General features: G+C 44.6%; 8 protein-coding genes across 11 annotated transcripts in view; 1 reads left to right on the plus strand and 7 right to left on the minus strand.

Moving 5' to 3' along the window:
• heatr6 (HEAT repeat containing 6) overlaps positions 1-10,785 on the minus strand; it is a 13,055-nt gene extending 2,270 nt beyond the window's left edge. Inside the window, exons 1-18 of the mRNA XM_035431686.1 lie at positions 10,242-10,785; positions 9,796-9,903; positions 9,377-9,517; positions 8,928-9,043; positions 8,097-8,211; positions 7,835-7,936; positions 7,316-7,459; positions 6,891-7,180; positions 6,151-6,328; positions 5,510-5,716; positions 4,850-4,949; positions 4,022-4,398; positions 2,841-2,963; positions 2,479-2,565; positions 1,481-1,615; positions 1,015-1,137; positions 517-641; positions 76-172 (exon numbers count right to left, since the gene is read on the minus strand). Of these exons, the coding sequence (XP_035287577.1) occupies positions 76-172; positions 517-641; positions 1,015-1,137; positions 1,481-1,615; positions 2,479-2,565; positions 2,841-2,963; positions 4,022-4,398; positions 4,850-4,949; positions 5,510-5,716; positions 6,151-6,328; positions 6,891-7,180; positions 7,316-7,459; positions 7,835-7,936; positions 8,097-8,211; positions 8,928-9,043; positions 9,377-9,517; positions 9,796-9,903; positions 10,242-10,565 (2,892 nt within the window). The 5' untranslated portion in view covers positions 10,566-10,785. The remainder of the gene's footprint in view (positions 1-75; positions 173-516; positions 642-1,014; positions 1,138-1,480; positions 1,616-2,478; positions 2,566-2,840; positions 2,964-4,021; positions 4,399-4,849; positions 4,950-5,509; positions 5,717-6,150; positions 6,329-6,890; positions 7,181-7,315; positions 7,460-7,834; positions 7,937-8,096; positions 8,212-8,927; positions 9,044-9,376; positions 9,518-9,795; positions 9,904-10,241) is intronic.
• A 2,646-nt stretch (positions 10,786-13,431) lies between these two features.
• dynll2b (dynein, light chain, LC8-type 2b) lies at positions 13,432-20,130 on the minus strand. Of its 3 annotated transcripts, XM_035432032.1 has the most exons (4): positions 19,999-20,130; positions 19,306-19,357; positions 14,401-14,537; positions 13,432-14,287 (listed from the first exon to the last, which is right to left on the minus strand). In XM_035432032.1, the coding sequence occupies exons 2-4, from the start codon at positions 19,322-19,324 to the stop codon at positions 14,150-14,152; spliced, it is 294 nt and encodes a 97-aa protein (XP_035287923.1). In that variant the 5' UTR covers positions 19,325-19,357; positions 19,999-20,130; the 3' UTR covers positions 13,432-14,149. The 3 variants fall into 3 exon arrangements, with proteins under 3 accessions (XP_035287923.1, XP_035287925.1, XP_035287924.1); XM_035432034.1 differs by lacking the exons at positions 19,306-19,357; positions 19,999-20,130 and adding an exon at positions 17,832-17,970; XM_035432033.1 differs by lacking the exons at positions 19,306-19,357; positions 19,999-20,130 and adding an exon at positions 17,789-17,944.
• Positions 19,797-25,018, minus strand: srsf1b (serine and arginine rich splicing factor 1b). Of its 2 annotated transcripts, XR_004766783.1 has the most exons (5): positions 24,370-25,018; positions 23,321-23,496; positions 22,872-23,044; positions 21,009-21,802; positions 19,797-20,352 (listed from the first exon to the last, which is right to left on the minus strand). XR_004766783.1 is itself a non-coding variant. In XM_035432031.1 (4 exons), the coding sequence occupies exons 1-4, from the start codon at positions 24,561-24,563 to the stop codon at positions 21,614-21,616; spliced, it is 732 nt and encodes a 243-aa protein (XP_035287922.1). In that variant the 5' UTR covers positions 24,564-25,018; the 3' UTR covers positions 19,797-21,613. The 2 variants fall into 2 exon arrangements, 1 of the variants encoding a protein (XP_035287922.1); XM_035432031.1 differs by having other exon boundaries at positions 19,797-21,802.
• A 332-nt stretch (positions 25,019-25,350) lies between these two features.
• Positions 25,351-34,245, minus strand: pigs (phosphatidylinositol glycan anchor biosynthesis, class S). The gene is made up of 12 exons (XM_035432030.1): positions 34,171-34,245; positions 33,587-33,726; positions 33,105-33,216; positions 32,424-32,513; positions 32,083-32,174; positions 30,954-31,188; positions 30,673-30,815; positions 29,949-30,063; positions 28,643-28,788; positions 28,338-28,438; positions 27,997-28,207; positions 25,351-27,286 (listed from the first exon to the last, which is right to left on the minus strand). The coding sequence occupies exons 1-12, from the start codon at positions 34,187-34,189 to the stop codon at positions 27,008-27,010; spliced, it is 1,683 nt and encodes a 560-aa protein (XP_035287921.1). The 5' UTR covers positions 34,190-34,245; the 3' UTR covers positions 25,351-27,007.
• Positions 34,246-35,322: 1,077 nt separating this feature from the next.
• On the minus strand, positions 35,323-49,081 carry aldocb (aldolase C, fructose-bisphosphate, b). Its single transcript, XM_035434316.1, has 9 exons — positions 48,926-49,081; positions 41,364-41,496; positions 40,882-41,093; positions 39,855-39,909; positions 39,498-39,658; positions 38,760-38,843; positions 38,404-38,578; positions 37,589-37,788; positions 35,323-36,443 (listed from the first exon to the last, which is right to left on the minus strand). Exons 2-9 carry the CDS (start codon positions 41,473-41,475, stop codon positions 36,348-36,350), a joined length of 1,095 nt encoding a protein of 364 aa, XP_035290207.1. The 5' UTR covers positions 41,476-41,496; positions 48,926-49,081; the 3' UTR covers positions 35,323-36,347.
• A 3,398-nt stretch (positions 49,082-52,479) lies between these two features.
• On the minus strand, positions 52,480-62,047 carry rskrb (ribosomal protein S6 kinase related b). The gene is made up of 12 exons (XM_035434259.1): positions 61,698-62,047; positions 60,705-60,971; positions 59,985-60,068; positions 58,849-58,917; positions 58,022-58,091; positions 54,907-55,014; positions 54,664-54,704; positions 54,459-54,486; positions 54,073-54,162; positions 53,805-53,893; positions 53,250-53,360; positions 52,480-53,059 (listed from the first exon to the last, which is right to left on the minus strand). The coding sequence occupies exons 1-12, from the start codon at positions 61,725-61,727 to the stop codon at positions 52,748-52,750; spliced, it is 1,299 nt and encodes a 432-aa protein (XP_035290150.1). The 5' UTR covers positions 61,728-62,047; the 3' UTR covers positions 52,480-52,747.
• A 3,713-nt stretch (positions 62,048-65,760) lies between these two features.
• On the plus strand, positions 65,761-68,683 carry mrm3b (mitochondrial rRNA methyltransferase 3b). The gene is made up of 4 exons (XM_035434257.1): positions 65,761-66,244; positions 66,649-66,893; positions 67,188-67,355; positions 67,822-68,683. Exons 1-4 carry the CDS (start codon positions 65,817-65,819, stop codon positions 68,406-68,408), a joined length of 1,428 nt encoding a protein of 475 aa, XP_035290148.1. The 5' UTR covers positions 65,761-65,816; the 3' UTR covers positions 68,409-68,683.
• A 1,900-nt stretch (positions 68,684-70,583) lies between these two features.
• On the minus strand, positions 70,584-121,659 carry LOC118236469 (nucleoredoxin). The gene is made up of 8 exons (XM_035434897.1): positions 121,097-121,659; positions 80,986-81,103; positions 79,868-80,001; positions 77,614-77,714; positions 77,212-77,318; positions 76,251-76,430; positions 75,310-75,434; positions 70,584-71,227 (listed from the first exon to the last, which is right to left on the minus strand). The coding sequence occupies exons 1-8, from the start codon at positions 121,403-121,405 to the stop codon at positions 71,045-71,047; spliced, it is 1,257 nt and encodes a 418-aa protein (XP_035290788.1). The 5' UTR covers positions 121,406-121,659; the 3' UTR covers positions 70,584-71,044.
• Between the last annotated feature and the right edge of the window lie 237 nt (positions 121,660-121,896).

Here is a 121,896-nt window from a genome sequence, read left to right on the forward strand (position 1 = left end):
TATGAAAATTGGCAGCATAAAAACTTGCTGGAGAAAAGCTCCTTGAGCTCGTGAATGGCTCCCGCCGTCACTCACCCTGTCCTTGTCCCCCGAGGCTCGGGTGGCCGAACACAGCATCTTCAGCAGCAGCAGGTCGGAGAACTCCTCCTGGAAGTCCCGTCCCGGAGATTCCCTAAGCGAAGAGGGGGGCAGAGGACACGGTCAGCACCAGGACCATCTACACCCCAGGGTTTGGGCTCAGGTCCCTTTCAATTCAGGACACAAAATTGTCGACTCATTTCCCCTTTTGAAAATCAGAACTGAGCCCCGTACTCTGCTGTGTGTGTGTGGAAGAGCCAGAGATCACAGGCAGGTAATTATGTATGTATCAGGTTCTATGTGAGAACAGGGGCAGGCAACGCCTCTGGCTCTGTGCGTTATAAGTGCTCCTGACACATGAAAGTACTGTAACGCAGGGGGCGTGTCCGGAGATTATGATAGGCGGGGAGATGAGCGCACGTGCGCACGGGCACTAACATGTTGATGGTGAGCGTGTCCGTCAGGTTTCCTAGCGACCAGGCCGCCTTGGCACGCACGTTGGGCGAGCGGTCATCCAGGCAGGTGAGGATGGCGTTGGCCGTGTCAGCCACAAACATGACGTCCTGCACAGGGGGAGAGAGAGAGGCAGCAAGAGGGAGAGAGTCAGAGAGAGAGACAGAGAGAGAGAGAAGATCAGGAAATTTCGGGCAGGTGTCTGCTACCTGGGTCCTGGGGGACCGCAATGCCAACTGTTTTCATTGTTACTCAGCATTTCATGACTCAATTCCAGCAGTTTCCTCCAGTGTAAACTCACCACTCCCGACTTTGTGGCTGTGAATTAATTGCTGATTTGAGACTTAAAAACCCCTGATCTAAGCACCAAAGAACTACATTTTTCACACTTCTTTTACCTGGATCAGGTCAGTTATGTGTGAGGTGTGAAGTTGTACATGTAGCAGTGCTAATGCAGGTAAAATGCAGGTAAAATGGCCGTACCTCCCGGAGGCTGGGGAACAGGATGTAGACCCCCAAGGCTCTGACTGCTGCTGCTTTCACCAGAGAGTTCTCACTGTACGTCAGGCCCAGCAGTACGGTCAGACACAGCATTTGGCTCTTATCCTGCAGCAACACACAAGCGCACATTTCTAATGGGACTGTCAGTTCTGTGTGCGTGCGTGTGTATGTGTGTGTGTAAGTGTGCATGTGCACATGTTTATATGTCATCTGTGTGTGTGTATATATGTATATGTGTGTCTATGCGCGTGGGTGTATACCCGTATGTGTGTGTTCATGTCAGAGTATGTGTGTGCGTGTATGCATGTATGTACGTTTGTGTGTGTGTATATGTGTGTGATTATAAGTGTGTATATGTGTGTGTATGCGTGTATGCATGTATGTACGTGTGTGTGTATATGTGTGTGATTATAAGTGTGTATATGTGTGTGTATGCTAGCGCTCTGACCGGCAGCTGGCTGAAGGCCTGGGGCAGGATGGAGGACAGGGTATCACAGGCGCTGGTCTGCAGGGTGGGGTGCTTCTCGCTCTGCAGAGCTCCGGTCAGCGGCCCACTCAGCACCTCTGACCAGAACTGAACCACCTGCAGCACAGAGCACTCCAATCAGCACTGAGTCACACATACACAACCACACACGGTCATACACACACAACCATCAAAACTAACGCACACATACACAACCATACACGGTCATACACACAGTACCATTAAAACTAACGCACACATACAGAACCACACACGGTCATACACACTATACCATCACAACTAACGCACACATACAGAACCAACACACGGTCATACACACAGTACCATTAAAACTAACGCACACATACAGAACCACACACGGTCACACACACAGTACCATCACAACAGACCCACACATACACAACCACACACGGTCATACACACAGTACCATCAAAAATGACTCACACATTCAGAAACACACACGGTCAAATACACAGTACACAGTACCATCAGAACAGACCCACGCATTCAGAAACACACACGGTCACATACACAGTACCATCACAACAGACCCACGCATTCAGAAACACACACGGCCACATACACAGTACCATCACAACAGACCCACGCATTCAGAACCACACACAGTCATACACGCAGTACCATCAGAACAGACCCCCGCATTCAGAACCACACACAGTCATACATGCAGTACCATCACAACCGACCCACACACTCAGTGTCACACACATACAGTACGATCTGTGTGGTACGTTTGCAAAAACAAGACAAGGAGAATAAAGGCTTTGGTGGGCAAAAACACTGTAAATGAATAAAAACGCACCACACTGTGAGAGAAACAGCTCTTCAGCAGAGAATGAGCGGGGGCGTGGCCTGCAGCTGTACACCGGGCGCGGGGGCAAATGGACAGACGGACGGACGGACGGACGGGCGGCAGCGGAGCCCAGCTCTGACTCACCTGTCCCAGGGGCACCCTGCAGCTCTGCGGCACGCTGGAGTCAGCTCTGTGCTGCTGGATGATTCCGGAACCCAGCTCCTCCAGGAGCTGAGAACACACGCGAGCTTGTAAACTGTGCTGCCTGACAGGAGTGTGTCTGTGTGCATGTATACGTGTGTGAGAGGAGCGTGTGCCTGTGAGTGTGTCTCAGAGGTGTCTGTGTGTGTGCGTGCGCGTGTGTAAGAGCGTGTGCATGTGTGTGTGTGTGTGTGTGCGCGCGCGTGTATACGTGCATGTGCATGTGCATACATGTGTATGTGTGTGTACGTGCGTGTGCGTGTGCATGTGCATGTGCATACGTGTGTACTGCAGAGCAGTCTCACCTTGGCCCCGTGCAGCTGTACAGACGGGTCAGGCTCTCTGAGGCAGCGGGCGCTAACCTCGGCCAGCTCCAGCAGGGACCCCTGCACCAGCGTGAAGTAGCCCTTCACCAGGTGAGCCAGCACCTGAGCACACAGACACACTGTGTGACTGACAGACCACAACCGCCAGAACCTGAGCATGAACACACACTGTGTGACTGACAGACCACAACCGCCAGAACCTGAGCACGAACACACACTGTGTGACTGACAGACCACAACCGCCAGCACCGGAGCACAAACACACTCTGTGTGACTTAAAGACCACAACGGTCAGACAACCGACAGTGCACATTTCTCTATGAACCACTCAGTCCCTGCCTATTTTCTGCTGTGGTCTGAAGACGCATCTCTTCAGACTGTACCTGGACTATCACTACTCTATAGGGCACTCTCAATCTAGGATTGCTCTTATGACTTGTATCCTTCCATCTTGTTCCTCTAGCACTTTCATCCAACACTTCTATTGCACTTATCGTTATCTTGATGTTGTAGCTCCTCGTCACGCCTCCTAGTTTGACTTACCATAACTTTTTGACCTAGCCTATGCTTACTGCGTGAAATGGACTTAATGTGTTCATGGCTTTGGATAACTGTTACATAATGAGTATTGTACCTCTTATCGAACCTGTGCTTTGTAGTTGTTCCAATGACCTTTGGTATGCACTTGTTGTACGTGGCTTTGGATAAAAGCGGCTGTCAAATAAATGTAATATAACCGCCAGCACCTGACCACGAGAAAGAGTACTGCCCACTTCCAAGGGCGATTGCTTGGCTTTTGTATATAATAAAGTAAGACCAGGACACTCCACCCATCTATACCCCTCATTTATCTGCAGACTGGAGTATCTACCACTGCATGTCTGAACACCATTAGCGTCCCTGTCTCTACTCCATGACCTCGCAAGCTGTTCCACGCTTCGACAACTCTCAGTGTAAAAAAAATACACCCCATTATCTGCCACAAATTTACCTTGACCTTTATTTTCTGAGCAAGCTTGCAGAGCACTTTCATTAAACAAAGTTGTGAAAGGAATAAAGGTTCATGTTATTACTGTCTTCAGTTTTCAAACTCTTTTCAAACGCAGTAACTATTTCTCTGCCCCTGTTAGTCAATATCGAGGCTCTGCTTCTCCTCTCACCTGTAGGGCCTCCAGCCGGACCGGGGAGGGTTCCAGGGAGCCCGAGGAGCCGGTGCCCTTGTCGCTGTCGGAGTAGGGGTCCTCGCGGGGCAGCGTGACCAACGACACGCACAGCTGCAGCAGCCAGCAGGGCTCTGCCGGTGGGCCCCCGGCGTCCCCCTCCGCCAGGGCCCCGGGGGAAGGCGGGCAGCGGTCCCTCCTGGGGGTGTTCCTCCAGCTCAGCGGCTCCTGGGGCGTGGCCCCCTCGCTCCCGCCCCCCTCGCCCGCTCCCCTGTAGTTTCCGGGCTGCCGCAGGAGCAGCTGGACCTCGGGGAGGGGCGCCTGAGTGGAGAGGATGGCCCCCAGCAGGGTGAGGCTCGACACCCGCACGTTCACGTCTGCCCGAGGGCGGGGTTCGGGAAGAGAAGAGGTTAATAAGCGATGGGTTGCATTTCAGACTCCGCCCAATCTGACTCCTGTCCTGCCCAATCAAATGCCCTCTTCCCTTCATCACTACAGATCTCTGGGCAAACCACCACTTGCTCCAGGTAAGGAGGTTGAATGAAGGATCTTTCAGATTTGTGGCCCAACTTAGCTCACGTGAGAGGAAGTGTCTTTCTACTGGGGCACTGCTTTCACAGCATCCCTTCAGCAAGAGTACAGCCAGGCACCCAAAGCACTATGGGAAACAGTGTTTAGTACAGCTGTGATGTACTAAACACTGATTGCAGCCAGAGAGCTGAGATTGGAGTCGCGCTCACAAAGGGGCAATGTATTTTTGTGAAATGAGCCGGAACTGAAACGGAGGAGGCCGGAGGGGAGGCGGGTGTCCCAGACCAGAACCCTCACCTCTGTGCCGAACGTAGGGCCGAATCTGCTTCCACAGGGGGCTGAGCAGGCCGGGCCGGAGGCGGCCGTACGGCACACTGGACACCAGATGGGCCAGGCACTGCGGAGAAAGGGTAGCACATAACCGGAAGAGCCAATGAGAGCATCGCACTGTGAATCACCATGACGTTATCAAACACTGTACCGGGTATGACCATATCGCCCAGCTATGCTTAAAACTGAATCTTCTGAAGAACATGGTGCAAAATCAGGGATCATTTTTAAATGCGTGTTTTAATATTTCAATAGGCTGTAGACACACCACACAATGTGAGGGGTGCACATTTCTTTGTGAGCCATTACATTCTTTTTAACTGAAGGAACTGTACCAGTGACACAGAACCATCAGTAATGAAAAGAAACTTCCCCTTTACTGCCAAATTCAGTACTTTGTGAAGTCGTAACGTGTACGTGTGCATACGTGCAAGTGTGCGTATATGCATGCATGTGTGTGTATGCGTATGAGTGTGTGAGTGCGTGCGCTTGGTGTCTATATGCGTGTTTGTGTGTGCGAGTGCACGTGTGCTTGTACGTGTACGTGTACGTGTGTGTGTGTGTGTGTGTGTGCTTGCGTGTGTGCCTGTACGACTATGTGTGGGCGCATGCCAGATGCAGTAATACCTTGATGACCTGAGTGAGGGTCTGAGAGGAGGACTCGGCCATCAGCGCCAGCAGCAGGCCGCGGTGCAGCTCCCTCAGACTGGCCGCCAGCGTGGCAGAGAAGGGCGTGAAGGCCTGGCGTGGGGCCCCGGTGTCCTCCGCCGCCGACAAGAACTGCCGGGAGCCCTCCAGCAGGGCCGACAGCGACTGCAGGGCCCCCGCACGCACCTGAGGGGCCAGAAGATCGGGGACAAAGGTCCAAAAAAGTTAGCATGTACATCAATACTGCTACACACTTATGCAAATAATGAGGCACACGGCAGGCCCAGGGCTAACCTTAAGATACGACCTTAAGAAATTATACACAGACAGCAACAGGCTCATTTTAAATGAATGAGTGCCATATCCTATTTGATTCTGGAGCCCTTGTCATGTGAATGGGGACCCACAAAATCATGGCTGGGCCCTAATTAATTAGCTCAGCATTCAGCATAAATATGTACAGCAGAGATGAGTTTTACAGTAGCCCCAGCAGTACAGACCCAAGGAGAGAATGCTGCTCCAGTACTGACCTTAGGAGGGAATGATACAGCAGTACTGACCGAATGATACGATTCTACAGCAGTACTGTCCGTATGGTAAGATGCGACTACAGTACTGACCTTAGGAGAGGGGTCCTTAAGGACGATGGTGAGCAGGGTGAGGGGAGGCGGCCCACCAATCCCAGGGGCGTCGGGGACGAACGAGGACCAGTATCCGTACAGAACCCTCTTCTCTACACACTTCACCACCGACAGGAAACAGTGCAGCGCCCCCTGCCTCACACGGGCCTGGTACAGCCTACAGGAGCCAAACAGAGACAGCTAGCTTAACCCTTACACTAACCCACAGCTATCAATGTGCGCACAACACTTACGCTAACCCACAGCCATCAATGTCCACAGAACCCTAACGATAGTCTAACCCTTACACTTACGCTAACCCACAGCTATCAATGTGCACAGAACATCTAGACAATTGTTCTCAATCTATAGATGTAAATTAGCTCACTACCAAGTTGAGTTTCTGAATTTAATGTTAACTATTTCACATAGACTATTTGAAGCTAAATAAAGTAAGTCAGCATGCGGTTTCTTGATTTTTGTTTACAAATGGCAGAAAAATCCAACAATTATTCCACAACAATGACCGAGTACCACATGCTAAACTTGGAGAACAATCAATCAATGAAATCTCAAGCAATCAGACTTAACTACATCACCATACTGCTGAAGTTAGGGTTATTGGGTTAAGTCTACGCAAAGCTTTGGGTAACACCAAATTAAACTGGTGCGGTCTCGAAACAAAGGTGGTTTACAGGAAGCAAATGGCTTGATGATTAACGTTTTGGTCGTCTCAGTACCTAAGCTTGCTCTGCAACCCCCCTTCAGGATCAGAGAACTCAGAGTCTGAGCTGCTCCTCTTCCAGGAGGGGTACAGGGAGGGGAAAGGGGATCCTGGGTGAAGGGAGCGTCCAGGGGAGGTGGGGGTGGTGGTCTGTGACCAATGGCTTTGAGAGTCTCCTCCGCCTGCCTTTGCCAGACCCAACCCAGGCCCCGTCTCCATCTCTCTCCCCTCCCCCTCTCCTTCCTCCTCCCTCCTCCCCTTTGGCTTGGTCTTCTTGCTTCGCCCGCCTGGCTTACGCTTCTTATTCTGGGGAAAGGAGCTGACATTAGACATTGACACAGCCCCCAGGCCCTCTGATTGACAACCAATTCCGCCAGGAGATGCTTCAACACCCACATCCCACCCTCAGAAGCCACCCTTCTCTAAGAAGTGGACACGTACCCCTGAAGGCTTGTTCTGGGTTTGTGTGTCCCGTGATGGCTCCGGCTTGGTGGTAGCGACACCCTCATACTGGGGGAGTGGTGCGGGGTACAGAACTGCAGGCATCTCCAAATTCATCCCCGGTAACCCAAAGAACATGTACTTCTACAAGAAGGCATGATGGTGTTAATGAGTGCCACTTTCAGACATACATTTTCCAAGAAACATATTAATAAGAAACTTCCACAAATAAACAGGAATGGCTGCAGCATCAGATATGAGCTGTATATAGTAATACCACTTTTACTTTCTGTAGTTTGAGAACAGAAATGTAAAGAGTCTATCCTTTGACCAACTACAAGCAAATATATACAACCAGAAGTTCCAACTACAGACCAAAGGCTTCATTACCTGAGGTTTTCAAAGTAGATTTCAATTATTAAACTGGTATTATGACCTTTCAAAATAAATTAATGAGTTAAAGTAATCAACTACATGAAAATCTACTGCCACAAAGGTTGTGAGTTGCATTATGGGTACCTTGAGCACAGCCAGTAGGGAACCAAGCTGTCCATCTGCCTCAAGTTTCCCCTTCCCTCCATTCAGAAAGTACTGCATCCCCTTTAGGGCATTCTGCAATAGCTGAGAAAGAAACATGACAGTCAGAATCCTCACATATACTGCGGATTTGCAGAATGAAAGCAAGCAAGCGGTGCAAGCCCCTAAGCAAGCAAGTCTACATGACACACAGCGCACAGGAATAACAATGCCAGGGATGAGAATGTGTGGCCACGTCACTGACTGTGCAAAAGATGATGTCATCTACATTGGACGGCTTGGGAGATTGTATCATCTCAAGGAACGTTCTGAAGCAGATAGTTCTGTAGGGCTCGTCCAGGCACGGTTGGCCAGGAGTCCTGACAAGAGATCAGAAGACCATATTATACAAAGACACAGTGTGGAATACTAGATTTTCCTAACATTATAAGAATGAATGTCCTGTCAACATCTAAAATTTTAATCTGAGAGCCTGCATCATTCATTTGACCTTCATTGTGTACAATTATGGGCTACATTTCACTGGGACTTGACCTATGCAGACCAACAATGTGTGTGCATTAATTAAATAAAGAAAGAAATGCCTTTGCTTCAAGAACATACAAAGAGCAGCATGCAGTGTGGATGGAGATACTATTGGGATGGAGGAAAGTATACTGTCAAAACACACTATCTTCCAAAAAGTTCAAAGTAAATTTCATAAACAATTTTATAAACAACTTGATTTAAAAAAATGTTTAAGGTGAATAAAGTGCTCATTGAGGTTCAAAATGACAAAATATTTCACCCCACAATGTTGTTTTTAGACTACAGCGAGCACATTATCTTTTGAGTTCATAAAACAAATTTATTATAAAAGTAAGCCTTGAATTTAGACTTTTGTTATTTATACAGCAAAGCTATATCCACCCTGAATAAGGTATACAGTACCAGGCTGTTAATTTATACCAGGCTGTTTACAACCAATACATGTATTCCAATGCATACAGTCTAGTTTCAAAGCATACTGTCCTGTATTAAATTCTGAAATAACCCCTGGGCACCTCACACACACAAAGAGTGTGGGGAAGCTCACCCAAGGCACAGGTTAGCCATGCAGTGCACAGCTGCACGTCTGAGCTCCACGTCGAGCTGGCTGGGGCCACTGTTCCGCAGCAGGAGTCCTCCATGGCCCAGCAAGTCTGGGAGGTGCTGAGGAGTTTGAAGGAGAGGAACAGTGCATTAGCGGTAAGAAAACATACCGCACACGAGCACACAGAAAAACATGAATATGTGACAACCCGCCGACTGCAACTTGGGATTCTTCAAAAGCTCTGATTCCAAAAGTGCATTTATGCCAGCAATATTTGCTGACACACAATTTAACTTTAGGAATTAAACAAGTTGATTAAAAACATATAAAGTCCTATTACTGACCACTCTGCACCTATGGCTAAATGTATGTCACATTGGAAGGTTTAGCACAAAACAAGATAAGGGAAACCAAGAAAAAGGCGTGAACGGCTGATATCTGTGCATTATTACCCTCTGGCATTTGGGGCCGTTGGCATACACAAGAGCGGCCAGCGCCTGTAAGATCTCAGCGTGGGTCCAGGAGCTGCAGGCCTGCAGAGCCCGAATGGAGTAGGACACCAGCGAGTCCAAACTCTGCTCATCTACGATTACCTGCAGACACCCCACACACAGGTCTCTAAAACCCACCAAAACTACCATCCCATATGCTAAATCAGTGCAGAGACCAGCCAAACTAGACCGCTGTACTGAAAATCTACCATCAGCACCTTCAGCAGTACAAATATAGAATTTACATGACACATTTACATTACACATTTTTAAAGTTATTTGTCATTTGTATTTTAACAACTGGAACAGAAACTAGCAGTATGTTTTACTTAATCACAATAATTCTGTTAAGAATGCCCGCACAACACATTCAACGTTACCTGAAGCCGGATAAGGAGGTGATGGACAAGTTGGCAAAGTTTGATGACAAGGTGCTCTTGACTGATGTGCACCAGTCTGCTGGCTTGGACGAGCAGTGCGCACACATCCTGACAAGTTGACATCACGTACTCCATCAGTCACAGTGTAGCGTGCACCTAAATTATACACTGCCATGCGGTGGTTGGACTGGTAAATTAGCTAGATAGCTACTTGGATAACTCGAATACAGAATTCCTGTGGCTAACTATCCACTTCAGGAGGACAGTAAACGTAATAATGGGTTGTTAAAGTAATAAAACGGCAACAAGTTATCTACATGACAATATCACAACAACCCATTATCCTCCAGGTTCACTTAGACCTCTTCAGAAATTAGTATAACCAGCTAACTAACCATCATCATAATTAAACTGTGGGTTTACCACGTACATGAGATTTCACTTACCTCCGGTCCAATGTTGCAGTTTGAGTAGGTGGTGTTATAGTTTTCTGAGATTAACTGATCGAACAGAAGGTTTAGTTCAGTTTTAAAACTGGCATTGTCGGAGGGTCTGAGCGAACAAAGCTTAGAATAACAGCGGCTGAACTGTACGCCAGCATTGCCCGGTGCCATTTGCGTTGCATTTAAGGCGTCGTCAGGACTGTTCACGGACAGAAACTCGGGGCCGTGGACGGGCGGCACCTCACGGCTTCCAGCCGGAGAAAACGCTGCACCGGCGGCCATTTTTTTACTGAAAGTGGGCTTTGCTATGGAAACACAAATCCACATCCTGGGTCAGGAGTGTGACTTGAGGTGTCCTTCCTCTTACGCACGATCTCCGTTTCAAGCTCCATACGGTGACCTGTGTGTTTGTGTGTTAAGTCTGCTTGTTTGCCATTACAAGCTTATTAAGTAAGTAATTATTTAACTATTTCGCTTTCCATGCCCACCACGAGGAATGCAATATACAATGTTCGAGAAATATTATAGCAATGAATAAAGGTTTAATTGAGATATAGCTGGTCTGAGGTCATGTGTTTTGGTTAAGGAACAGCTGGACTTCGGATACCTTCTGTGCCCATGATAATTTACTAAATACAATACAATACAATGTGAAGTAGTGTACAGGGTTTTTCGCACACACTCACTAGTGTTAAAAATAAAAAAATCAGTCTATCCTGTCAAATCCTGTAAATACATAACTACCAGTCATTATGGCATAAATTCCTATATCACACATACACGCGTGGCTACTCTGTTTCTTTCGAGTCAGCGTAAAAGAAGTGTGGTCAAATTCTGGGGGCGATGTGGCGGTTTGATAAACGGAGTCGCTGAATAAGGGGTGTGTGGCAGGCGTGTGGCAGGCAACTCGGGAGCTCCAGGGGCGTAGAGAGCAGACACTGTGGGTGCACTGCTCTCGGTCAGCAGACAGTGGTCAGTATTGTGTAAATGTTGCAGGTGGGTCGACGCTAAATACTGGCAGAGTCCCAACAGTGTGTGTGATAAAGTGTTTGTGAACATGTGTTTTGAATGTGTGTTCTGTCAGTAATTGGGCGTTTCCCTGAGTAATGGTTAATCGGTATGCACATGTGACTGTTTCTCAGGAGTAATGCTATGTGATGCAAATCAGAAAAAGGTTGCAAATGTTTATACATGGTGTCCTCTTCCAGATTAACTTGGTTTGAAGTTTCAAGAAAAAGTTTTAAATTATAATGGGTAGCAGAACAACATAATGGTTAGGGAACTGGGCTTGTAACTCCAAGATTTTAGGTCTGATTCCCAGATGCTGACATTGTACCCATCAGCAAGATACCTAACCTGAATTGTTTCAGTAAATACCCAGCTGCTTAAATGGACTTTATGTAAAAGAATTAACGCTGTACAAGTCATTCTGCGTAAGATTATTTAAATGCAAATATTGTGAGGCATCTGTATGCAGTTAAGTTACAAAGATTAAAAATAAAGTACAAATATATTGTTATATTATGGAAACAAATACAAATTAATATACAATAGTTCAAGTATTTCAAAAGGAAGAACTTCTTTTTGATGTATATGTCACATTTATCACCTATTTGTTTTAACCAGCAGTCTTTTTTTCTGGAAATTTTGAATGAGTAGTGGTTGAAACCACATTGATAAAGCTCTACCTATACATATCAAATGAGGGAAAAAGTTATTTAGAAATTCTTTCATGTGACTTTTTTAGTTAGGAGAATGAAGTACAGAACGTTCTAGCCAATGTGATAACGTCACTGACCTTCATCCAAGGAAACGGGAGGTCCAAGGCAGCCAGCAAATGAAAGCAACTCCACTGTTGTGATGATTGCTGGTGATCATATGACAGTCTGAAATAATTCACCCAGCATCCACAATGTCCTTCATATCTCCCTTATATAGTCCATTGCTCTGTGAGACAGCCTGAAAAAGGGTGCCTAACAACCAAATGATTAAAAGACAACAGCCTGAGCTGTGGTCTACACTGAAGTTTCTTTGATTGCCTGAACCTTGCCACGTAACTAAAGAGAATTTCAACATTGTTGGCAATGTACAGTTGTAATTTTAATATTTCTCCATAATTGTAATTGCACTGATTATATGGTCCCATTATAATTTTACCTATTTTTAAAATCTGGAACAGAATTTATACACTATGTTAAGTAAATTAGGGATGAACTGCGTGGCTCATGACACTGGACAAACTGAAACCACATTCACCGCTTGTGAAACAGAATTAGAACATTTAATGTGACAGCATGAAATTTGCTTCATAATTACAACTGGAGCCAACTTCACAAGCTCACTTTATACAATATGATAAATATTAAAGTACTTATCCACCCTCACATGTGAGAATGTAAGAAAGCCCAGTCTTTTTAAAAACTGAATGAAACCCAATGTGTTCGAGACAGAAAGGTAATCCATATTATAAAATGACTGTTCTTTGACTGCTTACATAAACTACCTTTTCAAACTTTTACATTTGCCTGTCCTGGTATCGGTCCTCAAAACCATCTTGAAAAGATAATTTCAAATGAAAATACAACCCCTAAAGGGTTGGGGGGAAAAAACATTTTGCTGCGAGCAGTGATTATGCAGAAAATAGGAATGCTGAGGAATGGATGTCCAAGGTAAATGACCTTTAAGACCTAGTTGTAATATGTATTTCTGCCAAGTCAAATATCAGATTCAGTTCAACCATTAAACGTTACCAAAAAAAAAATTGAGTGCTTGGCAAACATGATGCTCGCTATGAAGGGAACACTTGAGGTACGATTCATTGCTCTGACTTGCAATGACTGAGATTTTCAAAAAAATATATAGTGATCATAACACAAGTAACTTAAACACAGTATTTGCCGACTCAACATGTAATAAAAAACCAAATGTTTAGTGTACTTGTATGGACAATACTTCTATAGCTTACATTGAACTGGATTCTAGTTAAAATACACTACACTGCAACAAGGAAAAATGTGTTATGGTACAGAGAAAATGTGTACTGACAGATTAGGTGTTTGCTACCCAAATAAAGCTGGTGAGTTTAAACAATTAGCACAGAACGTTGTGGGAGATGACGAAAACCAAAAATAGTGATAAGATACCTTGAGCCCTTACAATGAAAATTTCCAGATCAAAAACATGTACAATATCAGAAGGGACAAAATGAGTGATTATTTTATTCACTTTTGAATCTCCTACAAATTAGACAAGGGCACCCATGCCCAACCACCAAACACAGAAAAGAGCACAGTGGGAAACATTCATGAAGCAATTTAACCATCTTCAATCTTCCAGTGGTTTTAGGAAATGCTAATCCAATAATACATTAGAGTTTTCCCACATTTTGAAATCAAAGAAAAATGCTATTCATACAGGCTATTCAATTCCTCCTCCTGCTTGTGTGATTCATGATGAATGCAACTTTGGAAAAAGGAGAAATTTGAAAAGAAAGGGAAAGATTAGTGGTATTTATGTAACACTGTACAATAATGAATGGCCCCTTTCACCTAAATCTGCAAAACCATATTTCCATATTTAGCAGATGCAAGACCACATTCATTTTACATTGTGTACAACTATATTTTATTATCCACTTAAAGGCCACCGTTAAAGCATTTTTACAACTCGACTGCAACAAAAGGAAAATAAAAGCATCAACAAAAATCTGTTGCTCATATTTCCCAAGCAACTAAGAAAGGCAAAAGATTTTTCTGCAACATATACACATTAAATATTGTACACGGTCCATGCATATGCGCACAGCCAGTTTTGTAGTGTGTTTTATCTTTTATATTTTGTCAGTGTGTGGAGAGGTGTGGCGTTAGCCATTAGTGCATTACAGTCCTGGTTTATAGTTGATATCCAGCAGCTCAGCCGGACTTGAAGAGCAGGATGGCAACTTGCCCCAGGTAGAAGTAGATGAAGTGCTTAGTCTCGTGCGTTACGTAGCTCCCGAAGTTCCTTCCCACAATGCAATGCCACGTGGGATTGTACTTCTTGTCAAATTCCTACAAAAATTATGTTTTCAGTTTAAAAAAAAAACACTTCCAAAGTTAATCAAATCTGCAGCTACTCTTAAAATAACAAGCTAGAACACTTTAAAGCCCAAGCTTAAAGTCACCTTCTTAATGTATGCAGCGATATCTTTTTCGATGTTGAACTTCTCCATGGCCTGCGTGGCACAGTCAACAGCATCCTGCTGCATGTCCTCGGACATGTCAGCATTCTTGATCACAGCCTTCCTGTCAGCCATGATGTCTAAAAAACAGAAGTGCAGGAGACACCTAATAAATTCCTTGAATCATGCATGACTCAAATTTGAATAACACTTTTACTGGGCCAAGAATGGGTTACTCTTCATCTGGCCATTTTCCTACCATGATCAATACTTTTCTTGGCTTGTCAACAAAAACAGGTAAAACAGCGACATTCATGTCAGCTGTCTTTTAGTAACCATTGCAAACATACTAAATATTTAAACAAAGGTTTTACATAACATTTTTAAAGTATTCTAGACTGGAATCTTGCACAATGCTGGGGAGCCTGGCTTTAGAACAAGTAATTTCAAAAACAGGCCATATTTTATTATTATTATTATCAAAACCCCCTCCAGGAATAAGAACACTTAACCCATGAGATAATGGCTGATGGAGTCATTAAAAATTATGCCACATATTAAGTCTCTGGTCACCAGATTGGAAGTCCATCAGAATGACCCCAGTGAAACATGCATCCTGTGACACAATGACAGGCTTGGATGCAGGCCCAGGAACGTCATAGAATAAATTCCAGCTTCACAACAAAACACTGCCATTTATAAAACATTTCTTGATGACAACTGGATAACAGAGACCATGGCCGACAAGTCATTATTTACCATCGCTAATAAGTAGGAACTGAAATGTAGCCCGATTACTACAATTTCTACCACCAATCACCTCCAGATTTTCCATGATCCTTCTCTATGATTACTGCTACATGGCAGGTGGGAGAATAGAATTCCAGCACATTATATAAAAAAAAATTTTTTTTTTTTTTTAAACCCCAGCAATGACTTTTCCCATCTGATACATTTAAAAATTTTATGTTGCTGGTAACAGCCACAATTGTTGCTTTAATGATGTTCAGTGTACTGTTTAGCTGCATTTGTAAGTGATTATGCAACCACTGTGATTTAACCAAATCAGACTACTGCTTCGACATTACTAGAGAGCACAGTCTTTAACCGTTGGGGAGCCAAAGGCTCAGATAACAGTTAGTGCTTGGAACAATTGGTGCTGCAAATTTCCATTCAGCAGTCCCAGAGCTCTGACTCTTTACACTTGCAGCATGAGATAATTATCTGAAGTATTTTGTAGAAAATACCTGAATACACAGATTGTGTGGGCAGTTGCTAGAATGCATTTGGACTATGAAAAGGTGTGATGCATTAAAATGCAAATCTACCTAATTTCTCTCAATATAATCACAATGTTGTGTCTAAACCCATAATATTGAACTTAATCATGTGCCTGCGTTTGTCTCGTAAAATGTTTGGAACGGACTAGTTAAAGTTGTGGCTTATTCTTATATTACAGTGTAATTTGGCCATGTGTGTAATGTAAGGCCTTATATGCCTCTGTGAGATGGAAGGGAATTTATAAAGGAGCATAATTTTGAATAAGTAATAATGGCATGCATTCTTTAAGCAATAGTAACAGCCATTTTGAATGAATCCTTGGTGTTTTAAACTAAACAAGTTCTTTATCAGGTAGTCCAAATTCACATAGGACTAGTGTACTTTGGAAATCTAATACAACTCAACTGACCACTTGGCACGAGTAGCCTGCAAATGAAAGGAACTAGGCCGTAGATATTCTTAACAGGTCTGACCAGAGAACCTATTCATTTGCGGGCAACACTCGTTAAAAAGTAAATTAAACACATTAACTCTTTTTTTCCAGATATACACTCTGTGACAATCAAGTCTCCATTAATTTAACCCATAGCTGTAATTTCACATCGCCATTCGTGCAGTCAGGGGCTGACATGGAGCAGAACTAGCCCAACTACTCGCTCTGAGTCGGCAATTAAAGAAGTGCACAACTACAATAACTGTATGCAATGTACACAATGCCGGTTCGACATGTATAAGTAAACGTGTACTATGACGCTGATAAACATACAGTCTTGGCTACTCCGCGATAGTAGCGGGCGTCAGGTGAGAAATACAGAATCCATTTTGTTAACAGATTTAATATGGCCTGCAGAACCCCTTTTCGTGCATACATTAAACTTTGCATGTGCAAGTTGCAACCACTCCAACCAAACTGATTACGTTTGCAACACGAGTTCTTAGTCTACCAGTTTTCGCAAATCCATTTATTACAACGCAAAAAAAATGTCCATTGTTAAATACGGGGATTTGACTGTTCCCTGTTCAGTTTTAAAATTCACGAAAAAAATGTCCACACAAACCAATGCCCAGAACTAAGAATGACAGATTTGTGTACCCTGTTCGCCGAACATAAAATGCGAGGATCCGCTATTCCTTCCAGTTTTGAACACCTCCTTGCTATATAGCATACTTCATAGTACACTCTACGGGCTAATCACGCACGCAGTCATTCCCGAGTTGCACGAGTGCATGCGAAGTCATGGCATATGAACTTGGTACAAATAAGTCCGCTATAGTTTTCCAGATTTATGGGCCTCCTGACCCCACGCCTTGGGCATATGCTTCAGTTGCGAGTAACTGAAATCGCCGGTTCACATTCATTCGTTATAGAGGGCTGCACTGCCAGCCATCAGAACAGATCTAAGTCGTGTGTTTAACGACCTTGATTTTTTCCGCGTTCAAGCAAAGTAAGGGGATGTTCCATTGCAGGCTAATATTCTTCCTGCTGGAAAATACGAGCGGTTCATCCCTGACGCGTCCTTGCCCTGAGACTGGATTGAAATGAATAGGCTACAAGACACAAACATTATTGAACACATGTCAGCTACCAACAATCTCGCAAACAGCGTCATTGTATCCTGGTGTAGCCCAAGATTTTAACAGATAAGCCCACCCTGCACGGGTTCAAGCCACTCGTGAAATTGTATACCCTTTTCCTTTTCTGACTACTTTTAACTTCATTTCAAACGCACAGCCTATTCGTAGTGATGCCCCAATAGGCATAAGAATGGTATAATAGCCTATTCAAAAGGCCAGTGCATTACCGCAGACCCGGCCTTCTACATGCGTGTGTGTTTTTTGTGTTCAATGAAAAGCCTGTTTTTTAGGATCACACCGCAACGCACACAATGGTGAAAATTACTAGAACGACGTCAATACGCAAGGGATCTTATCTACAGTTTTATAAATTTATTTCTACGACCACAGTACCAAACACATTACCTGTCCAATTTGTTATCACAAACCGGTAATTAATAACAAAGTAAAAGTATTTCTATTAAACTTGCTTAGCTATTCCTAACAAACGCTTTATCTCTATGATGTGACATGCAAAAAACATAATATCACTCACCCTCAGCTGATATTATTTAACTAATACAAAGAACCTTTATCACCTCGTTAGGTTGGTGTTACTTGTTTGCTGATTCGATGTGCGCCTTGCTCTCCGTTAAGATTTGCTGGTAGCATATATGCGGGTATCTGCCCAGCTAAAGTACCTCCCCCGCCCACCGCACTGCCGCACGATACCACCCCTCCTATTGGTTGAGAAGCAGCCTCTCCCCGCATGCTGCATGCATTTTCCACTTGCTCCTCTCTGCCCGCATCTTATTTCAACCCACAATGCAATGGGGGTGCGGTGGAAAGGTGAGGGATATGGTCTTGTAAGGCAAATTCTTGACGTGCCTAATAGTGGCTAATATACCGATGTAAAAGCAAATGTTTACCCCGCTCACGGTCGATTTATTTATGGTTTTCGATGCACTCATTAAAAATGCTCTAAACCGTAAAATATTGCTACTTGCTCTCAAATCTATTCCTGAGTGGTTAGAAATAGGCCTACCGCCACCTGTGGATAATGAGAATAGTATATTATATATGTTCAATGCCAGCATAGGGAGCATTACATACAAATTCAACCATATCTGACTTGAAGAAAACATTGCTGAATATATTTATGTATGCATAGTGTCAATCCCTAGCCCCCAACCATGCACCATGGTGACAACTAAAATCCTTACATGACTGTAATACGCACTGTCAGTCATTATCAATAACCACCTGCTGAATCCAATTTTCAGATAAACCTAATCTGTGGGGAAATATATTACATTCTCACTTGTCACCCATGCATTACTTATCCTTACATAAATGTGGGCCTTCTCTTAATTATGCTTTAATCATTACAGTTACACGTGGAGGTAACATCTGTCATAGCATGAGATGCAACCTTTAAACCCATATCTTAATTTAATGCAATGTATAATTTAGCACATGCACTAGTGACCTCATTTTCTCAGTAAACCCACATTAAGATGTATGCTCTGAGTAGTCAGTCACCTACAAGTTTTCACAAGAATGCTCCTACTTCCCCAATTTCACTTTTTTGGGGGGTGAATGTAAACCTTCTCAGTTTGTGCTATTACTAAACATTTCTCTACAACTAGTGCTATTATGGTTTCCTTCAATCCCACTTTTGTGCATTAGTGATATGCCAAAAAAGGCTTAACTGACACATTGGCTTTTGTTTAGCTTGAAATTTAAAAATTCTGAAATCAAAAGCTTTCAATACTACAAGAAATTAAGAGCTATAACAGCTACACTACACATTATATCCAATTAGACCCTTTAGATCAACCTTACTTTTAAAAGCCAAGGAACGGGTCTAGATTTATAAATGTACAATTCTGCTTCACACTGAAATTTGGCAATAGGCCTCACTCATTTTAAAGCACTAAAGAAATTGAACTTAGAAAGCCAAAGTAACATTTATCATGCAATTATCAATGGTGTGCCAGACACCCTAAGTCTGTTGTGTAAATTGCAATCAAATAATGGCCAAGAACTACTGCTTCTCCACCCTCCCTTTACCTGAGTCAGGTGCAAACATAGTCAGGCCAACCAGTACTGTTCAGTTAATTATCTGGGAGAAGAAAAAAAAAAACCAGTGCATTTTGAGTACCCATGCCCTAAGTGAAATCTTACCATGCACTTACTCTATTTTGGACAAATTTTCCCAATGGAAATATTGTATGGCTAAATTTGGAGTCCTTTAAATTGCTCATTGCCATTCCTAAAGGGGATCATCAGTCCAAATAAATTTGATGTGAATCATGATGCATTCATGGGTGTAGTCATTCCCTACATGCATACCACTACATACTCAATCTCCAGATTGCATCCCCCTCATTTTCCCAGGTTGTACAATCTTAAATCTGACAAATTCCACTGAAATTGTTCACACAAAATGAAAACTGTACATTTCCATGCTGATGTCGCATGGGATTAGATGCGCTGTTCTAAACTACACCCGATATGGTTGAATATTGAAAAAAATGATGAGTCATTCAAACTCAAACAGGTTAAGGTATGTAACACTTTATTGAGGGGGGGTGGGGGGGGGAGAGAATTGTTAACCACTACAAACTACAAAAGGAGAAATAGCCAATTGAATACAGCAACATTTTCCTTGTGGCAATTGCCAACCAGGAAATGTACATTTTTTTATCCAAACCTGAAACTACAAAAAACCCAACCCTCCCCATTAAATTCCCTTCTATTTACCAAGCTCCTCATGCGGATTCCATCCAAGGAAAATGATCCAGCCTCTCGGTCCTTGCACTGCTCCACTCAAACAAAAATAAAAAAATTAAGCCGAATCCCATGTGTGCACATCTTTGGGGTTCCACGAAAAAAAAAAAATCTTAAATTTGGTATTTTGAATAGCCAATTGAAAGAAGTTGTTTTGAAATTCCATAACTGCTTTTTGGTGAGGGGGGAATCCACTCCTACGGTTCCCGGTAAATTGATCCCGCTCCATGTATCCCGCTCCTTATCCTATCCTATCCTGATTATGAACTGATCCAATGATCCGGCTCCAAGGATTGGGACCCAGTGGGCCCCTCCTCCAATCCAAACCTTTGAATACCAGCAAATCAAAAAGAAGGAGGCAACAAGTTAGAATCAGGACTAATCAAAAACGTCTCCTTAAATTATGCACCGAGGAGGAGATCATGTGGCTGGATATCAATTTCGCAAAACGAAGTTTAACTAAAAAGCAGGATACCAGACAATGATCAGCTCCCAAGGCAACTCAGAACAATTTTCAATCGGGACAATAGTTTCCTCGCAAAGGTCTATATAACAGCTCAGGCCAATAAAACTGCTACCCATTAAAAACCCAATCAACCAATCAGAAATAACACTAGTCGTTAGTGTCATTTTAGCAAATGGCAATCTTTTCTGTAAATTTACAATGTAAAGGGCAGTCCAAGGCCTTTAACCAAATAACCGAAAACCCACTAAATTTCTACTTAATAGAAGGGTGGATGGGGGAGGGGTGGTAATCCTTGCCTTAAATTGTACACAGGTATTCCCACATTCAGTCGTACATGAAGACATGCAATGCTTAGCAGTACTGATCCATGAAAAAGGGGAGGGTGAGAAAGTAAACAAAGTACTTAAGTGTCAGGCTCCGTATTATGCGAGTTAAGTGTTGGGATATCGTTTAATAGAAAAAAAAAAAATCAATACTGCCAAGTTTTTAGATGTGACTGAAGCACTTGCTGTCATACCATTGCCTCCTTTATTGATCTGACTGCTCCTCCTCCAAATACGCTTTGATTATCCTAATATGAATGAACTCTGCTTCACAATCCTTTATTCCAAAGCATTCTTTAATCCTGCTCTTCAGATGTCTATAGAAAGACACATGAAAAGGTAAAAGAGAACAGTTTTGCAATATGGCTCCCACCTCCCAAACACCCACCCTTTCCCCCCACAACCCAACCTCCCACCCACAATTGAGAAAAACAAAAAAAACAAAAACACCCTCGACAACTCAATGCATTTAAACAAGACCCTGCAGTCATTTTGTACATACCAAAAAGGGGGGAGAAGACTGAACAGCCAGTTAAAAAGCAGTTTATGCAGAACATAAACAGACAAGGGAGGACAGGGTGATGGGGGGGGGGAAGGGGAGAGAGACAGGGACATCCACATACTAGACTTCAACAAGCTCATTAGCATATGAAATGGGGGGGGGGGGTTGAATTGAAAAAAAAATTGGTAGCAAACTTTAATAAAATGGGGAGGAAAAAGGTAAAAGCGAAAAAAAAAAAAAAGTACAACTTGTGGGTCCACCAGAAGAGCGACACGTGGAAGATGATGGCGGCGGAGCTTAGGTACGAGAGCGGGAACGGCTGTGGCGTGGCGAGTAGCGGGGAGATCCTCGGCTGCGGCGCGGGGAGTAGCTGCGGCTGCGGCTGTTGCTCCGGCTTCGGCTCCTGCTGCGGCTGCGAGATCGGGACCGTCCGTAGCTCGGGCTCCTGGGGCCATCCACTTTCACCCGGATGTACGCAGTCTCTCCCTGACGAACACCAAGAAAACTCTCTCGTGAAGAAAAAAAATGGCCTGCGGCACTTGCCTTTTTGGTTGGTCGCTTTTGAGCCATCCACCCACCCCCCTTGCCCCACACCCATGTCTAGAAGACCTTTTTGCGTCCATTATGACATTTTCAGTACTAGCAGCACCAAGACCTCCTCCAGCAATTGCCAGAAGACCCCTGTCAGCAGGCATGGCACCAGCAGAGGTTTCAGAGAGCAATTAACGCTGAAACATGAGCAATTCAGTTATGTGGAAGACAGGACAGCAGAAGCAAGGAATATGCATTACCACATAGCTGAAATTAAAATGGTCAGCATGTACATTTACAAATAAAAAGGTACAGATGGACAAAACATTTCAGGCCTCCGCCTCCTTCAATGGAGTCCAAGTAACTCAGTGCATATTATACATATGCAAACTGTAGGATAAATTTGGCAAGCTGCAAGTTTTTGGCATGATATAGGCCAAATGACAGACCATTTACAGAAATTCCAGCAAACTCAAATTTGTAATTTGTAATAGACTTCCTGGGCTTTAACTGACTGGCTAAAATACAATGTAGGTAAACCGCTTCTCCAAATACAACTTACGAGTACAATCACTATTGCCATTGTGGTGTCAGCTTGCCAAATTACTTTGAAATTTGACCTGAACATTAAAAACCGCTTCAGCTTCAACACCTGAAAGTCCTCCCTGAACTGAATTCCATCAGAATGCACTCCTCCCAGAGTTTACATAACAGTATCTAACAAGTACTCCCTGAGCAAATAGTAGGCAGATGCTATGGAACAGCACAGCATGGCTACATACTCATGCCGATCTGCCATGACTTCAACATGCAGAATAAAGTTCCTTCTGTATCTCAGCTAGTTTTGAATAAAGACAATTTGAATCAACTTGCCCAGTGAAGAACACATTCCTTAGGAATCCACAGTTGACAGTGGCAAGGAATTACATTCCAGCTAATTTGCTTACCTTAAAAGAAAAGAAAAAAAAGTCCAAAAGCTACGCCCTGTGTATCCAATGGTGACCCACGTAAATCTCAGACCTACCTCGTGTGATCGGAATTTAGTGTTATCCAGCTTTCGATGTGCGTAGGTCATGTCTTCTTTGCGCACAAACTCCACAACACCAGTTCCATCTCGGAAAACGTCAGCGTAACATACATCACCTGCTTCACGCATGTGATCCTTTAAATCCTGCCAGCTACCGCTTGGAGGAAGCCCTGCAGGAAACAGCACAGAGGTAAAACATTACTACACCAAGTTAAAGCAACATACACAAAACAGTCCCCATGCAATATCCAGCTACAGATTGCTCTGAACACCCGACAAGCTATGTCTTAACAGGACCACTGACCAAATCCAATGAGGCCAATGCAACAAGCACGCACACTGCTACAAATGTAAACAGCATACATTTCTGTGCAAATTACAGTAACAAAATAGTCTGGGCCTAGTTTGAAGACAACATGGTGGACTAGTTAGTCAATGACACTTACCTGAAACGATCACTCTGTATTCAGAGCGTCTGGATGGGGGTCCGTATCTGCCCCTAGGGGCACCAACACCTCCCCCGCCTCTCCCGCCACCCCTACCGCTTCTGGGAAACTCGACTCGCAGGCGGTATCCATCATAGTCATAGCCATCCCGTCCATACACTGCATCCTCTGCATCTCTGAAAACAAAGTCATTTCACCGATTGCATTGGTTTTTAAGCTGCCAATAGTAAATTCACCTCTATACAACACCACCCTTCCATTTCCTGTTTTCCCGATCCCCTTGAACTCCCCGCCTCCTGTTAGCACACCCACTGGTGAAAACGCGGCGATAAGAACGCATAAACTAAGCTTTGAAGAACCAAATACACTAAGCTAGCAACATCCATGTTAACTACGGTACATATGCAGTTACGGCGCCCCTTGTCCTCCAATCACATGGTGCATTTCCTTTACTTTCGCCATGTGGTAACTACGTGAAAATTCAGCACCGGATGAATACTTAATCACATGGGACAGAGAAGAAATGTAATGAATCCCCCCATTTTGGCCCTCTCAGACAAGTAGTATACTTTTATGCATGTCTGTACTGTTTACCAGTGTTATGCTCACCACTAAGGCCCCCGACATTACTTCCATGACTAGGAGCGTGAAATTAGCGCGTGAACGAGAAATCGAAAGTCGGCACGCTCGAAAACGTTAGCTTAGCTAACAAACTTAGGTTAGCTACCAAACTTAAATCCGCTCCCATTGGTACTTCATGGTTTACCGTCAACATATTCTCAAGTTAACTATATTGTTGGTGTTTAAAGTAGCATTATCAACATAACAAATGAAAAATTGGAACCCCGGTTATCTTAAGAGTTACTGGGTTACGTCGCCAGACTGCTCGTGTCAGATCTAAAGCTAGAGTTATCTGGTATTTCATCCACTTTTCCGCGGGTCGTCGGCTAGCTAGGTTTGTTAGCGTGTCACCAGTCAACATTAGCAACCAACACACGTAGCTAGCAAACGCTAGATCTCCATGAGACTTCGTACTACGGTCGTCTTACCTTGGATCCTCAAATTCCACAAAGGCAAACGGTGGTCCTCCCCTACGAGTTTTCAAGTCGATGTCTCGAATCGCCCCATACTTGTAGAAAACGTCCTCAACGTCCTTAGTACGAATATCCGGAGGAAGATTCCCCACATAAATTCGGCAATCGTTATTTCCAGCCGGGCCTCGGATCACGCCGCCACCAGACATCTTTTGTTTTGTAACTACCGCAAACAAACGAACTAACCAGCCTATGCAATTCAAAGTTCACTCAACAAAATGATGGAAAATTAAACTAATTCACGGTTGCCGACTTGTCTGAACGTAACGAGTAAGTTTACGGTAACGCTACAGCCGAATTTCTCCGATCTTCGAGTTTTTTTACACTCTCTTTAAGATGGCGCCGACGATCTTCCTTTTTGAACCTCCGTGCTCCGTGCGGATGAATACTGGCAACACAACGGTTTGCTTTGCGCTCAAAAAACACGCCCGATAAAATAGTCCCTTCTATCGATTAATGTAAAAAAGAATTGCAATTCCAGCTAAATAAGAATTTCTGCTTCATGCAATAAATCACCACACAGTCGTCTAGGTAAACGAAATTTAGGTCGCGTTTTTCAGTGCACTAATTGTAGAATAAAGAATTGCCTGCGACATTTAATAGACAGAGAACTACCAAAACCGCAATCTCATGCCCCGCCCACCAGGTTTTGAATTACCGCGTGCATGTACCGAGTATCCGGGTGGAAGGCGGAGCATGAGCTTTCGTCCTTCTGTATATGCGGGAAGTTATAGGCTTATGTTCTTTTGTACATTTATACAAAATTATATACTGAATGAAGTGTGTGGTTATTAGTATCTTGCTATATAATATAAGCAACGAATTAATGTATTTATTGCAACACACTGCTGAACAATTGGCAGACATGCTACGGAGTTTGTTGAACCCTAACCACTTTTTCAATACATTTCGCGCTACTTTCCCCAGTATGGGTCCGGGACATCTGCGCAGTTTATGCCTAGTCTGCGCCATCTTGCTACATGCACGTGACAAAGAAATAACAGACACGTGCTGAAACAGTGTACAATCGTGTATCATAATGCACAAGCGAAGTATTGCGATATACCCAAAACGGCTATTATACTGTCATCTGGGGAGCAGTACTACATTGACTGATCGGGAGTGGAAAATAACTAGTAATGATTTAGAATGTGCCTTCCCTAGACTACAGAGATAACACAAAGTTTCAACTAGTTTCATAGGAGGAAAACAAGACGTTAATCTTGCTTACAGAAACGTAAAATAGAAACACATGGGAAATGTTTTTCAAATCAGAACTATTCTGCCGTAACTATTAGTTATCGATTTTATAACGGTCATAAATTTATTAAACTGGATTATATTTTATAGAACAGATTAGTTACTGTTACAACCATTAAAGTAAACTGGCACCATGGCAGAAGTTACCAGGATAAAATGTGAACCAACTTGGTGCAAATGAATGTCAGAATGAGTAGCTGTAGTGTAAATTCTGTGGATCAAATTTTGCAAACAAGCATCTTCAGTTAGGGGAAATGTTCATCAAGTGGCATAAAGTTTGAAGCTCCCTTTCAGAGCCATCTTTTACTTCCTATCCCCCACTTACTCTAAATTTCTGGCCTATTGTTTGTGACCTGCCAACTCCTTGCACCGTTTTTATCAGCCCATTTGCAAGGCAGTCGGACTGCTTTGTTGCTGTGCTGACTGAAAGGTAACCCCCTCTCAATATGGCTGTCTCGAGAAAATGGCCATTTTCAACTAGACTGTTATTTCTAGTGCAAGCAATGTCATTCACTCCTTCTATCTGCAAATCCTTGCAGTCATCCAAGGTCTATGAACAAGGTTTAGATTGCCCAAAGACACTTAAAGGCAAATTGGCTCAACAAAGACCAGAAATATGTGGTTATTTTGTTTGACAGATCACTTATTTGTCCAGATTCATGACTTCAGAAAAACAGAACAAAAACAGGAGTCCAGTGTTAAAAAGGTTACAAATAAATACAATATAGCGAAAAAGCAATGAACAAAAAGCACAACCTGGTGAATTTTCAAATTTTGACTCGTGGTTGCAAGGTCTGCACTCATGCAGACTCCACACATATGTGTGTTCATTTTTTTTAATGCCCCCTGCCCCCTTCCCAATTTGGAATACCCCATTGTGTTTATCAGCACTTGCCTCCATCAAAGCATGTGACGCCAGACGTATTTCTATAAGTGGGTCTGCTAAATTCTGAAATGTAATGCAATGAGTATTCACTCATCACACCACAGTGATTAACCAGAAGAAATCACTGGTGCACTATGAGGTGCCATCATCCCAGCTGACTCTAACCCTCCCATCTCTGGGCAGCGCTGGAGCCAATCGCATGTAGCCTTAGTGGGGGGCATCAGCCAATTAGCACGGTCCGGATTTGATAACAGACCCACTCACGCACTACGACAGTGCCTCAACAGGATGAGCTAGACTCAACAGGATGAGCTACCCTGCAGCCTGCATGCGTTCATTTGTAGGTGTTTGTATGTGCATTAGCGTTTGTGTGTTGTCAGAGGGCATTTGTGTGGTCAGAGTTTGTGCGTATGTTGTCAGGAGCGCATGTGCCCGCAGCAGCGCATCTCAGTCTCTCTTGGCGCGCTGCTCTGAGCGTCTCTGCTTGAGTTCCCCAGCCATGTTCAGCAGGGAGAGCAGGATGGGGACGCACATGGGCAGGAAGAGGGGGATGTAGATGGCAAACTTCTGGTCGTCGGGGAAGTACAGCAAGTGCAGGAGGGAAGGGTCGAAGAAGGCCCTCTCGGACGCCAGGATGGCCTCGCGGCTGTACTGCAGCGCGAAGGCCAGGTTTCCCGCCTCCAGCTCCGCCACCGCAGCCTGCAGTGATGTCACAGCGCTGTATACCTGAGACACGAAAGAGCGGAAGCACAGGAGGTGAGAACCCGCTCCACAGATACTTCTCTTACGGTCCTGTCAGAAAGGACTGTGGTCCACAGACCCAAGTACGGCATCACCATACAGTGTTTGCACAGCTAGATCAGGGGCCAGCAACCCTGGGCCTGCAGGGTCACAGGGTGTGCTGGGTACTCCGCACATAGCTGATCACAGTTTACGCATCGCTTCTGGTTTCTTGGGTCTGAACTGGTGGATGATTTTCAGATGACGACAAAAAACGAACAGACCATGAGGCTCTCCAGAACCAGCACAGTAAACCACAGAACTAGAACACGTCTATAACATTGTGTATGCTAATTGATTTTTATCCCACTTTTTATATTTTCTATATCTAATCTCACCACACAGGGGAGATTCATAGGTCGAGTTGGCCCCCTATGGATTGTGCCAAATGGCCTCCTTCTATGTACTATTTTTATAGTAATACATTTTGAACACTTTGGAAGAAAAGCGCTTTACAAATAAAGTTATAATTTTTAACCTCTGTATTACATTCATGTGATGCTATGTAATCTAGTAATACTTTCAAGTGATGTAGCACAATATCCTTCCAGTACAGAACAAAAGCATAAAGATTAAAATGCCCGTTCAGCTGTCGCTCTATAAGGCTGAAGCAGCAGCAGCAGCAGCATTTGTCACCAGTGCGGCGCAGCGCTCACTTGCTGGGCGATGTTGTCGTTGATGACGATGTTGCCGATCTGGTCCAGCAGCTGGGCCAGGGAGGTGATGGTGGTGCTGGCCGTGGCTATGTTCTCCACGCTGCGGCTCCAGAGCAGGCGGTCCAGCTCCCAGTCCGTCAGCCCTGCGCTCCCCGGGCTCTGGAGAGCGAAGCCGGGGGGAGGCCGGGTCTGCTGTACCCCCAGCATGAGCCTGCAACCATTGCACACAGAAAAGGGGGGCGGGGCAGCACACAACGAGCATATGAATATGCTGCAACCAATGAAGCGGGCGCTTCACAAACACCATTCGCCCGATTGGCCAAGCAATGGGAGGGACTGACCGTAATTGGGCCAGGAAGACGCCCATCACACGCGCCATGTCGATGTTAATGGTGACGGGGAACTGGGCATCTGGTCCATAGTGGTCATTCACGTTGTACACCTTAATAGCAGAAAGACAAAGTGAGAAAATAATAAAAACTAACAACACACAATGTGTAAAAATCAACTCAACGGTATTTGGATAAACAAGTTCCCGGTCACAAAAAAAGGAAGTAGCTTTAAAATGAACGATCTAAAAGTAAAAAATTAAATGTTCATCAACAGGTAGTTCCAGCAAGAGAGCCTGGACCCTGTGTATACGCACCATGATGCCACCCCATCGGGGACTATGGAAGGCATTGGTGGGCACCGTGTGTTTATTGTGGTTCCGGATGAAGAGTGGAGAGTGTTGAGCATCAGGCACGTACAAAAGGAAGTTCAGCACAGGGTTTGAGGAGGCTGCGTTGGACCCTGAAAAGGAGAGGAGGAGACAGCACTGAGAAAAGGAGCGGGGAAAAGGATAGAAATGACTACAACAAAGGAGACAACCGCAACAAATCGAGTGAGACAAAGGCCGACAATCAGAATGGAGGAGTGAGATATCGCTGGTGTCACGAAAGACCTCCTGGGCCCAATTGCAATCAATTTAGCAGGAGTTTAAACCTCAGTTTTAAAGCCCTAGACCTCTGAACTGCATTACAACAGGAACAGCTGCCAGTTATCTCACAGATTAGGCACGCGGAGCTTATTGTACCGCTAGCATTTGTTCACATTATTTATTTGCTTCGCTAGCTGCCTAACTCAGGGTAAATTAGCGGAATACATTCATTTTAGCAGCAGAACACCTATTTAAGAAAAACCAGGCTAAGGGCCTTGCTGACAGCTCCAACAACAATGCAACTAGAAAATGCAACTTGCAAATAAGAACAAATGTGCAAATTCCACATCAAATATTAAAAAGGGGAATTACAATTATACATTGTCACACACAAGGCACTTTCCTTAAAAGTGGCATTTCTGAGCTAAAGTGCATCATTTCATTACCTCAGAGATCACGCAAATGGCATGTGCTGCTTGTTCAGTACAAGTCCATTTTTAATCAAAACTCTGAGTCACTGCATATTGCATATATTTTTGTACAAAACCCCTTGTTCTGGTCCTGGAGGGCCAGGGTTTATATAGTTTTCGTTTCCACCAGTTACAATGTACAAATGAGCTAACTGCTTGTATACACCAATGCAAGATAACGATTAGATCACAGTAAAACACTTCATATAGTGACACACAGTCTTCGGCTGTCATTAATGCGCTTATCAAAAAATAAGCAGATGTAGATAAAATGTCAGATAGCGTAAATGTTAGGGCTACTTAAGTAATTAAGCCTACTTTCTTCTTTTTTTGCAGCACTAAATAAACTATAGCAACTTCATCATCTGTCCAAGTCACAGAACTGTAGAACTGTCTGTAGTTGAAGTTCATGCTACTTTACCGAACCATTGCTGTTTTTGGTGTTTAGCGCTGCAATCATGCAGTGAGTTGAGCTTCTGGCCATTTGCATGAAACATCTCTGCTTTCACCTAAGCATATGTGGAACGGGCGGGCATTAATGACGCAGACGGAGACAGACTCACCGAGCCTGGCTTCCACAGGGTTGATGACGTGTGCAAGGCTGTCTGCGCTCAGAGTGTACGCTGAAACGCCGTTGTCAAAACGCGGGTTCACCCCCAGGACCGCGTAGTACAGGATCTAGCCCAGAAGTCAAGAAAAAAATCAGTTCAGCCACAACCTAATCTACATACAGAACTCTGATGGCATTTAGAGCTCTTATTACACCACAAACACATCGATGAAAACAAATGACTCATTGGTAAATAAATAAATAATTAAATACAGTAAATTATTCTGATATGGAACATTTGAAGATGCATCACAGTCACTCTCTATTATGTGTAGATGTGTTATTATGAGAAAGTTTCTAAACTATGTTTGATTTCAGTGAAATCTCAGTGGGTCTGAATGAATGTATCCAGAGCACAATTTTTTGAGACTCTCATGAAGTGCACCGTATCCATTTTATGCACACGATGTGTAGAAAAATGTTTAGAGAACACTACTTTTTTTTTTACACACATCTCCCTGCAACTCAATGGCTGTAGTACAAGGAAGATGTGCAAACCATTTGAAGAAAGGAGGAAAAAAATCTATTTTAAAATCCAACATTCTGCCTCCATTTAACCCCTTTGCTGTGGATGACTACAACTATTCTAGTCACATTAGTTAAAGATTATAATAATTTGTATGGAATGACATGTAATTATTTAATGTGTCAGTACACGGCTCCCTCTGCTTTCATACCTGTGAATCTACTGAGAAATTGGCGACAGGGGCCAGCTTGTCCAGCAGAGGCTGTATGTAGCTGCGCACCGCTCCCTCGATGTCCCACTGCAGCCGGTGGGACTTTGGGTCTGGGTTCAAGAGGCTGAAGGTGATCTCATAACCTGAGAGGGTGGAGGAAGAGACCATATTCTGAGTTTCAAACTGTGACGCACTGAGAGAGAGAGGGAGAGTGAGAGAGAGAGAGAAAAGGGGTGAGAGAGACAGAATGAGAGAGAGAGAAGGGGTGAGAGAATCCTCACCTGGACTGGACTTGAATGCTCTCATGCTGTCGGCCAGCCCATCCCTGCTCAGCCTGCTGCCCCTGACCCGGTCGCTAAGCGCAGCCGTGATGTCACTGTGGCTGAAGGACATGGTCTGGACCACCTGCTCAATCTGGGGGCCCAGGGCGCCCAAAACCTCTTTCAGACCCCCAGCCATTCCCGACTGCCCTCGCAGCAGGGCCGTCCGGCGCTGGCCTACGTACACTCTGACACCCTGCAGAGAGAGAAAAGAAAGTCTGATATTTATTATTTGACATGCTAACCACAATGAGGCCACTCAGGTGACTGCAGTGCACATGTACATGTTTACATAGGTACTTGAATCACAGCGTGAAATGCAATCAGTGACCTGACCATTAAAGTATTGCTTTATTTAATTAATATGCCTGTTTCAGCCTGTGCTGTAAAGATAAAAGTAGAACACGTATTGTCATGCACACCATTTTTTGGCAAATAAACTGGTGGAGGCCAAAGGTTCTGGTGCATGCCTCGTGGTGTCATTCAATTCACATTGTTGATTTTATCAAATATTAATCAAAAGGCAATAAGAACTAACATGTTTTTTGCTTCTTAATGGCACACAATTTCTCACACCAACACAAGGGTCACTGCTAGCAGAGGAAAAATGGCACAGATCAAAATACATTGTGCAATTCCCATGTAAGGACAGAACGCCATGGCAATGTTGGTTCTTTCACGTTTAAGGTAAATATTTGCAAAAGGTTGATGCCAGGCAAATGTTTTCTCTGCAGAAAAACCCCCAAAAAGAACAGGGGAACAAGAACTTTGCCTCCACTGCTATGACTGAAACAGGCTTTCATCAAAATTCCAAATATTTTTGATAGTTAGCCAGCTATCTCCACATTCCAGCTTTATGAAGATATGCTTTAAAAAAAAAAAAAAGCACTGAAGCCAAGCTGTGCAGTGTGTCACTTCATTAAAATATTTTACATTCAACCTGTTAAGTCTTCAAACACAGAAGACAAATAAGAGATAGCATGCACACGAGTCCTAACATTCTGTTCTCGGTTTGATCAGGCATGAGAGAACAGAGCCTGAGGGATCAAACGTTCACAGTATTCTGACAGGGGTGTGGGTCTGACTGCACCTCTGCCAATAGCGCGGAGGATTCTGGGATCACATACACCACCACTGAGCCACACGGGCTCTCACTCAGTCTGTGGAGAGCCAGGTCAGCCTCTGCAAAGGGGAGAGGAAGACAGAAACAGGACAGATAATGTCACTGGACGTGCTGATAACAACAGCAGTCACAGTGACCCGTTTTCCTAGAAAGAACAGGGAGTATCCCAACAAAACAAAATAACCAACTGTTTTTTTTTGGCTAGTTGCATAATTTAACAACATAAGATAAATGTACTTTCCAAGATCTCTTTCTTACAGCCGTTTGGAAAACAGTTGTCCTGACGATAAGAATAAAACAGTTCTCACCCTGAGCTGTGGGCTGGCCCAGAGCATCTTCTTCCATGACAGTGGCTGTGCGGTACTTGGTCTCGTACCTGTACTTCAGGCGTGTGTTTGCTGAGGAGTGAACAGAGTAAGCAATTTGGAAACTACATCAGAGGTCAATATTCATTACAGTTATTAAGAAGGAGCATTACAGTCAGTCAGACATCTAGCAAACCCTTAACAAGGGGAACTTCAAAAGGACTAGCACACAGCATATAAAACACAGAAATGTTATCCTTCTTCACAGTTAGTCCTTTTGAAGTTTCCCTGGCAACATGCAGTGTTGACTATGGAAATTCATGGCTGGATTCGGTTCCACTTTATCACATTCCCTTCATTTGCTACCTTTCCTCGAGTGAGCCATTTTGCGTCAAAATTTGTGACATTCAACAAGTGAACTTAACAGGTGCTCTGCAAGGGAGGACAGATGAGGAACAAACCAATACGGAACTGAACAGCACTCGCAACCTTCGTTCTGAGCAAAAATTGAAAGGAACATCAGGAAGAAAGCATAAAATCCAACCCATATCAGAGAGAACATTTTTCCACTCCTATTTTTTCTGCTGGCTCAAGGTGCAGTTGTGCTCCTTTGTTAATACAGCAGTCTAACTGCAGCCCCCCAGTTCCCACAAGGCCCCCCGAACCAGACCCCCCTGAGCTCACCATGCACCTGGTGCTCCTGCTCCCGGGCCTGGGTCAGAGGAATCTTCTTCTGCTGCTCAGGAGTCAGGGTCCCCCTGGAGAACACCACTTCCACCTCCACACTAAGCTGGAGCTGAAACACAATGACAAAGCCTTTAAAAAAACTGCAATAAGAAAGCACAAGAAAAGCTGCATTAACCCTAACTCATAAAAAGTACTACAACATCATAGTCAAATTCAAAGTGACTGCAGAAGTATAAAAATACACTATGTAGTATGATGCACAGTTCACAGAATGACAAGACTCCCAACACTCCTCTGAGGTGATATACCAAGATGGCGGTCGTAGCAAAATACACTGGGGTTTTGTACTAGAATTTACTATCTTTCAATCAGCTGACACACACGAGTCCATAGTGTCCATACTGAGACACAATTGGACGAACAACAGAGGCGTTTAGGGAATTTCTCATTTAGGATTGCGGACGTAGATCAAGCCTTACATTCATGGAGTCCAGCTCACTGATCTGCGAATAGGGAAGCCATGCACGGTAGGTCTCAGTAGTCTTCCACCAAAGTGGAATTCCCACTGCTATCACCATTGCGGCAATGGAGAGAGCGGCATACCGCCCTCGTTGCTTTTCTGAAAACATATGTAATATTACTAGCCAAGTAGCTACTGAAGAACAGTAAAATTGCTAGACGAATAAACATTTTCACCACGCATAACCCTTAGAAATATGCCCTTAGGACCTTTCATTTAAAGCAATGTTGAAATGTTTCACTTCTCTTCGGTAGTCCAAAAGCTATTGTAAATCAAACACAAACTAGCCAGATGGCTAGTTACATTTATATTTGTGGGATAAAGGGTTAATATCAAAATACATATGGTTGCACCTGATTTACAGATTGAAACAGCTAGTACATCTCTTATAAATAAGATAACATTGGTTACGCCTCATTTTAAAATTAAGATCAGATAATTATATTGCGATCTAAAGCTTTTTATTGTCATCCATGTTTTAAAATACGAATTTTGGAAACACTTAGACCACTAAAGCTAATTATTTGTCAGTATTTCTCTTACCGACTTCCGCGGTAGCCATTTCTCAAGGAAGACGACAGGGTGGAACTCTATCCAATGAGAGACGCAGCCCAACACAATTTATCCAATCAAAATTCAACAGTTCAGTTTTTTTTTTACCGGCTCCGCCTCGCTCCGCCTGAGTACGACAAGGTACGGAAGCTTCAAAGGTCCAAGCACTCGCGAGATGTTATTACCACGCTATATTCCAAGACAAAGTAACCGCATTAATTATTTATTGTTATGATTATTATTACGCCTACAAAATACTCTATCATGTAAAATACATATGTAAATAAATAAGTTAACCAAATATTTAATGTTAAGGCTCTATAACAAATTGACCCATATATTTCACCTGCCCTAGTATTAGGCTACGTGATTTACATGGGTTTAATAATATCGTGGTTTATTTATATTATGTAGCCGGATGTTTGGGAACATTTATAGTATTATTGATAAATTAAAAACAACAGCATAACTGCATGTTCAAATAATGGCCTATAGATGGAGATATTCTTCAAACAGCCGTTAGAGTATGATGCTACACAGATGGCCTGTTTCCTGCCAATGTTTCCATTACAAGAAACTTGCAACAAAGGTGAATCGTTGCTATAGTAGGATTTTCAGGCACTATATTAGAAGGAATTGTAGTAATGATCTCCCTGTGTTGGAGCATTACAATAATTCTTCCCACAAGCTAATCAAAGACAATCCATGTTGTTCATATTTTTGGCTTTATTAACTCTCTTGAGTATTTGAGACTACAGCCGTGCATGTGTTTTCATCATCATATAGACTGCAGCCACTATGAGGTTTAGTTAGAAGTGCTACTCTGGAGAAAAAAAACTGCAGACTCCACTGCAAGGACAACTGCTGCCGTTGGCACGGGATATGTGTAGGATGTATAAGAGCATGAGAGCTGAAGTTAAGCCAGACTAAAATAAAAACAAAATATGTTTTTAAAATGCATCTACTATGAGTCAAATTTTTGCCAAGTACTCAGTTGTTAAAATATGACACAACAAACCATGTAATTATTATTCTTACCGCACATATAGAACTCACCTTAAAGCACAATTTCCATTGCTTTCTATGCACTGGTGGTGTATTCAGGTGCAGCCATAAAGAGTGTAATAAGAGTCTGACACCCAACATTTTCTACATTTCTTTATTTTTGTTTCACTATTTGGTACATCTGGTGCATAGAGAACGACACTAACATCACAACATTACAGTGACTGCTCTGCTGCAAGCCCAGCTGTCTAGTAAGGTCTGCCGACACCAGAGAACCCACTTCATCATCTGTGTACTTCTGAGCAGCAGGAGCAGGAGCGGGAGGACACATAGGCTTCACAGAAATCTGCACCATCACACAACAGTTATTTCAACTTTGCTTTTTGTTTTTTTGTTTCTTTAAATTAATGTTTAATATAATTATAGCCTTTAGACATACATTCTCAAAATAGATCATAAGATGGATGAGACAAAAAACACTGCCTAATGGTTGTTAGTGATCATTTCAATGAACGGTCAACCCTTTCCGAATGTTAAACAAGGCTGTCCGATTACAGACAGTTGCGTACTGTACTGTGTATGCATCTACCTCCTCACGTATAGGTTATAAATTCTGTTTATGACCGTTTACTGTACTTGTGGAAAAGTCAACTCAAACAGCCCTCAAATACAGGGTCAAGGGTTTGCCAATGTAAAGACATTAGATAAAATGGACAATGACTGGAGATACCATTTGCTTCATGCCTGATCAAGACCGCATTACCCATAATACTCCATAAAAGCTTCACACTCTGTGCAATAATACCATTCCTGAAGACCATCCCTTTCTAAGACAATAAACAAACAAAAAAAAAATCCCGGGTAATAAAAGGGAGAGAATTGTCTTTCAATATCTGAAATTATTTTTGAGAAAAAAAATAGGTTGTCTATAATTATAAATTTGTTTCCTATACATTCTTCCCTCTGTTCTTTGATGCCATCACCAACATCTTCTTGTTATAGCATATATATTTATTATTTAAATACATATATTTAAGTACATCATAATAATCCTAAAGTACAGAAGACAGCGCAGGCCCGTGACTGGTTGGTGATATGGAAGGTTGTACCAGCGGATGAAACTACTGGTCGGCAGAGGTTGGAATGTGGGTAACACTGGGTGCTCAGTAGGCGTGATTGGCCACGTAGAGAGACTGTCCAGCCGCTCCACTGTTGCCACCACTGGAGGCGTACTTGCCCAGTGCTGCTAAGCCGTTCACCTGTGGGGAGAAACCAAGGAAACATTTATCATCTGAATGCTAAATGTGTGAGGAATGCATCTGGTTTCAGATTAGTTCAAAGATATTTGTTTGTTACCCTGAACACAAATAATGCAGAAGTTTGCTTTTTCTTTCTTACAGCTTTCTGTGTCTTAAGAAAATCTCTAAACTGACTCTTATGGATGGTTTTTTCCATCTGAAAGTTTACATGAATCTCTCTCCACAGAGCTGCCATCCAGGCATTGCCCGCTCCATGGCACCCCCTTGCTATTTTTCGCACCGCTCGGTTCCCTGTAGGTCCACTGTCATTTGTAGTTCTTGCCAACTAGAATGCTGTTATATACAGCACAACAAGCCTGCAGCCTTTTGTGTCTTCTTCATAGATCAATTGGAGGGTTGCAAAGTGCAACACTGGCACTATGTTTAAGGAGCACAAACTGTTCTCTGACTCTTTACAGTAGGTAACTGCTTTTATTGCGAAAATAATTTTCAGTTCACCTCCTCGATACGTGGCTAGCAATCAAACGCATCTGAAAATGTCACATTAGTCACAGAATTTGCACCTTGCACAGAGGTGGTATCGCATTGGAACATCCAGCTGAGAGCGAAAGAGAAATGTGAACAAGCTGTCTGGTTAATACGGCCAGGATTAATCTGCATGGTAGAGCCTGATTGGGTGTATTGTGAGGATAACACACATTCAATTTGTCAATTATCAAAGAGTCAGAACAGGATGAAGAAAAAAATATAAGTTACAGTCTAGAAAAAAAGATGAGAATGCAGGCAGGTAAAGCTTCCATATTACATAAGCACAACCACTCTAGATGTGGAACACCTAACAGCAACACAAATGCATCTGTTCAATGCATCTTACAAAGATAAGGTGCCTGAGTGGGTGGCTATCTGTGAGTCACCCTTACTTGTAAGTGAGTGTAACTTATTTTTTAAATTTCATATCAATGTCCTGATGTATTCTTTCCATCAAATTCAATGTTATGCTAAGCATACCACATCATCTTGCCAGAAGGAGGAACACAATGGACATAAGTCTTAAACCTCATTGTGTTACCGTCCACAGTTTTAAATTCATACACACTGCTACTGAGGCTGTGCAGGTTTCTGTTTTTACATCACCGGTAACCCACCTCCGCGCGCTTGATGAACTCCTCGGTGGCGGCGCTCTCATTGTCCTTCTGCCCGCGCCAGGCGTTGAGGGCGGAGGCCTGCAGGGCGCGGCCATAGGAGAAGGTGAGGGCCCAGGGCTTGCCCAGCGGGCAAGTGTTGATGGCGTTCAGGTTAACGGACGCCTCCTCTTCGCTCTGGCCTCCGGACAGGAAGGTCACCCCTGCAGACGCACGCCGTGTTTATAACTTTCTAAAGAGTGCACGTACATTTGTCCACGTTCAAATGCACTTCAGGGCTTACTATGTGTGCATGTTTGTAAGTGGCTCTGGATAAGAGCATCTGTTAAATGTATAAGTGTAATGGAATGGAATGCGCTGGTATTAACTTTAGTAACCTGGGAATAATCTATCCTTCTCAAATTGGCAATCAAATCTTACTCTGCAGCGGATACAGGCTATGTACTCCCTTTGCAGGGAGCAGACTTGAGTCTCCTAATTGTTACTGTAGGATAAAACCTAGTTCTCAGGTGACATTTAACCTATATGGTTTAATAAAACCAAATATATTATTGTCTAACATATTTGCTTTTTCACTTTCAATGTCTTAGACATGGCAGAACAATAAAATGGATATCTGGATCTGGCACTCTGTTCATTTAATTGATCTTTCATTCAAGTCAAAAATCGAGAATGCATTTTATAACTAGTTCAGCAGCAAGCAGAACAGGCTGATGGGAAAATGCATGAGCATCACAAGAACCAAGTCAATCTACAATATGAGTGTCTGGGGAACAATGTTTTTTTGGGGTATTTTTGCCCAGGTCCGGTCACCTTACCTGTGACAGCAGGGGGCACCGTGCGACGCAGGGCGGTAACCGTTGCCATGGCGATCTCCTCCGAGCCGTATTTGGTGGGGCAGGCGTGGCCAGGGGTCACCATGTTGGGCTTCAGAAGGGTGCCCTCCAGGTACACGTGGTGGTCAGACAGGGCCTTGTACACAGCAGCTAGAACCTGGGCCGGACCAAGGAGAAGGGAAAGTCAATTAGGCACATTAAACTCAGACACGTAGGGCTGGCGGGCCTCGTCACACACAGACTGACACAGTGCTCAGGGCAGAGGGCAGCCAGACACAAGAGAGCTCAGTGCAAACAGAAGCAGTGTGGATCCAACATGGCCTCCCACTGGCACCCACCTTCTCTGTGACGTACTGGCACCGCTTCAGGTCATGGTCTCCGTCAGGCAGGATCTCTGGCTCCACGATGGGCACGATTCCGTTCTGCAGAACAGTGAAGAGAGGTATATTTTTTTTACTTAAGTTTAAATGGATTTTAAAAATACAAGAGAGGACACCCAAACATAGCACTCTTATTTGAGCACTATATATATATATATATATATATATATATATATATATATATATATATATATATATATATATATATATATATATATATATATATATATTGAGAAATACTATATCATGGAAGTGATATCATAAGAGCATGAAGAGAACAGGCCATTCAGTCTTCTCAGGCACATCTTATCCTTTAAAACTAGAGTATCCAGCACAGTCCAGTAGTACTCCTGGTTTTCCTTCTTACCTACAGTAGTAGTTAATTGATTGATTAGTCTCCTAGACATCTGGTGTCCCAGGTCTATATCAACCCGATTAGAGGGGAAGAATGAGAACCTGCAATACTACTACCCTTGTGGGTCAGATTTGAGTATCCCTACCATAGTACATAGGTAAGAAGAGGAAAGTAAAAGGTAGATATGCTTTTTTATCTTTTTTATTAGTCTAAAATGTACATTTTACATATTTTTACATTTACATTTACACATAATATTTTTATTATTATTTAATAAACAAGTAATCATTTTCAAGCACATATTGCTGCTCCACATTGCGCATTGCTGAGTGCTGCCCCACCTGCTGGCAGATGCTGGCATAGCGGGCCAGGACGTTGGCGTTCTCCATGATGGCCAGCTCGGAGGGCGTGTTCTCGCTGATCTTCAGAACACTGCGCCACTTGGCGAAGTCTGCGCCGTCCTTCTTGTACTGGGCACAGCGCTCGGACAGGCCGTCCAGTCCTACACACAGGGAGACGCGCAATGAAGGACACCGGGGCTCGATAACAAACTAAGAAGGGTCTGAATTCTTTATAGGGATTTCCACAAAGAGCACCTGTTGCTTACGTTCCATAAAGTGCAATCTGTATACAATCTGCAGGAGTTCTGAGGTGAACTGTATGATGGGATGGGGGTAGGTTGCTTCACTAAACCTTACCCTGGGTAGTGGTCTCTCCATCAGTTCCAGCCAATGGGACCACACCTTTGTCCACCTGCAGGAAGATTAGGTCAGATTTCTCTCAGGGAAACAAATAACTGATGGCTGATATTTTGGACTTGAATTACCAAAAAAAGACATTTATTCTAAAACCTATGCTTGTGACTGTACAGTTTTACAGGATGGAGGCAAATAATTTGTACTTGTAAGACAGAAACAAGGAATTTCCACTGAGTGAAAATACAAATATCTAGATAGAAAAAACTGCATGACAGGGACTTGTAGGGGGGTAAAATGCACAGTCTCAGCAGTCGTCACTGCTCAGAGTGAAAGGGGAGGGGCGGAGGGGTGACGGTGCACAGCAGTGCCTCTCTGCACCACAGCGTGGGACAAAGCACTGATCTGCCCTCTGGCCTGTGTGACTTAAACCCAGCTAATCCCCATCCTGCTGAGGTATATATAGCAGCTAGCTGCCCTCCATGAGAAGCTGCTGGTCTCCAAGGGCAGATCTTCTTATCGCCTTTGCTGCGTGAGCGTGGACCAACCCCAGCATCCACAGACAGACAGAGCCATTCACTCTCAATGCTCGCCAAACACTCTGCTTGCTTCCTCATATTCGGTTATTTCCTCAGGGCTCATCTGACCATAGAATATTCCGGATGTGGGGCAGTTCGACTGTAGTCAGACGGTTCTATAGAGTGTTATAATGCTGATGTTAGTCTCTGTGGAGTTTCCCCTCTCCAGCCTATAGCAGTGTATTCATAAACCCACAAAGACAGGAACATCAGCATTAGCACTCTATGGGCCAGACTGCAGTCTAACTCCCCCACAACCTGAATATTCAACAATCTGTTGAGCCCTGAGAAGTAACAGGACATGTAGAAGTACAGAGTTCACCACTTAATGTCCCTGTAATCACCGACTTGTAACTCCAGCTTTTGCCAGGTGGTTTACAGTGGAGAAGTCACAAGTCTGGTGCACAAAGCCAGTGCCCTCCTGAGTTCTCCGACGCACTGCCATACTGTACCTTGATTCCCACGACCATGCCCCGGTCCCTGATCATCTTGACGAAAGGGGTGCCGTCGTCGGCGTTCTGGTACATGGTCTCGTGGAAGAAGATGACCCCACCGATGCAGCTGTCGATGCGCTCGTCTGCGCTGAAGAGGAGCTGGCGGTACAGGCGGCGGTTCTCCTCCGTGTTCTCCACGCCGATCTGGTTCAGGCGCTTGGCCATGCTGCCTGTATGGCACACGCGTACAAACACCCATGAGGCACCCAGCAACACCTGGATCTTTATGCAGGATGTAAAGGAAATTCCTGCTGGTTAAAAATCAAGCTGCCCTTTCTGGAGGTTTGGATGAAAAAAAAACAAGCAACAGGAATGTGAAAATTCCTTTATCACGATTCAAGCGGTAGCATCATGAACATGTATGCGTTTAGTATACACCCCTGCTCCATCAGCCTCACCGGGCTCCGCCCTACCCAAAATCCCCTGCAGCTGCTACTGACCCACGGACTCATCGGCGGCCAGGATGCCCTTCCCGGGGGCAACGATGCGCTCGGCGATGTCCTGGAGCTCCTTCTTCTGATCAGCAGTGAGGGCTGGGTACTGGTGCGTCATCTTTGCTGGCCTTCACACAACCTGGGAGGGACAGACAGAGAGACAGACATGCACTAGCCGTTTATTCACTGGCTTTAACGATCATGCACTGGGCAGAGCCATTTTTTTAACTGGCACAATCTGCCATGGCCAGCGTCCATTACAGGAAGACAAAAACAACACTTTGAGGCTAAGAGGCTCTAGACTACTGAGCAGATATTGTTCACCGGGTCATCTCATTAATCAAGACTGGCAGGGCTAAGCTTCCTGTTCAACCACACAGCTGTCACCAAAGATGGAACTTCAATGGTTTTGCAGGAAAATTATGAGTTTTTTTAGTCAGGACCTGTTTGCGACTTGACATTAGTCTGTAAAAAATAATGATTCAAATATTAAAAAGGAAGATGCTATTATGAGCATGAATTTCTTTTCAGGTTACTTCTCCCTCCACTGAAATGGGTAGTGAGTGTTATGTAACATCTGTGACAACAGCGGGTGAAACCAAGCATGCTCATCACCCTCTGTTGTCATGGTGATAAACAGTGACACGATTACATAAATGGTCCTGTTTAACCACTGTCAGCTCTCATAAGAGATGTGCATTTCTGTGCATTTCTGGCATTGCCAATGTCTCACACATTCCTCCTCTATTGATATCCTACCGTCAGCCAACAGGGAATCACCAATTTAAACTATCTTTTCCATGGCGTTTCAATGACAATTTAAGGATACATTTTGAGCAGTTATGAGGGCTACTTTTGTGAGAAAGATCTACATTTGATGCACATTATTTATACATATTAATAACATTATATTATTTTTTATTACTGCATCATAAAATATTTTGTGCTCACAATGATACACATTTCAGCCTCAAGTGATCAATGGCTTTGCTAATGGAAGTGTTGTGCAAATCAGTGTATTCTGCTCGTAAAGGTTGCTTATTTCTATTAGGGCTAATTTTCCAAGGAAGATGGGTACTGAACAGTTTTCATGATTTTCCAGAATATAAATATTTTCAAGGACTTTCACAGACCGTGGGAACCCTGCCATTCTCTAAATGTCCTCTCTCTCCAAATGTCTCTACCCACCCTCAGCCCTAGCCCCATCTTTGACTCGATTCTGCTGAGCAGAACGAGCACAAACCGGTGCAGACTGGTCAGAGCTCCGGCTCCCTGAATAGGGAGGAGTCATGCATTATTCACAATGCCGATTGGATGACATATTGTCGTTTATACTTTTAACACCAATCCTGCAATGGCCAAGATGAATCGTGTGAGAAGGGCACAATGAAGATGGTGAGGTAATTTCAATGTAAAAGAAAGTGGTAAATTGGGTTTATTTCCCCTTTTCCTCCCTCAAGGCGGTACAAAAAGCCAGAAAGCAGGCCTCAGGCAACAGTGGGGTTACCCTGGCAACAACTGGCACATTTCAGGTTGCACCAGCCAGTAAGCTACACAGAAGCAAAGACACATTACCCCGACCCTAATAATTATTCTGAACTGGTTTTCCGTTAATAAAAGGGTTGCCAATTTTAGTAAGGATCCCGCCTCAGAGCTAGTTTCCTTTTTCCTAAATTTGATTTACACATGTGAAATCAGTTATTTGATTATAAAAGTATTAGTTAGATTAAAACACAATGCAGGAAGCTGTTTTGTTAATAATATAAGGCCAAATAAACAAAATTGTCTTAAAATTATCATTTTAAAATGAGAACTCAAGATTAAGAAGCAACAAGCATTGATCTTGCTGACAATTCTCTGGTGACACCACCATGCTGAAGAGGTACAATGGCCTTGTCAATACACAGTCTGCATGGGACCTCAAATATGTGCTTATCATATCACCAATCTGGCCACCACCCCCTCCCCATCTTCCCTCGCCTCACATAAGCCTCAACACAAAAGGACTAGAACGTGAACATCAGTTACACTCCACTGGCTGCGATCCACATGGAAGTTTCCATTGAAAACTTTGACCTGGCTTGGCAACAGAGTCAGTTTATTGGCTGTGAAAAGACCCCTGCCCCCACCCCTCTGCAGGCCACTCTCTGGCCTTGTGTTTCCCACTGAGGCCGAAGCCTCCTCCACCAGGCAACAGCAATGCTCCTAAATCTCCCACTGTAAGTTCCCTGTGTCAGTCATTCAAAACCTCATAATTCAGACCTACTGAACACCAATAGCCGTATTATTAGCTTTGTTACTCTTCATGCTTGTCAATTTTATGTTTGTTATATTTTTTTTGCATGTTTTTTTTTGGCATGTTTTTTACATGTGTGAACCACAGCCAAGGTGAAAATTAGGGTTAAAGGTATTATAACCTAACCTGGCCTCCTCGGATTACACCCACCTGACTGAATAGGCGAGGCAGCTTTGATCTACACTACTCCTTCAGCTGGGACGGTGTAGCGTGACTTCAGACCCAATGCTGATACACAGAACAGCACTCGGCAATAAAACAGGTCAGCTGTGCGGAGGCGCGGACTGCAGCGCCCTTTGCAAGAACACACTGTACCGGCAAACTCCCAGCGGAGAAAACACAAAGAGCCAGGAAACCAAGGCAGCAGACAGTGGCAAGTTGCTACTTGTCAAATCTGTGTGCCTACCTTGCTTATGACCACTGATGACAAGCCATAAATCTTCTGTAGACCCAGTATAATTAAGCTACACCTCCTAATACTGAATGATGGTGACTGAACCAGGACTTGGTATGACTGCCTAGACCTGGCTATGACTGCTACTAAGAGGGACGGTGAGGAATATGTTTGACTGTACACCCCAACCAAAACACCAATTTAAACCATTATGCACAAAATACATATTACCATATATCAAAAAGTAGTCTGTAATACATTGAATAATACGTTTGACTATACAGAGGCAACCAAAATATATTTTCTAATAAATGCCAGTGATTCCACTAGGTTTTTTCTGGAGTAGTGACTCATAAGATGTGGGCCCAATTTTTCAATTCATGAGAGCTCATTTCACACATTTATGTGACTTTTGAAAGGTAAAATACATATCAAATTTCTAACCATGAAAGCCTACCTAGCTCAATCTCAATACGTCTAAAAACAGTAATAAAATCTGTTTTCATTTGGTGGACTTCAGAACGCAATAGCAAGTGTTCAGCAATGCAGTTAAATGCAACTGCGTCAAATGATAGCCTCTGAATAAATCATCCTTACTGATTTATTGGTTAGTTTAATGCAAGGGCCAGTTACATACTGAGTAATGGTGGCTTTGATTCCATGAATAGCAGTGCATCATTGTTTAATGGTATGGGAAACACTACACAATGCAAATACTGTATACAACCTGGTTATTTTTGTTTAATACATTTTGTTGGTTATACCTCAATATAAACAAGTGGAAATAATGAATATATTATGAAATTTTGATATATTATTCAACATATGACAACAGTTCCTTATTTCACAAGTAAGTCGGTTGTGTCCTCATACATGCAGTTCAGCTAAATTCTGGAAATATGATTAGACTAGCTGTCCAGTGTCACAAATGACAAATCAAGAGTGCACATATTGTACTCCATTTATGGAAAAAGTATTTTCAGTGCATAAGGGAGCATGTAATTGCAATATGTGTAGTGACTGAGTTGCTATACTACATTAGCCCTACGTACATTTCAACAAGGCACCAGAACCACTGCATTGATTGGTATTAACAATGCTTTGACACCGACACAGGCACTAGCGCTCAATGCAGTCTGATTGGCTGCTGTTGCTGTTGTTGAAAGCTGAGGGCTGAAAATAATACAGGGTAAACAGAGGGCCACAAGGGTAGGAATCCCCACCGACCCGAGTGCGTTTGCACACAATGCTGCAGTACAGATGCACTCTTTTGGAAAAAAAACCAACAGTAGCACAGCATCTATGGCTGAATTGCACATATACTGTACCAGCACCACAAAAGAGAATTTGTTTTCTATCTACAAGGTTATACTGTGATAATGTTACACACAGTGCTCTCCAGAATTGTTGGCATCCTCAAAATTTGATTTAAAAAATATTTATTTCTTGATGATATTTTTTGTCCCCCCAATTTTCTTCAAAAGCTAAATTTCTCTCATATTTTCAATGCAAAATCAGGCTGGTAAACAACAATGACAATTTTTAATATTCTTTTATGCTAATCCCAACAGAGTTGCAAATAAATAAAAAAGTGCATCTTAAGTGACATTTGCACTTGTTGGTAAAATATACAAAGGACATACTTCATGCAAAATTAATTCCAATTTAATGAGTACTTCATGGAACATTAATCTCACCAGCAATAACAACCACTTATCAAAAATCCTAACAACTTCAGATGGTTTGTATTATTCATTAGCATACAGTGTATTTCCTACAGAAGGGTGAGGCTGAGGCTTGTCAGTGACCACTGATCTGGTAACTAATCACATGTGACTTGTGGTTTAAAACCATTGTTTTCTAGAAAGCCCCGGACATCATGGGTGTGTAAGCACAACACACATTAGTTGTTTTTTAATCCATGCCCAGAGTGGTATTTTTTGGAAGTGTAATTTCACAGCAAGATAGTCTGACTTTGACATTGTGTTAAACTGGTAAACTTCCCCTAGTATGTCATGTAGGCCTGCATGGTGTTTCGCTTGTACCGGCGGGTGTGTGTGTGCGTGTGTGTGTGAGTGCCTGCATGTACATAGGTGTTAGTGCACATGCCTGTGTGTGCATGCAATTTATCATATAACATACCATTTACGTACAATTTATCATGCATCTCTGTGAATCCCTCCCAATCAATGTCATGAGCACAGAGCACATGATTGAGCCCTCCCCCCTCCCGCCTCGGAGAAGATGGCACCGCGGCTGTAATGCCGACCTGCCCTGCACTGCGTAATCTGAAATCAGGTGCCTGCTCTCCCCCCCAACCCCCCCCCCGCCTCCCCCCCTCCCCCCAAGGACCACATCCTGCCACCTCCTACCGTGAGCACATCCCAGCAATCCCGCTCAATCCAGAGAAAAGGCAGGCATGTACAGAGGGAGGAGTACGGGAGAACCTCGGCTCATTCCCCACTCTTTTATCCCAGTTCATCGTGGTAGTACTCGATGTCCTGCTTCCTGCCAGACTGGTGAGAACGGAGACAGTATGCTGCGTCAGCTTTGCAGCTGGGGATGAGCGAGGCGGGACGGCTGCTTGCACCCTTGAAAATTTTAAATACCAACACCCCGCCCTGCCCCCTCGTCCTCTCCCTCCACCCAAACCGTACCACTCCCCTGCAGACCAGACCAGCACATCAGGATGTCCAACAGATCCCTGCTCTGCGCAATCTCATCTGAAAAAATCATATCTCTCTAAACAAACTAATTTAATTAGAAAGCGCAGAGTTACATGGTACCACTAATAACAGAGGTATATAACATTGAGTACCACTGTAAGCAAGAATGTACATTTCTTGGTTCCCAAGTAAACACTTACTTGTGCCATACAATGGACACAAGAAACCAAAAGTATTTGGACCGGTCCGGTTTTTCTTACAACAAGATTCAGTACTTTTGTACAATATAACATTAGTTGCACGTTGATGCGCAATTTATTTGCATATATGTTTATTCAAGCATTTTATACAGCTTACTTTTTAATACATTTACTGTATTTAAATTCTTGGGCATAGTGTCTAGTGCAAGGGTGAAAGAGTGGGCTGCTGTCATTGGACACTCAATTCGCAATGGTTTAAAAAAAAAAAAAAATTTGTAGAGACACTGTCACATTGATGCTTTACAGAAGAAACAGAAATATGCTAACAGACATATGGTAGCAGGTCATAAAATGCACACATCCCAGCAAGGACTGGGTCATATATATTTGAAGCCAAGGAAATGCAGCAAGTGGAAAGAGCAAGAAAAATCTGATGAACCATGAAGCGTATTATCAAATAAGAGACAGAAAGGGAAGGATTTCAACCACCAACCTGAGCTGTAAGCCTCACTTACAAGCAATGTGAGGAATCTGTGGCCTAGTGTTAAATCAGACAACTGCCAGTTTCCTGGCAACCAGGTCTTCATGTGGATGCAATTGTGCTAGCACCCATATTGGATTGATTGAATTAATCTCAATTAATCTCAAACAGTTTGGGCGCAGCCCATTAAGATCAATAAATGTAGGTCCTTCAAACTAAATTTATTAAAAAAATAAAGAAATGAATGGAGAAAATGGTCGATTGTGTAATAGGTAATGTGATAACCGGTTGGCTTCGGGTTTTTTTTTGTTGTTGAAGAATCTAGACCTTTTCTCTTGAATGGATGAGTATCGGTCCAGGGGGTTGTCGCTGAAAGTCGATAGTAGCCTATGTACCAGACAAACAGCACATACGTCGTGTTTTAAACATGTAGCTAATGATGTGACACAGCCTACTGCATTTAAAACTGAAATGATTTCACAGAGCGCTACGAAGAGCTCCTCCAACACATACTACCATTTTGAATTCGTACTGAATGCTATTAATTATTCGTAAACCCCATGCTCCGTACATGGCATAAAGCGTGAGAGTCAGTAAAATAGCCTCGAGATGATACTGCGCAGCGTCGCTATTTTTATGCTGCGTCTTCCTCAAAAACATCACTCTGATCCTTAACGAAGGGACGTTAACGTTATAATACAGGACTGTGAGATGTGTAAATTTCGAATGAAGACGCCACCAAAATAAAAATAAATTAGACCATATCAAGAAATGAGGGCTATCGAATGTTAAAAGTGTGACGTCGTGTGTACGTGCTGTTTTCCACAGACCCGTCTGAGTATGCACACCTGCTGCGCCATCATCACTGAGCTGCACAACATATAGCCTACTCCATGCGAAAAAATTAAATCTTGAGGTTTGAAATTCTGTGATGTGTTAACTTAAACTGCCCTAAAGTTATGCAAAATAAGAAACCAAGTAACGCACAAATATATCAGCTATAATGTCCCTTCCGTATTTCAAAAGAAAATAGCTTGATAGCTAGCCGATATGTTCGCTTAATGCTTAGTATACTAAAAGCTTCGATTTCACGAAAATATAAAACTAAACAACTAAACAATGCTGCAGGTCAGATGCCCACATAAGTGTAGCAAGCCGGCGACTAGCAATTACTATAGCTGCACAGTTAGATTGTTCGCTTTGACTTCCTCTCGATGACAGCCTGTATGAGTCACTCATCTCTCATCTTCGAGGTACCGAAATTGCGGCTACATCTAGTTTTTCGAAATACATTGCATTAATGCAAAGGCCATTGCATTGTAAGCAATAAACATTGTTTATATATACAAGTTCTGTCTTATTAAATGATACCTTGATTGGCTGTTTCCAACCTGATTTTTTTTTAAAATGAATCAAATCCGAGCTATTGCTACCTGACTAGCTAATCCATCATCAACACATCTGCTCTAACATGCACCATTACTAATTGCAGTGCATTTCATTCGTCAGTGACCGATGTATATCGTCTTACCTGAGACGATGAGAATTTAAGTGCTTGAGTCGATCTGGGCAATGCGTTGCAGAATGAGGTGTAGGCACAAGATGCTCCGAGGAAGGACCGCTGCTTCAATGCTGCAGAGCTACGTGACTTCTTACAAAACCTTCCCATTCAAGGGCGGGGCGTACAGTCACGACCTCATTAGAATTACTAAATATTCATGATATATGGGTTGGGCTGTAACAACATTGATACCAGAGTGAAATAACAGGCTACATGGCATGGGTTGAATCATGATAAAGCAGTTTCTTTAGCAAATCATGCAGCAAAGTTTATAACCATCTGCAACTAATCATGATTAAGGATATCGTTATATCTTAACAAGATTGCTTTCAATTAAGCAAAACAAAAAAACAAACAAACATTAAACAAACGAACCAAAATTATTTCAACTTTGTGTTCAGATGTCCACGGAATCAATCAATCGTTCACGTCGATCATGCAATTTCTGTGTCCATGCGATTTATTTTAATGTTTCTGATGAAATTCTTGTCAAAAACAAATTCCCATCTTCCCATTCAGTCATTTCAATCACTCATCTAAAGGAGTTTAAATAGGCTACGACACCGAAATGTACATGAAATGTAAACAATCATTGGAAATGAATATAAAACTATGTTCTGTCTTTTGGTGGCATGTACATACAACTTAATCCTCTCTCACACATGAACTAATGAGCCAAATCAATCAATGCAGGAATAGGATTTCTTGGATCTAAAGAGCTGAAATCAAGATCACTGCGATTTGTTGTCAAGGACAGGAAAAAAAGGTCATTACTATGACCAATCTGTCAAAAGAACGATCAGCAGCGGAGACAAAATTACCGTTGAGAAAGGACTGAAACACAAGCTGATGAATAATGAGAGAAAATGGATAAATCGTGAAGTCAGACATAATGCACTAATGTAAGCTAAAGGGGGGAAATCCTGTAAAAGAATGCTTGGGCCCTCCACACGCTGTAGAGTGTGCTGACTCATTGCAGAGATGTAAATCACAGCAAAGGAACACACTGTCCAGCTCCCACACGAATGAAGTTCGAAAAGAGACCAGACCCATTCACAACAGTGTTTTGTGTATGAAATATTAATTATGCAAACAGAATACAAGCCAAACAGCCAATACTTGCTCAAAGGACAGAGAGAGGCTTTAAATAAGCTAGTGTGATGTTTGATAAGTGAAATGGAAGACTCATTGGATATCATTTTTTCAACTGTAATATTTACAAGTAATTTTATTCATAGTGCAACAATTGCTGCAACTGGTGATTGGAGAGTGATGTTTCATTAACCCAACAACAATGAACCATCAATCATCGACTTTGAACCAGTCAAAAGTATGTCCTCTCTATAGCCAAATACGTTGCTCCACCCATTTTTGATTAAACCTCATTTTCCCACCAATAGATATGATGCATGGTGGGTGGTTATGAGGAAAAATAAATATATGGAGAGAAGCTAAATGCTAAAATTTTCATTTTAATATATTTCTTACAAATTGAAAGCTAGGGCATAATGATAGAAACCCAGGTACTCAAAGAACACTTATTTGGTCTTTCAAGAATTTTTAATTTAGACATAGAATGTAGAGGTTCTACATTATAATTAGCTACTTCCTTTCGGGATGTGACATATTTTAATATTTTTTTGAATGTGGGTGATATATTTTTCCTTTGTTATCCAATTTAAAATGATAACAATGAAGATGCTTTATATAACTTTCTATTTTAATACCTATTAATTTCACTCCCTTATGGGGTGTTGCTGTTCCCGCAAAATAGGTCACACTAAAATCAGACCAACAAGAGAAAAGAGCGAGCATTTCAAAGACACACACACACTTTCATAGAAAGCACCACTCAGCTTTGCTCTTCTGCAGTTATATTTAATTTTCTATAAGACCCCTCCCCCCTCCCAATTCAATCCAAGAGATTTTAGTTCCAGATTTTAGTTTCTGTTGAACTAATAGCAAATCCAAGCCAGCAAAGCCTGACAGGGACTTTTATAGATGGGAGATCCCCACACCCATTCCTTCAGCTTCCAGCTTCAGAACTTGGATGTTGCAGTAGTACCCTGTAGGTTTGACAGTGATAATTCTACTGGATCACGAGTAAAACCCTGAGCATGTATTATATATCTTTGGACAGTTCTTTGTATTGTTCCAATGTACCCTTATTGCTTCATAACCAGCGTTCATGCACAGGTTTCCAGGTCGCAATGCTTAACGTCCATCCAATTTACCTAGTTACCTTGTACCCAATAGCTTCAAACATTCAACATGTACAATAGTCAAAATACACTATATAAGCCATAAAATGCCCTTGATTGACGCACAAGCAAACACAATCTTTTAATTCATGTGCATGTTTAATGTTTTAATACGACACAAACTAAAAAAAATATTGTCAAAACAAACGATGACATTTCCTAGTGGCAACAACTTGACACATACAGTAATAATATTCAATAATATTTTCTGACACGTGACACAAATATAATTCACATTAAAAAGCATCTGGCAGTTAAACCGAAGAGACAGACATTTGAGATGAGATCTGATCGAAAGGGAGGTACTTCTCTACAGGTAATTATAAAAATTTCACAGTTGATACATGAAAAATCATGCTAATGGCATCATCTTCCTTTTCTGCTACATAATATCAAATTTAATTTATGTCAAAAGGCTGTTAACAGAGACACATGCCTGTGACAGAGATACAAAATAAGACAAAGCAAGGCAGTGGTCTTGATTAGGAATGTCTATGAATATTTCCCTGCATAACATTAACAACATATAAAAAGTTTTGGTTTTAATACAATAACAACACATTAATCTGTTTAAGACAGTATTCCAATCTGCATCCACTGGCACTAAAAGGAGGCAGTGTTCTGTTAAAAATTCCAAATTCAGACACTACTAAACGATTAAACGGTTCTCTCATATATAAAACAGCCTGAAAAATTAGCAGAAATACAGCAGCAATGCAAGACAGTCTTGTTTCAAACATATCTAGTGGTTTGGAAGACTGGATTGATCGATGGATGAAGATACCTGAATTTCTGTGCTTTGCATATCCTCTGTTATAGTACATTGACTTAAAAAGTAAGGTGCTTGCTCCACAAAACTTCAATTTTCAAGCTCTAATTAGATGCACTAAATATATTGTACATAAATATTTAGGGTAAAGCATAGGCAATGATTCAAAGTACAAATCTATGCCTGGAAATAAAGTCTGTTCTGTATATAAAATAATTGTTTCTGTGCAAATGTTGCCCTTGTGTGTATAACAAAAATGTTGTAGTGATGTTTCTAAAACTATTTTAAATCTTCATTGAAGGTTAAAAGCCTTATAACCTGAGATTAGTGATTTTATTGCAAACAAAAGCTGCAAAAGGGAAATGTAATCTCAGCTTTATTTCTGACAAATGAGGTGGAAAATTTGAAATAATTTACTGGGATCGAGTAGAATAAGAACTTTGAAACAGGACATAAGCACTTGGCACAGTTTCCCAACATTATAGTATACAACATTATATGGAACCTCAACTCGTGCTTTCTACTAATCATACCATGTTTATGCTTAATGTTGGTCACTGTAACTGTGCTTTTATTTCAGCTAGGTTTCTCTTATAAGAGATTTTCAAACTCATTGAGACTAATCTAGTAACTTATAAACAATAATAATAAAGAGTGAAAAATGTTCTCCACTCAGAACCTCTGCATTTTCACTCCTCCTCCTGAAAGCACACAGCTGTAATTTTGGCTGGGCCTGCTGACTCACTCACCGCCAGTCGCTCGTTACACAAAGGCCGCATCTGTGGCGGTGGCCAGGGCGGGGGCTCGGCTCAGGTCAAAGTTCACCAGGGCGGGGGACAGGTCTGTGGTGCTGACGGGGGAGTCCAGGAGGTCACAGTCGAAGTTCTGGAAGGCGTCCTGTTCCATGCCCCGCTGCGCTTTGACCGGCCGGTCGGGGTGCTCCTTCAGCTCCAGGATCAGCTCCATGGGCGTCTTCTGCAGCAGGTGGGAGTCGAAAGGGGTGCCCCGAAAAAACGTCTGCCTCTTGAAGCGCTCGAGGGTTCGCAGGCGCCGCGTCGGGGTCTTGCAAAGGAGCTGCGTCGCCCACGGCAACGGAGAAGAGCCGGGGAGTTAGGGAAAGACAGAGAATACCCTCATTTATTTACCCTCATTTCAAAATGCTTTTCAGACTTAATTAAAAAACAACAAACAACTAATTTCACTGTATGCGTCTTCAAATCTGCGCCCCAATGCCACCAGGGCCCAGGAGAGAGGGAGTGCCCACCTCAGTCAGCAGCAGGGCCAGCGGGGGGCTGAAGGTCCGGGGCATCTCGTAGGAGAAGCTGCGGACCCTCCTCAGCATGCTGCAGTGGTCGCGCTCCGGGGGAACAGGGAACTGGGAGCATCACAGAGAGGCCAAACAGAACACACGTACTTCAGCACAACTCATTACAATTCACTTCAGTTTGGGCCTAACCTTGAGCCAGGCCAACAATTCAAAGAGGGGGAAATTAATGTATTTTATAGAGGGGTAGCAGAGAGCCCAGAAACCATGTCCTTACTTTGAAATCTCAAAATCTCTCATTACTATTCACTTCAAATGTGACTTTGTAACAGAGTTCATCGTTTACAGGTGAAGACTTTCACAAATATTTGGACAGAACCGGATGCTAATTCAAATAGCCAATTATTTATTTCCTAAATAATGATTAAGGCTATAATAATTATAAGAAGAATAACAGTAAGAAGACCACGGATGTATAACAGTATGAAAGCACAAACACACTGAAAAGATGCATATACACAATGCAAAATGGCATGCAGCTGTGTATGGCCTTACCTCTCCTGTAGCCAATGAAAAGAGCAGAATGCCCAGGGACCACCAATCAGCTGCATGGCTGTAGGGACCCCCACCCAGGACTTCAGGGGCTGTGCCGGTAGAGCAGAGTGCACACTTAGCAGTCTGAACTGTGCTGATATTTAAATGCATCACACAATCTACATGACCATTTAGAGAAATATAATTCCTAAATAAATTACCGGGGGGAATATACTGACACCCAAGTTTTTATTGAGCGAATTATCATTTCAGCCCATAAAATTCTCACCCATGTACTGGATTGTTCCACAGATAGTGAAAGCCCTTCCTCCTTGCTCCAGCCGACGGGACAGTCCAAAGTCAGCCAATCGAAGGTGTCCTGTATCAGACCACACAGAACAGAAAAAACAAAGCCTTCACCAAATTCATAATTCTGCTTAAATCCATTCCAAATAATGACAGTTTCCTTTCAAAGACACCACCATTTTACAATTCAGTAGAATCAGCTTTATTAATAATTTTATGTCTATATTTGCGCTGTGTGTTTTTAATAATGAGCACTGTGATTGTATGGACGATTCCAAAGACCATGGAGTCAGAATGTTCCAGAATGTTTCTCAATAATTCTTAGGCTACACTGCCCTCTAGTGTTGGTTTTAGTGTATGTGTTATTACCTTGATCAGTCAAGAGGATGTTCTCCATCTTGAAAAAAGAAAAAAGGCTCAGACAAGTGTTTTCCATAAAAACAAACCATACAGAATGCATTAACTCACATGCTAATAGCAAAACACAACATAAATCATAACTTTCATCAAAATGCTTTCTCAATACTTTTATTCCAGTGTTCAAAGCAATCTGTACTTCCAATGCGACTCTCACCTTGATGTCCCGGTGAATGATTCCAAAGTCATGTAGGAAGCCTGCCAGTCATGAAAGAATAAAGGGTGAAAGGAGGCAAAGAACCCATAAATAAAGAGCAGTATCTGCACTAACAGCAGAACAGAAACGCCAGATTGCAGTCTCCCAGACCGTGGGTATACCTAAATACTCGAGACTACACACAAGCTCACTGGGGTTGTCGCTTGTCAATCTCATCTCCAGGAAGAGCGCTACTCTACTCACCGAGAGCGCAGCCCAGTTCTGCTGCAAACACCCTGATCGCATCTTCGTCAAACTGTCCAATCAGCATCCAGTAGGTGTACAGGTCTCCTGAGCTGCAGTAGTCACACACTGTGGGGGAAGACGCACAGTCACACACCAATCGGGAGAGGAAGCACATACCCTGACCCATTGGCAGGTGCCATTGGGTTAGCGAAAGGGTACTGCAGAGGATCTGGTTTTATTAGCTTTCCATTAAAAATAGGATGAACAGGATCAGCTTCCTTGCGCTGTTGATCATGTCCTGATCTTGTCTTCCAACAGCTCAGACAGTCCACCAAAATCTTTAAAAGAAATGGTTCAAATCCATCTTCCATGCCATTGCCCCCTCTGTCTCATGGAGAGTGTGGATCACTTGCATGCATGGGTCCTCTCTTCTTCTTCTGCTGTCTGTGGTCTTGGTGTAAAATAAACCCGCACAGGGAAAAAAATGGAAGCTACCCAAGTAAAAACTGGCCTGGCATCTTGTGAGACTGCTGGTGAAGACCAGTCAATAACAAACAGCATTAATACCTATAGGCCCAAGTTCCAGAGCCATGTGCCAATAGATTAACAGGGTCAAAGTCACATGCTGTATCCACAACTAAAGGACTAACAGTCTAATAGCCACAAACTGTATGCATAATTATAAGTCAAAGTGTGCCACAGCCTGGCCTAGAGCCAGCAGCACCACAAGGTGATGCACAATTGGCTGTGGCATCACCCAATGATAGAAAGGTTCCAGCCTGATGAACTGCAGGGTCTCAAGGTGGACCGGTGACCCCTGCTGCGCCTGCAAAACCGTCCTCCTCTGATTTGTGTCTGTGCAAGCCTGAATTGCCAATGGAGGTTGTGTGTGATAAGAAGTGGAAACTGACATCATATGCTTTGGCGGAGAACACATGCTTGTCTGCACTCTCTCAAACAGACATGAGTGCAATTTCACTGAGTTCGAAACACTATCAGAGCTGACATTTATTGTTGCATTCTGCTCTGTGAACCTCTTTCTACTGATCCACTAAAAATACTCAACTTACTCATTTAAGCTTTCATTTTTGACTGCAGGCATTTGATTAAAACATTTCTTTGATTGTGATTTTACATTTCCTTCGGCAAGTCTGCACATCTGTTGCCAATTACCTTACAGTTGAATCCTCAAAAGCAGCAGTCTACTGTATCCCTCCTAATGAACTATAGTTGTTAGAAACTTATGATACCACCAGACATACAACCACTGAATCCAAGGTTAACCTATAAAGGTAAGACTTTTTTCCTCAAGATTTTATTTCTGCAGTATCATGATTTCTGTTTATTTGCAGACAAAAAAATCCATGGGCTGTTCGCATTTTCTGCAATGCATGAGTATATTTGGAGGGATCTATGTGAAATGTCCTAGTTTGTTTGGTCTTCATATCAATGTGCCAAAAGTCACAACCATTTATTGTTAACACTAACTTGACCTAAATGCCATAAAGACTACAAAAACACTGTCACAAACATGTCATACATGTAATGGCATAGCCCTCATAACCAGTCATCAGAGCATTACAGCATGTGACACTGTCATAATGTATTATGTGCATTTTATAAAAGAGATTCATAATTGATTGAAAAATCATTGCTGCATGCTGCATACTTGATGATGCAGCATGCACCAATGTCATTTTTATAATGGTGTTATGTAAGCTCCGTGGTATATAGGTCAAGTAAACTCTTACCCATTTATCCACAGGCTGACATATTAGCATTGTCCCTGCAATGCTACGTGTGGTACAGGGTGAGGTGACATTGTCGAGGGATAATGTCGTCATCACTGAGGGACTGAAGTGAGGGAGTGTGGGGAAACAGAGTGCTGCCCTTCGGTGGTCAGTCTGGGGCATCAGGAGGTGGGGTGGGGGCAGTGGGGGCCATAGAGGAGTGCTCAGGGTTTGAGAAATGCAACCAACCTCTGGCCACACCTGAAGGCGCGAAACACAGAAAAGCTGAAAGCAACTCTTATCCTTTCTCTGGCCCGTCAGTTGCTAGGCGACACTTTGCCTTTCACAATATCACAAGTGCTGGAGGTATTCTCCCTTCTTCACTGAGAAGATTCATTCACAAACAACCCACTTATGGGTAGGCACAGTAGGATTACCAACCAATAACATATGGAAGAAAATCTAAGCATGGCCCTGAATTACTTCGGAATGGAAAAAGTTACTGTGGCTTAAGTGCCAAGACCGGCAGATAATCCAGCCGGGTATTAGACTCGTGGGATTAGCAGAGGCTGTGCACATAACACATGGCACCCATTGGAAAAAGTGCTGCTATGGCTTCGCCTGGGTTTTTTACTGACAGCTTTATTCCACAGCCCAAAGAACCTGTTATTCCCTGGACCGCAAAGGGGAAGGAGGAGCTAACTGACTGTGGGCTGAGAATGAAATGAATTAACATCAACAGCACAGCCACTCCCCTTCACTCATAATGTTTTTTCTGACATAATCAGGAATGACTCATCACATTACACTATCCAACTCTTACACTGCCAATGTACTGAGCACAATGACAACAAACTGTGACTGGGCGCTTGGTGTAGGTGCCGACACAGGGAGGAGAGTTGCTTTACTCTGGAAAAATGAAAAATCAGAGCGGGGACAGAAAGGCACAGGCACAAAGGCAGCTGCTCTCGAGGTGTGCGCCGAGCTTTGGGGGAACACCTAGCCGCGCTACGTCTGAGGGCACGGAGGAGCCCCACTAGTCACATGACAGAGCTACTGCACCTTTAAGCTACTACAGCGCTACTACCACCCTGCTACAGCCCCGCATCTCCGTCCTCTGCTTCTGGGAACATGGGAGCAGCTACCGAGGGAGTACCGGCAAATCAGCGGCCTGACCGCCCCCCCAGCAGGGCGTGTCCGGAGTGATGACGGGAGTGACTGGCGAGGCAGGGCTGTGGCGGGGGTCAGACAGAGCTGCTTTGGGGAGGGGAGGGAGGGACCCCTTCCTGGTGGCATCCACGGAAAGGATAGAGGCCAGCACACAGGAAGGCAGGTGGGACGGTGCGAGGGGGGGGGGGGGGATGCGGGGCTGGACTAGGCCACAAGCACCGCAAGTCACTCACTAATGTAGAGGTGGCGCTGTGTCTGCCAGCAGTCCTGCAGGTCATGCACAAAAGGGTGCCGCACTTGCCGCTGCAAAGCAACAGTCAGTACAACAACAACACAGGCAGTTAACACCAGCCAAGCCCCGAGTGCAAGGAGACTTAAATGAAGGCTTCTCAGCTCTGGCTTCCAAGGGGTTTCTATATAATCCATCAAAATATATACTGGAAGCCCTATGTACTGTAAACCTTCTCTTTATTATAATATGCTACTAAGAAAAAATATCACCCTTGTGCCAAAAGTAACTTACTGTGTACTGAAATTCACTCCTGTAATGAGTGTGCTAGATTTTCCCATTCTGCTGTCGAGGATTATATACATTTAAACAAAAGAGGTGCTTAAATAACCCTGTTATTCTACACGTCAATAGAAAATGCCTGAAGTCACAGGAATATTTAAAACCTCAGTGCAGTGGGAATGATGGGCACTGATGGGCTTGGCCGCGGTAAACTACAGAACGCATGTACCCATTTAAAATCACAGGGCATTACATTTCAAATCACGCATTTCAAATCTCCCTCTAATGGCCCAAGTCCAATGACAGGTTTTTAGGGCTGCTACATTGTCTGGGAAAAGCCTGCCAGTTCCCTTGTGGAATCAGGATGTATTCTTTTTTTTGTAACTGTGTGAATTCAGGGCAGTGTAAGATATGCCCATGGTGTGTAAACAGTCTTCCTGACACTAGTGCAAGACTAAACACCCACGGAAGAGAGGGGGCGGTAACCTTCCAGCTGTAAGACCGGTCAGAAAGGGAGGAAGAACACATCAGCACCAAACTGGGACGTACCTGAATGATGACCTCCTCTTTCGACTGCTCTAGCACCCCTTGTCTTAAAACTTCAGATTTGGGAATAACCTAGCAAACAGACACAAATAAAAACTTGGACAAATAGAAGACAAGCAAATAAAAAAGAAATCTAACATGACAAAAATGGAATTAGATCCCTCTTGAACTGAAGTAACCATCATGACAAACCAAAGGGGGTTATGGTTTCAATTTCATTTAGGATTTTAACTATCGTCATGGGAGCCAGTGATTGGACATAGATTTGAATCACCATTGAATAAACGGATTACACTGCATTGTACTTGTGACATCAGACGGAATTATTCCCTCCAGGGCAATGGCTTACTGTACCTTATTATGATTAGTGCATGACTTAGTGCTGGAGTTTCCTGCATGTGCATTTTTGCTTCTTTACTTTTGATAATACACACAATGACATCTCACAACATTAATGGCTATCTAGATACCTTTATCTGCTGGAAGGCATGTGTGCTGCACTTTGAAATTCTTCTGAAAAATGGCAACTGCCTAACATTACAAAATCCCATAATCCTGCACTTTGGCTTGCTGTCCACTTCTTGCATAGGGGCATGACCACCGGTATCCACAAGGATAACTGGCCCAATTTAGCCACAGTCGTGGCCAAACAACACACAGAGAAGGTGTATGGGCCATTAACTGTAGTTCTGACAGTGGTTAAAAACCGGCTGAATCTGTTGCGCATTGTTCAGGCACTCAATGCAGTCAGAGCTGGTTCTAGGCCATCCATCTAGGTGGGCAGTGGGGCACCAAATGAAGGGAAGGGGGCGGTGGAATCCATGCACTGCATCCATGACAGTCAAAGGCACCCACCACCCGCCCCCCACCCGCCTAGGGTGGCTAAGAAGGCTACAGCTGTGTGTGAGTGCTGTAAAATTAATTACAAGATCTGATCTTGCAATTCAGAGGTTAGGGGTTCAAATCCCAGGAGACTGTAATTGTACCCCTAAGTAAGGTACATAATCTGAATGTAGTAAATACACAGTTGCAGAAATGGTGTGTAAATTATGCAACTTGCTCTGAATAAGAGTGGCTACAAAATGCCAAATGAATAATTTTATTAATAAACCCCAGGACTGGAAAAAATATGAACTGACCTTCACCGCATAAGTCTTCTGCTTAGACCTGTCCTTCACTTTCAGTATAGGGCCAAAGGAGCCTTTGGCTATGCAGCCCAGAACCTAGAAGACAAAACAAATGACTGGATGAAGATCAGCAAGGTGTTTAAGAGTACCAGCCAAAGCCAAATGCTTGCTGGTCTATTTGTAGAAATCCTGGCTCTCCATCTGCCAGTTTCCAGGCCAGTGTTTACACAAAGCAGATTTATAAGCAGAAAATCACAGGCCTTTTTAAATTGTACATCCGATGCATCTTAAGGAAACAACGTAGAATAACATGCGCATTAAAGTCAATTGAATATCCAAGACCAGTGTGGCAACCCTATGACTTCTATGAAGTCCCCCCTAGTCACCTTCAAAGTTCTCAATATTAGCTGTCATCAAATGGGCAGTGCTTTTTCTAGTAGAATGGGGGTAGAGATAACACATTACAGTGTCGTGGAAATTCATAACAACATAAGAAGAAATACTGACTAAAATAGGACATCCAGCCAATCTAGGCTCACCAATTACACTACAAATCCAGCATTGTGTCAAGCCTGGACTTAAATACCCCAAGGATCTCTGTCTATATTATATGATCTGGCAAGCTGTTACACAGATTGCAAACTGTCTCTTGTCACTAAATGAATGAAATTAATCATATAGTCAGTGTGCATATCTATTACAATGGGGTGTAGGGATAACATAGCAGGACACCTGGAAATGCTCGTGTCCTGGGACGTTGCGGTGTGGAAACTCAGGCAGGAACATGGAGATGAACCCAGGTAGTGACCACTCCATCCGGAGCCTCTCTGGGCCAGGGATGGACTGGAACACGTGATCATCCGGGAGAGGCGCACCCTTTTCCCGGATCATGCGTCGCGCGCCCAGGCGACAGAGCCCCGATGACACGGAGATTCCCACACTGGACAGGAAGCCCCTCCACCCTGAGGCACAGCGCCCCTCCTCGGACGGAGGCTGCTCCTGCAGTGGGACATAGAACCCACAGGATCAACACCAAATTTACCACTGCAAATTAAATTATACCAGTTTAAAAACGAATCCAGTCAGTTTTGAAACAAGTCAGTTTCACAATAATAAACCAAACCAAAGTGAACCGTTTTCCTTATTACAGTTGTACTGAGATATAAATGGCGTGATCTCTTTTTGCATCACACTATGCTGCTTTGTCCAGTGAGTTCCAGTGAAGTTGACATCATGGAAAACAACATACAGTGAGCACAATGTGAACATAATGTGAGCGCCCATAACGCTGGAGGCGCTGTGTGCGTCATCACGTTAAACATTCCACCGCATTAAACAGGCGGAATTAGTCAGTTTGATTAAATCTCATAAGACTAAGTAACCACTATAAATGTAGGGTTGAAACGAAAGCCATTGAAATATATCGAAATAAAAAGGACTAAAACACAACAAAATGTTTAGGCGTGATAGACCTTTTAGTGCATTTGATATCGATACAATGTTTCTAAAGAAAAGAACTTCAACTAGAATATAATATTTATCAAGACACGGCGCTATATACCAAACTAACATTGATTTGCAACCGAAAAAAATGTCACAGCAGTCCCTATTTGTTTATTAACGTTACCGTTATACGTCTCCAGATCGCTCATACCGTGCAAAATAGGACAGGAAAGTGTGAAGTTCAAAACACAGACAAAATACTGGATGCTCCACAACGCTTACCTTGTTGTTTTTACTAATGTCGGCTCCCATCACTTTACCTGATTTGCTAAGTTTTTATTTTGTGAGCTCTATCATTCATCGCCTTGTCAATCAGTGACATTTTTAGTTCACGATGTGCACGATATTCCTATTCACGGCGACTATCTTTTTGCTATGACCTACTTGAAAACATCTTTCCAGTTATTTGCTACTTAAACTTGGTTTAACTGTAATCTATAGGGCGAATCATTCGTCTAAAATCACTCCTATTATCTAAATGCACCGACATAAACAAGATAATCTTCGTTTGTGTAGTCAACAGTGCAGACGTAAATCACAAACCCGCCCACGTCGTTGCTATCCAATAGTCTACGTAGAGCTACGTAACGACCATTTCACCCATCCTACTCCAGTACGTTAAATGTGCAGGCATATCCGAAAAGCACCGACCACTGACCTTACTTGAATAATGAATAATTTCGGAAGAGCAATAAATTATTCCCTGAGCATGCATGTCTGCTGAATATTTAAATATGCCGGCGAAAGCACGGGAAGATGAAACAACTGCAACCAGTTCAGTACCAAATAACTAGGCTACGCAGCGAAAGCACTGTGCACCAATGTCTTTATTCAGATCTGTCTAAAAACCAACAGAGTACATGACTGAATCTCTCTTTTTACATGAAAATAACCATCACCTAAATTGCAGAAATAATTCACTGCCTTGCATTCTGCAGATCATGAAGAGAGAAAAGCACGTTATGAAGGAGGGTGTGAATCTGGAGCATCTGGGTAAAAAATGTAGCAGAGGGTGTGGCCATTCTCTGCAGCACATCTCTAGAATTCCCACTGAATGAAATAAACAGGAGAGTTACCCTGGGGCTCATCAGCTGAACGCTTGCTGGGCCAGAGCACGCAGCATTGCAGGATGGGCTGCAGAATTTTCCAATACGCTACCTTGTCTCTCTGACACATGGGTCAGCTGTACACATATTGGACATTGGTCATAGAGGACTGGTTATACATGTTACATTGGCAATATTCTGTAGTAATATATGTCAGGCATGTTTTTTTATTTCAAAATTTTTTTTTAATAATCAATTTTCACCAAGCACATAATCAAATTCAGTATTGATTTTTTAAAAACCTGTACTGTGGTATTTTATCTCTTCAGGGATCCACCCCTTTCCATGTCTGACATAATATATTCTCTTGCTTTCATACTGATGACACGTGATTGTCGTGCCTTGCTTGGTGTAGCGGGACCTATGCAAATCCAGTTTTGCAGGTTCCTTATAAGACTCAGCAGTGCCAACAATAATTCAGTTGCGCAAATTTCGGTTGCGCTCACAGTTGTACTTTCATTTCCACATACAACATGTGAACAAAAGAATCCTTTGGGATTTAATCTAGGTTACATTCATATGCAGAATTAATTCATTCCATAGGTCAAGCAAGAGTTACACATTTGTGACAGGCCCATTTGTCCATTGCCTAACACAGAGGAGTGCAGCGCAGAAAAAACTCAACATACTCCAAGGATCTGATCCAATCAGGACTGTGACCGGGCTAACCTGGCTAAAATACAGAGCAGAGCATGGGGTGCTTGGTCAAGAGCCAAACAATATTCCATGGTGAATCAGAGGCCTCTTCTTGTCAAATGCTGATTTTGCACTTGAGTGAATGTGCATCTGCTGTTTGTATGGCCTCCAAGGCAAACTGAGTGGAGGCACATATGGTCCTCCCTGGTGCATACAGTCTCAGTGTGTAGGTGAGTGAACCCATACCTTGACATAGAGGGGCACAGGAGAGATGAGAGATCTTTATATAGATGTGAGCAGTGGTCCTGGGGACCCACTGCATGCACCTGTTTTCATTCCAACTGACATTCTAATGAATTAGGCTTGATCGAACAGTAAATCCCACACTGTTTTGGATTCAAGGGAGATTTCTGTTTTACAGCTGTTCACCAAACAGTAGTTTTAACTTTTAAATAGGCTTCCTCATTGTAATACAATGTGTTTTTCAGTCACAACTGTGAGAGGCACAATATTTTATTCATCATGGATGCATGACACTTGACATGAATTGTTTACTTACAGTCAGGTCCAAAAGTGTTTGGACAGTGACACAATTTTCATCATTTTGGCTCTGTACGCCACCACAATGGATTTGAAATGAAACAATCAAGATGTTATTTAAGTGTAGACTTTCAGCTTTAATTTAAGGGTTTTTTCGAAAATATTGTATGAACAATGTCGGAATTACAACCATTTTTATACATTTTATATATTTTGGTGTTCCTGAGCTCACCAGTGCGTTCTTTCTTTTTAAGAATATACCAAATAGTTGATTTGGCCACACCTAAAGTTTTTGCTATCTCTCTGATGGGTTTTTTTTTTTTTTTTTTCAGCCTAATGATGGTTTGCTTCACCGACAGTGACAGCTCTTTGGGCTTCATATTGAGAGTTAACAGCAACAGATTTCAAATTCAAATGCCACACTTGAAATCAATTCTAGACCTTTTATCTGCTTACTTGTTAATTAAATAATGAGGGAATAACACACACCCGGCCATGGAACAGCTGAGCAGCCAATTGTCCAATTATCTTTGGTCCCTTAAAAAAGGGGGGACCACATATAAAAAGTGCTGTAATTCCTACACCGTTCAACCAATTTGGATGTAAATACCTTCATTTGTGCTGGCACTTCTTTTCTTGGGTGGTTGCATGTCAGAATATAAATAGTTTCAACCAAAAATAATATTAAATGTATTTTTTGAATAATCAGGCAATATACGCATCTACAACCTCTGGACGCATAGCACGGTGCAAGCTGCTTTGGAGTTACCTGAAGTGTTTCCTTGCTTCACACCACAAGCCTCCAAATGCCCCAATACCAGCCATTTTTAATCTGACAGATTGTCAAATCTTCTGAACGTCTAAAATGGTCTACATCCCATGTCCTACCTACATCAATGTCTGGGCCAATTTAAATCATACACTTCAACTGAAATTATATTTTAAATGAAAGCAAAGTATCACTTTAAAACTATTGAATTCATAAATGGCCTTTAATTTTGATATGCTAAATACTTTGATGCCAAGTGGCCAGTAAATTTGCCTCATTGTAAAGCTATGGCCTTTTGACACATACAAATTTCTTAAAATGGGGAAGCTATGGTGAGCAGTAGGACACTGTCGTTGTATCCTTGAGTAAGGTACTTAACCTGCATTGAATCATCCAGCTGTGTAAGTGGATGCAATATAAATGCTATGTAAAAAGTTGTGCAAGTTTCTCTAAATAAGAGCATCTGCTAAATGCCTGTAATGTAATGTAACACAAAGGGTGGCTTCGCAAAGTATGGTGTTTGTGCAGACACATTCTCCAGTTCCTAATCCATTGTATGTATATACCTGCAACTTGATAGCAAAACATCATACCAACCTTTTGACAGACTGGTTAAAAACATTGCTTGCATTGTGTTGTAGAACATATGAGGTTGACAATATATTCATTGAATTGATTCCAAAATGTAATTGCAGCTTTCTCTCTGATGAAAAATAACAACCTGAAGAGCAACATGCTTATACCAGCCTTGAGTACAAATGCATTCTGTCTTTGAAGAAAATTGAGTGCAGGGCTCTCTTTAAGTTCTCTTCAGGAAAATGAGAAAGGAAAGTATGTAAAGAAAAAAAGATTTTTAAAGTATAAGGCTATAATAGTAGGCATATGGTTTAAATGCATTGCATAGTATAGTCAATGGAACTGTGAATTTTTAGGCGAATAGGCATAATTTGGTTATGATTACATATTTCTTTCGTTTTGTAGGTCTGCAACACAGAATTACTTGTTGGCCTGATTTTGGTTCCTGTTTGATAATATATTCCTCATTCCCTCAATGTCATTAGGAAGTTGCACTCGCAGAACAGTGATTGCACTAAATTGGTAGACATAGAATATGTTTCTGCCTGTCGGGTACAAGGAGGTTAAAAGATAAGGTCGGCCTATCGGCCATAGAACTGTCTGTGGGTCGGGGACGATAAGAACTGCATAAACTCAGTGGGCACAATGAACAGTTCAGTGGTCGGACAGCAATGCCTGCTAGGCGCAGTATACACACTAGACACAATCAATCGAATGCCTATTCGAAATAAAATGGCGGCGTTCATACGAAGCATGGGCTGTCGTCTCTTGGCATCAGAAGTTAGCGCTACATTCATTACAAGTAAACAGAACCCGTGTATCGACTTGAAGAGATACGTACGCGCATTAAGACGCCGTCCAGTGAAGGTGTTGTACCCAGAGGATGAAGTCGAAAAGCGGACAGAAACAAAACAAAACAATGTCAGAGTCGTTGACCAGCGGTCAGAGCCCCACCAGACCTATGTTGCAATGAAGTCGGGTGGGAAAAACAAACAGAAAACAGAGATCAATGAGTTTGTAAACTCGGATGTCTGGAGGGATCCTAAACGAAGCGTGAAAGCGACGACAGACAAAATCTCTGTTGATGATGAGCTGGCCGGATTGCGATATGAAAAGGCCTTCCCTGGCGACAAGAGATTGGCGTAAGGAGGCTACTTAGCCACATTATCATGGCTATTTGGATTTCACGAATGGCAAAAGAAAATGTGTTTGTTAGGCAGTCACATACAGTTAGGTAATTTGATCACGGTCTACATTTAGATTGTATTTGGCTTGCCATCACATCAGTACACTTTAAACGTTTAATTTGTAAGCGTTACTTACCTGTACACCTCAGTTTTTGGAAACATCATGATTTGACACTTTAAAACATAATAATTCCGTTTGTAACTCAAATGGTTTTCAGTAATCATTTGCGCCAGGCAGGTTAATCTCTTCAAATGATCACTACTTTTGACATTTCGTTTTTCCACTTTAGGATGAAAGGACTCCGTTAATTTAGCCAGAGTGGCATTTAGGTTCTTACTGTGTGTTGTTGTCTTTACAGGAGAGCTGTGAGCGTTGCACGCTCCAGGAAGTTTCGGGAACAACAGGGAAAGGTGCTCCTAGAGGGGAAGCGTCTGATCTGTGACGCCCTGGCGGCAGGGGGCATTCCGCAGATTCTGTTCTTCAGCACAGTGGAGCGGCTGCGTGAGCTGCCTCTGGAACAGCTGCGGCGCGCCAGCCTGGTTAAAGTGAAATTTGAGGACATCAAGATGTGGTCCGACCTTGTGACACCGCAAGGAGTTATGGGTGCGTTAAGGATGAAGTTTTTTTGTCGCCTGGAAGGAAGGCTACACCGTTCGGATGTTGGAGTTGCAACAATGGAGTAAAATCTACGAGTTTATGTATTAATTGGTCTTAATATATTAATTTATAAATCAGAATGTTTAATGAATTACACCATGTGCGACTGCTGCTTTTCATTACTGGTAAATAAATGTTGAATGTATTAATAATTGTGACAGTGAATTAGTGCAGCGATATTGGACCTGAGATAGCGTTTCCTTTCAGTAATTTACGACCTGCATCTCTGTTTTTATACAGCTATATTTGCGCGTCCAGATGCGTCTAGGCTAGTCTTCCCGCCAGAACAGCGCAACCAGTCGGTGCCGCTTTACCTGATCTGTGACAATGTGCGTGACCCTGGAAACGTTGGCACCATTCTGCGTTGTGCGGCTGCTGCAGGCTGTCAAAGCGTGCTGCTAACCAAGGGTATGTCACCAGCCCCTGGGGTGAGGAAGGTTAGATTTACCTTAGTGAACCATTGTTACTGTAAACATAGCAACGTGTCATGTACAACCTTTACAAAAAAAATCCATTGGAGCATATGCAACAAACCAAGGAGCAGTTCTTGCCCCCCACAGAACTGGTAGAAGGGGCCAAATGCTATATTTTGCTTTAGTCCTTCATGAATGTACTCCATTCACACAAACTCACACAGTAGTCTAGATTTCACATTTACTACAACTGTCATTTTATACTTGAATGCTGTCAATGCAACATTTTTTATTGCTTGAGTATGTTGTAAAACAATTTGACTCTTTGAACTTGAAAGAAATGGTTCCCCTCTCAATTTTTCTTAAATCTCAGATAACCAATACATAGGAGGTTAATGCAAAATATCCTGCTTTATTTCCTGGCTGCAATGCTGTTCTTATGTGCTGTTACCCCCGCACAGGCTGCGTGGATGTCTGGGAGCCGAAAGTACTACGAGCAGCGATGGGCGCCCACTTTCGTGTTCCCATCATTCCCAACCTGGACTGGGAAGTTATCCCCAAGTACCTCCCGACCACGGTGACTGTCCACCTGGCTGACAATTGCAGTGGAACGGAGACGGATGAAGACAAGGAGTCATCCGGGCCACCAAAAAAAGCTGGGGACTACGGTTGGGTGAGCAGCAGGCCCAACCGCAAGAACATGCGGTACGAGGAATACGGTGCCGAGTACGAGTCGGATTCTGACGAGGAGGAGGAGGAGGAACGCCCCAAGCTCTCTCTCCCAGCCGTAGAGAGCCAGCTTTACCACGCAAACTGGGTCCAGAGTCACACCGCGCTCGTGATTGGTGGAGAGACTCACGGACTCAGCCTGGAAGCCCTTCAGTTAGCTGAGAGAACTGATGGCAGAAGGCTCTGTGTTCCCATGGTTACAGGGGTGGACAGTCTAAACTGTGCTATTGCGGCTGGCATTATTCTGTATGAGGGCAAGCGACAGCTTACAATACTTGCAGGGCAGGCTGGAGAGAAATCAAGAATCAAAATGCCATGACCGTGACTCATTTGTGTTTTTGCGTTTTCTGTATTCAGCATCATGATTGTGTATAAATTCTTTGACTCAGCTTCAGGGCTTGTATTGGTTTGTGTCTGTTTATATTGTTAATCTCACCATTTCTCTCATAATCTATTTTTTCAGAGAAATAAGGCCTCCATACTCACTTCAAGGATTTCTGTTCCCTGAACTGAATCATGTGCTAACAATACGTCTTCATGTGTTAGCTAAAGGGACTACGTAAACTGCAGGCCAAATTACATGCTATAAATATTCCAGTTTTATATTTGTGTGCTTTTTTCCAAATTTGCTTCCCGCTTTAGGCACTGCAAGTCCCCTTGTGTACTAGCCATCACACTCACTTCATAATTCCTCCTGAATCCAGCCAGTGGGTTTGGAAAAGTAATCTCTTTCCTCCCTTGTTAACTCTACTGCTGGAAAATGTCTGCATTGCCAAGTTTCAGGCATGGTACATCTCACAATAACAGGATGGCTGTGGCTCCCAGTGTACAGTCCAGCCTCCCCATGGTATATTGAAATAACTGCTTCGCTTAGATTTTTATTACCCCAAGAAAAAATATTAATTCAAAACTAAGAAAAAAAAATCCTCACTGAGGAGAAACAGAAAAGGATCTGTGTTTGTGTCAGTGCGCTCAGTTACTAACCACACGTTTGTGGATATGCTTCAATTAAGCTTGGAGTTCTTTTTTTAAGAAGGAGAATTTCTGCATTTTCAGTTGAGGATTGCGCTCTGCTGAAACAGTGTCCCCTGCTGTGGACGTATGAGGGAGAAAACTCAGAGAAACATAAATTTGGACATTTTAGTGACATCATGAAATATGCACTTACACTTTGTTACCCCTGAAATAAAGAATCAAAGAAAACAAATACAATTATATTAAGCCTGTTTTGTTCAGTTTTAAAAATCCTGAAAGCAATTATTTTTTATACTGCCCAGCACCAATAAACTGCGTCGGTTAAATGCCCTGCCAATCACAAGTTAACTCAAATTAAGCTTTCATTTAGAAATGACAGTGTACTTCACATCAAAAGGAAGTGTTTTTATTTAGCTTTAAAATCAGTATATCTTTATATTGTGTGAATTTAACATTACAAAATGGAATATGCAATCCTTAATGTAGGATTTCCAGATCGGACACAGCAACACCATCTTTATTCCAAGATTCTGTCTAATATGGAGTGATGCATGCAGGGGTTATTCATATAAAATCCCTAATTAGTCCATGCAGCTTTCTGTCATGGTGTTCTGCATATGAAACCGGGCAGTTCTAAATCTCTGGTAACACCTCCTTTCGTTCACTGTCTCTGCCCAGGCTTGACACCACAGCTTTGAAGCGATTAGCAGCTAGAGGCGCTTACATGGAGAGACAAAGGCTGCCAAGACTATAAAAACTGCCAAATAATGATCACGGATGGATATATAATGAATGAGGGGTTTCCCCAATAATACCTAATAATCCACACAAATTTATTTTCTATTAATCCATACTCAGAAAATCAGATATGTCACTCAATCCGGATTACATCTTCAAATACCAGTTGTCAAAAAGTTAAATTAGGATCAATTTAATTCTGATCGGGATTTGGATTCAGTAATCTGATATTACATTTGTTTGCAGCCACACGCTGCTTTCAAGTTTTACTTGACAAAAATATTTCAGTACATATCAAGATTATTCTGCCAGGACATTCTGATCTTACTTGGAAGGTCGATTGAAAACTGTCAGTAAGGCTTTATTTATTCAGAATGATGGTTTTGCCAGACAGAATAACGCAAGTAAATTGGCACATTTAAACCAAGATAAGTAGTCTGAAATATTAGGGAAGATAGATTCAAACAAAACAGGATATCCGTGCCCATGTTTTGTGTAACTTAAAATGATCTCAAATAACTTAGAATAAATGAAGTATTGCAAATGTCCAGATGCATCTTGCTGAGCACACAATCATGTTGATCCTGCTATGGTACTGGCAATGGTGTATTCTAGTACCGTAAAGCTATTAACCAGGCAAGCGATGCTGCCAATTGTGTCAAGATCACAAACACAAGCAGAAATATGTTCTTTTTACTAGGAAAACCCTCAGCAGCATTTTTTTAATCATACAGAACAGCCAGAGATATCAAACATAAAAGCTGAGACCAGGATACCCATATCAAGTTCAGTTTGTTAGTTTAACTGTTTATTGCTTTAATTAACTTTTTCCATAACTGGTTGGCAAGAAAGCAGATTCTTGAAAAAGAAAAACAAATGAAAAATACTGATAAACAGGCAACAAGAGAGAAAGAACTTAAGTTCGTGATGTCCCCTGGGGACGGCGCATGGTTCTTGGCTTAAGTCCTGTAATTCACCCGAAAACGAGAAGAAAAAGTCCTGCAGGTGGCGCAATACATCACAGAAGAGAAGGACCTCAGGACTGAAGGACACACAGGTTTAAAAATAAAGGTTGACATGTCTGTAAAAAAAAAAGTGATGCTCTGTTCTAACAGTCTGGGGGTGAGGGAGATGGAGGGGGTTGGGGAAGGTGACAGGAAGAGGATTCTGGAGCGGGGATGGCGGGTGGGGGAGGAATGGGTTGCAGTCCAACTGAAAACTCTCCTTCCCTCCGCTTCTGCACTAGATGGGCTCGGGTTTGAGCGCCTCTGCCAGGAAGTCGCTCACGAACTGCTCCACCACGGCGGGCGTGATCTCCTCCACGTCGCGGACGTACTTGGCACGGGCGGACATGTCCAGGATGGTGAGGAGAGGCGCCGCCTCTGGCAGGTTGGTGTAATCGCGCAGCGAGTCACTCATGTCGTCCTGTGTAAAGAGAGAGATCAGAAACTCGTTCAGTAGCCAGAATATTCCATTTAGTTCTGATCGGTCTTGAGCAGGATGTTCACTCTTAACGGTTTGGTATGCTTTGCTACATTCCTCAGGAGATGTTCTGTGGGTGTGTCGTTGGGATGGGAACATCGGCTCTGCAAAGCTGGTGGTGGGGTATGTCAATGAGTAATTGGCCACAGTATATGAAGTGCCATTTGTTTTACTCTCTTAACCTTTCTGCTTCCGTACCTGCAATGTTCCCCAAACAGGCTCTCAGTTCAGCATCCTTTACATTAAAGTTTTGTTGCTCTTGAATGCACCTTGTGACTGATGAAAACAGACGGAGTTGGGTGGGGGCAGGGTAATCCAGGAGTGTGTGTGAGATTAGTGTAGGTGTGTGTGCTCTCACAGTAGCTTTAGTTCCGTAGTGGGGGGTGAAAGCAGGGCTCTCTGTATGCTTCACCCTGTCCCTTTCACAAATCCTGGCCCCCAGGCTCAATGCAACCTTTTACCTTCAAACCACTCAGATTACACTCTGCTATTCCAGTCAGCAGTAACCTTGACAAACACACCATTGCACCTTTAGGATATATAAACATAAGGATGAAAAGATTTAGAAACTAAGAGAATGTATTTCTTGGACAGGCTTTAAAAAGGACTTTGGAAGACTAAATTAACCAGGCTGAACGCATTGGCAAGGAAAACATATGGATTTACACCATCACACCTTTCAAATGAATTCATATCAGAGCCAGAGAAACCCAACCAGGAAAATAATAAAGTATTATCATTACAACATGAAAAGATTATACAGTTTGACATCTGCAGATCTACTAAACCCTGGGCGTGGCAGGGGTTTGGACAGATCATCTTGGAGAGTATGCACACAGAGAATCCACTGGAGCACAGTTCCATCAATGACCAGCAGGTGGCACAGGCAGGACTGAAAATCTCGGTGGCTCTTTTCTGGTTGATTCTGGTCTTGGTGTTCAGGGAAAAGAAACTGGTAGCTATGCAGCCTAATAGGCAAAACTGCACATACCTAACTTGTTCACGGTTCGTTTTGGCATCTTTATAACCTTAAAAGGACAAGCGTACCACCAAAAAGTATGACCTCAACTTGTTGTGAAACTGTTTGCAGATGGTGAGGCATGAGTGTTTTAGTGTTTGGAACACAAGGCCAAAACTCCTGTCCTTGAAAGCTTCAGTGTGGAAGTATTTCCGGTGCCACAGTGATTTTTGCTGTGCTTTACTCATACACACATTAACACATTAAGCGGTAATATGTAAAAACCTAAAAGGAAAGCATTCAGCGGTTGTAACAGTGTAGTTATCAAATTTAAGTCCAAATTTACAGAATTCTCTTCAATGTTAGAAGCTCAGCCATTAGTTTTGAATGAGTAAGCACAAAAAGTAAGATTTTAGTGCTTCTGTAAATGTCTACTATGCAATGAGCCATTTCTTGGAATAATTACTTCCACGTTTCTGATTCCTTTGTCTGCGCACACCTCATTGTGAATTGAGAAAGAACAGAAATGAGGGCTGTTAACTGCTCGGGTAGCAGCACAAAAACATCCCACGCTGCGTGAAACTCAAAAGGGGAGAACACAAACGCAAAGCCTTTTCAACCGTGAATCTGGCAGATGACAGAATGATTACCAGAAAGAAAAAGAAAGCGCTCTTTCCCATACTGCCAAATTATTTTTAAACCCACCGGGAAAGGTTCAATTCCTCTGGCTACGTGCAGCCACCCTTTCAATTTGATGGAGAAATTGGGAGGCCCTTCAAAACAGAGAACGCTGCCAGTGGACGGAAATAAGGAAACTCTGATCTAGCAGCAGCCTTCGCAGCATCCAACAGCGCACGAAAGAAACCCAATCTTTCCTTCACAGCCAAGCATTAAACCCTCCTTCAAGAGGAGGTCGCCTTTTCAGAGTCGAATTACGCGGGGGCGAGAATTAAAGCCATTCATCAGAGCTTGTATGTTTACCAGATTAAGCAGATTTACAATGCCGAGTTCACCTTCCCGACTGTGTCACAGTAGGACTCCTCACACAACGGGCATCATACAGGCCTGCAAAGACCAGAGGCTCTGATTGGGCAGCCCTGCAGGGTAGGGCAGTGCTGAGTGGGTGGTGTGAAGGCCCTGTGGCGTTCCATGTGCTGCCCTTCTGCAGAGGCCCATCTAGTCTTTCAGACATGACCTGGATCTCGGAAAGTTCGAGCATTGGGCAAGTTGCTGGACAGATTTGGTCTCCATGACAACCACCAAATGAAAGAGACCATGCAGCTGCAGTGGCTTGTATGCATCCGTGTGTCTGTCTGTCTGTCTGCACATAGCTGTTAATATGCCTTATCCGTCTCTCTGAGTCTGTCTGTCTGTCTGACCACACTGCTGTTCCTATGCCTTATGATCACCTGTGTCTGTCTGTCTGTCTGTGTGTCTACACACACACACACACACACACACACACACACACAAAGAAACACACACACACACACACACACCTGTCCCTATCTTCCTCTGTCTATACATCTGTCCATCTGTCCGCCCACAAGACAACTGTCCCTATGTCAGCCACAAGCTCCTCTGTCAGTCTATGAGCCCAGCCCCAGGCCTCTGGGCCGCTCGGAGCGTAGGGAGGTGGGGTCGGTATGGAACAGATGTGCGGGCCAGGAGCTGCCCGGGGCAGCGCGGGTGTGCGGTGACGTGAGGGATCAGTCAGGGGGCTTCCGTTCCCTGCCGCCCACGGGAGGGACCGGCTCACGAAGGAAATCACGGCTACCGCTCGTTGCTAACTTGACAGGATCGGAAAAGGGTCGAGCAAAAAAAACAAGAGTCGGTGAGTACCAAAACACCGGCCTGCCTGGAACAGGAGGGGTGGTTCCCCCAGTAAAACTGCTCTTTGTGTGTGTGTGTGCATGTGTGTGTGAGAGAGAGAGAGAAAGGAAGTCACCACCTGGCAACTGGGCCCCATAAGCTCACTTCCGGACAGGTCAACTCGTGCTTCACCTGCCAGGCTTTAAGGGGAAACTACACCCTAATTCCATGTTATTTTATTTTATTGATCCCTTCGCTGCCGTAAGGTTAAATAAAAACAGTCGAAGCCGTCTAGACACTGGCTGCATCCTGCTTCTGAAACCAGCTGTGCGTAGCTACGACACCGAGAGTGGGTGTGGTGAAGCAGAACAGGCCACTTCAGCAGATTTATCTGGGAAGTGAGGCTGCCATCTAGACAACTGGTATGTTTTAATTATGATATTTTTTACCATATTACCAGTGGACATATCAATTTACTATTAAGAAAAAAAATTGATTTTCGGGTGAAATTCCCCTTTTCTGGTACTCAGTTACACGGTGCCCCACTCAGCTTAAGTTAATCCTCAGCAATATATGATTACATGAAGCCAGGCCAGATGGTAAAGTCAGCTCACACACTGACACGCAGACACAGATGCGCACGCAAGATCTCTTGTGTCTGCGGCACTTTCTCATTTTTCCATTAGAGGCAGCAGCGGGTGCTATTAGGGACCTCTTCTGCATTTGCATCTGAGTGCAAGGCAGTGTCCCAAACAGCGTACTTGCCTTCTATTCAGTATATAAGTTGAATACACTTGATGAGAAAGTTGTTGAGTAGGACCATATACTTATTTCCTGATTCGGGAGCACACTTTTCAGGAAGTAAACCATACTTTTTAGGAGGTCCCACAGAGAGGAAGAGGCGGATCCATCTTTGGGTCCCATAAATCAGAGAAGAAAAGACGGGGCCTTTTTTCTACAAAGGCAGGATGTCCTGCAACACTTCCACAGTACTGTTGGAAAATAGTATGCATATTTTTTCGCATACTGCCCATTGAGGACAAAAAATATGCACTAAACAGTAGGCAGTATCTTTAGCAGACAGCAGATATTTTGAGGACACAGTAGTAGGAGGCTGTTTCGAACATGGCCCAGGACTTGGGGCCTGTGTAGAGCCTTATTGGGGGCGGATCTTAAGGTAACAGAACAGCACTGGGTCTCCTCCACGTGCCCCCTCTGCTCCGCCCCCCCCCCCCCCCCACCCCACTCCACTGACCTCTCCAGCCACAAAGAACAGCAGAGGTGTCTCCTCCTCCTTGGCCTTGTGTTTGGCCATGATCTTCTCCGCTATGGGCTGGATGAGCCCCTTGGCTGCCTCCAGCTCGCCCTCCTCCTCTGCGTCTGAGAGAGGGAGGAGGAAGAGGAGGAGGAAAGGGGGAAGGATGTAGGAGAGAGATGGGTCAGTGGCAGGGCTATGGTATTCCCACGGTTCCTAACGCAGGCTGTGTCAACTTTTCAAGCGAACGCAGCCTGCCTTTCGCACCACAGTCTAGTTTTTCACCACATGCACAGCACACCAATGCAAACCAATCAATGTAAACCAAACCGGCTGAGAAAGGGATGAAAGAATGTGATCGATGATGTCAGTTTTTCACAGCATATATCCAATGATCAGAGATTAAACAAATGGAGACTTGGGCCTAGCAGTTCCCACAGTGCAGATATGTAATATTCTAAAGACGCTGCAGCAACGTTTGCATAATGAGTCTATTTTAAGAACTTCACTATCTAGGCTCAGCTTAATCTAGAAACGGTAATCTAGTGATCTGACTGAATTTGACCCTGGATTTATAAGCATTAAGATCAGATTTGTAGCCATAATACCCCATATAACACTTGTATGTATATGAATATAATACTTCACCACTATTAGTAGCAGAGCATTAAAGAAGGCCTCTACCTCTTGATCAGTGCAATGAGTTGGACAAAGCCTTTTCTGCCTTTGTGGCCTGAATCTCTACGACAGCACTGATTTTACTATAGTGTTACTTAAATCTAGGCCTAGGGAATGTTTCCTAGATACCTGTTAGCCGCTTTGGATAAAAGAGCCAGCTAAACGCCTACATAGAAAATTGTAATTACTCCTCACTTGCTCAATTTCTCTTAAAAACCACAGGCCACACCCCTACCCCCCAGCCCTGCCCCCCGGGTCCTCACCCACGAACAGCACAAGGCAGGGCCCCTCGTTGAGCTGCACGGCGTTGGACTCGCTCAGCTCCAGGACGGGCCGGGGGTGCCAGGGGAAGAGCCGGCACTCCGGGTCATTCAGCACCTCCACCCGGCCCTGCCGCGTGATCATGTGACCCTCCGTGTCCAGCAGAATGAGGGTGGGGATGCCTGCGTGTGAGAGAGAGAGAGAGAGAGAGAGAGAGCTATAAGCGCGACTGAGGGCCGTTCTTACAGGCCTAATTAGAGAGGGTAGTACTGGGGGGGGGGGCAGGGTGGTGCATGTTAAGGTCCTGACCAGGCCTTTACTGCAGCAGGGCTTCTGAGCTCTTTCAGGACACAAGCTCCTGCTGTGTTTACTGTTCTAGTGTTTTTCTTTCTTCCCCCCATCAAACCCCCCTCTCCTCCCCCCTGTCCTTCATCCCCCTCCCGTTTTTCCTTCAACTGTTTTTTTTAACCAGATAAGAATCTTGCTCCAGTATTAAAGGGCTTATCAAAAACAGACACAGAATGTCCATTGTGTGTGAGAGGGGAGGCGGCGTGAACAGCAGGCCTGCGAGGTGGGGGGGTGAGAGCGCGAGCGGGAGGGGGGGGGGGGGCAGACTCAGCCCGGACGCATTCCGGACATTCCAGGCAGGAGAGGGAGGGAGGGTGCGAGCCACAGCTCACTGACTGCATCTCCCGCTGCCTCCACCAGAACTCGCTGAAAATGATCAAACCTGACGACCCAGACGCACAAGCGAAGACGCTTAGCTCCTTTTTTACCGGAACTCACAATCAGATAAAAACCCAATATTTAGCAAACCACTAAAAGCGCAAGATTTTAAAGCTTCCGCTTCAGCAGCAGGAACACTTAGCTCATTTTCACTGGAAATCACAGTCGGACAGAACCGAGACTGAAGAGTCCATTTTGTTCCCTGGCCGCGCTCCCGCCTCCGGTGCCAGGGCGTACCTTGTATTCCGTACAGCCTGTTGAGGCGTGACCGGCGGGCCTCGTCAGCGTATGGAACCGCCACCCAGGGCATCTCGCTGAAGTACTGCTTAAAGGACTCTTCTGACCTGCGTGAAGGACACAGGAAATGCAAGCCGTGTCTTTTAGCTGCATGTGAAATCCCCCCCACTCCCTCCATACACAGTCCCCTACAGGGAGACATCCCCTTCCCTTTGTACCCAGTTCCCCTATGAGGAAAAGCCCCCCGCCCCCCCTCCCTTTGTACCCAATCTCTCTGACAGGGAGACACCCCAGTTCCCAACAGGAAGAGACTCCCCCTCCTGGGTCCAGTTTCCCTGGCCGTTGTATACAGGCCCATCTAACCAGACTGCATGCTGACAGAGATGTGTTTAATGGTCTCACCTGTCTGCGCTGATGAACACAATCTCAAACTTCTGGCCCGACTCCTTCACCGTCCTGTAGGACTCCACCAGCACCCGCGTCAGGCTGCGGCAGGGAGGGCACTGCCAACACACAGGTCCACACATGTAAACGTGCTGAGACAACCAATGATTCCAGGTACATACACACACACACACAAACACATATAGCTCTTATGGGGCAGTTCTTTCAGAACACTTCTGGGAACAACCCCCCCCCAACCCTAACTCTAACCCCCCACTATTCAGTTCATCCAACTGCTTCAGGTCATTCAGAGTCCTGAAAAAGACAAAAGTACTGACAGTAACTGGACACCAAGGCCAGATGCGGGGTATCCTATGACTGACGCTTCTTTTCTGATCGGGGTGGGGGGTGGTGGGGTAGTCAGACAGAGCTGTGGAGTGTGGCATTAACACTATGCACAGAAACAGACACAATGGCCTTTCCAGTTCATGCTTTTCAGCGCGTAAAGCTGTGGGGAAACGGCGAGGGCGACGAGACGGCGCTCGCTCTGCGAGTGCGAGCGTGTGGCTGATGTGTGAGAGGAGAGAGGGATCACTGCGCGGGAGTGACAGGGCCCGGGGGCTTCCTGCTGCAGGTAGCGGCAGGGGAGGGGCATCAGAGCTTAATGTCCCGTAGCAGAGTGTACGGCCTGCAGGGCCAGGGACGTGAGATTGGAGATTGGGGCCTCGCCTTCGGGGCGCAGCCCGAATAACTGCACTGAGGTGAAGCGTTTCCTGCCGTTCACTCGCTGCCGTTACTGACTCAAGTGTTTTATTTCTTCCTGTGCCCATTACACGCTCTACTGGCCAGCCATGTCCCCGCTACAGTCCCAGCTCTGTTCTGCTGTTACATACACTATACTACTGCTGCTGCAGGACTACAGGGTTACTGTTCTCTACCGACTGCCTTCCTCCTCCATCAATATCACCACCATAATCTTCATCACCATCATCACCATCATCGTGGTCATCCACGCCACCACTATCGTCCGCACCATCGTTATCATCCTCTTCATCACCACCATCATCACAACAATTTTCCTCAGATGTGCTCAGCGAAGGGAACTTCCAATGCTGAACACAAGCTGTAAGATCGTTATCACCTTTATCTTCTTCATCATCGTTGTTCCACAACAGAGCGTTCTTTCTTCAGCCCCCCTGCCCCCCCTACCCCTCCGCTTTCCCTCCCCACCACTCCTCACACTACTGCCTAGTCAAATGAGTACAAGACCTCACTTATTTTGAGAAATAGTAAAAGTAACTTATAAATTGCATTGTTTTGGCCCATCTAGACAACATACTGTTTTTTTCGGTGGTTCGGTATTTGTGAGCAAGCCTGACACAGGCTCAGAGAAAGCACCCAGCTCATCATCTATAGTTCTGAGCTTTGAAAGTGCATCGTGTCGCTGGCTTGAGGAACATGGTTTAAGATTTTGGTGATTATACCCCCTGGTCAGGCTGCCATACCTCCATATTCTGAACAAGATCTGCAAACAGTGTAAGGGCATAATCTCTCGGGTGTTGTCCTATGTTGAAAGGCACAACAGACCTTCCATAACTGAGAGCGCTAAAGAGCCTCAACTGCGCCTCAAGATACTTGAAACAACAAACTTGTCATCAGCTAGGACAGCTGACCAGGAAAGAGAGACATACGTTTGTGATCTTCGACCAGTTCAAAACCAGACTCCTCAAAGACATTCACAACAATGCAGATCAAAGTCAATTTAGTTAGTCCATCTGGCTGGACAGAGATTTTTCTGGCATCCGATTGACAGACATTAGAGAACACATCCATCATTGCCAAAGCTGCAGCATTGGCAAAACTGCTCAACCTGGTGGTAGAGCTCCACTTGAAAGCAGGATATCTCCACACAGTTGGAACTCATTTGCATTGACTGTGGGCCTGCTCAAACCAATAAGTCACCGTCCAAGTAGTCACAGCTGATGCAGAAGCATTAGCGTTAGCATGCTCTTGCTGCAGGCAAGTCAGCTAAACAGGTAGCAAACTTGGATTTCTGCATTTCTGGGTTTCCTGAGGGCATACATTCTGACCAGAGCGGCAGTTTGCAAAGCCACCTGTTCAGTGAGCCGCTGAGAGCGTCTTGTCGTAGGAAGTCAGCGCCTCCTCCCATCTGCTGGGGAACAGCAGTGTGGAATGTTTTAGCGGAATTTCCCACAGCCCCCCCCGTCTCTCCCTGCTGCTCCGGGTCCGAAGGCCCGGGGGACACACTCACCCAGTGGGCTGAGAAGTACACCCCCACGTACGAGCCCTCCAGGGAGCTGCTCTCTATCGTCTGCCCGCCGTTCCGGAGCAGGGGCCCCGCCACCACCTCCACAAACGGTTTGGGTCCCCATGGAAACTCTAGGCCTATGGAGAGGGAGGGGTGAGGAGATTGGAGGGGAAGGGGTTAGATGACTATGGAAGATGATATGAAAATACATTAGTTCATCACAATTTTAAACACATCTAAAAAACAAAAACCCCAGAATCAACATTTTTTTTGTATTTCATCTACTAACCAGGCCCATCATTCACAAAAAGTAGTAATGACAGCTTTGAAAATCTCTTCAGTGTGAATTCCTGCCCTCAAAGTCAGACACCCTAGCCAAGTCCATCACAAAATTCTGACCTTTACATTAAAACTAGAGACAAGAAAGAGGGCAGGATTTGTGCTTGCTCCCATGTATCAGGTTATCCTACCATTACACACATTAACATTCCAAAATGTGTGTGCGTGTGTGTGTGCTTGCGCATAAGAGAGAGAGAGGAATAGATACATGGTGTGCCTGAGAGAGAGAGAGAGAGAGAGACAGGAGCAGATACGTGTGTGAGTGAGAGAGAGAAGATACGTGTGTGTCTGTGTGTCTGTGTGCATGTGGATTAATTTCCCTTAAGCTAGGTTTCTTGCAGATCTACGCGTAACATCTTTAACGGAAACAACACTGCAGTACAGTGCAGGCATGGTATTCATTAATCGGTCCGAGTGTGTCACTGCGCTCATGTGAAATCCAATCTGCACTGCGGGTGACATCCCGCTAGGCCTCTTCCCTGTTCTCCTGCTGTTCCCGGGGAGATGAAGAACGCTACGGTTCCTTGCTGCACAAGAGTCTTAGTACGGCTTCACCAGCTTGAGTCAAAATATTAAGATGTTGGTTACAGAATATACCCCGCATTCGGCATTGAGTGAAAAGCTTTTCCTGCTTTTCATCCCCGCTCTGACAAGAGGCTCGTGGAGAGGAGTGGTCCCTCCCATCCCTATCCCCCTGTGTGAGGCCCCCCCCCCTTCCCCTTAAGGGTTGACACCCATTTTTCCCCCCAAAACGGTGACAAAAAATACAGGTCAACACCCACCTTTGGGGTCATCCCGGACCACCAGCAGACCGTTTCTGCAGACAACCTTTCCTGTGGCAGCATCCACAAACACCAGGGACGGGATACTGGTCACTTTATACTTATTCCACAGCTTCATCTGTAGGGAGAGAGAGGGAGAGAGAGAGAGAGGTAGGAGGGAGGGAGAGAGGGAGAGGGAGAGGGAGGGTGAGAGAGGTAGGGGGAGGGAGAAAGGGAGGGAGAGACGGAGATAAAGAGAGAGAGGTGGGCGGGGGAAGAGAGGGAGGGAGTGGGGGGTAGAGAAGGCAGGAGAAAGAGAGAGAGGGAAAGAGAATGAGAGGAAGAGGGAGAAGGCGGGACAGAGAGGGGCGGAGGGGGTTAAATTCCTGTGAATGAGAGGCGCTCGGGAGCAGGTCCAGAGCGAGGCAGGGTTTTTATGAAGCACAGAGCTGCAGGAGGTAATGGCCTCATTAAAGCCTCTCCGGTTCACAGAGAGGAGCTTCAGCAGACACAGGCCTGTCGCTCACTAATGAAGCTGTGCCATCATCGCATTTCTGTCCACCACTAACGAGGCCGGGGCCAGGCCCCCGCCCTTACAGCACGTTCACCCGGAGAACATCAGCCCTCCGAGATAAGTCACATGCCGTGCTTCTTAAAGACGAACACACCACAATATTAAGGGTGAACTAGAGTCATAAAATTACAAACCGCAACTGTGTCTTTAAATTATTCTTTACACATACAAAAGAAAAACTGGAACTTTAAAATGGGGAGGTGGGGGGAAATTGTGCTGTGAAAAGCACATCTCTCTTTAAACAAGCTCATCAAAAATACATAGTTTCATTTTGCACTTAGCTATACAAAAAAAAGAGAAAAAAAGGAAAACGTGCCAACACTTGAGAAAACAAAGACAGGGTTTTACTCAATCCAGAACATCATCAGTGCATTAAAATCTTCCAACTGTTTTCCTTCATTATGTTTCAGCTGAAGTTCATTATGTTTAATTTATGTTTCGGTTAAGAGCTGAAGATATGACTCACAACTGAACAGCGGAGCAGGTTGCCAACAATTACCTACACTAGACAAGCTTTCCCATCATATCAATCTTGCCAATTGTCACCCAGCATTTTTCCTGTTGCGTTTCCCAGTCCTTCCTGGGGATTTGTCGAGACGGTTACAGAGAATTTGATGAAATTTAGAAACCGTACAAATCGAGGGGTTAAAGGCGGCTTTAAAAAATGAGCCAGGCTCAACAGAACAGCAGAGCAGAGGGCCAAAGCGTATTCGCTCTGAGAGCTAGCTGCGCATCTGTTGCTACGATTCAACTTTAACGAGGCCATCTTTTGGCAGCGTGCAATGTGAAAGGACAGTTCCCCCCCCACACCCCCCGCGGTCCTCTTAAAACTCTTCATAAAGCAAGGGCGACTGGAAAATCCACTCAACACAAAGACATTTGACCGGCTGCCCCCGCTCTGTATTGCTGTGGCTGCTTTTCTCTCACCCTCACTCTGATGAGAGCTAATCTGTGAATAATTCAGCGAGAGAGGCTCCAGCAGATGCTAAAGACAAGCTTTGAAACCCCTAGTACAATGATGGTACAAATGTTGAGCAGTCAAAAAAAAAAAGAAAGAAAAGAAAAATGTGCTAAAAAAAATGTTTCTAGAAACGTCAGTTTGGATCTGTGAGAAAGTCATATTTAGTACCAGAAACATAAACATGCATTTGATAGCACACAGATGATCGGACAAGGGCTAACTAGGGTTGCCAGATGTTGTGTTTTCGACTGTTTAATGTTTAATGTTTCAAAATTATTTGTACAGGTCCGGTTTGTGGTTGCGATCGGTCAATGTAATGTCCGGTTTGATTAACTGATTAAAGAAATTCCCTGCTAGTTTGAGGTCTGAGAGAGACTCACTTATTCCAAGATGTTGTCTTGCAAATAATATCAGAATTTCAGAAATATGTCCTTTTATGTTTTTGTATTATGATCTAGAATACAGGATTCCTCAACCTGGTCTGGAAATGTTTTTTTCTTGCACATTCTTACTTTTTGCAGTAAACCCTAAGACGTGAATACTAAACCAGAGTACTGCTGCCTGTTCTGTTTATCTACCAAAACTTGAATGGTAATTTCGACCCCCAGTGTATACATGTCCTTGGTACCCTATATGCAGTTCACATCTTCAATTCCCCAAAGGACACCAGATGAGGATTCATTCATAGCTTGGTTTACGATTAGCAAACCCTTGGGGGAAAAAAACTGGGCCTGTTGTTTCCTTTGCACTCCTGCCCTATTACACAGTCAAGTTATTTCCTGACAGACCCTGTTGATGTTCATAGGGGCTGACTGCCCCAGCTAAATGGCGCTTGTTAAGAACTCATAGGGTGTCCCATAATCTCCCTTTCATTGGTGTGCGTATCCGAAAATCACTCGACAGAAATAATACACCGGAGCAAAAACATGTGTTCAAATCGATGTGCTTCTTTTTGTTGGCACGAGCCCACGCGACGTTCCTTAAACACGTACGCATACCGATGTCTCTGGAGCAATTTGTACAGGCAGCAGGGTTATTTTCTTCAGACCAGGCTTACGAGACTCTCAGCAGTTCTACAGCGAAAATGAGCCCCTCCACTCTAATTAAATCACTGATTCTCAGTGCAGTGATGCGCCCTAGTCTGGAATCAAATTCTGACCGCGCCAGTGCACACCAGGTCCAGTGGTCCTATGGGATGACACATAAATGACCATAGGGTCCACGAGTCCTATGGGAACACACATAAATGACCACAGTGCTGGTACTGATGGGATTGGCTGAGAGGAATACATAGGGGCAGGCCAGGGAGGTCTCTCCAATGTGAAGGGCAGGCTAGGAGAGGGGGATTTAAGAGATATCAGCCGGCAGGTCCCATTTCATACCTCCACAAAGCAAACAAAAGACTAGGAGCTTCTCTCCCAACAGCTCAGATGTCCGCATCTCAGCCAGGCTGCAATGCTGAGCACTGCAGATCCGCTTATTCACAAGGACTCTCTGAGGAAGGCACTGTTTTATTCAGAGCAATCTGCATCACTAAACGAGAAGCACGATGACACAGTCCCACTCAAAGGTCCTCGAACGTCTGGGGAGCGGGCCACAACACGGACGTGCCTCCATAAAGCACACAGGTGGGCGGGCATCGCAATGGAGGCGTCTTCCTCTCCGCTGAGCCTCGCCCCGTCTCTCTGAGCACGCGCCAGCGTCTCGCCTCGCCCCATGTAGGACCCCCCCCCCTCCCCCTGCCCACCCGGGCCTGCCAGAGCGGCCAGCGAGGTAAGAGCGGGCCGAGGGAAGGAGCCATTGGCCGCCGTTCAGGAGCGCTGCAGGGACGGTAAATCACTCAGAGCGCGGACGGGCGAGTCATTCAGAAAGCATTAGGCTGGCAGGGGCAGAGCGCGCGACTGGAGCAGCTGCGTAGCTGTCGCTCGTCATTAACGAGCAGGTTTATGACTGGAAGGGGGCCCTGGCCTGCGCTGCCCCCGGCCCGCGTTAATGGGCCTGGCTGGAAACCAGCGGCAGCGCCGGCTCCGAGCACAATCGAGCGCGCAGCAGCGCGTGTCCTTACGAGCGCGCTTAAGCTTCTTAAAACAACCTACTTTGAGGTTTAAACGCTGAAAAGCAGCGGTGGTTGCTTTTGTCCGAATCCGATTCCCTGCATAGCTCCCTGGGAAAAAAAACTGCGAGAGCACACTTCCTGCTTGGCTCCCTGGAAAAAGCTTTTCCACAGCAGAGCGGATGAGGCTTTCTCTAATCCATCTGGATGGAAGAACCAGACACCAGAAACACACGCGCAAACACACACACACACACACACACACACACAAGCTTACCCACATGAGCAAATTCACCCACATCCACATGTAACATGCATTAGGACAATTTAGTGATAAGATCACAGTCATAGGAAAACCATGAAATACCACTACTCAGTATTATTCACCCTCTGAATACCTTTGGCTAACACACCTCCAGAAGTTTTTTTCCAAAACAAAATTGATTGAATTTACAGAAAAAATGTAATAATTACATTTCACTTGTGGTTTTATTCTGCGATCAAACACTTGGAGCCGATCAGTTGGAACAGCCATTTTATCCTCTTTGAGCAAGTGGAAAAATGTACCGCTAATTCTGTGAAGGCCATGCACAGACAGAAAGCCAGACGGACTGCCAGGATACTGCGCATGTGTGTAGTGCAGTATACACAGGGGAGTCAATGGCCTTTTTTCACATGAGACTTTATTAATGGCTCAACGCTGCTGGGACACACACTGTAATATTCGGTGTGGATGAAATGCACTCATTTCCCCCCACAGAGACCTTGCTGATGGTCTGTAGAAGAGGGAGCAAAACAGACGGTGCACTCTCACAGCATTTACCCTCTACAGCATGCATTAGCCACCGTTTACAGTTTTTCTCAAACTAATTAGATCATGTACGGTTGTGGTTTGCGTAATGAAAACAGACCCCACAAATACATACGCACATGCACACACACATCCACACACACACACACACATAAACACACATACATACACACACACACACACACACACACACACACACACACACACACACACACACACACACACCTAAGCGTGCACACACGCACGCACAGTGAACATACATTCAAACAATACCCAGCAGTCACAGGAACATATGTAATGACAACAGATCCAGCACACACTCATTCCATTGAATGTAGAAACAATACATGCACACACAAGCATACTCTCTCTCGCTCTCTCTCACACACACAAAACAAACAGAGAAGGATATAAGGTTACAAGTCTTGTCTCCATATTGTCTGACTGGCAGGTCATGCGCAACAATAGATTTGAGGTCTACTCTAAACAGACCTTGGAAATAACACGTTCCTGCATTTACAGCAAACATATGGACAGAATTTATTCACTAGTCATTTCCAATCACCATTCAGCTCCCACTGTTCCCACCCTCACTGTGCCCCACTTCTACAGGAGTGGCTCAATTTGAAGCATTCAGCCAATGGCTGCTGAGATTACAGTGAGACCCCATGGGCATATCATATATAGGATATTTACTGTAGAAAGAAAACCAGCATCCTACTGCGGAGCAAATTTTGGGTTATCCAGATATAGCCTATGCCTGGCTGTGATGCTACATTTGTGCCAGCCAGCAGGTGGGCTAATGCAAATTTGTTTCTAATTTCAGCTTCAAATGCATCAGCTTCACTGTCATATTCACAGAATGAGAGAAATTCACAGCTAGATGAGCGTTATTTATGAAACAGCTGCATTGTTATTAAGCAGTTGCACCACAGAAACCATTCAATATTAAAGCAAAACTGAATTAGACATTATTTTTACAAGTGCAACGCAAATAACTAACGCATGATGATAATGATGATAATAATAATAACGATAATACTACAATCTGCATTCTTATGCACTGGTGCATGCTTCACAGGACCCATAATATGATCCACATTCGGCACTGTGGAGTAACTTGGCAAGAAATCCTCCTTAATGGTCCAGTCAAGCTTCTCCGTGACGCACTGATCCCATCAGGAAGCTATGAGGGAAGACAGCTCCACCAAGTTCCACAAGAAAAGTAACAAACTGACCGGAATAGCTCCTGACTGCATGCAAAAACTGCGCAGTTATATCAGACCAAATCAGATCCACAGCTTAGAATCCAGTGCAAACTGTCTGCTGTGAACACCAGGGCAGTCACGTGTATGCATATGTGCATTTGGGTTGTCATTTTTTGATAGGACAGTTTTATGCACATCACATGAAACTTTCAACAATCTTGTAAGTCAGTAACTTTACAGTGGTTTTCTTTATTGGTCTTTTCTACAGTGCACACCACTAGATGGCTCTAACTCCTGTAGGTCTGCTAGGCTAAGCAGAGAGAGAGGAGGAGAGGCGAGGAACTGCAAAGAATTCTGGGAAACAAGTGAAGAACTAGCGTTTTTTCCAAACTTTTCCTGACCTTAGGAAAAGAAATGAAACCTAGCAAACCAAGCTCTGCAATGTAGATTTCATTTTAAAAAAACATAGATCAAATATCATACTATGTATTTAGCTTAGCTATACTTATTCAAACCATAGAGACATGACACAGTTCAAGACTGCTAATCTATTTAGCAGTATTCTAAGTCTGAACGGCTTTCTTGCAGGAATTCATGGGAAAGCCATTTCGGTGAAATGTAAGTCACATCTGTTGGACGGAAGCCTTGCTTTGTCGTCTTCGGACATTCCCTAACCTTGAACCAGGTCTCAGAAATGGTCGCGCTTTGTTTACCTCTTACATATACGGACAGAATGAAGACCAAAAACCTCCAGCATCCGGAATACAGATCTTGACCACACCTCTTCCGCGACAATGTTATTGTAACACCCTATTCAACCGCAGAAAATGTTCACGGTCAACAAAGTTCAAGAGCTGGTGGCGCTCGTGGCGGACATCGAATGGCCTGTCGCTTCTGGTCACTAACACAGGCAGGGCATGTCACGGCACACTGTGGCCTCCCAGTTGATACAGTTGACTGATAAACGGTCAGATGTGTGGGGTATTGGGTGTCAGCGTGTCAGAGGATTTAGGGGAGGTCACTGGGGTGAGAGAGGAGGGAAACCATGTACACCCCTCTGCCCAACCCCCACCCCCCTCAGGGCGATGCGCAAATAATCTGCCGGGCTGTAAATCTCACACTCCAAAGGGATCGGGTGAAGCATGAATTTTTAAACTGTATAAAGGAAGAAAACGCTGAACCTCAGTGGGAGATTGGAGCCCTGGATACACTGGACTCACTATCAAACTTCCCTGCACAGCACAGCCAGGTCAGAGGTCAGAACAACAGGGGGTTCAGCCTCCTCCGGGGGTTTTTAAGCATTCTGCCTGCATTCCCAAAGCCCGTCCAGGGCCGCTGTGCTTCCTGCACTTACAACAGGCCCAGCACACCCGCACGCACGCACGCACGCACACACGCACGCGCACACGCGCGCACACACAGGCACGCACACACACACACGCACGCACGCACGCACACACACAGGCACGCATGCACGCACGCACACACACACACGCACGCACGCACACACAGGCACGCATGCATGCACGCACGGACACACGCGCGCGCACGCACGCACACGCGCGCGCGCACACACACACGCACGCACGCGCGCACGCACACACACGCGCACGCACGCACACACGCGCGCGCACACACACACGCACGCACGCGCGCACGCACGCACGCACGCACACACAGGCACGCACGCACAGACCTAACTTGCATAAATGAATGCTTGCACACACACGCACAATATTAAGGGTTTTCACCATTAGGCAACTGACAAATCTCACTCTGAGGCCTCCAGGCCAAAAAACAAAAAACAAAACAAATCTTGGTGGTTCATAAAGCACGCTTCTCCATTAGGCCGCGGCGCTAGCGAAGTAAATATTTACACCCAAGCAGTTGTTACAGGTGAGACTCACTGCATGCGCTGTTTAACTACAAGCAGGAGTGAACTGAGAGTCACGGAGCATTGGCTTTGAATGCAACCTCTTCACATGCCTCTTCCCAGCATTCTCGCAGGCGCTCGTCAAGCCGAGACACCACCCTACGGGCCGTCCCTGCCTGGCTCTGGCTCTCCACCAACCCGGGCTGCCGCTGCTCACCGCTCGAGATTGGCATCACTTCGCGCACAATAGTCCTATTCACGTCTGCGTGAAGAAAAAAGAAAAAAAAAACACAGACTGCAGCGCTGGCCAAAAATAATTCATATCTCTCAGGTTTTCATGAGACAAGGTAATCTAACACGTTCACAGAGCGGAGCCTGGCGCGGGGCCGCAAAGAATATCTCCCTTCCTCTGGCACAAACGCGGGCACGCAAACACAAACATGCAGGCGTGCATGCACAGACCGACACGGCCCTTTAAAATGAATCCGTTCACATTCATTTCCATACAGTTTTATTGTGCACGTTGGTTAAAAAATGGTAATTTGTATTTGGCTCAAAGACCCAGTTACATTACACATCAAAACACATAAAAATGTACAAGGATGAACAACAAGGTGAATACATAACAATAAATAACACACATTGCATGTTTAATAACACACATTTCACGTTTAATACACATTGCATGTTTACGTAATACATAATAATAATTACAAATTACATGTCTGCAATTTGGCAGCTAATATAAACTGAAAGTGAAAAACAGCAAGAGCACACGCTAAATAACAAAGATCCATAAGACCTAGCCTGTATCCACTCAGGAACATCCCACTAGCACACATGTACCGCTCGGAAAAATAAATCACATCTCAGTGCGGTTAAGTAGTGGTCCAGGCCAGGCCAGGGCAGGCAGTTGTTTTTGTTTCCAATAGTTACCGTGGTTGAATTCGCTACGCGGGTGCACACACCGACGCCAAGTCACTCATAGATCAGACCACAGTAAACATTTCAGTTAGGGCCACAAGACAGAACAGATTTAAGCAGTCATCCATGAAATTATCAACAAATTTCACAGAAACGTCAGATCAAATGTAAATGTTTGGGGTAACTGAATAATTAAGGGCAACGGGCTGACATGAAACCCAAAAATTGATACAACCCTCCTTGCCCACCCCTGATCTAAGCATGTTGTTGGATACATCCTGTGTCTTGGAGATTACTGGGTGGATTGGGAGCGATCCACATGGCCTGGTCTCCACACTCTGTGCCTAATTAGACCCCCTCTTACGAGCATTTGGTCTGGTCTGGTCCTGTATTTTTGGACCCCCTCTTACAAGCGTTTGGTCTGGTCCTGGTTTTTCAGACCCCCTCTTACGAGCTTTTGGTCTGGTGTGGTCCCAAGTTATTCTGTCCTGGCAGAGCGCGGGACGTTAATCCTCGCAACGGTAACAGCGGTACGCCGAAACAGCCCCGCGCCGCGCGGGACGCCCCGTCAGCACATTCTCCGCGCAGTCGCCGGCGGCGAGAGAATGAGAAAGCAGCCATTGTCTTCTGGAATTCAGCCCGTCGCCCTGAAACCAGCGTGCGGCGCAGACCTGACAGCGAGCACAGTGCTGCCTGCCCTTCTCCCTATAAACAGACCTACATCTCTTCACTTTCAACAGCTATGAAGTACGCCCACTGAAACACAACACGCAATAGGCCTAAGCCTAAATACACTCTGCATACACATAAGTAGGCCTACATATACAGGCTACACAGAGACAAGGCACTTTCACAGTGGATGGGAGAAGCCAGTCTGCTGATGCGCTGTCTGGCAGCCTGGCAACGGATTTAAACAAACATGGAGAATACGGTGTGTTCGTTTTTCATCTCTCATCATCTCTCAAAAAACCTTAAGTCTGTGCTACACGTGCCCTCCTGAACAGCCCTCTTGATCTTCCTGCCTAACTGTCTCTCAGTCGCTTAGTAAGGCTGCCACATGCTTAGCTGAAGTGGTGAGGTTTCTAGTAGAAAAAAGGGTGGCTTGCATCTTTCCAGTGGGTGCTAAGCATCAGCATGGGTTGAAGCTACTCTGCCCCTCCCCCACCCTCACTGTAATGTGTCTTGGGATTCATGAAAGGCGCTATATAAGGCGCAACTCATCATTAACACCGTGTCCTGTGAACGCACAACTCCACATGCGAGCAGAAATGAAGCTTGTATGTCGTCCAGAGCTCTGTTTTTCTTCAGCGCGTGCTAGGCTAACGCATTCTAGACACTGCACAGCAGCCCTCCAAACGGACCGATGATGTCAGACCACAATCTCCTCCAGATCCGTTTAGGTGTTCTCTCTGGGGAGGGCGGGAAATCGCTGCCACTGCATAATTAAGGAGTGCGACGCCAACGCCGCGCTGCGACACTGTCCCCTTCCAGTGGCGCGCTTCCTCCGGTCCCCTCCCACACGTTAGGAAGCACGCTAGCAGCTACGCTCGCGGCTTTATCGCTGATCTTCAAATCTGCTCCCCACAGACGCCTAAATCCGAACGAGTCGGGAAAAAGTGTTCTGCCTCGCACCTCTCTCTCTCTCTCTCTCTCTGCCACACATCCGCAAATTTACCCTCAAAAATACACGCCGCCAGCTCAGATTTCCTCTGACAGAATGTCAGTCGTGTGAAGTACAACCTTACACACGTTGTTTCCACATTCCTGTCTCTTTCCCCACTTCAACTCTACCCTCCATTTACCATCACAGTGACAAAATCAGTATTGGAAGCAAATGGGGGGGGGGGATAGAGAGAGGGAACACAGGGCTAGTGTTAGTCCTGTGTCTGTGTGACTTATGAGTGTCAGGCGGCGGGCCTGGACTCTGAGGCGTGGCTGGGCTGCGTGGGCGTGGCCAGCCTTTCCGGTGAGGGGGAAACGGAGGGGTGTAGACAGCTGAGGGCGGGGCCCATCGGGCTCCCATCACCTCTGGGCTGAGTGATGGACAGCAGTGTCTGTGCCCGTGACCTGCGCGGCACATCTATAGCGAAGGGGGGGGTCAGAGGTCAGCTCGTAGCCAGCCGGAACGCGGCCTTGAAGCGTATGGCTTGCACGCTCGACTCCCAGCAACCCCTGCTCCCGCCGACCCCCCAGACCCAGCTCAGCAAAATAAAAACTGACACGGGAAGAGAAATCTTTAAACACTTAACCTTTAAATAAGCACCAGCCTGGCCTCCTCTTCAAGGCCTTCCCCACCTCCTAGAGAGGGGAACGCACACACACTGCCACGCGATGGATGGTTGCACACAGCCGGACCAGGAAAACACACACCTCTTTGCACACACAAGTCTGGAAGATTTTACCTGCTCTACATTGTGTACCCGTTGTGTCATTTTTCTGTGAACTAAGAGGACCTAAAAGGCAACATGTCTGAAGTCCCTCCCACTGTGGAGGGGAAGAGGTCACCAGACAGGACTAAGCCCTGAATTTAGGACTTATCTGGTCCCAATTCAGAGGCTCTGGGCTTTGTCAGACATGTCCGCCCAAAATAAATTAAATCAATAAAAATGAACAGCCCTGCATTTCAGTGGTACAGATAAGACAAGAAATGGAGGACAGCTGGAGATAACACAACATCAAATTACTGTCCCTTCCACTGTGGTCAGATAACAGATAAAAGACTTTCTATCAAGAACTGTCCTGCTGTAAAATAATGGCCGGTCTGCTGGTCAGTTCTGCCATTTAATAAGAAAGACTAATGCAGTGGAGTGGAAGCAAAAAAAAACAAAAATAATAATTCAGCAAGTAGATTTCTGAGGCATGTCAGCCACAGAGTTTACTATTTTTAAACCTTAAAAGTGAATTCCAACATTCTGGGATGAGGAGAGTGGTGAAGGCCAATGGTGAGCGTTTGATAGTGTCGTGCAATCCGTCCGCGGAGGAAAGTAACCATTTAAAAACCTGCCAACACATCGGAATTTAAGTAGGTAGCCCTATTCGGCTGGAAAACCACACTCTCTCTAGAAAGGGATCCATTCAACGGCTTTGTAAGTGTCGCTTTGAAGTGGTTTTCACACTGAAAAATGTGCTTTCTTTATCGAATCCAAACAGACAAATGCAAGACGAATGAAATCCACAGTATTCGGTCATCACTGCTTCCATATCAAGGACTTCACGATCATCAAACACCATTTAAAGCACATAACTATATTTTATACACACACACACAAAAATATAATACATACACCAGTAATAATCATTTCGTAGAATGTAAATATTTTACATATTATGAAAACTGAGGTTCATGTATATTTCTGCATACCTAAGAGCAGCAGCCAGTGTACAGTGACAGGGCAGAATTTCACAGAAATTCAAAACTCATGGTCAATTTGATAACTGATACATTTGTGCTCTAAAAATAACCAAACAAATAACAGCCTCCAACACCACGACTCAGGCTTCTGCACTCATGAAAATTAGTTTACAGACTGCAATGATAGCATCAGTGAGCTGCAGCTTCCCCATTCTGCACGTTTGCAGTTGCTTTGACAGAAAGCACAGAGAGTACGAGTGCGTTCCACACTGTGGTCTGAGGGACACCGTGGTCTGGTGGATACTGTGGTCTGAGGGACACCGTGGTCTGGTGGATACTGCGGTCTGAGGAAATGCACAGAAATGCACACAGATGCATGACCACGCGTGCACATGCGCACACACAGACATACATGTGCACATGCCTAATGTACAATTCATATACTAATGTACCTATAGTGTTTTGCAGGCAGGCCAGTTCAGGAGGTGGAGCTGTGTGGTGGAGCGTATAGGATGCCTGTTTGTGAGTTTGAGAGTGGATATGTAGGACACCGCCCGTGGTGAAAGAGACAAGAGCGGAGAGGTGCAATAAATCTGTAACGACACGGATCTGTCTGTCCAGGGGAGGGGGGCTGGGGACGGGGCCTGGGGTGGGTGGGAGGGGGGCTGGGGAGGGGGGCAGGGGTGGGTGGGAGGGGTAATGGAGAAAACACAATCCGCTTCAGCAAATCACTGCTCTCTTTTTCCACCACGCTGCTTGTGAGGGCCGTGGCAGTGCGGCCTTGAATTTCATCCCTCATTCACTCTTCCCTCCTCCACTCTCCCCTCCCTCTATTTCTTTTTCTAAATGAACTTGTGTGGACAGGGGCAGAGACTGAGGGGGGCTGGCGGGGTAGCGGTCAGTATGAGAGAGAGAGCAAACAATGGTCAGTCATGGTGAATTAATGAACTCTTTGCACTACAGATCTGGGGGGGGTCAAGGGTCAGTGGGGTCAAAGGTGTCAAATGATCCATAGTGGAGAACTTTGAAGACCGAAAGTGGAGAAAACATATGTATTCTACAAAAACCAGATAGGTAGAGAGATGACGAGACAAAAAACAAGGAAAAAGAGAGGCAGAGGGAGTGCAAGAGAGGTAAGGGGTGAGAGAGACAGAAAAAAGATAGAGGGGGGAAAGGCAAAGGGAAAGAAGAAGGGAGGAAGAAACAGAAAGAGGGACAGAAAGAAACAAAGAGAAAGGGAGAGGCAGACGGACAGGGAGAGGCAGTGCGAGCTGGTAGTCAGATACCCAGTACATGCAGATAAGGCAGAGAGCACACAGAAAGAGGAAACCGTGTTTGATGACAACATATCTGTCCACCGGACAGCATTTCAATCCTAAGTGGTGTGCATTTCCAGGGGTAGACGGAAATAATTTGAAATAATGTAAGAATTCCACATTTATTAGGCCAACACTTTTTACACTTGCCCCTGATTTCGGGGGGCCCTGTCCGCCAGGGTTCCACTGCGACGGGCCGATCCCATTACAGGCCGTTCCACGTAACAGGATTGGAGAGGGTAACACGGGTAACACAGCCGCGTCCTGCTGGGCCCTCTGGGACCCCAGAGTAGCTTCTGGGTAACGGGAACAAGCTTGGAATGAAATGGCTCAGGACTCCTGGCTGCGTTCCGCACGTGCAAAAAGGGAAAGATGAACACCAGAATCGGCAGTGACCTCGGTGGGTGCGTCGGTGGGTGGGGTGGGGGGGACGAAGTTGCTATGGCGGTGATGTCATAGAGCAGAACTGCTTTATACTGATTAAGCGCACAACTCAGCTCCTGGCTGGGGGAGGGTTAATGCGCCATTTTTAGGGTGCTAACAGCACAGTCAGGCGTGGAGCACAGTCAGACACATCCGCGCCTGAGACAGAAGGTGTTAAGCACCCGCACTGGGGGGAAAGGAATCAGATGATTGCTGAACTCTGGTAAACCTTCATCAGACTGAAATCTACGCAATGACTTCAAAGCTGGAATCATTTCCAGCTCACCCCGCTCCCTGGGATTTTATCAGTCCTTTCATCTCGCATGCGCTGGCGTCAGTTTGCAGCGGGTTTTGGATTTCGGCACTCTCTCCTTGTCCTTCCCCGGGTCACTGCTCAGCCACCGGGTGCAGATTCTGAACTCCTTGATCCCTGAGTAAATTTAACACTCCCCTTTCCTTATAGTCGTGCATACACCGCTCGATCACATTTAAATTTACGGAATTTAGGCATTCGGCAGACACCTCTAGCCAAAGCAAATTACTGAAGATGCATTTAGCATGGTTAAAAAAAAAAAAAAACACCACTAGATCTAGAGATAGTTACAACGGTAATCAAATCAGTGCCACCACATCTGCAAAATAAGGAAAAAAAACCCAAACACACGCATGCACAAAAAATGTGCACATAATTGCTCACCCAAGTGCATTTACACATAAATGTGCGCTCTACACGTGTAGTCTCCAGTTAAAAATGTGCACACAAATGCTCACCCAAGTGCACGTATGTACAAATGTGCACTCCACACCTGTGGTCTCCCCATTATTCAGCCTTAAGCACACCGGTGAAGATGCCAGATCCCAGACATCACTCTCAATGGGCAGGAGAGTGTCAGTGTCAGCGCATGGACCTTCACTCACACCGAACTCCTGGCAACACACCCAAAATGGTGGTGATCCTTCTACTGACCACAGGGACCCAACTCATCCACACCAACACAGACTCTGAATGCAGGAGAGCATGCTGGACAGACGGTACTGCAGACCACTGAACCCCGTCGAGTTTTACAAACGAAAACCAGACGGACTTGAGAGCAAATTATGTTCAATATAAAAGAGGAATAAAAAATGAAATGCGAGTTGCAGAAAGCTGGCAGAGGCCCATTACTTTGAAGGCACTTCAAAAGACGTCAACAAGAAAATCAGCAGGCTAGCCAGAGTTGCTCTGCATATGGGAGCAGGACTGACAGGTATAACCCAGCAGGACTCTTAAAACGCTGTGCGTTCGAGGCTATCCACGTCTTCATCATTATTCTGAGGCACACTCCAGATAACAGCACACAATTCAGGAAATAAAATCCATGATTGGAGCCCCACCTACACAGGATCACAAGCTGTCAAAAGGAATAACTGACCACTTATTTTGATGGCACAGCACAGCCATGTAAGCAGAGTCAGCCTGGTCGGCCTCACAGTGACCGTTTCCACATGATGCAGCTGTGCTGTGGCAACTTGCTGGCTAAAGCCCTAGTGATATAAACTGAAATATTAATGGATCCAGTTGTGTTATTTCTTCCAACTGGAAAAGTAAGAAAGCGTAAGGAGCCCACCAAATAAATACTTTACTAGCTAGCTACACAGTGTGCGCCATTGACAGCATAGTACCTGACCACCACTGTCGCGCGAATGCTAGCAACCTGTTAAAACAGCGGACGGTCTCCGGGGGTGTGAACGAGACCAGCCACTGCCGATTCTGGAAAAGTCAATACGCCTACGTTCCATGCGCGAAAGCGGCAAGAACCGCAAAGTTACGAGACTGACAAGCGAGGCTACTGCCCCTGAAAACAAAACCGCTTCACAAACCGCCAAGTCTCAGAGGCTGACCGCGCCGGCACGTTCTTGACATACAACATGCGACTCCCCGGACCCCGAGACAAGCGATAAACAGTGAAAACGAGGCTCTGCAACATGGAGCGCTGAAATGTAAACGGTGGCGGACGCGGCATGGCGGCTGAGCCGAAGGTTAAAAGTAAAGCAGCTGTCGTGGGAACATTCCGGTGCTTTTTGTTTATTTGGTAAACTGCTACTTCTGTGACACCCAGAGCGTTAGTTCTGCGGTTCGTCCCAGGAGATGGGCTGGCAGTTTGGGTGCAGAATGTGCCCTGCTGAACAGTTTACACGGTTCCAACAGCCCACCTACGACAGGACCCAGTCTTCACTCAGAAGCCCTAGTTCTGTGCGATTTCTGCTGTGAAGCATTCATTTGCCTCAATTTCATTAATTCTAAAGGAATCACAGTCATTAAAAAAACAAAAACATCTCTTAAAACGGCCAACCTCCCTTTTAGGTCTAGTCTCTTCAGATGAAGGCCTCCAACACACAATATAAAAATTATACAAACCAACAAAATATCTCACTAATAAATTAGTTAAAAATATGATTAGTTAAATGAGTTAATTTGGCAAATTAATGCAAAATACAAAAACAGGCAACTGTATCATACATGATATCATACAAGCAAAAACATGAAATAACACAAGTTTGCAATAATACAAAAGCTTCACTTGGCTGCATTTATAGTTTAAATTGGCAAATACTGAATATAAATTGGATGAAAAACTGCAACACTGATTTCTGCGGCCGCAGCACAATTCTGAGAACCTGTGCAACTGAACAAAAGTCTTCCAAACAGCCGGAGTCTGTAAACCAAATGGAAATATGAGCATCGTCACCAACACCACAGAAAAGCACTGTGCTGCTGCTGCTGCTCCCCCTCTACCCCTCATTTTCTCCACACCAGGAGTATAGTAATTAGGCACTTTTTGGCACGCAACGGACTCGGAGAGACAATGGTCACATTTGTTTTTTTTCCCCCTGCAGAAAACAGCATTCACTTGTTCAGCCCATTACCTCTTCCTTGGTGGTCTGCTCTGGTTCTCTGGGGATGGACGGGTCTGGGTTGGATCATCTCTGTTTGGAGTCTGTTAGGACTGCACCGACCGACCCCGTGAGAAGTTTTTCTGTCCTCCAGAGCTAAATCCCCACTCTCCCTAAAACAAACCCTTCCCCTCGACCACACACCACAAAAAGGGACGGCAACAAGGGCTTAATTGAATCTAAATGAGTTTCGTTTTGGAGCTTAATTGAATGGGCATCCTTTGCTCCCTGCATCCCACTAATCACCTAACGGACAGACAAGGACTCCCTCAGTTGATTACACTTTCACACACACATTCATCTGTTCCCTTCTTCCCCCCTCTGATCACTTTCATTCTTTTCTCCCTCTCTTAAGACAAAGAAATGACCCGAAAGGATTTGTCTCGCAAATCAAGAAAGCCTGAAGCTCAAAAGAAAAAAAAAAAACTGGCTCTCGCAGTCCACAAAATAAATGAATAAATAAAAAAAAACTTTTGAAAGAATATAGGGCTCATAAATCACCTACTTCCTCCAAGACGCTCCACCTTGTCCAGGAGTCCAGATTTCCACATAAACCCATAAATCTTACACAGGCCTCTCCCAAGGGTTCCCCACTGCACTTTCTCCCCATTGCAATTTCCCTCCTTTCCCTCCTTTCCTATGCACGCACGCACGTACGCACCCATGCACATACCCACGCACTCACACACACACGCGCACCCACACACGCACGCACCCAAACCCACACATGCACACACCCACACAACCACCCTCTTACGCACGCACGTACCTACACATGCAAACACCCACACACACACGTATGCACGTACATACAGCCCGTCCCCATTTCCACTGGCAGTAAGTGGGTTAAGCAATAACGACAGCATTATCAATCTCCTGTCAGGGCTGAATAAAAGACCCGGGCCCTGGACAAAAGCCTGATCGGCCAGGCTGTTCACAAAGCGCCAAGAGCGCCAGGGCCCATTAGAGACGATAAAGGCCACTCCTCTACATTTACAGCTCAGCTGCAAACTTGAACTTGCATCGGCAACAACATGAAAATACCCTCTTCCATTTCCAAGGCAATGGCTCAAGGTGGTTTCTCCACTAACGTAAGATGAGCTGACGCTGTACTGGTGAGCATACTAGTATTTGCCGCTGTCCGTCGAGAACGTCCTCTTTTCATTGCATAAGGGGGAAAATACGAGGGAAAATCGGAGATAAAATGCGAGAGATTCACACAAGGCCTGCGCTGGAGCAGAATCATCTGGGGATCAGCTGCTGGCCCGCTTTTATCTGCACCCTCGTTCGTTACAATTTATTGCATCAGTCTGCGGCTCCGCGCGGGTGCTAGCGCTACGCTAACTGAAGCAGCATGCGCTCACAGCACAGGGGCCCCAGTGACAAAACACACCCCAACAGAGGAATGTTCCCGCTTTTCCGTCTTAAAGAAGCTGCAATGCTCAGGCCCCTGCATTCATCACAAACGGCAGGGCGGGAGGGGGTATGGGGGGGTCGAGGGGCGGATGATGAGAGCAGCATTGTTCAACTTGTTAGAAGTTCACCCCCTTTGAAAAAGAGCTGCTGCTTCCCGGCACTGTTGGAGACTACAGATTTCTATACCGGAGAATCTCGCAAAGGAAAAGGGGGAGAAAAAAAAAACAGGCTAACGTGAAATAAACAAAAACCAAAACCTCTTGAAGTGTTGAACCCCACTGAGGCCTCCACCACAACGGGTTCGTACCATTAAATATAAGATTTTATACATTCAATATGTGCCTCCTGTTGAATATGACAATTTATACAGGGCAGAATGGACAGAATGGTTTAATTCTGCCTTTTGGACCCATATCTCAGGAACTTTCTTTCACAGACTCATCCAGCTCTCAAAATGTTTAACTAAGGCAGATAATATTCTGTCATTCATACACGATGCAGAGTTACATTGTCACCATAACCTGTCTTCTCCTGGACTGACACAGTGGCCTGACAGGAATAATATCACAATAACAGCATTCAGACAGACAGGGATCAGCCCGGTTAAGCGCCGCTGATCTGTATCTAAGGGGCACAAGGAGAGTGGTGGAAATAGCAGAGCCCAGTCAGCTCTGGCAGTGAACTCAGGGAGCGATTACTTAGCCCTGATGCAACCCTGCCCCAAGACTGCCTGCGAGAACAGTTACTTCTGCATGTCACTTCATTTCATTTCTGGGATTTGGGAAGAACAAATAAATAAGTGAGACAGCGTCTCCCTCCAATGAAGCGTCCGGCTCACTAGATTGAACCCGAATAGCTGCATAATTGCAGTGGCGGTGCGTTTCATTAGCTCACAGCGGGACAGCCACGCAGGCCGCATTCCCCTCCGGTGCTTCGGCGGAGTCGGTGTGCGCTGGGCAGTCCGAGACGCGGTTTAGTAACGCACCATTAGCGCTCCCCCGGCCGATCGCCGACGAGCGGAGGATTAGCCGGGCCGGGCGCTCGCGTGCGGAGACGTCAAGAGCAGCTGTTCCGCAAGTTTAGCCAAAATCAAGGGACCGGCAGGGGGTAGCGTGCGGCTCAGTCCACAGGGAGCCAGACTGAACAGGAGGACCATAGGTCCAAGTCTCGGCTTGTATCCTTTCTGTGAAGTCCTTTCTTTTGCAAATCTAAAATCCTACTGTGAATACTAAAGTGCTTACCAAACAGTCAAGATGTGAGGAAAATGAGCAAAAAATAATAATAAAAATAAATCAATAAATAAACAATAGATCTTCGGTACATTTTGCACACAATGGAAGCAGCACTTTGCTCATCGCTGTGGAGGCCAGAGGGAAAGTGTGATCTAATGCTGTGAGGTGATGTCACCACACAGGGAGCCTGCTTGTAGACAGACATCGAGCTAGTCTCTTACCGCCCCGCTCAGTCCCTGTGCGGCTGTACCACTCTATACCACTGCCTCTGTGCAGCTGTACCACTGCCTGTGTGCGGCTGTACCACTCTATACCACTGCCTCTGTGCAGCTGTACCACTGCCTGTGTGCGGCTGTACCATTGCCTGTGTGCAACTATACCACTCTATACCACTGCCTCTGTGCGGCTGTCCCACTGCCTGTGTGCGGATGTACCACTGCCTGTGTGCGGCTGTACCACTCTATACCACCGCCTGTGTGCGGCTGTACCACTGCCTGTGTGCGGCTGTACCACTCTATACCACTGCCTCTGTGCGGCTGTACCACTCTATACCACTGCCTGTGTGTGGCTGTACCACTGCTTGTGTGTGGCTGTACCACTGCCTGTGTGCGGTTGTACCACCACCAATGCGTGGCACACAGGCGCAGATCGGGCAGAAACTCTGTACCCATGGGGCACCTGGCATGGCTGCCCATGAGGACCGTGGTGTCCCAGACAACAGCCTGCTTCTAATAATGCAGATTCCAGGCCCATGGAAGCCTATCTCTGCCTCTGCCTGTCCTGCTATAAGGCTGGCTTCCCGCCCAAGACTGCTACAGCTGCCTCAGCCCAGCATTGGGGAGGAGGGGGACAGATGTATTTCAGGGGGCTCTAAGGAGAGGAACAACACTTAAGTTAACTGAGCTGATTTAACAAGGATTTCAGCCCCTAGCACATCCACCACACTGGTAATCCCTTCCATACTCTCTCAGAGCCCCCTCTGCCCCTCAGTCCTTGATCCGCAATTACCACCTCTCACTCACAGTTTTATTACCGCAGAGAAGACTATTTTAATGAGAAAAACTGATTGAATAGTTACACTTTTCAATCAAGAAGAACGTCTCCAATAGGAAATAAAAGGGACAAAATAGGATTCCAAACAAAAAAAAAAAATGAAAAAAAAGAAAAAAAAAAAACCCAGACTGCAGAGGCCTTCCGCAATTCAATAAAAGCAGCCGCCACTGGAAAGAGGCTTAACCCGAGCGAGGCCTCCGCACAGCGAGAGACTGCTGCTAATCCTGCGACACGCATGCACCCGCTCGCCCGCCACAGGCCGCACACCAAAGATCACCTACACGTCTGCCATTCGTTTGGAATTACTCCCAAATTAAAGGGAATTGAGTTTAGTCCTGAGTGTGTGAGTGTGTGAGGGGAGTTAGTCAAGCTGGTCAAGCACTTTTGTGAAACCATGACAATAAAAAAAGTCCACTCCTGCTCAAACGCACAGTCAGAAACGCAGGCTTAGTACATGAGTTTCTCTCTGGGCCAGCAGTTACGGCACTTTAACTGTCAAACTTCCACATAAAACTTCCTGCTAAATATTTTGAGTTAAATAATCCAGAGAGAGGGTGAGAAAGCAAATAACCAAGGCATGTTCTTCACTTCTGTACCAGTAGGCCAAACTAAATGGTCTGAATCCAAAGGAAGTTATAAAATGCAAACTCTGGTAGACTGTGAGTGAAAGTTGGACAGAGATGGAAACGAGGAATGTAATTAAAGCTCTAGATTAAAGAAGAGTGGACACTCCTCACACGACACTGTCATTATTTTTAGGTTCTTGTCTATCCTTCTGCGGTCCTGTGCTTCCCTCCATCCCCCCTCCCTCTCTGACTGGGCAGACCTGCTTCAGAATTCCCAGAAATCCCCGGGAGCTGCAGCAGCGTGCAGGAATCCGAGTGAAAAGCAGAGCCACAGGTTGGGGTCTCTGGGAGAAAGCCAAGGATTTTCAGCAGCTTGGATCCACTGCGTGTCAGTTGAACGCTGGCCTGAGGACACATAACACACACACTTCCAGACACACAACCGCCCGACCCCCCTCCCAACACACAAACGCTCCCAGACAAACAACCCCCTAACCCCCACCCCCCCAACACACACACACACACACACGTTTGTGGTCAGTGCTGGTAGGTCACAAAGGAGTACATTATGTAGGTGGTGGGCAGGCAAATACAGGACAGCAGCAGCAGCATTGTAGGGTCTGCACTGTCAGAGCAGCAGAGCGTAAAAAGCACATCAGACCAGCAGCAGACACCTCAGCCGCGTGGGAGCCTCAGACTGACATAAAAACAGGATCCGCTTGCTACCCTGCACAGAGAACAGCGCATGGAACAGCCACAGCCACCACCTGGCAGCCTTCAGAGCAGCTGATCATGTGACCTCCAGAAAGACACTGCCTAAAGGGAACACATTTCTATTTGCTGTTTTCAGAAGATGGCATACCATTGATTTCTGAGTGCCGAAGAGAGATACTGGGGTCTGTAAATGCCATTACACAATTGCCCCACAGTCGCTGAGCTGGAGCCACAGGCAGTAAATGCATCTTGCAGCCATATTTTGTAGGGGAGCTGTGCAACTCATTTTGATGTTATACTGAGCAGTGATGGGATTCTCACTGGCATACCAGTCATTCAGAATGTTACCAACAACAACCCTCCTCCACCCCTTACCACTACAGCATGAACTTACTAGCGTGAGAGAGGAAGTGGGGACATGGAGGCTTATCCAGAAGCAGGAAAACGGACTGAGCACAGCCTGCTCCTCCTGCTGCTCCTCTTTTCTCTCCACTACAATTACAGGAACACTACAGCACAGGTAGGGGCACTACCCTGTAGTTACTGCACCCCTGAGAGAGGAGGGAGAGAGGGACAGAGTGAGAGAGAGAGGACAGAAAGAGAAGGGGGCAGATGGAAGGAGGGAGGGGAGAAATGGGAAGGACAGAAGGAGAGGTCCTGTGAGAGTGCTGGAAACAGATAGAGTAAAGAGAGAAAAAGACTGTGTCTGTCTCCTCAGCTGATTTCACTTATACACATACCCTCACACACACATACCATCTCTCCCTCTCCTTCACACACACACACACACACACACACACGCAACCCTCCTCCCCTGCTGGAAGTCCTCCCTCACAATGACGAGATTGCTGCACGGAGACCGACTCACCTTGTCATCGTTTCGCACAGAGGAAAAACCCTACCTGTGTGTTTTTCCTGTGGAAGCACAACATGGTACTAATTACCAGACACACACTCGAGATTACTGAAATTCCAAAGTAAACTAAGTTCCAGGGTAAAATAAATATCCATGACTCGACCGTGACTGTGTCCGAGGAAGCGGTTAGTTTTAAAAGGAAAAAAAGCACATGCTTCACTTGTGGAATGGGGGGTTGGTGCAACTCGCTTTTTATACTGACGAAACAAACAAGACTGATGAATTAGCAGCACTGACACGCCCACATTTCATCACAATCATTCTTAGACCACACCCCCAAACTACAACCACACAATTTTATTAAACCCTCTACTGCATCAGGCCAAGTTATGGAAACTAGGCACAGATTAGCACTTGGTATCATAGTACATAGGCGCATTATGTCAAACTGCACGATCCTGACGGGTCCTCGCACTGACATCATATGAGAACAGCACAATTAAACCTACGCAGCAATAGGACTGCTTTTTAAGATGATTCCATGGAGGCTTCCTTTACTTTTCACAACCTCTACATCTTTGCTATATGCTACAAAGGGTTCCAAATGAATTATTACGATCATACGCAATGCCAACCCTAAACCATAATATCCTTTGGCTCTAACCTCAGGCCCACCACCAAGTGGTACTCTAGGTATTCCCAAACCCAAACCCACTTCTCTACTGAGTGCATTCACCACATGCTTGGCTGTGAGCTGGTTTCCACAATAACATACCACTCCTGGGGAAACAGAGAAATACACACATGGACATCATCGCATAGGCTATACTTCAACTAGGAATGTCAGCACATACAATGAAAGAGTATCTTAGCCTACGCAGTTGTAATTTTGTACTTAGAAATTACATTATGGGTTCTCTTTTGGTCGCATGCATGAATACAGAGTACCAATTCACATAGGAAGGCAGGGAATTCACATAGGAGGGCTTGAAAGAAATGTGTACTTTGAAAAGCTTATTTCCTTCAATTTCGAAAACGGTCCATTTTTGCATGTGTAACATAGATACACAAAAGCAGTAAGATTTTACCTTCATGTAAAATGAGTAAACCTGAAAATAAAATGCAAGTAGCAATTTGCTAGACCATAAAGGATTAAGTGCCATTTATTACTAAACTCCAAAACTAATTAGGCTATGCCTTAAATTTAAATAAATATTTACAGTTTTTAATGAACACATACATTTTCTGAGCATGAGGATGTATGGAGAAGAGTATGAGTATGAAACAACAAATGTTGAATTTCAGATACACACACATAGCTATAAGAGTAAATTGATTCTCAAAATCCATCATTCGATTTATAGCTGGAATTTAATCCATGGTTCACCATTTTCTTTTTTTTCTTTTTTAAAGAAAAGGAAAAAAACAACAACACTCATTTATTAATGTTTCATTAAATTCATTACATCTTAGAACATAAAGAACATTTACTAACCATACTTAAAAAAGAATAAAATAACTGCTTCACTTATTTTTATTACACCAAGAAAAGTACAAAGTAATTGTATAGTCATTAAAAACTAAGGGAAAAAATCCTCACTGAAAAGAAACTGAACAGGAATTCTGTTGTGTTGGTTTGTACAATTTCTAAACATATGCTTGTGGATATGCTCTGTGCTGTAACAAGGTCCCCTGCTGTGGGTTTTTGAGTCATCTTAGAGAAATGAAGCCGGTGTTGCCAGCTCCTTCTCAGAGAAAGCAGCTGCTGAGCTTCTTCTATTATTATACTTCAAATGTCATTCTGCATATTTGAGTGACGCCACGTTACTATGCACATACATCCCCTGCTCATTATATTCCCACCCCTCTTCCACTTATTCGAAGGGTGGAAGGGTATGAAAACATATTTAAGGAACAAGATGGAACAAGAGATGGAGATTGTGGTCTAAAAAACTAGCAAACCAAAAAGTGATCAAGGGCGTGAACTGTGGTCAGCGGTGTGTTAATTTTGGTACCTCAGGCAGTGTTTAATCTGAGATCCCCCTCAAAGCATATTTATACATGCAAACCACTTCTAAAACACACAACATAGCTTCCCCTGAGGATTTCAGAGCCCAACACTTATTTTTAAATATGGTTTCCCAACTGGGCAACCAATCATCATATTTTGGTCACCCAAATGGACAATATGATTGATGTGGTTTCGATAGATTTGTACCAATATGTAATTTAAGTGACAGTCATTTTAAGTAAAGCCACAATGTCTAGCTAGCTAAAGATATTGCTACATACATGAATATAATGCTACCTGCTACCCATTTTGAATGGAAGTTACAAGGCTAAGAGCCTTTGGCAAAGTGCTAATTTACAAGGAGCTAATAAATTTTATTAGTATTTTAAACAAGTAAAAAACCTATTTAACTGTATCAGGGATTTAGCTATATTTTTCGTTTATGGATGCAAGCCTATGTCTTACATATTTTCCTGTTTTTCCAGTGAGTACTACTTTTTATCATAAATATCTTCAAACACATTTTCTTTCATTTACTTCTTTGCTTTCTCATCCATCTCAATTGAAACTCACACAAAAAATGTAAGATTTTTGCATTTTTCCACTTTAAAGTTAAAAAAAACTGTTTTAGAGCAAACATATTCTGCTTACAGTATTTCAAAATACCTCTAAAACATTTCTACAGAGCAGTGGGTTGAAAAGACAGACAAACAGGCGACATGCGACATTAGCCAAAATCGAGAAATCTGTGTCGTGTTTATCTTCATTTGTTTGAATGCTTTCATATGTACTATCATGTTATAGTGCTGGATGGAAGCCTGGCAGTAAACTTCTGCACTTTGAGTAGGGAGGGTAGAACATCAGGAACCCGCCTCCTCCTAAATCTGGCCGTGACTAGATATACTAATACAGTTCAGGGTCAATGTGTTTAATCCATCTAGCCTAATCCATTTAAATCCTTACAGTGAATGTAGATTTACATTCATGTCTTCTCTGACAGACATTTAAATAAAATTTAAATGTACAAAATCAAGATAAAATGATAAGGGGCTGCTTAACTTGTCATCTTGTGGAGTTGCAGATATGCAAATGATTGGGATGCAAGAGCCAGAAGGCATAGGCTGACCCAAACAATGGGTACGTGTGAACATTTGCAGCGCATCGTGTCTAAACGAATGCTGATGCAGAAAGCACGCACATTGGTCCTCGATACCGCTACCTGAGAAGCAGCTGGTGTACGGGAACTGACATCGACATCCTCATCTGTGAGAGTAGCTGACCAACCTGCTGTTTCCCTCCAAAACATCCTCATCTGTGAGAGTAGCTGACCAACCTGCTGTTTCCCTCCAAAACATCCTCATCTGTGAGAGTAGGGCCAGTCGTTCAGCCTAGTAGCCTAGCAATTTGGGCATGAGGGAAAAGCAGAGAATTTAAAAAAGGACAGGGGAAAAATCAAACAAGGGAAAAGCACCAAGACCGAAAAAAAAGACAAAAAGAGAGGAAACTCAGAGAAAATTACAACTCCTAAAAAAGAGAAAACCTCCTCCTAGGGAAAAATGACATCATCAGTCCTTCCAGGGAGCATGGCTCAAAGGTTTATCTTCTCTGTTTCAGCTCCCATCTCAGATCCACACCATGCGGCCCGGCTTTCCTCCCCTCCCTGTGCTATTCACAGCCTCTTTGTTCTGCAATCCATCCTGCCGTTAGGGCGTCACACAGATCACCCTGTGACTTAATCACCTCCTGCGGCCCGCTCACATCCCCCTCTCCATCCTTCCATCTCTCAGTCCCTGCCAAGAGGAAAGCACGTTTTACTGCCGTAGTTTCTGCCAATGCGTCTTTCTCCCTCCCTCCTGCTACCTCTCTCCCTTCCCCCATTCTCTCCCTCCCTCACCCCTCTCTCCCTGTCACATAATTGTTTCTTGCTATTTTTATGGCATGTTTCCTCTCTGCATGACCCTTCATTAGATATAGAGAAGGGGTTGGACCAGCACTTGGCAACAACACTGACACTTCAAACAATGTGTTCCCTTTAGAAGTCAACAGTGAATCTTGTGTTCCAGCCTGGCTGCTCCTCTCCGCTCTTAATGCCTCAGGGAACCGGCGCAGGACGCCAGAAGGCCCACAAATCACACGGTCGGACAGACGGACACCGCGCCGGCCCACCAACAGAGACAGCACTGCAGCGTGGGCTGAACGCACCATATTGGACAGGGCAGATTTACGTGAAATGGTCCATTCAACCCAGCAATTATCCATCTGTGTTTATTCCTTTCCTCTCTGTATTAACAGCTGAAGCACATTGCCGCTATACAGAAAACCAGCAGGGGGCAGTGGGGTTGCCTCTGCTACACTCTCGGCATAATGCGTCGTAGAGGTCCTTGTTCGTTAAAGGGAACCACCACGGCACATTCTGCGTCGGATTCGGTAACAAAACGGATGAAGATTCACCGAGCGACAATGACTCATCAACCCCCTCCCCCCTCACTCCGGACCACCTGCAGCAGACCTCGCTTTCGGCCAGGCAGGCGAGTCCCATCACCCCCTTTCCCTGGAGCTTCGAACAGCATTTCAAAACAAAGGCGTGGTGAATGGTGACATTGTCGCAGGACACCGATACTGTAGAGCCGATAGGGGCGATGCTGTGACACGTACAAGAGGATCGCTCTCCGACAGGACCCCCGTTAAAAGCTCCTTGCAGACCTACAGCAGACCTCCTGCTCCCAGGCCCCTGCCGTGCCGGTTACTGAAAGGGGGGGGGGCCCACAGGTGCATGTTTGCAGACTGGGAGCGTCACATCGCTCCACTGCACACACTCTCAGATTTTTGCATTACAATGGGGGAGGCCATTCGGTGCGGCCCCTCAGCGGTGTGTGCTAGCAGCACGGAGCAGCCGCGTTGCTTACACGCGACCCGATCTGCACATTGCATGTGAACACGCATCCCAGGCACACGTGTGCATGCACACACGCACACGCACGTGCGCACACACACACACACACACACACACACACACAATGTATAGAAGCATGCGCACAGGCACATATGGGGAGGAGCTCCAGCACATATCTTTGTTCAGCCGATCACCTGTCACTCCATAAGCAAGCATGGGCTGTGACTAAAGGTTTCCCCAGCTATGGCCACTCTATCTCCCCTACTCCATCTCCATCTCTTCCCATCTAACAGACAGTCAACACAAAGCTTCTCCGGCAGTGTTCGCCCCCACCCCCGCCATCTGATTATCAATCACCACCCTTTTGTGTATCCCCTATTTTTGACCCCACTTGCACACGCTCTGTCGTTTCCCCTCCTGCCGCTCCTCTCTTGTCCTCCGCCCATTCTTCCCTCTCGACCTCCGTCGTTCTCGCGCTCTTGCCTACATTCGACCGTTCTGCAGATCTGAAGTCAGCGCGGAACAATGCCGTCACACAGCACCGCTTTATTACCACACAAGAAAGCCTCACAGCTGCAGTTCACACCAGAGGTTGGAGCTCCAATTTGCCTCGAGCAGCTGAAGTTCCCCCGCTGAAAAGCCTTCTAATGAAGTACTCTGGAGTGGAGGAGTCTTCTGTGTGCCTCACTGAATACAGAGCCAACCATGAGAAACAAGCTAAGCTAACATTTGCAATATAGCCTGAGTTAACCCGGGGAAACCGGTTGAGTTAACCTTGCAGTAAAGAGTCAACCCTGGGAAACAGGCAAAGCAAACCCGGAGAAACAGGATGAGCTAACCCTTACAGCACAATGCGAGTTAACCCTGAGAAAGAGCATGGGCTACACTTTCCACTACACAGTTAACATTACAGAACAGATAGTCCATGGCCAAAATAACCTGACCCTTACAATACAGGCTTAGCTAAGAAACAAACTAAACTAACACTTAAAGTAAGTATGCTTTCAGTATAGAATGATTTAGGCTGAGTTAACCTTGTAAATAAACCCCAAGGAACGCGTTAAGATAGCTATTACAGTACAGGTTGAGTTAATCCATAAAACACAGGCTATGCTGACCCAAAGAATACCGGTTCTGAACAGCCGTACGCGTGTTGGCCACTCCATGCACGCGCGTGTGCACGCATGCACTCCATGCACGCGCGTGTGCACGCATGCAAATCCAGGTCACTGATAGCCAGATAAAGAAACAAGCACTCGTAATTCTGCCATTGCCAGCTGTAGTGATTTATAGTGCAACACTGCACAATGTCAGGCAGCGTGAATCACGCTTACATTATACTGAGGCCTTCAGCAAGCACCCTTTCCCCGAGTGACTTGTATAAATGCATTCATGTAGGTTTAGACAATGAACAGTGCTGACACCCTGTCGTCAAAACTAATTTACGTCCCAGACTTTCTGCAGCTAAAAATACAGATTTTATGATTAAAGGCATAAATCACTTTCTTTGTTATTAGTTTGAGGGTACGTTTCGATTGGCCAAGATGGTTTTTGTGTACAATGAAGAAGTATCTTTTTAGATACATACAGAATTTTCTGGATGCCACCTAAGTATCTAAAGTATCATACGTAATGATTCTGAAACTGAAACCACAATCTGGGGCGTATTTAGCTATTAAGCAACAAAGTCATTTGCCTGGGGCCCCCAAAGGTTATGTTTTAACATAACCCACATTAGATCTATTCCATTAATCAATGTCCATATCTCCTAGAATGAGAAAATTGCTTAGAACAACTTTACAGGATCAGGTATCAAAGCATGCAGGGGTTTGTGGTCTAAAGCAAGAAAATCACTTCAAGAAACTCCAAAGCTTCTTGTACACCAACATTAACCAGATTAATTTCATAACTTTAATTCTCAACAAAACATAAAAACAATTTCCATATTGTATTGGTATATTTTTCTTTCAGCTTTCAGGACCCTGCTGCTTTAGGAAATTGTGCAACAATTTAGGAAATTGTGCAACAACTGTGCATAGGCATAGAAAAACTGGTCCAACTGAAAAAAGATTAAACATAATTTCTTGAAGAATAATTGGGTTATATACACATGCACAACCTCTGGAGGCACGCAAATGTCACTGTATGAGCCGCTTTGAAGTTACCTCAAGTACATAAAAAATACATTTTCCCTAGTATCTAGAATATCCTTAATCGCACACATCTAGGGATGGGCAGTGTAGGAGAGATAGAAGGCAAATACTGTGGGCTTCTGCCGACTTCACTGGTCCAACGCATCAACACTTTGAAGGGCAAGGAGATTAAAGCAATGTGGTGTAGTCCAGTCTCATTAGACACACACCAGCTCCTCCAGTGCTGGTGATTAGCGGGGACCCCCTCTGTCCCTCACATCTGTTCTGGAAAGTGAAGGAATGGAAGAAGGCACCCGTAAAGCATGGCAAACTAATGGGAGGACGTGTTAATCCTCGGGCTGGAGGCCCGGGGGGGCAGACCGTTAGAGCAGGTCAAGAAGGGTAACAGACACATGTACCACCCAGCCCCCTTGAAACACCACGTCTCTGTACCCTGAGGAGGGTACAAGGGCAGCTCTTTCTGGAGCCTTCGAGGGGGTGCTAATTAGCTCTAAGCCTCAGGCCGAGGCAAGTGTGGCTCAGCCTCGCTCAAGCTGAAAGGCTAATGCGTTGCGTTTGGATGGTCGGAGAAACCGCGGGAGGCCTTTCACCGCTTCTGAACTCTCGTAAGAGGCCAGTCTTTGGTTAACCTTTGATCTGTAAAGGAAAGCCCTGCCGGCAGCACCTGTAAGTGATTTTAACGACAGCGCACTGACAGACCTGCACTGAACGCTCTGGCCAGCGGGAACGCGGAGGAAATGGGCGGGAATGGAAAGTTCTGGATCTCGACTGAACGGAACGCAGCTCCGAGGGAAGCAAAGATAACGCGAGTTCCTTCCTTTCATGCCGCCGCAGTGTCTGTAGTAGAGCAGGCCCGAATCCCCAGACTCGCTGGCGAGAGCCCGGCCCAGCCCTGCGTGGGGGAAACAAGCAGCTCTAGAACCCTGCCTTCTGAACCTTCTCACCCTCCATCTACATTAACGTTTAGACTCTTAGCAGATGCTCTTATCCAAAAGTACACACATAAAGGTCTAGGCAAAGAGCAGAAGCCATTGCCGCTTCCTTCCCCTCCTGCCTCTCATTTATTCCCTCCCTCTCTGCCTCTCTTTTCCTCTCTCTCTCTCCCTCCCTCTCCACACAGGCTAACAATCGTGAAAATTGCTGAGAGTCACGTTTCACAGTTCATAACAGACTCCCCAACCCCTGCTAAATCACACAAACATCCCCTCTCCCAAAAAAATATCCCTTTTCGCCCCAAAAAGGCACGTCTCTCCATGGGTCAAAGGAAATGGTAAGTCATTAGTCTTCTAACTTCTAAAATCTGTAATGGTTTCTGTCAGGAATGTTCTTTGCCATTACCACAGAAAACAACTACCTGACGTGATAGCTTTAAACGTGTGAAATGCAACGCATTTGAGAAAGATGGGTAGAAGTTAGCACCCACAGAAGAGCAGCCAACATTGCAGGTTTTCCACCGTCTTTTGGTTTCAAGTCTTGCTCAAATCCCATTCCTCACCCACAGGGAAAAGTGCTTCTCCACAGAGCAGTCTGGGTCACGCTGGGCTGGCGGTGATGTCATTCCTGTGCCACCACAGCAGGGCACCGCCTCCCTTCTCAGCCTGCCCGCCAGACGTGCGCGGCAGACAGGCTGCCGCGCCAACGCTCCGGCTGGGCAGGGCCGCTGGCGGACGGGCGGCGGAGCCGCTGCCTCGCTGGCCCAGACTCGCCGTCACGCGAAGCAGCTCTCGGTCAAACGCCGGGCTCGCTTTTCCCTGGCAAGCGTTCAGCGCGAGGACAACGGGAGACACGCATACCACATCTCAGGTATCTTCAAGTCTTTTCAGGTGAAGGTGGGAAAAAATTAGGAAACAGACGAACTGAAAAGCAGATCGTGTTTGCGGTCACAAAGTGTGCGTGCATGTTTTTTTTAGATGTTCCGCATTGCTGAACAGTCACTCATAAGTATTGTCAGGCCACTTCAGCTTACGTACTCATTTGGCTTTCTAACAAGGGGCCTTTATTTTAGTTATAAATGTGATACGCTAAAGTCTGACACGATGATTACGAAGGACTGTGGGACCAAACGCATCCGCACGCCCACTTAACTTCCCCTGCAGGAAAAACTGAAGACAACAACAACCGAGCTGAGCGCCTGGTAGAGAGTTGAGCACGTTTTTAGTGCAGAACAGTCATTTCTCTGATGGGGAAGGGCAGGGGGTCATTAATTGTTGGTTTCACGAGCTGGACGTGGCAGTGAGTAGCTGGCCAAGCGCTTCCGCAGGCCTGGCCACAATGGGGTCAATATTTCCCTCGGAGAAGACCCATAATTTCACCACAGGCATCTCTGAAAAAAAAGACTTGGCCTGAGATACCACCCTCAGAAGCGAGGAGCAGGGAGACTGTGGTGACGGGAGGGCTGGGTTTGTGTTTTAAGAGCATTTCCTGTCCTTCCACTTGGCTGAACTTCCTGTCTTTCACTCCGATCAGCTACCCAATTTTTTTTTCAGGAAAATCTGCTTACATTCGTTCATTCCCTCCACCCATCACTTCTCCCACGCTTCCCATTTGTTCCAATTTGGAAATGCAGGAGAGGTGAGAATGCCCAGAGGACCTGACTAATTATACGTGTTACAGTCAATTTTGTGGGGAACAAAAAATACAGAATACAACACGGCAGCCGTTTGTGGTAATTCTCCCAGGGCTCTGCAGTTATTAGGGAGCTACTGCTGTAGCGCAGCATTTGGGAGCAATTAGAGGCTGGGGGACATGACCCCAAATCCCACCCCCATAAACCCACTTAAGACAAGAGGTGCAGGGTAACGAAAGCTTTGCTTCTCATGCTGACCAAAGCATCTCAAAGAGAGCATGGCGTTCAAGTTGACACACGCTTCGCAGACGGAGAAGCAATCCCAATATTCTATTTTTTTATTTAATTCTTATCTTATCTTCTCAGATATATAAACTAGATATCTGTCCTAGCCTCTCTCTCTCTCGACTCATAAACTTCCATATTAACATACTCCAACCACAGTGTCCTCTGAAAACTGCAACCAACGAAACAGTACATTTTATTTTACATTATGGAAAAAAGGATTCTTAGGACAGACATACAGCGCTGGGCGTCTGATAATATGGATTGATTTGAAATGAAGTAGGCCTATGTCTTATCTTACAAATCACGCGTAATGTTGATTCAAGAGTAAGTACAGAAGCTATGGAAGTGCTCCACCGTTCTAACGTCATTCTGTCATGGGAAGTCTTACCCGTGACCGCAGCACTATGTGAGTCAGTAACTGAACACTGTGGTTCCCGAATACGCAGAGGACCAGAAAAAACACACTTCCCATGGCTTGGTCTGCACAATTACTCCGGCAACCACAGCGGTTCACTGGACCGAGCCAATGTAGCCTATATATCACATAGTGTCTTGGTAATTGTGGTTCTCTGAGTGAGGAAGGACAGAATTACGTAAACATAACAGAAAAGAGCAACCAAAATGTTCCAATATTTCTTTCACAGTTGGTTTCCGCAGAATCTCACTTCCATTGTGCGGTCACAATGGGCCGGTTTGGGACACCTCTCCAGTGGCCACCCAAAGGAACTATGACAAACGCATAGTGTGGAGAACAGAGCATAGAGTACAGGGCACAGAGCACACAAATCTGACAAACTCCGCAACTTCTGCTTATTAAAAGCCCGGTGGAGCAGTGTGCACTTTTTCCATAAGGTTATAAGAAATTTCAGCCAATTAACTCTAAAGTAAAGAATTTACATTAACTGTTTGTGGGCCACAGCCCTGTTCCCTGTTCTCTATGGAACATGGGCTGGTCACCTCATATGACTTAACTGCTCCTAAAGCAATACTTGCAACTAAATTAAAAAACATAAACAAACCAGTAGGCCAAGATTAAAATGGGGTTTTTCATTTGATGAACTAGTACTGCTCATCATTGTTCACTAGCCGTCTACAATCAGAGGGACGGCAAAATTCACTAGAGTAGGCTAAGCTGATCAAAACTATGACCTGAATGGTGCATTCACACTTCAACAGAAAATCCAGTACTGGAACAGGGATTACTGTTGAGTTGCCATGGAAATGAGAAAAGATTTCACCAACTTTGCCTTGTGGTTGCTGAGAGGGGTGTCACGGAAACATAAAAGAATAGAGCTGGGCTAGGGTTTTCCCCCATTGGTACAGAACCAGACATATGGCCAATCAGAGTAAGAGGCAAGCAAGCCAATCATTTGATCTCCCGCCAAAGCAGAGGCCCAAACCCTGCAAGCATACTGATGGCTTGGGTTACATTTCTAAGGAGTTATCCCAATCAACAGATGGACATGTGGAAATGGAAACAAATTTTTCTCAAGACTGTGTATGCATGGTTTAGTGACATCTGCCAGTTGTATGGATATAAAAGCCACAAAAAATTGGGACATGTACACTGAGGTGAGTTCAAGATACATTCCTGGAAAAAAAACCTGATAAATAGAAATTAATGTAGAGTCCTTTCTAATTAAGGTCGAGAAACTAAGCCAAACAAACACGACTTTGTTAAAGCTTAACAAAAATGGTATATGAAACGTTTTATTTAATCTTTTACTTTTTTGTAAACTAAACTTCCCCTTTTGCAAATTGCTTTAGAGTAAAGCAGCCTTTTGAGTAAATGACCCAAACTGAGTGAGAGCTCACCTTCCGCGCTGAGACACTGGCTTTGTTGTGTACTGAGCTGCAGTCCCATCAGATCGGTAGCACCCCACTGACAGCCAGCCTAAAGGCAGGCCCAAATGTAATCAGAGCGCTCTCTATCTACACGCGCACAATTGCTGTGGGGACGGATGGATTCAGCGCTGGAGCTACACAACACTGCACTCTACGGGTAATCTGATCATCCTGTACGTGGGGGGTGCGCAAAGAGGGCTGATCCGTTTCAGGATTTCACTTAATTATCTAATTGATCCAATCACCCACTTCATCTGACATTTTTGATCATGTCACGAGCCGCAGCTCATGCAGCTACAGACTCCATGCGCATCCTCGGTGAAAACGCTTAACTGCGGCCCGATTACACTGCGGCTTTATAAAATTATGCCTCAATAACTGGTTTTAACAAAGACCCAGCACAGTGCACAAACGGATTCCCCAGAACTGGACTTGTGAATCCCTGCACTAAACCTTGGTGCAATGGCTCGCTCCGCAACATAAAATCAAACTCTCTTATCGTGTCAGTGCCAATTACGACTGGAAGCAGGAAGAGAGAAGGTATAACTGGATAAAAGCATCACTCAGAGATGGTGAGTTAATTTGGCAAGGCCTTCTCTAACTCACTACTCAACAGCGACCCCTCTGGTGGATAATATGTGTGCGGCGTGCCTGTTTCAGCAGCACTGAACATGCAGTTATCCAGCCCTGGCTACGACTGCTCAGCTAAGCTGATGGACTGCAGCAGAAAAAGAAGCAGGACTGCAATTGAGCGCGCTGGTGCACGCCTTCCTGAACTGAAGGAGGAAGTGGCAATGATGAGACAGGCCAAAATTCAGTTAGGCACTCCAATTATCAATAAAACAATAAAATACCGGGGAATATAAAAATGTTAAAAAAGTGCAAGTACAAATTCTGAAAATGTATTGTCTCATTGTTATAAGTGTGAGCTAGGAGGTGTTTGTGAATACAGCCTCTGACGCTGACAGAGATGGAATTTGCAGATTTGGGTTATGCACAGGTTTCCTGCTCCTGCTTTAAGTTCTCCTTGTGAAGCCATGCCAGCCAAGATGCCACATCCCCAGCGAGAGCCCACCAGTGGTCTCTGCCATCTCTCCTCCGAAACAAGGGAAACCGCCACCCTCTCTGTCCGTTCTGAAACACGGCTGGGAAATATCTACCAACACAAATAAAATGGCCTGTGGAAAAGGAACTTTACAAGGGATACATAAGGCGTGGGCAGGACTTATATGAGAACCAAGTGAAATCTGTTGCAAAGATGAATGTCTTTGCTCTTAAATTGCCAACTACTCCCAAAAGTAGTGAAGGGGTGTGCTGCTACTGCAATCGGGGTCAAATGCACAGTTGAAATGCTTTAACTCTTCAGATGCTGGTAAAATATTTGAAAACAGCCCAGTAACTCCCCCAGATAATTAATTACATTAAATAAGTTAGTTCTGAATAATGGTGAAAATTACATTTCCTTCAAGATAATATTATGGAAAGTATTTGACCCAATCCATCTGCCACTCCCCTCTGCCCCCCCCCCCCCCCCCCCCGTCCGTCCCCCACCAAAAAAAAAATCAGTGTAACTACAAAAATGATCTCTTCATTCAATTCAATGTTTGGAGATGAGTGAATTTTTGTTTTTGGTAATAATACAGGAAGAGTGAATGGCAATGATGTATAAAGCAACACTTTGGCTGTGGAAGGGTTAATGCTGACAGTCTGGGCCTTTGCATTTCAGCCTCTCCTCTGCATGAATAGATCATTGGCGATAATGGACAGTGACGTGTGTTTGATGTGAATGTAGGGAGGACATACATTACGAGGAACACTTAAAGAGAGATAAAGAAAGGAAAAGAGAGTGAAAAAAGTTAACGGCAAAGCCATCGTGCTCTGAGCCACGTGCCCTCCCGACATATCTTTCATGAATCCATTATACTTCCCTCGACAATGCCAGGAATGGCAGATAAAGGAGAGATCAGTGGACCCGCGGAGTGCTAATTGCAGGGATCTGGCATTTACACACATACGTTTCATTCCAATACCCTTAGCACAGCCAGCCAAAATCGGCCTGCGGTTTAAGTTTTTAACTAGCACCACTCCCCACCCTCCCATTCATTTGAATTGATAAAAATATCCAGAAGCTAAGGTTTGTAGCAAATGCACGGGCCCAATTAGAAAAACTTGTTTGTCAATTTACTGATGCTGCTCATTTATTTAATTAATTTATCATACTCACAGAGGCTCTCACTGAAGGCCTCACTTTCCCAGTGTGCTTTGTCATTTATATTGTGACAGTCATAGAACTGAGGGCTTATCTACAATCTTACTGTTTCTGTGTGGTGCGAAAGGACTGTGTGCTCCCATAGCACATTAAAGGTGGATTTTTCCTCACAGTGTGACAGGGGTAATTGAGTGACCCTTTGGCACCCTAAAGACCAGTAGAACCCTGGGGAGTAGTGGAGGCAGCAGTGCTTTATGGGAGTCAAGAAGTGTGCGAATTCAGAACGTGCTGCTTTATACAGTACAGGCCCTCACACATGCCACGGTTTCCAGCCTATAACAACAGCTGGCTTCACTGCGGCTTCCAGACCTTTCCTATTCTTTCTCCTGTCAACCAAATGTACAACACATGCAAGAGCTTGAGCCTGCACTGACTATCTACCTCTGCCTGCCTCTATCTGTCTGTCTCTGTCTACCTCTATCTGTCTGCCTCTATCTGTCTGTCTCAGTCTGCCTCTATCTTTCTGTCTCAGTCTGCCTCTATCTGTCTGTCTCAGTCTGCCTCTGTCTGTCTGCCTCTATCTGTTTGTCTTTGTCTACCTCTGCCTGTCTACCTCTATCTGTCTGCCTCTATCTTTCTGTCTCAGTCTGCCTCTATTTGTCTGCCTCTATCTGTCTGTCTCTGTCTGTCTGCCTCTGTCTGTCTGTTTTTGTCTCTGTCTGCCACTGTCTGTATGCTTGCACAGTGTGGTTTACCTCCCAGGTCAAAGGTTTTACCATAAAGGACAGTTTCATACACACACACACTCTCACATGCATGCACTCATTTATGCAAACACACACTTTTTCAAGACTTTGCACGGTGTCCTTCTCTGTTAATGATGCACAGTATGACCTACTGGCTCCAATGGATAAAAAAAAAATTAATCTCTCTCTCCTGCTCTGCATTCGACCTCTCTGTTATTCTCGTCTTTACACCTGGGGCCGATGCTGCACATAAAAATCACACCTTCACTGAGAACCTGCAAAGCATTAACCGCGGGCTTGCTTCAGCCTACATCAGCCCACGGTCATAAAACTAAGAGTGCAAGAGACCCCAGCTCCCTCTCGCTCAGTCATTCTATTCATGAACCGAAAAAAAATCTCTAAAGAAAATTCACTCCCAGTTCATAAAGAGTAAAACACATCATTTTTAGTTCCCCCAGGAAAGGCCCACAGGGATTGCTGGGAGTGGAGCGTAGAGGATTTGGGCATATGTTCAAATATTCTGCCATTTTATAATCATACATTTGATGATGTGTCATATTAGTTGCAGATGTATCGTCAAACAATAGAATCCGAAACTGTAAAAATCATTCGATTGGACATATACAAAATGTTCACAGGCCAGAGGTCAGTTCCTACCTGGCTAAGAGCAGTCAAAACATTTAAATTAATAAAAGCCCATTAAAATTATTTTATAGCTCCTGTGTTGTAATTCGCTACAGCACAGGCTTGGAAACATACATGCAAACAATTCATGTAGAGAATGCTTCCTTGAGGAAAGAAAAAAAACCTACTCATGTGCAACTGATTCCAAACCTGTTCTGAATCAGTGTATGCACAGTCCATCTGGATTGCCTTGTACAGAATCTATCCCTGGACTTTTGTTTTATTGGTGGCTTTAGAGAAAAGCATGAAAGGAGTCTGGCAGTCAAATGGGTCGAGCTACAGAATGGGATTTGTGTTCCTCGTGTGATTGTAGGGGTATGGAACGCCATAGCAAAGCTTCAGGTTGTGGAGAGCTCCTGTCATAGTGGGGAGGCCAGCCAGCTGAGGTCGAGGCCTAGGGCCAAAAAAAAAAAAAAACTGCCGTAGTCCTCACCATGCAGAATTCATACTGAAAAAAGACAGGAAAACATTCACTCCTGCTACAGCCGTAGGTATTCTCTCACTTACACATATGCATGCACGAGCATGAATGCACCACCTAATGAATTCCTGCGACACATCATGTTGGTGGGACAGCTTGTGCGTTGTTTATCTTTCTCAAATGGTATCTTTGCTCCGGGCTAAAAGCGTTATGCAGCATTTTTAATGGAGAGGAGGAGGGGAGGTGATGGTGAAGGCCCACACATACTTATGCAATGGCCGTAGCCTACTACACAGTCTATTCCAATGGCACAGTCTATCCCTGCTATGCCAGCAAATCATATTTCAGAACTGATGCAAGCCCACTAACAAAAAACCGCAGTTTAAATATCAGTAGTGTTTTAAACGCTTGAGTATAGATCTTTAATAAAAATTTAAAAAAATCATGAGCAGCATCAAGAAGTTATTCACATCCCATAATTCTGACAAAATGTGACCTATGAACCCGATTTCCAAGAACGAGGCCTATCTTTCTTCCCATCCCTTGTCATAATTAAAATCATAAATAGCTATGAATAAGATATCATATCATAGTACAAACTGTCCCTTCCACGTTCAGTAGCCTAATATATATTGCCATTTTCATTTCAATTTCTTTAATATCTGTGTGTTGGTAGCTATGTTTATCCCTACTACACGAAAAAAAAGCACTGCTGAAAGATGCTTGGGACCCCGGGAGTATTTACGGTGTATGTCAGAATTCGACCTTGTAAGGCGACACCGCGATCGTAATTTGCAGCCTTCTATGTCAGGCATTTTACGCCAGGTGCCGATCCTGGCCATTCCTGAAGGAGCACGGGTTATCAACCACAACAACCGTTAACAATGCTGCATACCTATAGCCTACGTCAGGACCAAAATGGCAACTTCTGACCATGCATTTTACTTTTCTGCAGTGAAACGACAATTCTGTTCAATATCTGTTATATTATCGAATTGAAAAAAGAAATAGGCCACGAAACAAAAAAATGAAAAGCCCAAATATCACTGTCAGCTTTTGGAAATAGGCTAAAGCTTAATGCAATCCTCCACGAGACAGACACACTCCTGTAATAGCCTATTTGGTTAAAATTATAATTTAATTTAATCATTCGATAAAAAAAATGATCCATGAAACATTTCGATTGGGTTGGAACTTTGAGAGCACATATATTTACCCCCTGTTGCATAGCCTAAACAAACAATGCTATTACGGTAAAACAATAGCATAATCGCATAACGAAGGCGTTTCCCGGGGAATACTTCCGAATTATGACAAGTATGAAAATTCACCACTGAATGAATGGGCAATTCCCATAATAGTCCTATCCATTTACATCAAATACCCTATGCATGAATTTTCATGTAAATAATTTCAAAATATATATGTAAACCGCTGACCTTTGCATTTAACCAATACACAGTTCGGGCAATTATATGCCCAATCAATAGCTGTGTAAAATGTAAAATAAAAAATTAATCCAACATAAAGACGGCGAATAAAAGCGGTAGGCTACTAATACAACAAAATTAACACGATTGAGTAAAGGCATATCCGGCATTAAGTTTTTTTTGTCACCTTAAGGATATAAGACGGTAGGCGATTATCTGAAGACTACTCAATTAATAGCCTACTGCAAACCGAAATCAAAAACTTGGAAACCAGAAAGTGTAGGCTATGTAACCAATTAGGCCTACGCCGCCACCCTTTCAATAAATAAATAAATAAATAAAATGACAACTTGCTAATATTTGTTAGGGAAAATTAGCAGGGGTTGGTTGTTACCATTTCGAGAGGAAAATTTTTCAATAATGGATGAAAATACAACAACTAATTCTACACAACCCCAGAAATTTGCCACCTGTTTAACATAAATAAATTCAAGTTTATCTTGTGCAGCGTGCCATAAGAAGAGCGTAGCTACTTAATTGACACATATAGGTATCAGATTTGTGAGATGTCAAGGAAAGTAACTCTGATCTAATTCACACCGTATTTCGGCTCTGCCTACCTTCCTGTGCTTGTCTTTAAAAGGCAACGCCGGCCATTGCATCTCCTGTAAGAAGTCCTGCCAATGTTTCTGGTCCTGGTCGGATGAGACGAAGACGATTTCCAGTTTGTCTTTGTGTTCCGATGATTTTTTGAACTTGCTGTAAAACTCACATAGACTGGCGTTGAACTGTTTGCAAGGGCCATTCAGACTACAGCCGAAGTAGAGCCCGACCAAGGACAGCTTGCTGCCCAGCGCCTGCACGTCTACTTCGGCTTTCTCGCTGTTGACAAGCCGCTCTCCGAGTAGATTCACCAGAAACTCCGACATCGCTCCGACAAGTCCACGAAACCGACCCTAATATTCCGCTCTGCTCTTCCGTCCCCACAAAATAAAAAATAAGGGGAAAATTAATGACTAGATAATGCGTACTCTTCCTCCTTTCCACCACCAAGAAACACTCGGATCGTGGACAGTGTGTGAATATGGCTTGCAGCGTGTATGAGGCGCTTGCTATCTGTTCAAGCGTGTGGTTTCATAAATGCAACTCCCGTACTACTCAACAAAAATCTCTGCGCTGCCCAATGTAGCTACACACAACAACTCGCGTACGACACCTAGTTACACACAGGCGAAACTACACAGTGAAGTTTGAATACAGCAGCCAGTCTACTTTAATGGATACGTATGTCTAGTCGTAAATTAAAAATAGACACGTCTCATTGTAAATCGTTGCTGTGTGAAGCAGATATAAAAAATATAAGCTTGTTTTATAGATTATTGAGACACGTCAAAGTTGCTTAGGCCATAAAATATCAGTC

The sequence above is a fragment of the Anguilla anguilla genome, chromosome 9 (genome assembly GCF_013347855.1).
Source record: "Anguilla anguilla isolate fAngAng1 chromosome 9, fAngAng1.pri, whole genome shotgun sequence".
In the NCBI taxonomy this organism is placed as follows: Eukaryota; Metazoa; Chordata; class Actinopteri; order Anguilliformes; family Anguillidae; genus Anguilla; species Anguilla anguilla.

Bases quoted from the DNA above. Each gene is read 5' to 3' on its own strand.
- dynll2b (XM_035432032.1), bottom strand. The intron at 14,288-14,400 runs GTGACTTTAAGC...TAATTTTTGTAG, and splicing joins TCGCTGCATACATTAAGAAG to GAATTTGACAAGAAGTACAA.
- srsf1b (XM_035432031.1), bottom strand. From the start codon at position 24,563: ATGTCTGGTGGCGGCGTGATCCGAGGCCCGGCTGGAAATAACGATTGC. The intron at 23,497-24,369 runs GTAAGACGACCG...CTTTGTTTTCAG, and splicing joins GTGGAATTTGAGGATCCAAG to AGATGCAGAGGATGCAGTGT. The intron at 21,803-22,871 runs GTAGGTCTGAGA...GGTGTTCGTCAG, and splicing joins CTAAATTCCGATCACACGAG to GGAGAGACTGCGTACATCCG.
- pigs (XM_035432030.1), bottom strand. The intron at 33,217-33,586 runs GTAAGGCTTGAT...ATTGTGTTTCAG, and splicing joins GTGAGCTGGACTCCATGAAT to CTCCAGCTTAGTGTGGAGGT. The intron at 30,816-30,953 runs GTGAGGATTCTC...CCACCCTCTCAG, and splicing joins AGCATTCAAGTCCAGTCCAG to GTTATGAGATCACCTTCAGC.
- aldocb (XM_035434316.1), bottom strand. From the start codon at position 41,475: ATGACGCACCAGTACCCAGCCCTCACTGCTGATCAGAAGAAGGAGCTC. The intron at 39,659-39,854 runs GTAAGGTTTAGT...CCCTGTGTGTAG, and splicing joins TGGAGAGACCACTACCCAGG to GACTGGACGGCCTGTCCGAG. The intron at 38,844-39,497 runs GTGGGGCAGCAC...ACTGTTCTGCAG, and splicing joins ATGCCAGCATCTGCCAGCAG to AACGGAATCGTGCCCATCGT.
- rskrb (XM_035434259.1), bottom strand. From the start codon at position 61,727: ATGGGAGCCGACATTAGTAAAAACAACAAG. The intron at 54,705-54,906 runs GTGAGTAGAGTA...CATGACTGGCAG, and splicing joins AGAACTGGGCTGCGCTCTCG to GCTTCCTACATGACTTTGGA. The intron at 54,487-54,663 runs GTGAGAGTCGCA...TCTTTTTTCAAG, and splicing joins TCATTCACCGGGACATCAAG to ATGGAGAACATCCTCTTGAC.
- mrm3b (XM_035434257.1), top strand. From the start codon at position 65,817: ATGCCTATTCGAAATAAAATGGCGGCGTTCATACGAAGCATGGGCTGT. The intron at 66,245-66,648 runs GTAAGGAGGCTA...TTGTCTTTACAG, and splicing joins CCTGGCGACAAGAGATTGGC to GAGAGCTGTGAGCGTTGCAC. The intron at 67,356-67,821 runs GTATGTCACCAG...ACCCCCGCACAG, and splicing joins AAGCGTGCTGCTAACCAAGG to GCTGCGTGGATGTCTGGGAG.
- LOC118236469 (XM_035434897.1), bottom strand. From the start codon at position 121,405: ATGTCGGAGTTTCTGGTGAATCTACTCGGAGAGCGGCTTGTCAACAGC. The intron at 81,104-121,096 runs GTAGGCAGAGCC...CTCTCCCTACAG, and splicing joins TTAAAGACAAGCACAGGAAG to ATGAAGCTGTGGAATAAGTA. The intron at 77,715-79,867 runs GTGAGTGTGTCC...GTGTGTTGGCAG, and splicing joins TGTACTTCTCAGCCCACTGG to TGCCCTCCCTGCCGCAGCCT.